At 39.0% G+C, this 143,957-nt stretch overlaps 4 protein-coding genes across 10 annotated transcripts; 1 reads left to right on the forward strand and 3 right to left on the reverse strand.

Annotated features, from left to right (window-relative positions):
• Positions 1-17,279: 17,279 nt before the first annotated feature.
• Positions 17,280-33,244, reverse strand: DDX24 (DEAD-box helicase 24). The gene is made up of 9 exons (XM_069018152.1): positions 33,087-33,244; positions 31,941-32,677; positions 28,578-28,955; positions 26,733-26,886; positions 25,851-26,366; positions 23,761-23,836; positions 22,996-23,184; positions 20,450-20,579; positions 17,280-18,979 (listed from the first exon to the last, which is right to left on the reverse strand). Exons 2-9 carry the CDS (start codon positions 32,668-32,670, stop codon positions 18,756-18,758), a joined length of 2,397 nt encoding a protein of 798 aa, XP_068874253.1. The 5' UTR covers positions 32,671-32,677; positions 33,087-33,244; the 3' UTR covers positions 17,280-18,755.
• Positions 33,245-41,984: 8,740 nt separating this feature from the next.
• PPP4R4 (protein phosphatase 4 regulatory subunit 4) lies at positions 41,985-108,545 on the forward strand. 6 transcript variants are annotated; one of them, XM_069018153.1, is made up of 25 exons: positions 41,995-42,529; positions 43,015-43,088; positions 66,196-66,298; positions 72,989-73,136; positions 73,822-73,895; positions 74,886-74,992; positions 77,477-77,584; positions 80,441-80,562; positions 82,094-82,216; positions 84,362-84,531; positions 85,555-85,674; positions 87,473-87,550; positions 88,942-89,025; positions 90,225-90,407; positions 91,140-91,245; positions 91,965-92,112; positions 94,652-94,796; positions 95,682-95,723; positions 95,815-95,889; positions 97,827-97,902; positions 98,347-98,427; positions 98,765-98,858; positions 99,295-99,365; positions 100,140-100,275; positions 101,055-105,147. In XM_069018153.1, the coding sequence occupies exons 1-25, from the start codon at positions 42,416-42,418 to the stop codon at positions 101,137-101,139; spliced, it is 2,667 nt and encodes an 888-aa protein (XP_068874254.1). In that variant the 5' UTR covers positions 41,995-42,415; the 3' UTR covers positions 101,140-105,147. The 6 variants fall into 6 exon arrangements, with proteins under 6 accessions (XP_068874259.1, XP_068874254.1, XP_068874255.1 ...); XM_069018154.1 differs by having other exon boundaries at positions 101,058-105,147; XM_069018155.1 differs by lacking the exon at positions 101,055-105,147 and adding an exon at positions 105,156-108,545 and having other exon boundaries at positions 41,997-42,529.
• A 100-nt stretch (positions 108,546-108,645) lies between these two features.
• On the reverse strand, positions 108,646-117,862 carry SERPINA10 (serpin family A member 10). Its single transcript, XM_069018159.1, has 6 exons — positions 117,525-117,862; positions 116,636-116,841; positions 113,849-114,613; positions 112,596-112,869; positions 111,747-111,894; positions 108,646-108,930 (listed from the first exon to the last, which is right to left on the reverse strand). Exons 3-6 carry the CDS (start codon positions 114,570-114,572, stop codon positions 108,739-108,741), a joined length of 1,338 nt encoding a protein of 445 aa, XP_068874260.1. The 5' UTR covers positions 114,573-114,613; positions 116,636-116,841; positions 117,525-117,862; the 3' UTR covers positions 108,646-108,738.
• A 16,595-nt stretch (positions 117,863-134,457) lies between these two features.
• Positions 134,458-143,887, reverse strand: LOC138111801 (alpha-1-antiproteinase 2-like). Of its 2 annotated transcripts, none has more exons than XM_069018160.1 (5): positions 143,827-143,887; positions 138,421-139,086; positions 137,187-137,457; positions 135,293-135,440; positions 134,458-134,703 (listed from the first exon to the last, which is right to left on the reverse strand). In XM_069018160.1, the coding sequence occupies exons 2-5, from the start codon at positions 139,067-139,069 to the stop codon at positions 134,509-134,511; spliced, it is 1,263 nt and encodes a 420-aa protein (XP_068874261.1). In that variant the 5' UTR covers positions 139,070-139,086; positions 143,827-143,887; the 3' UTR covers positions 134,458-134,508. The 2 variants fall into 2 exon arrangements, with proteins under 2 accessions (XP_068874261.1, XP_068874263.1); XM_069018162.1 differs by lacking the exon at positions 143,827-143,887 and adding an exon at positions 142,999-143,150.
• Between the last annotated feature and the right edge of the window lie 70 nt (positions 143,888-143,957).

Below are 143,957 nucleotides of genomic sequence, written 5' to 3' on the forward strand. Positions count from 1 at the left end.
TACCCTCCCTCTTGGAATCTCTCATGGATATCAAGTGGGTTCCTGGAAGGTGGCCAAGTGCAATCCAGGCCACGGTGATACACAAACATGGTGACTGAAGCCTATTTTTGACACGTGTTTACAAAATGTTGCTACTGAGGCTGATTTCTATGATTAAACAAATACGATATTTTTGGTTCAATCAATCATCCTTATTTATTATTTTAATTGGGATAAACTGAGGAACTATGCCCTCGCTGGGAGAGAAAGCAGCCCCAAAAAGCCTGTCTCCTCATATTACTGCCCTGGATCTGATCAGTACTCCAGGCCAGGTCCCAGGGAGGCTCCAGTGGTGCCCATTGGCCATGGGCTGTGTCCGGGTGGCACTAATCTCATCACTGAGTGCTGATGCCAGAGCTGCTCGAGGTTTACCTCAGTATTGACAGTGAGAGAAGGAGCTGGTCCTGCCAGCAAGGACAGAGCTGCACAGAGCAGAGCCTTGGCACTTGTGGAGCAGCCCAGCCTATGTTTGTCTCCGCCCAGCCCCAGAAGCAGGATTGGCAAATTTGCAAAGACTCTTGGAGTCACTAAGAGAGCTATTTGGTAACTGGAAGCCACCAGAGCTGGCAGTTGCTCTGCAAATGAGAGACACAACAGTGGGTCAGCTTTCTGCTCTCTTCATCCAGATGCTGATGAGTGAGTTTCCCACTCCAGAAGAAGGGCAGCATCTTGTGGAAGAAAACAAAGAGCTGGAGTTACACACCACCCAAGAGAAAGGTCATTTCAGACAGCAGGTGAGCAGGTTGCACAAGGCCAGCCAGTCACAGGGAGGAAATGGGAACAGGGATAAAAGCATCAGTGTCATTGGCTAGCTGCCAGAAGAAAGAGAGGATCTCCCAAAGGGATCTGTACTGGGCTGAAGCCCTGCTCTGTCAGCATGGGAAGAATGGCATTTTCTGGGAATTTGGCAATCCTCAACTCACTGTAGGGAGCAGAAATTCATGCAGGGCTTTTGTGCCAGGGCAGAACTAGGTAGCAAGTCAGGCTACTGCCAGACACCCCATCATATGCACCCCTGGTAAAGGAGGTGGGATTTTCATCAGGCCTGAGTATGAGGCAGGTAAGTAACAAACTTTGAGTATGGCATGTCTGTGGCACTCCACCATGAGGACTATACACACTCCCATGTCATCTAAACCCCTGGGGAATTGCCCTGCTCACCAAAGCACTCTGGCAGCTGCAGTCCCCCTCAGATTGGCAGCATTGCTGATGACAGCAGGACTACAAACAGCCAGCAACAGGGAGCCCAAACTGTCTCTCAGCTCCACCAGCAAAGCTACGAAGAGACTAGGAAAATGTGACATCATGCCATGCTTCAAGTTCCTCACAAAGAGCAATATTTCTCCACCTCTCACTTTTTCTCTGAAAATTAATAGATACATTAAACAATGGAAATACTGGGGGAAATGTGCTAGAAAGGGCTACATATCACCAGCAGCACGTCCACCTATGCCTGTGTGGTGTGCACATTGCACAAACCATGTTACCAGTCTCATCTTGCTGCCAGTCTGCAACACTAACAATGCTGGTGGATTCAGCTCCTATTACGTGATCTGACAACAGACAGGTCATAAATCCAGGGCAGGGAGACTTGGAACTTTTTGGCCAAGATATGTCACAACATGATCTTCGAAACTGATTTTTCAGGATTCAGCCCCTGGGAATGTAAACCTAGGGAATGGAGTATTGTTGGAGAAAGCCATGGAGCATGCAATCTGCTTGAATAAATAAATCCACTTGGAGACTGCCTAAGTTTAGCTGTATATGGACATTTCTAGAAAGTGAAAACTGCCGTGGTTTTTCCATTAGTATTTCAAGAGTTTTCTCCAGCCTTTTCCAAAGCCCTATAATAAAGGGGTTTAACAGAATAATCCTGTCTTAGCACAGAGATAACAGAGACATGGAGAAGTGCTTGGTCAGAGGTAAGGGACAAGAATAGCATCCAGACAGTTCCCAAGATGTGACCCCTTTGGGTCTAACCCTGAACCTTGCATCGGGTCTCTCAACCTTCAGTTGAAATCCTGGCCCTACTGAGACAAGACAAATTATTTGACCTTGCAAAAGTAAAGAGGAAGGAGGAAATCAGTTCACCTTTATAGTCTCAAATCTCAGACTGTGGACCTAGACTGTGTCTACATGCATTTCATAGCAAGGGCAAGAAATCCTGAAGGTCGGATATGATAATAACAATAAATAATCCGAGTACTGGCCAGGACTAGTTAATAGTGTACATAAACAGACTCCTCCACTTACTCTGATTCACTCTGCCTGCATTCCTGGCTACAGCACATGCCTGCAAGGCACAGCACAGCCCCGTGACAATGCTATGGTGAGGGCACAGGCTGAGGAGAGTAGAACTGTAACTCAAATCCTGTAGATTAGGAGGGCACTTAAAGCAATTAATGGTTTCCTGCAGAGGAATCCTCTCCTTTTCATCACTAGAATTTACTTCTGAAAAGATTCCTATCATACACTTAGTGACACAGACAGATGAATCCGGAATGTTGTCATTCAGTGTTGGAGACCAGACTCAGTGCAAGATGCTACCAAGAAGGCACAAAACAAGTTACCAGTGGGTAGTGATGGAATAATACAATTGGGTGAGAAAAAGTGGAAAGCATTCACACAGCACTCTTTTAGATTAATGTACTGCTGCTTTTAAAATTGAGAACCTCAACATTAGGCTATCTGGTTTTCTTAACTAATTCTTCTAATGTTCTTTTTAATTTCTTTTCCCTGCATATCCAACTTGGTAGAAGTAGATTAACTGCTGCATAATGGAAACACACTGGTAATAGAAAATATTGACATTACACTGATCATGATGGGAATCAATGGGACTAATGTACGTTTTGGTGCACTCTGATTCAGGGCATCCACTTTGAAATTAGTGCAAGACCCCTCCTTTTCGTTCCTTCTTCTCTGGGAGAAAGAAGGTGTTACTGGAATCACTCACAGTGACAATACCATATTATGGTACTTCAGAATCTTTTCAGGGTGAGGCCAGTGGGGTTCAGAGGTTTTTGGCCTCTGTTTCCCTACACTAGCTCCTCACTAGCTCACTTTGCCCATCAGATTTACACTAGTCCCTTGAAACTTCCCCTGAACCTGGAGCTGAACAAGCCTGTGCTGAAACTGGCCCTCACCCTGTCTCCCCAGTGCCCACAGTGCCCTTCCCAGTCCATTATTCAAAGGCTGAGACAACCCAGTAGCTCCAAGAGCACCAGAAGCCAAAAGAAGAGAGTGGGGTGCAATTCTCTTTTGCTAGTCCTCCTTCCTACACTCCCTCCTTGATGACAATCCAGTCTGGCAGGCTCCTCATTGCAGGGGTGGTAGAGGAGGGCATCAGGAACAGAGGCTCTCCAGGGCCAGAACATGTGAATAGCAATGGAGGAACAAAAAAGGGAAAGATGCAAACCCAGAATCACTGATCTCAATGCAGTACTTTGCTACTGGCCAGTAACACAGGCTATGTTGTATTATCACCACATGCATCACTCCATGAGAAATTATTCACTACCTATGAAACACAGGGGCTCTACTGACTTATGCTTGGTGAATACCTTACCCAGGATTTCCAGTGACATAACAGCATGTTCCATTCAGTTTTCCTGCAAGCTGCCAAATCTGTACAGTAGGGCAAGCCTGCTAGAAAACCCTACCAAACTGGAAAGAAAGCATCTGACACTGCTTTGCACCAGGCTGCAGGGAACCAAACCCTTGAGTTCTCCCTCACACCGTTCTAAACAGAAGAGCTGGTTGGTGAAGTTTTGTTTCCTAAGAGTCATGGAATTAGACACTCCTAAGTGACTCACCAGCAGATGAAGCTGGAGGCACTCATTGCAGGCAGCATAAAGTTCTTTCAGATCTAGCATCAAACCCCTTGTCTTTTGTCTCAGTCCAAAGGTAGCATCAGCCTTAATAGCGCTGGCATCAAACCACTTGTCAAGACCAGCCCTCCTTGACTCACAAAAAATTATCCCCAGCTAGTAAAAGCCCTGTGGGACAGCAGCTGAGAACAGTTCATGCCCCATGCTTATTGCCAAACTCAACAAAGAGTAGTACTGGTGCCAAGGATGTCAACTTTTAGGACAGGTAGGCAAGTGGCAGTAAGAGCTCCCACTGGCGCCTTGGCTGGCAGGTGTGGAGCTGTGTCCAGAGCAGAGAGTTCAGATTCACACATGCTCTCCAAAATGTCCCACCACTGTGCTGCAGATCCTCCTCCCCTCTCACCTCATGAATCCTGAGCTGCTCAATGGGTAGCTGCAGAAGCAGGGCTTGCAACTGCCTCCATCTTGCTCTTGCCCAGGTACTGCCATGAGATGTCATTTTGCCTCTCAGCCTGATGACAGGGCCCTGGGTAGGCACTTGTGGTGAGAGGCTTGTCTCTGGTTCCCCCATGCTCTCCAGTGGGCATGTGGTAAAGATAGCTCTTCATCCAAAGCATGGGATAGTGGGCTGGGTGGAACTGGGCTGCTCACTGGACTGCACTGAAGGATGTATTGAACGAAATTTCTTCTGATCACACAGAGGATGAAAGTGACACCTTTTCTCCTGTTGTACCACAGCCCCATGTCCAGTCAGTCCATTGGTAAATTAATAACAATTGCTTCTTTCAAAGAAGTGTGATGTAGCAGTTAATTCATAGAATGAAATGGAATGAGTTGGAAGGGACATTAAAGATCATCTAGTTTCAACCTCCTGTGCCAGAGGCAGAGATGCCTTCCACTTCACCAGGTTGGTCAAGGCCTCATCCAACCTGGCCTTGAACACTTCCAGGGATGGAGCATCCACAATTTCTCTGGGCAACCTGTGCCAGTGCCTCACCACCCTCACAGGGATGAATTTCTGCTCTATATCTAATCTAGTCCTGGCCTCTTTCAGTTTCAAGCCATTGTCCTATCCCTACATGCCCTTGTAAAAAGCTCCTCTCCAGCTTTTTTGAGCCCATTTAGGTACTGGAAGGTGCTATAAGGTCTCCCCAGAGCCTTCTCTTCTCCAGGCTGAACAACCCCAATTCTTTCAGCCTGACTTCCCAGGAGATGTGCTCCAGTCCTCCTGATCAGCTTTGTGTCCCTCCTCTGGACTCGCTCCAACAGGTCTATGTCCTTCTGATGTTGGGGCCCCCAGAGCTGGTTGCAGTACTGCAGGTAGAGTCTCAAGAGAATGGAGTAGAGAGGGGGAGTCACCTCTCTCAACCCAACTCAGTCACCCCAGATTCTGTTAAGTTCCACATTTCAGATTTTTGAATGATTTTATGATACCACAGTTACTACGTATAGTGCTGCCATATGGATAAAGACCCAGAATGAACCAGTACTCCTGTGGTTTGTACAGGTATAAATAAAACCCATACAAATCACTGAAACCACATCACCTGTGCTCATTTGGAGAAGGACATGGATTTTCCTTTGGTGTTGAAGGCTCAATTCAATAGTATTTGGAAGCTGATATTATTTGATAAGTAGGAGTTACCAAAGCACAGTTCACAGCTTAGAAACCTTTAAAAAACACCCCCTTTATAACAACTGTCTATACAACCAACCAGGACAAAGTCAGGAGATCAGTCTGCCACAAATTAAGTAGTACAGTAAAATAAAAAAGAAAGTAAGAATGTGTTTAAAGACCTGAGGAAGACAAGTGCTCCTGTTGCTGATGGGTTAAGAGACATGATTGAAGAACAGTTTGTGCATGTGAAACATGACCCCGGTAACTCTGTCCAGTTCTGTCAGCTGAGGGACAGTGTGATTTGCTGGGAAGGGACAAGCAGTGCCACAGAGCTCTGCAAGATTTCATTTACCAGGGAGAGCATCACATCTTATGTGATCAGCTTAACTAGGACTGAAAAAGCAGGATTTAAAAGTGACTGCATGCTTCCTGTATGGCTGCCTCTGTCCTTCTCCTGGCCCCCTCTCTTTACTTGGAGTGTCCTCACCCAGAACTGCTTCATGGGTCTCTCCTCTCATGTTTATCAGTGTGCAGAAGAGGGGACAAAGCATCGGGTACATGGAAAAGTCTGTTGTGCACCAGTCCTGGAGTGAATCTTATTAACTCATTAACTGTTAATAGGCACCACTAATGCTGAAACTGCTTCTGAGATGTAAACAAGATTTTCTGAAACTGTGGGGTTTGATAGAAAATGAAACTGACCCTTCAGATACTACAACGGTTATGTAAATACCTGGAAAATGAAAGTCACAGGGTCTGTAGACTAGAGCTGCACTTTGCTCCCTGTATCCTTCAGCTTTCCTTAGAGGCCAGGATCACTCTCTCTCTGGCAAATAGCAAGGCCAGCACCTCCCAGGAAAAGGAAGCTGAGGGGTCCCCTCAGGATCTCAGTGCTAAGACAAGAATGACAGCTGCAAATGTAAAATGTGACTTCTCAGCAGCATGACAGCTCCTGTTTTGACTGCAGTCTTTCATGTTTTCAGAAATTAAATCAGAATTTTCCACTGAATGAAATGTTCTATTTCAGCAATATTTTCCCTGGTTTTTCCTCTTCTACCACAATGCTTGGAAGGATTAAAATTAAAACTCTAAACTGCCACATAAAATTTTTTATTTTCTTATTTTTTTCTTTAGGCCACACTAAGTCCTTCTTCTATAAGAAGACCAAATGTTTGGACCTGCTGTGGTCTTTCTTTCTGTGACAGACCTGCAGAGGCAGAAAGATGCCCATGCCCATTCCACCATGACATAGTTCCTCTGGTGGAAATCAGGAGCTCTGACAGTTAAGTGAACAAAACTCAGAAATGTCTCGCTCTCCTCTTTGCACCTTTCTTTAACCCGTGCAGTGTAAAATGCAATGGAATTGCACTGGCCCCAAGCAGCTCTGGGTGATGTGCAGTGGCAGCCAGGTGCTCCTATTCCTCACCTACTGTTCCCCACCACCTTCCTCCAGCTCCCATCAAGATTCCTGCTTTCCACTGCTCACCATAGCCTGCACCAGGGGCGTGATTTAATCTAGCCCAGGTCATTACCCACTTGAGCCAATTGGGATTCAGCTGTTCCAGCTTCTTGGAGGAAGCCCAACAGAGGGTAAAAATGTCACCTCTGGGTCATGCCTGTGAATTGCCCCACTGCACACCATTGCATGCACCCAGATCCTCATGGCCCTGCTGCTGCCCCACAAAGATCTACACACAGCTAACCAGTTTAAATGGAGAGCTGGTCTCAGACTGTGAGAGCATCACAATTAGGTATCTACAGAGTGTAAGTACCAATGATTGAAGCATCTGAGTGAGATTTCCAGAAGAGAGACCCAGAAGTGTCTGCTGAGACTATTTATGAACAAAAGTGAGGAGAGTTAAACAGTCCTTGTTTCAGGCAGGAGGCAAATGGGGAAGACAATCCAGAACTGCTGTGTCTTGACAGCTTTGAGACAGTAACTGGGTTTGTCCATCTGATTACAAAATGCCAGTCCTCGCTGTCTAGACCCACATCTGCTTGCTTCACACCACTGTTTGGCTCAGAAGTTTTCCAGTTTCCTTCAGCCTGCCTCACTGGGTAGGACATAAAGGACAACTGTGATTACTGTCATTCCCAGGACTAAACATACCCAGAATGACATGAGGGCACACGAACAAATAGCTGAAAGATTCTGTGGACTTACATGAGGTAAACTCTAGTCTTCATCTCTGTTGCTGAGACAAATGAGTTAGCAAAAAAATGCAGGTTTGGGCCAAGTAAAAGGGGTAGTGCAGATATCCAGTGCTCCTCATTTCACTCATGAACCAAAAGGAGGGAGCTTTACAGATGCATAAGCCTGTCCAGGGACACCTCTCCCAGTGGCTGACGGAGCAGAGGGAATTACGTGGGTGCCTCACCATGACCCTGCTCACAATCCCTTACGCCTCTTCGGCTGCAGAGGCCCAGGGTTGGCTCCTGGGGAGGGAGGGAGGGAGGATGCGGGAGGCACAGCCCGGGCTGGCTGCGGCTCTCCCAGCGCACCGGTGCAGCCAGCGCCTGCTCCGCCCCGCTGCCGCAATGTCCCCAGGAGCGGCCCCTGCTGCGCTGGAGACAGTGGGGCTGAGGTGGCTGCTTGCTGATGAGTGTAGCTGGCTCCAGAGACATCTGAGGCGGAAGCAGCACGAGCTCTATTGCATCCATAGGCACGCGATCATTGTGACATTGAACACCAGGGAGAGATGAACGCTGGCCTGTTAGTTCACAGAATCATGGACCAGTTTGGGTCAGAAGAGATCTTAAAGATCATCTTGTTCCAGCCCCCCTGCCATGGGCAAGGACTCATCCCATTAGACCAGGTTGCTTAAAGCCCTGTCCATTCTGGCCTTGAACACTTCCAGTGGTGGGGCATCCACAACTTCTCTGGGTAACCTGTTCCAGTGCCTCACCACCCCCATAGGAACGAATTTCTTCCTAATAGCTAATCTAAAATTTCTTGTAGGGCCCATTAGGTACTGGTCTAGTGGATGGTGTACTTGCCTATGGCAGGAGGGCAGGAACTAGATGATTGCTAAGGTCCCTTCCAACTCAAGCAATTCTGTGATCCTACATTTTCACCTAAATGCCAATCATACTCCACAACACAGGAGAGAAAAAAATCAACCCCACAACCCCCAAAAACAGCCCTGAATAATCCACCCCCCCAATCCACCAATTTTATTCAGCCTGAATTTTACTATTAATGGTTTAAACAAGATGCCAGAGTTTTGAATTCTTTTCCCAATCCAATAGAATAGAGCATTTTACCTGGCATCGCATCTGTAGGGCTTCAGAAGACACAAAAAGGCTTAAGGATTACAGAACAGTCCTTCTCTGATGTTTGCAGAGGATCAGTACACTCTGAAATACGGAGCCTGCTGCCTCCTGCAGGAGACAGGAGCGTGGCTCAGGCAGGCCTGCCACCTGGCCAGAGAAGCTGTCCATGAGCTCTGCCTGACACCAGAGGCAGAACCAGAGAGTCACCTACCAAATAAAACTACAAACAGTGCCGATGTTTTGGTGGGAACCTCAAGAGCATGCCAAAGCTGCTACATGCAGCAGCTTGAGATATCTTTATTGCCACATGATGCTTTCAGTGTGCCAGACAAACAGCACCAGGCAGCCCAGCCAGACTGCTGTATTTATGGGCAGAGCAGCTGACCCCGTCCTTACATGGTGAGTAACATGCTAAGCAGAGCACTGCTGCAGCTGCACCTCCAGATGAGGCTGCAGCTCTGCCTTACAAACAGCCGGGTGCATCAGCTGCTTGACCAGAAACTGTGTCCTGTGGTGAAACAAGCCAAGGAGCAATGAACAGCTGCAGAAAATGAGACAGAATGTGAGCAAAGGTAATACTTCAACAAATCAGCAAGACTCCAGGAAACTGTCCTACTTGTCCTACAGCTGTGGCTGGTGGAGCACAATGTAGATCTGAAGCAAACTCAACTGTCCTGTGAAAACCCCTTCTTTCTCTTTTTCTGTTAGTGCTTTGGTCTCTCCCAAGTCCTGCCCCATTTTGGTTCTCTGTGCTGTGGGAGGTACAGGTGGGTGCTGGCAGAAGCCAGCAGCCACCAGCACAAACTCAGCCATGGCCAGTGGGAGGGCGATGGGAACAGCAGTCAGTGTTTCAAGGTATGCCAGCTGTCCAGGAGATAAAATGTGGAAGGTTTTGGCAATATAAATAGCTATTGCATTAGTGCTGGATTAACAGGAGAAAGGCCAAGCTTAATCCCTCTCTTAGTGTGCTCCTGCATGCTGGGAAAAGAGCTAAGGAAGAGATGCTTTTCAGAGATGAGCAAACAGACAGGCACAGAGCATTTTGCTTGAAAGAGGAAGACACTGAAGAAAATACATCACCCAGAGTAGGAATTCCCTAGCATTAGTGTCTTAAATTCAAGCAGCACTTTCCTATTGTGATTTTTGTTTTACATCATGTTAACAAGAGGTAACAGATGTTTTTGCTATGAGTATTTATCATCTTTCAGGACCTCTCCTTGTATTCTCAATCACTGCAATGCAACAACACCTGGCAAGATTTGGTTTAATGCAATAACTGAACAAATAAATACAAGGAAGGCTGAAAATATAAAAAGAGAAGAGGGATTGTTATAGTGATAATGCACAGGGAAGCAAGGCAGAAACGTGGGTGGTAACTACAGGCAGTGGTGAGGGACTTTGAGGTACGAGATCCTGAAGCAGAACTGAGAGGAGAGCAAGGCTCTTCCTTTCCCTCTTGCAAGGAGAAGGCAGGATTCCATAAGGAGGATAACCACTGTTTGTGCAGCAGCATCACTCTGGTTAAGTTTTGTACATGGGACAAAACTGTATGTCCATAAAAGACCTCTGTGTGACACTAGTACAGGAGTTAATCACTGCACCAGCTTTACCCCTCAATGTATCCACTGCTGCAATGTGCTATGCACTTTATAATACAACACCAAAGGGAATTTGTTTACTTTAAATTTCATGCTGGCTAGGGAAAAATGTACTATCAGATTTGCCAGGATGAATAAAACCAGTGGCTAAAGCAGAGAGAAGACCTGTTTACTACTCACAGCAGCAGCAGCCTTTTGAATTTCATGGCTTCCTTTCAAAACCCAAGAAAAGTTTTTGAAGGGTCATGGAATTTTTCTGCAAAGGGCACACAGACACAATGCCTGATACTCACCAGTCACCAGATATTAACGGAGGAAGATACCTGTCTATCCCCTAGATACCATGCAGCCTGCTGAACAAACAGGGGCTTAAAATGACAAATGATTTGGCACCCAAACAGGTTCTAACTTAGGGGATGTGAACAACATTTGCTCAGTGCTTGTTAAGCATACAGGAACCTGGTCTGCACCTGGTGGTTCTGGCTGTGTTAATAGTACTGGATCAGTAACTAATGAGAGCTGTCAGGAATTAGCATGCACCTCTTATAAAGCTGTCACTCAAATCTAGTTCCCTCCACACACCCTAAGGTATTTAATAAATTTTTCTAAATGAGTGTTTACTTTTCACATTAACTCAGTTGAAAGGTTATGCTAATAGTTTAAAAACAAAGCAGAGAGGAAAAACATGAAGTTCTAGTAATTGCAAGGTCACAGAAATTTTTTTCTTGAACTGCCTTCTCCCTCAGTCCTCTGCTTTGGCTGCTGTGTAGAGCAAGGCACATTTACCAGCCCTGTGTATACCTGTGTCCTGTCCAATTAGGACACAAATTACCTGTTTCTAATTAGTTCTCTGCTGGGGAAACTGCCATAAATACAAGTGCCTGACTTGCTTTTCAGAGCATATAAAATGGTCATAAATATAAGTACACCAAGGAGCAGAAATGTTAATTTATGGCATTGATTGCTTAGCAATGGAATCAGTGCATGGCTGTTTGCTCTTGTACCATAACTCAGCTCTGGGATTCATTGTAAACTCAGTTCTGGTCTCACCACCTGTGTAAGGAACAGTTTAATAAAAATGCAGGAATAACAAAGACAGCTTCCATTGATATACATTAGATAATGTTTCCCAGTCTAGGGTTTTAATTTTTTATTTAGTTTTGTTTTGTTTTCAAATAACAAGGCATTGCAGTAAAATATGAATGTCATGTAATGGAAACGGCAAATATTTTCTTTATTCGAAGCAGGATGTTGTCCCTGGCTATGGGTAACACCAAGACTTTTGTGTACAGAACAGTGCTGGGATAAATGGTGGTACCCTTTTCTAATTAAACAGTTCCTGATAAATGTTTATTTTTGTGCTCACATTGATCATATTTTAAAAAGAAGAAAACAACATGAAATTTCCACTTGATAAACCTGTCCTTGGGTTTTTGTACCCCAAATATCAGGTCTTAATTCCTCTCTTTTTTTTTTTTTTTTTGCCAATAAATCAATGCGATTTTTGTTAACCTTGTGTGAGAAATAGGAAGAAAAAGGTAAGACAGTATGTGGAATCGTGTTTCAAGGCTTAAAGGAAGCTGCATTTTTTTGGCTAAGATGTAGTTGAGATAGAACACTGAAGCTTCCTTGTTTCTTCTGGAATCTGTGATGGCAACACTTTTCCCAGCTCACTTTCACTTATCATTTGGTAAACGTATGCCACATCCTTATTCCAAGCCCTTAGCACTAAGCGCGAGCGGGAGCAAGGCAGCAGCGGGCGCAGTCCTGCCTCCCACGTGTGCGCACACCGCCGCCCCGTGGCTCCGCGCCGGGCGGAGCCGGATCCTGCGCGGGGAGAGCTCCGCGTTTCCGCGGCAGCAGAGAGCAGCGGAACGTCACCCCCGGCCGCCCCCCAACCCTGAATGTCCCGCACTGTTACAGTGGGGATACTGTAACACGCCTGTATCAAACCAGGAGTCCCGTGGAAAAGAAATATAGACGGACAGATTCTTGGTAGATGTTTCAGAGATGTTTATTTCCCCAGCCGCATGGCCGGGCTCTGCTGAGGGACTCTCACAGTCTGGACTGAGGGTCCTTGCCCGCGCAGGGAAACACAAACCAACCAATGGGGAACGAGGCTGACCGGGGGATCCCCGTGTGTCTGTGCCCTCAGGGCCCCTCTCCCAGGGCTACATGGCGGGGGGAGGAGACCCCGACACCGCACGAAGTAAAACTGATTTTGAAGCAACATGCTACGCAAGCATTGTCCCCACAAGCGGCTCAGCACTATGATTGAAAAGAATTTAATGATCTTAAATGAGAACAATGTTATTTTAAAGAGATGTAGTGTTTTGAATCCAGCAACTTTACTGCCTGCTCCCTATGATGAGCCCTGTCATGATTGTGCTAGGGCCGTGTTTCACTCCGAGTACACACAGAAAGATCTGCTGGATCAGCTTCTAGGGAACTCAAATCTAACCCTTATCACCAACAGATCTTATGCTATGCGAATGGAAAATGATGTGTGGGCTATGCAGTAATGAGAAACCTAGAGGTACTTGAAGCAGAACCTCTGCAAGCCTTGCTGAATTAACTGCGTTAGCAAGAGCAGCCTGGTGGGGGCATCAGCAGCATTTATTCTTATTCTAAGTAAGTTTTTGGAGTGTGCCATGCAATGGGTATGCCCTGGAAAGAGTGAAGATTCCTTACCTCAGCAAGAAAATATATTTCTAGTGGAACTGAAATCTGAATGCTGTTGGAAGCCATTCAGCTTCCAAGGGAAATTGCTGTAGTGCACTGTCCAGCTCAAATCAAAGGATCCAGCAAAAGCAGAACAAATAATGAATCGGCAGATAAAGCAACTAAAGCTGCTGTCCAACAACCTATAATGAGTGTGCAACCATAATAACTTCCTCTGCTGACAGCTGATTAGAGATCAATAATGCAGCCCAAATATATGCAGAGATTACTCAGGACAAATGGGTTCGATGGGAAAGTTGGGAGGCTGTGAAAGATGAAACTGGAATTTGGACTATTGGGGGATAACCTATTCTACTACCAAGAAAGTATTTAATTACTTTGGCTAGGTGGTTTCATGATAAAATACATGGAGAGATGATAGCAATTGTTAACCAGATTGAAAAAATGTGGGCAGTCCCCAGAATGTATATGACAGTTAAAAGGATTTTGAGTTCTTGTCCCACATGGTGGAAGTTTTCCAACGCAAAACACAAACGAGAGGTTGAAGGATGATCATAATCGTCTTCCCCATTTTCAAAGACTGCAAAGTGGTTGTGCTGACATGCCTCTTATGAGCACTGGCAATCATGGATCAGCTCTCAGAATGGACAGAAGCTTTTCCCACCAGGAAAACTGTTACTTGGGAGTGGTTAAAGCATCCTTACCAGATATGGAATACCTGAAAAAGAACCTGCCAGAGGTTCTCCCTTTCCTGCAGGAATACTAAACAACATGTATGAAAGTTTAGGAACACAGTGACAACTACACATTCAGTATCATTCACAGTCCTCAGGAGAGGGGGAAAGAATGAATAGGACTCTCAATTGAAATAGCCCTTAGGAATAGACCTATGCGATATTAGAAATACTTTGTGCCACCAGCAGAAGTAGTGTTTGGCAGGCATTTAGCTGTGTCTGCCTCCTCTGTCCCTGCTATGACCAGCCTCTAAGATGGAGAGGAATGGGTTACCAAATTTATACCAGGGACACAAAAACATCTACAAGAAAAAAAGACAAGACAAGACAAGACAGATGGTTTCAACCAGTTTTATTGTTGGATTGTCTTCTACACCTTAAGATACTAGAATGGTTACTGCAGTTCAGGTATTAAACTCTCCCTTGTATAAATGTTTTGGTTCCTTTTGTTTTCTAGAATGTAAGGACAAAGGAGACAATTCCAAGGGAATGAGGTAACTTAAGAAGGCCAGCCCAGCAACAGTGAAAACCAGTAAGAAATCAAGAGATGACTGACCAGAATTAAGTGATGAGGTGTGGATGGGTGATGGGTGGTGTCAGTATCACAGAGGGGAGTGGTCTGGGGAAGGGGTCCCTCTCTTGAGGCACACAGATGTAACCTGAGAACTAACAAAAGAGGAACTGGAAACCTTCACTTGGACTCGACAATCAGTGGGATCCTAGGGTTGGACCCTGTTATGATGGCCAGTGTATGTAAATTCATAACACTTGTCAGCTTATACTGCTATAGATATTGCCACGAGGAAAGGAAAACAAACTTTACTTCTAAAAAACCACCCACACTAGTGATTAGACTGATATAATTGCATCAATAATAAAAAAATCAGACCTCTAATTAGCCCAGTGTTACTAAGCCCATGTGAACTTTGTAGAGCCCGTTCTGCTTTTCCAAGTCAGGTTTTGTGTTTATGTTCTGTAACTGCAGCTCTTACCTACAGAAATTTGGCAATTTGTACCATCTAAAGTTGGTTGCTCTGGAAACTGGGTACAATTTCTTCCAGTTTCACAGCAAGAGCTGCTGAACTCCAAGGCAAAAAGCATAGCAGCTCTATTCACTTGCTTCCCCAGGCCAATAAACTTGCCACAGGAGTGACAGATTATTTTCCTATTTCTTACTCGCTCTGGGAGGCCAATCCCAGGAGAAGTTTATGACTGACTTGAGAAAACACTGAAGCCTTGAAATATCTCTCACAAAAAGAAGCTGAAACAGAAAATCTCTCACAAGCCAGAACAGTATCAAGACAACATCTGCCTAACTGTCAGAAGGGGACCATAGAGGGGATCTACAGAGGGTTACAGAACCAGGACCATTTTCTTAAAGAGAGCTCTTCTGTCTTGTGCCTCCCTTCTACTTCCCAAACCTATGACCACTGACATCATCCTACTTTTCTGCAATGACTGTTGGGTATTACTTACAGATTGTTGCTTGCTGTATTATCAATCTTTTACTAGTCTTTCAATTCATGGTCTTCTGAGCTCCTTCCTTCACCAAGCCATTCATCAAACAGTCTGGAATAGCTCAGACACCCAAAACCACATCCTGCTAGCACAGGACAAAGCAGTGGGAGTTTCAACTCCCAGGAAACCACAGCCTTCTTACCAGATTTTCCTGCTTGTGTCAGGCTGTGTGAGGTGAGGCTGTCAAATTTGTCCGTTTCCCATCTCTTCTCCCCTCAGGGACCTGATACAGACTAATTGCAGTGAGGTGTGGTACGGGCCCTCGCTCAGGAGGTGTGAATTACCTCCCCTGTGCCACATGGCCAGCCGTGTGCCTGGGCTGCTGGCATATGGTGAGGCACCACTCCAGCTTCTGCTCTGCTAACTTGCTGTTTTATTAACATACAGGGGAGGAGAGAAGTAAAAGGCATGGGGAATGTCAGGAAACTCTCTTGTCTAATATGTGAGATCCTGTCCAAACTATCTCCTCAGCAGATGCCTTAAACTGCAGGGACCCTTCCTTCTCTTTATAGAGTATGACAGACCAGGAACTCTGTGGCAGGGATGAGGTCAACTGGCCCCATGCTTTTGGAAAATAAAAATGAAGGTTCAGAAGCTATTGTTTCAGTTTTCTGTTCGGCAGTACTGGTTGCTCTGTATCAGCTTGTACCCTACCCCCCACTCTGCTGAAGTCATGCTTTTATTAATCTACTTGGAAGTTGCTTTGACAGCTTAAATAGATTTAGTAAGTCCCTTAATTAATGGGTATTTCAGCAGACATAAGCTGCCACAAAACACAAGATTACTTGTTTGAGGCCTCAGTGTAACTGCTGTGCCAGCAGAGCATTAGAAAAGGCATTTTATACTACATATTTGATAAATACTAAGATTACACTGGCCATATGGACTTGATGTAAAATTCTTCACGTCTAATTTGCACCAGTAGTACACGTGCAAATCAGAGCTAGAGAAAACATTCTGCCTTACTCTCTTTCTGCAGTAACTTCATTCACATAGGACTGGGGCAGCTAAATGGCAGTATCTTTCAGTTATTGGTTTAACAATTTTTTAAAATTAGCTAAAGCAAATATAAGGTTTTTCTTCTAGCTAGAAGACCCAGGGTATCCTAGTAAGATAATGACAAGGCAAAACAGGCAGCCACAAGAGAGCTTCCAGAGCTCTAGACAAGTATTCTTTTTAAGACACCAAGATATTTTTAGGGTTCAAGCTCTGCTTGAGTTCCTGTGCGGGTGCAGCATCAGTAGATTTAAGCATTGAGAGTTCATGCAGAGCACATCAGAGGCTGCAGAAGAAAACTAGCCCCAGAGCCTGTCCCACAGGCAAATGAACCATTAAGCATTGGAACAGGCTCGCCAGGGAAGTGGTGGAATCACCATCCCTGGAGTGTTCAAAAAACGAGTGGATGTGGGACTTTGCTATATGTTTTAGTGGGCATGGTGGAATCATTTTGTGACTCTATGAAGGCAGCAAGAAGGGCACAAGTGCCATGCTCCATCTTGGGGAGACTTGGCAAGACACTGGGCTGGGAGTGTGAGAGCAGCGTTGTTAAACACAGGGAAACAGAAGCAGCTGAAAAACTTCATAGCAATGATGGAAATGAAATAACAACAGTCCTTCAATTCAGTTCTCCTCATCATCTCATGGAATGAGAAATTGCCGAAATTCCTACCTCATGCAGATTCAGGCAGGAAGATGCTGAGCTCTATTGCCAGGATCCAGCCTTGAGTTTGCTAATGAAATGGAACAGAAATGCATCATAAGATGCAGAAAAGGCCTTCCTGGTCTTCAAACTCTTCAGGATGCAAAACCAATACCAGTTTTCTTTTCATAATGTAAGAGCCTGATTAAAATAGCACAGAAAAGAAATGAGGGCATGCTTACCTTTGTTCAGTTCCTTTTTTCAACCTTCCTTACAAATGAACCATCATAAAATTGTTTTTATTTTTCAGATGTCACATTAACTCCAAAGATGTGTCTCCTCACGACTGGGAAAACCATCTCTTCTCGCCCAAAACTTCCCCCTCTGCTCCCAAGGGCATGAGACAAACAGTGCATTGCAAGGAAAGTCTCATACATAATTGATAAGCTCTGTATGCTTATGATTACAGCATGTCACAGCTCTTCTTCAGTAACGCATGAAAACAAGAGAAAAGCCCTCCAGAGATGAGGGGCTTCAATTATTTACACAGATGAAAGGATAAAGAGTTTGTTATTCTCATATAACTAGCAAGTGGTTAGAGGGGGCACTCAACTCCACAGACAAATTTCCCTGAGTAGCTGAGTAAATTGGTGTTTCCTATCATGGCAGTGACCCTGGTTCATTCATTCCCTAATGTATGAGACACAGAAACTAAGCCTCATCCAGAGCTGGCAAGTGAAGGTTACCTGTCCTCCCACCAAAACAGATTCCACTGTCTTATCTTTTGGGTGCTTTTCCCCTCTCCTTGCCTGCTATGTGCAAACAACATCAACTATGAGGGACTTAGAAATCTCAAGTAACTGAAAACAGACACAGGCTTCGGAGTTTATGGCAGATATAATTTAACAAAAATTCAAAATATATTTCTGACGTATTATTAAAAATAGTTTTAAAAAATATTTGCCCAGACCAGGTTAAAATTATTTAAAAGCATAATTATCATGGAGCAATCTTCAAAAGTGACATTTCAAAACATCATCTCTTCCATTACAGCAAAGATCATGGTTCTAACATGTTTTCAAATACAGGCTTAACTTCAAATATCAATTAAGAAAACACTGAGTAACACCACATATTCCTCAGAAATCTACACATCTCCAAGGTCAGTCCTGGCCCATTGCCACCTTAACTTTTTTTTGCACCTTCAAAATGTATTAACACAGGACTAGGGGAATTAAACCTGGTGGAGAACAGAACAGAGAAATGTTATCAGAGGAGAAAGAAAATTGGGACATTTCCATAACCAGAATTGTAGACTTACTGGTAACATTATCTGTATTTTCTGTCTTTCACACTGAGCTGGAGGCAGCAAAAGCCAAACCTCCCACTACCACCAGCTCAGACTGTACTCGCACTGTATATAGCTGACCTTCCCCTGTCCTTCAAAGACATTAAAATTGAAATCAAGCTTTATCCTTAGAGTTTGCCCACAGTGAATTCTACCCAGTAACTTTTACCCATCTCACAAAATGGAGTAATTATCAGAACTACGAGAAAACTAATTAACTTCTATTAATACAGAGATTTAAGAAAAAAGTAAGAACATAAAAAAAACCCAAGATCCAAGACAAGATTCAACAGTAACTAACCAGATGTTATCTGAGCCCTTCAAATCAACATTTTGTTTTGTGCCTGCACAACAAATACACAGGCAACATCCTTATACAATCTGTCTTCTAGCTGGGTTCTTCCATAAGCACTGACAGCCTTGATGAGGATAGTCCTTGCTTCTGTCACACTGAATGATCTTGCTGTTGTCCAATTTTATTTTATTGATTTCTTCTTCTTGGCTTGCTTTCTGGACACGGCACCTAGAGCTGAAATGCCCACTGATGTCTGAGGCAGGAGTAGTTTTCCAGACTGTGTTGGGTACTTGGTTTTCATAAGGACTTTAAACAGTGGCTGGGACAACATATGTTTCAGTTGTTTTTTCATCCCCTTCAGCATCTTTTGCTTCTGGCTTTCTTCTTGCTCGCTAGCTTTTCTTCCTTGGGGCAGAAATCAAAGATACAGAATGTTACAATAAGATAAAAACTTGCATTGCAGGCCTTTGTAGTGATAGGGGCAGATGCTAACCGCAGCTTTCTCTCTAACAAGGTCACTCAACTCCCAGTCATCTGTGACACTTTCAGATCACCCAGGCTGTTCACAAGGTAACAAGATCTAGAAGAATCCTGACTACTGAGTAACCATAGTTAAAGCCTGAACTGAGGAAAAATGAAATCAAGGTTGCTGTAAGGTAAAATTGAAAGCACATTACTAAATCTTTTATAACTGTGTAAGAGGTGCTTCACTTATGGGAGGAATGGCTGAGAGTTTAATTGCTCTCCAGCAATCTACACAAGAATTAGAGACTGAGTACACTTTAAAGCATAAATCTGGCAAGTTTCTGGGTGGCAATTATCAAGTGTTTCACTTGAGAGTCACAACTTACTTGGACTGGATGTGCTGTTTAGAAAATCATTCCAAAGCACAGCATACTCAGATTATGTCAAAACAAGAGAGCAGAGTGCTAATTATCTGAAAGCACCCCTGAACAATTTAGACAGAGATGGTTAGTGTTTGCTTGCAGAGTGATTGAGAAACAGCTAGTCCAGCCATGAATAAAGAAAGACATTAATCTAAACATGTTTCAAAATTAAGACACTGGCATATTTAGCAACTAACAGGTTAGATGCAGACTAATCTGAAGTGACCCCTGCAGCAACCCTATTCAGCCTGCCTCCAAAGAACTGGTAGGAAATCATAATTTCAGTTCTCAAAATATGAACGCAATGTGGCATTTTACAGTGCATCTAAGCTTTGCAAAACTTCATGGCATTGAACTAATAGCCACTTGCAGTTGTACAGCCCTACACATTCTCTCAGCCACAGCCTGCAAAATATTTTAAAAATGTAAGAAATTATTTGCTTCTAACAAACCACCAAAAACCTCACCAACTTCAATATATGTATTGGTCATTTAGCCCACACAACTCAACCTACTTAAGGCTCACATAATATTTGGTGTTCCCTAGCACTTCCTGGGTGTTCCCACACAGAGCTGTCAGGCTCCTGTCCTGATGCCTGACTACAAGGGAGTGGGAGAGAGAAGCAGAAGTGTGGAAACAGCCTTCTCTATGACAAGAGGGGACAAGACTCAATCAGGACATACTGAGCTGTGTAGATTACTCTGAAATGCTTGCCAGAGCTCAACAGTTCTTGTCCTACAACATGTAGACTTGTCTGCGACTTGCCAGAACTGTCACACTTCACTCCCTCAGCTCCAGCACTCTCTGCTGCTCTCTCTGCATCATCCTGAAAACACCCCTAACACCACGCACCAACAACACTCCTTTCCTTCCCCCCCACTTCTGCCCTGCTGCTTTTGAAGCTTCTCTGCCATGGTGAGGCTTCTTCTGGACACCAGCGCTATGGGACCTACTGAGCATACCCATGGAAAAACATTTTCTACTTGCCCATCAACATGTCATCATCAAGATCAATCTCAAGAGCCTCTGCAGCTTGCTGGAGCCAGGAGTTGTGTTGCTTTGCCCGACTGTTGAAAAATTCTGCCTTCTCAATCTGCCTTGCCAAATTCATCCGTTCCTGCAACAAAAGTACATTTAGACATTATGATCAGGTTTAAATGTGGGGTACTTTAGCAGAATAAGCGTTTGAGAGCATGCACTGTAATGCAACTGGGGTGCAGAGACACTTTTGCTCCCCATCCATGTTCCAGGAGATGCCTCACCTAACAAACACATAATTATTCACTAGTGTTTTCCTTCTTTAGATCCATGATAGACTCTGACTTCTAAAACACCTCAACTACTAAACATACCTGAATGTTAACTCAACGTTCTATGTGAATCATTATAAACACTTGAGAGATATCAAGAGCAAACCATGATTCAGATACCAATCACTTCCAAGTTACATATTTATATAGTACAGCTTGATCTCAGATTTATTAGTTTCAGCAGTTTAAGGGGCAGCCACTACTTTCATCCCACTCTGAAGAAAGTAAACTCCTGCAAGCCATATGGAAGGAATAGATGTTTTCAGGAATGCACCTGGATCTTGTTTAGGCACAGGACAGACTGTCCTGTCCTTCTTCCCAGCTGCACACAGGTGGAACAAAAATGTCCAGCAAACTTCACCTGACCTGCAGGCTTCCAGCTGGGCCAAACACATAACTAATTCACTGTGGAAAGAAAGTCTGCACTAACAGTAAATATGAACCAACCAGAAGCAAGTTCTGCTCTTTGGAATGTGCCTGCAGTTGCATAAAACAAACTCTTGCACTAAGCGGAACAGGCTGGTGCTACACAGTAACAGCAGCAGCCAGGACTGCCAGGATAATTACTACAGAGAGAAAGAGAAGAAATACCACTTGCAGTGGACTACTCAGTCAGTTACTTCTTAGATCATCACAAGAAATTTCAAGTAAGTTTTTCCATCTCTGCAAAATTTAAGTCCTCTGTAAGTCTATCCTGGTTCAACAATTCTTTTCCTCTCAAGTGTGAAACCCCTTCAGACTTCCTGAACTTGAATGAAGGCATGCAAAAAGAGGGAAGGAGTGTGCCAAAGGGACAGACACAAAGAACCAGCAGCACTATTAGTCCCAACTACAATGACTTTGTGATTAAACCCAGGACAAAGCATAAATAAGACCTGACTGTTCCAAGGGCTTATGAGGCTGGAGTCCTGCAACTACAGTTACAAAGATCTCTTCTGGGGAGAAGAGCACTATTACAGGTAGGAGAGATCATTGTGAGATGGCGACAGGAAACAGAAAGCGTAGAAACAATATTTATTTGCCCGTTAATTGACAGAGCATGATAAGAGCCAAGAACTACTCATCAAGAAAAACAGAAGGAACCTCTGAAGCAACATTCTCTGAAACAACAGATTTCTTTCAGTAACTAGAAACATTTAGTAGGTGGAAGGGGGCAGTGGGAGAGATAGGGGTGGAAATCAGATTCTCTTCGTTACTACCAAGAGGAGAAAAGAATGAATCTGTGGAAGTATTTATTTTATTTCCTTTCTTCTTTCAGACAGCTGCATCTCCTGAAAGAAATACCCTATTTGTACCAAGCCAGGGTTTTGAAGCTTGCTGTCATTATTCCCAAGGTGAGGATACTGCTGTTGTCACTGGGGTAGACCCTGGGCTCAGTCCAAGCCAGTTAGGTAAGCCTGAATCAGAATACCATGGGGAAGATGTTGCAGTATCCCCACTGCAACAGGAAGACACCTGCTACATTATCTGACTGCTTGCATTCTTCCCTGTTCTCAGTGACTGTGCAATATTCAGACATTTCAACCCCAGCTGGATTCCTTTAAAATCCAGTATTTAAATACGTCCCATTTGTACATGATTGACACCACCCAAACTCTTAAGAGAATGCTGAGAAATGAAATAGTCTCTTACTCAAGAAGCAGAAAATCTGCAGTGACTAGATGCTTTCTAAAACACATTGCTTTGTAAATCCTAACCATTACCCATAGTTAGTGAATGACTGAATCCTCCTTAAAATGGGCAATAACCTATACAAGGGAAACACAATTTGACAGGGTTCAGTAGCAGCTGTGACCTCACAGTACAGGAACTTCTAGAAAAGCAGACAACTCACTACTTCACATGGGAAGAGGCAGGTGAAGACCACTGAACATCCCTGGACCTGTTACTGTTGTCTAGTCTGTTCTTAACATAAGAGCCTTTAAACAATGTACTTAATAGAGCCACCCCACCTCCACAGCCACAAAACACACTTGCTTCCCTATACTGTTTCTGGAAAAACAAATGATATTTGTTTGAACACCTTTCTTGGGCCAGTTACTGAGGAGAAATCATAGACATTGCTTAAAAAAACAGAAAGTGTTATTAACTTAATTTTCAAATCCAGATCCTCAAGAGTAAATTTCATCTGAAACCTGGAAAGAACACCACAGGCAATATCATATCAATAATACAAGTAAGCAAGCAACCATTCAGGCTGCAAAAAGACTGTTGTTTCTTTACCTTGATAGAAGTCATGCACTTGGTATCAACTGGAAAAAATGGCAGCTCTTCACTCTTCTCCAATGTTTTATAGATTTTCCGAAAATTGATCAAGTCCTCAGGGCCAATCAGCAGCAGGCTGAGGCCTTCACTGGCAGCTCGGGCTGTTCGGCCACTTCTGTGCACGTACAGCTCCGAAGTACGAGGGACCTGCAAGGATTCAGAGAAGCCATGCAGCTGGCCATGGACAGCTACCAGCAGCCTGGCATGCTTTGGACAAGAGGCTGCCAAATACACACAGTACATTGCATGTAACACTGATGAGAGTAATGTAAAAGACGATGTCCTGACACACTTTTTGTTCTCTGATCCAGCATTTTTCCTTGCGTAATCTTTTGTGAGTCTCTCCTAACTTCTGACCCTCAGTCATTTCATTTGCAAAGCAGGAAAATATTTTATGTGTCCTCAGAGAAGAGTTATTCAGCTGAGTCATTTCACACCTTTGGATACCAAAGTTGAGCAAAAAACAAGGAAGATCATATCTATTATGTCATTTCTGATACATAATCACACATTCATAAAGTACTACCTACTGCAGTCAGTCACTGCAGAAATAAGATCTTTAAGTACAAAGCACCAAGGACAGTTAAATGATTTAATTTCTATACTTGGGACTATACTAGACACAGGACCAAGAATTACAGCTTTACAGTGTTCAGGATTTGTATCAGCAAAAACGTATGTCACACCAAGACAGTAAAAGGAAAAACATTAAAAATACTTAACCTGGTAGTGGATGACATGCTGGACATTAGGAATATCAAGACCACGAGCTGCAACATCTGTTGTCAGGAGGACACAGCTGAGAAGGTGACAAAATTTAATGAACATAAAATTGAAGAGTAAATCATGTAACAAGGAACATAAAATACAGCAACCTAGAATTAACCATAGCAGTTTAAAGAACAGGTTTATACTGTATTATCTGTAGGACATATGCATTCTGTTTGCCCTTACAGAAATGATACCCAATTTAACTCAAGGGCAGTCTTGAAACAATAATTCTTAGAAGTAAAATTAAAAAATGCAAATGTTGCCTTCAGCAGGTCTATTGTGTTTCCAATAAATAAATACTACCTTGCTGGATTGTGTTTTCCTAAGGTTTTCTTCTCAGTTCACAAGAATGCTAGAACAAATTGCTATTTAATGAGGAAAGGGGGGTATGTGCCCCTGCATTACACTTTTCAGTGCACTGTCCAGGTTTTAAAGAATTTCTTTAGCTTGCTATGACCACACAATTAAAAACACAGTTGATCCTCTGGCACTACAGACATGTTATTAGAAGTTTTATCAGTTGACAAAAATCACATTTTTCACATTATCTATTTAAATAACAGTTTTTGGTGGTGAAATATCTTCTGCCAACTTGCACTCAAATAAGCTCTCAGTAAATTAAAAGCTAGAAATACAAGGGGTGAGTTCTGTTCTAACAATTACTATTTCTCCTTAGACAAGATGAACTACTCAAAGAAGTTGTTCTTTTATATAAGCAGTCTCTACAGAGACAAAAGTCTCCCCAGGATATGGAACAGTTTGTTTCAAAAACATCTCCCAGCAACTGAAATTAGTTCCATTTAGATAATGGAAATTTGTTGAGATTTTATGGCATTTGACTGCATACTCTATTGCTAGAAGGTGCAAAGCAGAAATAGCAAAAGAAAATTCTACAGCTTGCAACCTGCAGAAGGCTGTGAGAAATGGTCTCATAGATTTCTTTCTTGCCTTGAAAACCTGCAGTCTCTGAAAACACCTCACCTGACCTATGCAAATGCTATCAATACATTTGCCAAGGGATGCTGCAGCTCCATCACAGCAATTGAACCTCTGCTCTCCATGCCTGAATCTCCTAACAAGGTACAAATTCCCAGACAGCACACAGAAGTTCACAGCAGGACTAAATTGTGAGGCTTCTGAATCATGGAAGTACTGAGACCAAACATCTCCTCCCAAAGGCCACCCCAAAGACACCCCGAAACAATATTTCCTAAAATGGCAGGACAGGTCTGCTTGGGTAAGCCCTGGCTGCACACTACTGCTGAAAAGCATCATTTCTTTTGCATTGCTCAAAGATACTTTGACCCTTGGGATACTAATTTATGTAACTAAACCTGCAAATGAGTAATGAGTGGTTAGTTTTCTGATGGTTTACGGAGATTCAATAACTTACAGAGGATCAAATGAGCTGCAGACCAGGACATGGGCAGAGGTGTGTAGGAGAGTTCTAAAAACATGTCTGAAAACAGGGCAAGTAACAGTTCTTTCAGCAGCAACGAGCTGCAAGACTGGACCAGGTTGCTCAGGGGTTTTATCCAACTGAGCCTCAAAAAACTCCAAGACAAGCAGCCTATTCCCATGCTCAACTGTCCTCACAGATGAGAAGCCCTTTCTCATATCCAGCCTGATCTTCTTATTTCAACTTGTACCCATTGCCCCTCATTCTCCCATCAAGCACCACTCTGAAAAGCCTGGCACCATCTTCTTGATAACCCTCTTTTACGGTGTCAGAGGGCTGCCAGTAGGTCCCCACAAAATACTTTTCCCAGGTAATACAAACAACCAGTGCCTTCAGCCTCTCCTCTTGCAGAGTCAGTGCTTCTTGAACATCTGGGTGTCCTTCCACTGAACTTGCTCCAGTTCATCACCTCAACTGTGAAACCTCATCCTTAATTGTTAATATCCTGGGCTCATCAACAGGGGACTCACATGCTCAGCTAACTTCCCCAGCCTGCTCCTACTCTAACAGAGTTGTTTCCCCTGCCCACCACCCTTTATGCAATTTCTTTTTTTCTCTACTAGGAAGTTGAAAATCAACTCACCTCTCTCGCTCAGCAAACCTTTCCAGGTTTTTCAGCCTTTGCTTTTGGTGCATGTTGGCGTGCAAAGGAAGAGGATCACAATTTAAGATTGTGAGGAGAGAACTGAGGCGTTTTACACAGTCTATGCTGTTTGCAAAGACCATGGTTCTTCCTGGATACTGGAGAAGAAAGTAATAGAGATAATAGTCCTTCTCATTTGTGTTACAGTGGATTCTGGTTTCTGTCAGAGTCTCAACAGTAGCCTCTTTCCTTGTTAAATCTATTACTTTGGGTTTGCCCCTTATTCCTACTTTTTCCATTAACAATTCTAGTTTGGTCTTCTTGTCCATCTTTTTAGCATTCTTTTTTTGTAAAACTCTTGTGGGAGTCTGATGGACTAAAGTCAAAGTGGCAGAAAAAACAAAAGTCTGCCGTCGAGGGTTATACTGTGAATCATTTAAGATTTCCAGCAACTGAGACAGCTCTAAGAAGTGACCTTTCTCAACCATTCGGTCTGCTTCATCAATCACAAGGCACCTGTCAAGTAGAAAACACACAGTAAAAATACACTTGTGCAGCTAAATACAAACCTGATACATTTAAGAACAACTTTTCCTGCTAAACACACAAAGGATGTTATGCATACAAAACTGAAAAGAACACCAGGTATGCTGGAGCAGCTACAGCAGCCTTCTGCATTTCCTTTTGAAAAATCAGTTCTTTACTATCGTTTTTAACTGACATCTCCCTCCATCAAAATAACCAATGTGCATTTCAATAAAACACTGACACAGAAACAGGTGATTTTATGTAGTCTAAATTATTTAAACTGTTAGTAAACCTAATCAGTATGCAGGGCTGCCCAGTTCAGTATCGAGCAGTTATCTGAAAAGGCACTTTTACCTGAGCTGGCGAAGATTTGAAAGATGTGGGTGTCTCTCTTTAACTAACTCCCACAGACGGCCTGGGGTTGCAATTACAATTTCTGGCTTTCGATTCAGTACACGTTCTTGCTTCTGTGCAGCCATGCCTCCTACTAGAATTGCAGTCTTAATGCCTAGAACATATAAATAACAGATTTTATTTCACTAATTTACCAGTGAATGTTTACCAGTGAATGTTGTTATATATATCTACTTCATGAAGTGTTTTAAACAGTCTACACCACAACTTTCAACAAGCATTTTGGCCAGGAAACTTCAGGGGTTTTATGTAACACTGAGCATACAACAATGCACTCAATTCTACAAAAAAAATCCTCATTATAGTTAAATGCCATGAATTAGTACACGTCTTTCAACAGCATGAAGAATCACATCTATACCTGTTAGCTTTGTTTACACACATTTCAGAGTCTCATGTTTTCTCAATTGTATTTGCATGAACAAGCACATTCCTGTTAAGAATAACCAGAAGATCCCTTCAAGGATAAGACTGAGAAATGCTTGTCTTACTAAATAACTGCTCGTTTGCTATGGAATAATCAATCCTACCAAGTATGCCTCCACACGATTAATGATTCTTGCACAGCAGCACAGACCTCATTAGCTTTAAGTAGTCTGCTGAAGTACTAAAAGGAGTTTATCTTTGGAAGCAGACTCCACACATGGCTTATTTCACCCTACTTCTTCAAACAATATATTGGCCCATGGTAAATTCCATGTTACTCTGCAAGCCCCTTCCAGTATCCAAGCTCCCACTGATCTCTCTTCTGGACTAGTGGAACACCATGCTTCCAGGTGCAGATTTTTTCCCCAAAGTGAGTTGAAGGCAATAAAGAAAGTCCACATCAAAACATTTCCTCTCCTGCTGCAGCAACTGTATTATCACTTGGACAGCAGATTTTTACACATAAATAGCACTGCTCCTATCAGAACTGTATGACATAAATTGATTATTTCAGCCTAGCAGTTAAAATAAGCCTTGTAATCAGATGCAGACTGATGAACACAGCAGGACATACAAACACCAAAGGAAGATGGGCTTAAAAGTAGTGCATTGCACTATATATCCTCTTTAATAAATAAACAATTACTGGTACTGGAGAAGTAGAGAGGATTGGGAAAAACTTGTAGTCTTTAACAGTTTCATGTCCCCACTCATTCACTTAACAGACGTACTGACTTCTGGTTTGGAAAGGAAAGGAAGAGGGGGGAATTGCTTTTGTCAGGCATGTTAACATTGTCAGGTCAGCAACACTTCTGTGGCTTGACTGCTGCAGGAGGTAAGTCAGACAATACAGCAATGCCCTCTACCACAAATATGGCCGTATTTATGGCTATAACTTCTTTTTCTTTTTTAATAGATGGAACGAAGTTATACATATACAGTATATACAAAGATTGATATACCTGTCAGAAATGAAATTATTATACGTATAATCAAAATTTTATACATAATGAAATTATTAATTATATGTAGCCTACATTACCCAAACCTAGAATAAAGTTACCTGTGGCCAGGTATCTAGTACTGATTCTGTGTTATGAGAGCATGAATCAATACCTATTCGAAGGAAGACACATTTTAAAGTAAAATAGCTCACATTAACTGATTACTTCCACATGCATCTCACTGAAGAATCTTCAAGCATTTCTCCCACATCAGTGACTACAAACTCTAACCCTTCAGAAGCTACACCAATTTTATGATTTTATGGAAGAAAGTGCGGCACACATGCTGGTTCAACACCAATGCCAAGATCCAAACACAGTATAATCTGAGACATGGCCCATGGGATCTACATACCTGTAAACTTTGCAACTGCATCAATGTGGTGCTTTACTTGTACAGCTAATTCTCTTGTAGGAGTAAGGACCAGTCCTAAAAGAGGTCTCTTTTTATGAGAGTCAACAGTATGTGTCTCATCATCGGAATCAAATTCAACATTTTCCAGCACCTTCACACAGCCTGTTGTGAAAGATGCATCATCTTCATCTCCGCTATCTTCAACCTGCTGATGGGTTACTTTTTCTGCTTCATCCTCATTTTCCCATCTTGTTTCATCATGATGCTGATGGGACTCTTTAGAAACTCTGTCATTTCTGGTTGTTGAGTTATTTGATTTTTGCCACTGCAGCACAGAGTGAATCATTGGAATTGCAAATGCAAGCGTTTTGCCACTTCCTAAAAAAACAAACAAGAATAATAACACTGTCTGACAAGTCATTTATTTGAAAAGATGAGAAAAGCAACAGCCAATCACACACTGTTCTCAAAGCATACCATTGTAACAGATGCAAACCTATGATCTTTAGAAGACCAGAAACTTGCAGCAATAGCATCTTTTCTCCTGTTTCCCTTATACATCTCTTTGACGTGACCAATAGCATATTGCCTGGGGAACAGGTATTTTTCCAACCTCTAGCAGGTCAGGCAGATTTATTTCTTCTGAAAGTGTTTTTAAAAAGCTGCAGTTGCAGTCAAGATATTTTTAAGGAACTGCATGCTCATAATGAGAATACCATGCCCTAATTGAAAGTTCTAATCAGTGTTCTCCAAATAAAGGAGTAGCAAATGAGGCCAAGGACAAACTGGAATGCACTTGAAGGATTAGCTTCCATCTTCAATTTATAGTCCTGTATTTACGACCTTCTAAGAAACTGTATTTTGAAATACTCCACTGTCTAATTTCCTGATCTAGCACTGGGTCCTATTTTTATAATCAGAACACATACATTTAATTTAAAAGAAAGAATCCACTTTGGTGAGATGGGGCTTGTCAAAAGAAAGTTTAATTGCAAGACTTCACTGTACCAACTGCAAGTTACATCCCTGCCACATATTCCCTTCTGAACTATCTGTCAGAAATATCTGTCAGAAATAAAGACATTAGGAAAAGCCCGGCAGCACATCCACCCCAGCCAATTAAGCTTCTCAGATGTAGCAGTTCACTAATCATGAAAGCAGCATCTGGAGTACAAGACACTATTACACCATTCCTGTATCAGGCCACTGCTAGAAAGCAGTCCTTTGGAAATCTAATCTCAATTCCTGTCCATATCACAAAGCTGTAAAGGTTTGCCAAATTTGGCAACACAGAATCTTGCCTATTTAGGGAAGAACCTTAATATGAGATAATAAACAGCTAAGCCCAGTGTCATCATCATGACCAGTGCTGCTGCAAAGTCTCATATCCACTTCTCCACCTTTCTGCATGTCTGTGAGGTCTTTTATGACTTCTGTCTGGACTTGAGGCAGAAAATGTTTATAACCTGTACTTGGAGCACTTATACAGTAAGATTCTGTATTACCAAAACATCTGTTTTTAAGGTGAACAACACTGCTGATCTTGAATTAAATGTAATTCAATTTCACTGGTGCAAATGTCAGTACTGGACCCAGACAGATTATGGCTGTGATAATCAGAACTATTCTGCAGGTACTGGATTCACCCACAAATTATCACCTCACAGGACATGTTATCTTTATAACACACAAACCACATACCATAGGCAGGCGTGCAAAACCAGAAGGAAAGTATATCCTGGTACTACAGCTCAAGCCAATTCTTGCTCTTTTAAATTGTTTCAGATTGAATAATTTTACATAGATTTGGCTCCTTAACCAGAAACCTCACTAGTTCTACATAGTAATGAACAGAAAGGGTAAGACCCACTGCAAAAACAAGCCTTGACATTCCCTGCATCTCCACCTGGATCTGCTGCCATATCAAAATCTTGCCACTCTTCCCAATGTTGCTACCAAAAAGGAAGATTAATAGTTCTTTAACTTCATACATTCCTCCCTCAGGCCCAATGCTAAGGGGTGCTATAGGATGCAGAAAAAGGACTAGAGAGTTTCACCCTCTCCCAGGTGCAGCACCTCTTAACAGGCAGTTGTTTACATCTCCCAAGTTTCTACAGAAACACCAACGATCCATTGGACTGTCTAGAGAGAATCTGGATTGGTCTCATGAAAGAATAAATGAGCAAAACACAGTCCTACTACCTCAGGGTTATACAAAATTATAAAGCAACCACACAGCCTGCCACCAACCATGCTTTCCATTCTGCAGCTAGAGAGCAATTTACTTACCAGCACTGCCAAAATGGCACTTTTTTGCAGTACAAAAGCACCATTTAAATTTTCAGTCCCATTTTCAAAAACACTCCCTGTGGGGCTTTCTAATCTTATTAAAGCTAATAGCATCAATGTAGCTTCTAATTAAAATAAAAATGCAAATGACTGCGTATCGTATTAGTTACTATACCTTCCTGCTTGAGAGCAGTAAATGACTTTACAGAGAAGCAGTGAGATAAAGCAACTGGAACAGATGAAAACAGTGTAAAGGAAGCCTTTAAACCAAGGCAGCTTCCAGTTGTGCTTCCTATCTCTAGGTGTTTTATGGAAAAAACATTCCAGTGCTAAAGACTAAACTTCAAAGGCAGGAAACAAAGTTTGAGGGAGCATAATGTTCTGAGACTTCCTTGCATTAAGCAAACAAGGAGCTGTAACAAATTTCATGAAGGCCAGTAATGCTCAAACCATGAGCTGAGCACAAAATGGAAGTGACTCTACCTCTCAATCATCGATATAATACTCAGTTCAAGCACAAGCAGGGAGAAGGGCTGGTGACAATGTACAGGCAAAGCCAGGGGACAGAGCACAGGGTGGGCCCATTTTGCTGTATGACCTGGGTCATATTCACACTTATCACTGTGCCCAGTGTTTATTCACTGCTCCACACTAGTATGAATTATCTCCACAGGAACCTGGTTCTCTGCTTTGCCTCACCAGGAGCACATGTTTGGCTGCTGCAGAAATGAGCCTGTTTGTTTCATCAATTCTGCCTTTTGCAGAGCATCACTTTCCATTCCCAAAACAGGAAGCACTTCGAGAAACAGGAAAAGAGACTTCTGCCAAAAGCATAAAGACTCATTGAGACTTCAAAGCTTTACATGCTTTGTAAAGATGGGACGTTCCCATGTTTGTAAGTTCCAAAGTTCTAATGCTTTACCAATATGTTGGATACCCAAAAGACAAAAGCTCTTCTCGTATAATATATAAAAGCTGCTTCTTCTACACATAAAAACTTGCAACCCTGGGCTACATTTAAAGAAGAGAAACGGGATGCTGCCAGCATACACAATAATTTTAACAGATTTGTACCTGTTTCTGCAGCCCCAAGAACATCCATATTATCCCGAATGGCAGAAGGCAAGGCTAAGGCTTGAATAGGAGTTGGAGCACTAAACCCCAGGTAGCTCAAGGCCTGCAGCACTGGCTCAGGTACAAACAGGTCTTTCCATGCAGACACATCAGCTTTTTGATCGGTTGAGGCAGATAAAACTTCTGTTGTCCAATTTTTGACTTTTTTAGAAGTAGATACTGATGGAAAGGCTTCCTGTGCTTGAGAAGCCTTGTTTTTAGACACCTTCTTTTTCTTCTTCTTTGGAGTGTCTTTTCTGCTTGACATGCTCTCAGTCACATGTCTGTGGTCTTCCCAATTTGCTTCTTCAATTATTTCATTACACTTTGCCTCTTTATCAACCAGCACATCCATTTCTACTGCATTAGGAGTATTGCCTTTATCTGTTTGGCCTCTCAAATCTTTGTTTTTCTTTTTCTTTTTTGGAGGGATGACAGGTTCTTCCACCTCCTCATTGCCTTCTTCTGAAGCACTCTCAGCCCTTCTCTTCTTCTCTTTTACTTTCCCCACTTTGGAAGAACTTACTAGCTTGTACTCTGTAAGCTCCTCCAAGCACACTATATCTCGAAACTCCTCCTCAGCAAATAGATTGGGGTCGATCTGCACGGTTTTCCATTCTCCTACAACTTCAATGCCTTTTTGTTTCAATTTAAAGGAAGACCTAAACCTCCCTCCTTTTCTGACCTTCATTTTTTACCTAAAAAAGAAACCGAAGGAAAAAAGAAAAGAAGGGCTTCAGATCCAAAAAATGAACACTACCTTGATATTCAACCAAACGGGAATCTATGGAATAATTTTACTTACTTCTAAAATATGCCAATAGCATAACTTAAATATAGCTTTAGGCTAATATAATTATAGCTAAAATACAACTTAATAAACTATAATATAACTAAATACATCAGGCAGGCCAGGCCTACTGCGTCCCTCCTGCAACACCTCCGGAGATATAACTAGAACCGCTGGATAAGTTGCCGCAGGCCGCGCAGCGCTCCCACCCCTGCCCACCCCGGGAACCACCCGCCGGAGCCGCGGCAGGGCCCGGCACGGCCTCCGCTACCACACGCGGGAGCTCCGGGCACCTGCTCCCCCGGCCCAGCGCTTACCGCGCTCAGGAGCCCCGGGACAGAGGGGACCGGAGAGGGACAGAGGGGACCGGAGAGGGACAGAGGGGGCTGGAGCGGGACCGCAGGCTCTGCCCAGGCCCGGCCGCTGCCGCTACCGCCCCCCGCGTGCGCTCCCGGGCGCCGCCATTGCCGCGTGACGTCACTCGGCGCCGCAGGACGTCACTACGCGGCGCCGGGCGGGCGCGGGCCGGTTGTGCGTGCCCGTGTCGTGTGAGGGGTGAGCGACAGGCCTCTGGAATCCCAACCCCGAAATTGGCAGCTACGCTTGGGTACCACCGGCATTGCTCATTCAGTGAAAAAGATTTGTTATTCACGCCTGCTTGTGCGTTCGTGTGGTCCTGTTAAAGACTATTGCTGTTATCCTATTTAAGGGCTATTACGGGTAAAGTAACGCATTTAGGAGAGAAGTAGCCAATACCTACTGAAAAGCAGCAAACACCACCGAGGTTACAGCAAGGTTTTTTTTCCTCTTGTGTGATCACATGCTCTTCGCAGCCACATCTTGCTGTAGGAGGAGGACGTCAAAAATTACATGATAATGGAAGATTTTTTTTTCTGCTAAAAGGCTGGCTGACATTCAGAAGTACCTCTTGCTGTTTCTAGGTGGTAGAGACCAGGACAGTAGGTTAAAGCACAATTACAACAGCAACTGCAGTTATTTTTTCTCTTTGGTATTTGCAGACCTTTCCCGATTCTGTGAGAAGATGGGAAAACAGAAGGTTGTTTTCTCTACTTTTTTTTTTTTTTTTTTTTTTTTTTTTTTTTTTTTTTTTTTATGTTTTAAGGCCAAGGGCAATTTTTTAATGTTTTAAGGCCAGTGTTTTTAAGGACAGTTCCAATTCCAGGTAATCATCATTAATGACCTACCAATGCACAACATAGGGAGTTTCTTCCAATTCATACTCCATGAGCAAAGCTAAAGAGCATTCGATGCTTGGTCCTCATGTTCTGTAGGAGACGAGTTTAAATCAGTGACAGTCAGGACGTGAGTTCAGGGAGCAGGGTTTTATATGGTATATTTAACACTGTAGCTATCCAACCTGATTTACATAGTACTGAGCTGGAGGCAGCCAACAGTACTGCCTCACTGATAGGAGCTGGGGCTGCATCTTCATGCCAGCCTTAATGAAGGGTCTCAGGAGAGTTTATGCATTCCTTCATTAAAAGTATCTCTCCTTCCAGGTTGTTTAGATTCAAATTTGTAAGTGACAAAAGAGCTTGTTTGCAATTTTTCCATTTTTTTCTCTTCTTTCAGAGCATATTAGTAAAAGCAAATTTGCAAATGCAAAAGACCCCATTATTCTGAAATTCCGGTGTGGTTGACTTAACACTGATGCTGAATAAAAATACAAAAAAAAAAAGTGGACAGAAGAGTTCTTAGCTGTTACTCTTAGGTACAATCATATGTCCTTATGTAGTTTCAGAATTTCCAGCTTTGTTCTCAAATAAATATTTAACATGGAAATGGCTTGCAAATTATGTTGAATTACGCTTTTTAATGTGGAGATGTTTTTATAGGAGTATTCGGATTTTTTCAGTAAGATTTCATGTGAGGGTGCAGCTGAGTTTTCTTCTTGATCAGTATTGAGCTCTATATACTGTTTATAGACTGAGGGACTGAACTACAGGCTCTAAATCTCAATTTGAAAGGAGGGACATGCCTGTTTGTAATAAGCCATGAGCTTCAGAACAGCCTTAGCTACACAGCCACGGTAACTTTCTCCCTGCTGAGTTGTGAACTGGTTGTTCAAGAGGTGTTTGGTTATTTGAGTTGCTTTGAAATGGGATAAACCAAACATTTGCTTAGTATTAACAGTGACATTAATCTTTCTGAGCCTTTGTAACATTAATCTTTCTGAGCCTTTGTGACCTGAAAGAGGTACAGCTTTGGTGTGTTGTGACAAGGCTTTGTCAATGAGAAGTTCACTTCCGTGTCCTAACAGAGAGTCAGCTGTTAAACTCCTGATAAACACAGTTCCATTATCGACAGTGCCGAGTGAGCTCTTAGTAAGAATACCAATGACAAATGAAACAGGTCTGCTTCACCCTCCTAGGACTTCTTTAGATCAACAGTTATTTAAATACCAGGAAGTTGTGAATTGAAGATAGTACCCTGTATTAATAAATTAATGAATCATGTCATTTACTTGCATAACTCATGTCAGTACATACATATTTTATTATTTTATCAATAGTTTCCAAGTTATTTAAGCCACTATGTTTGAGAGCCCAAGAGAACTTGAAGGGTTTGATGTCCTTGTTATAGAACTTTACCTGGTAACCGATCCTGTTCTTCCCAGCTGTAAATTTACATTCCTGCAGATCAGGAGCCCAGAGATTGTGGTTTGGTCCCTAGAGTGCAGTATTAGATAATAGATATTATATGTTTTTTCAATTAATATTTTGATTTTTTATAAAATATGGAAGACTTCTCCTAAGGTGGGTTAAGCCAAAGATTGTTTCGACCAATACCTTTAATTTTGGGATTCATGCAGCACCGGTAACAGTTGAATCTGCAAGTGAGCAACTGATGTAGGCTTTCACTTTGTAATCAAATTCTTTGGTTTCCCTCTTTTTTTTTTTTTGGTCTCTTGCAGGAATGTCAGTATGTGCTTAATTACTGATTTTGATAGCTATTTCTGCTAACAAAAGAATGTCATCATACTGTCATTTATATTAATACTCATGGTACACTGTGCACCTGAAAAACATGCAGCTGCTGGCCAGTGGGGGACCTGATGCCTCCTGTGCTTTGTAGACTGTAAAATTTGCTCTTCTCTCTTTTCTGGGATGCAGCCAGACAAGACTTGTTGTCCTGGTCCTGAAGTGGCAAGGTAAAGCCTTGGTTCTCAAGCTTAAGGCCTCTGTTGTCATCTTCAGAAGTTCTGGAATACCATTCTAGGACTGACAAGATCTTATGGCATAGCACCATGAAAAATAGTAACTCTGGGAGTTGGGTTGTTAACTGTAAGAGTGTTTTAGGTTGGATTCCTCTTTCTGTTTTCTGCAGTATTCTGGAATACTTTTCTATATTTCTCCACTTTATTAGTTCTCCATTGGTAAACCTCATTTAAAAATATATACCCCTTGGCTTATGCTGCCTTTTTTATACTTTTTCTCTGTTTGTTCTTGTAACTTCACAGATGTGTTTCTTATCTCTGTGAAGCCTTTTGTCAGACATCATGTTGCTCCTACAGCTAATGTGTTCATAAAGCCAGGAGAACAAGATAATCTCCAGGTGTGAGATTTAAGAGTACTGTCACGTTTAACTCTAGTTACAGTAGCAAAGACTTGTTTCAAGTACAGATTTATCAAGGGGAAGATTTTTCTGTGTGATTGAAGAATAGCAAAAACAACTCCATTTAATATGAGAGAAACATTTGGAATGGTTTCAAATGCAGTCAAATGCAATGGATACTTCAGAACGTATTTTCAAGGGAAGAATGGTAAAGAAAGTTATGAAGATAACAGGAAATTAAATATAAATTGATATTAGTTAACCAAGGGGAAATGGGAAATCAGGCCGTGTCCCTTAAGAGGGTAACTGGTTTTCTGGGCAGAAAAATAAAGTGCATCTAATCTATCTGGCCAACATCAAAATATTTTTCATAGGGGAAAAGGGAATAGTACAGAACTTTGAGAGGAATGAAGTTGGCTAAAGAGGAAGGGAAATGCATGTTTCTTTTGGGGGAGCACTTTGGTGAGTATATTGATAGATTAACCTATCAGCTATATGGAGTTTACTTGCATTTCTTAAAGTTTTGTGGACTAATCTTATTTAATGAATAACTGTGATACAATATTAAATTTGCTGATGACACAGTTATTAATACAGAGGGGAATTATGATATCAAGGCCGATTGAAAGGACCTCGAGGACCAGAATAATTGGATGAATTGTCTTATACAAAGTACATTCAGCTAAAGCTAATACTGAGAATTTATACCATTAAGATGGGACTTAATTAATTTTAGGTCACTGTGGATGACAGTAGTAATTGACCCCAAGATCAACTGTGAGCTGCCAATGTAGTATATTTGGTAAGATAACTCCTGTACAGATATTCATTCTTTGCAAGGGGCATTATTACCTGGAAGTTTTTATGTTCAATACTATATTCTGATCACCTTAATTCAAGAGAGGTGAAGTCAAACTGCAGCAGATGCCAAGGGAACTGCTAGGGTAATCAGGAGAATGAGGAGCCTGTTTAAGGGGTGAAAACTAAATTCTGAGCTTAGCTTGTTTAATCCAGGATTAGAGCAGATATGACTGCAGTCTTTAAATACCAGGAAAGGAAGAATAAAGGACACTATGACAAGAAGAAACTTGGTAAACTGGCCAACAGTAATTTTAGGTAGGAAATCTTAAGTTTCTATGGCAACTAATGAGTAAAGAATACTTGAAGACAAAAAGTTGTTAGTTTTAATATAATATTTGACATGAGTATGACAGTGTTCATGGTTGTCATAGCAAGGAACTGGACTCATCAGCTTCCTCTTATGAATATAGCAGAGCCAGTTTTTACAATAGAAAATCATTCACTTAAACTTTGTAAAGTAGCTGGCTAGTAGGTCCTACTGCCAGATAAAAAAATCATACAGATAGCTGGATGATATGAGGAAAAACAACACTTTCTGTTTTCTCTGTTGTTACTCTGTCTTTGTGCATGTGCTTTTAACTACTTTTGGACAGAGGGTAGCAGATTAGACACTGTAGGAGAACATTACTAGTTCTTAGAGAAAGACAGGGAGAGCACAATGACTGCAATCTTTCAGATTTTATATATTACATAAAGATAAATTTAAGGGTCTTTTCTGTGTTCTCATAAAATAATCTATTTGGTTTTTTAGATCTTATTGGAGGGAACTAAGTTACAGGAAAGAATATGGGAGACCAGGCTACAGATGAAAGTACATTGAATACAGTCCATTGAATACATTGAATAAAGTCCAGTGTTTTTCCCTTTTAACCCGTTTATTTATATAGCTGTTACAATGAGATGAAATGGCAAAAGAACAATCAAAAATTTTCTGCAAATGACAATAGTGAAATGAAGCAACAGTTTCTTAGCAACGAAGTGGAAAATACGCTAAATAATATATTTTTCCTGCTGAGGTTTGTGTATGCTACATTCCAAGCATTGTTCTGAAGTAGATTCATATTTTTGTGCATGTTTCTTTTATATTAATCTTGTTACAGGTTTGCCTCAACATGGAGATTTTCTGAAGAACCCCTGTTTATGGCTACATCCTTACTTAGAGTACAAATGGAATAAAAACAACCTTGTTTGTAAGGCTAAGGGATTAGATTGAACATCAAAATTGCATTTTTTAAGAGTCTGATGGACTGTAAAAACCAATTCCAGTCAGAGGTCGCTCATTTGGAAATGGTGAGTGACAGCTGCTGCAGCTTTGGCTGTCTGTCAGTGATGGTGAACAGACAGAATTCTGAATTGAACTTCTGCACAGTTCAGGTGCTGAGCCCTGAGTAGAACTGTAATTACATAGTGCATAACCTACATTGTGTACATTATGAAACAGTATTTATTTTTCTTTAGAGTATTAAATTAGAGAAAATGGGAAATGAAGAATGATTTCATTTTGGTTTTTTTTTTTTTCCCAACATAATTTAAAAATATTTTGCTGAATTTTTCCTTCTTTTGTGGTTTGGCCATTGCATGAGAAATTCTGGCTCTTAATTGGGAGTGCACACATTTTGCCTGAAAGCATCTCTTGGCATGTCTTTTTGTATCCCCCAAACCAGTTCCTTCATATTTCAGCTGATTCAGGCATTGCAGTACATACTGGGACTTCACAAATTTTCAATATCTGTGTGAATAATTTAATTTGCAGGTAGATTCTTTTGGTACGTACAGGTACAGTAAGAACACACAGCTTTTTCAGAGCAGTTTCCAGAAGGCAGACACCTAACTGCAGGGTAGCAAAGAAGAACTGTGCATCTGTCCAACACGACAAATCACTTCTCCCCAGAATCCTTAGGCTGAGCCAGAGCACCTGAAGAATAGTTCAGGTATAAAGTCCTTCCATCTATTTTGTAGTTGTTTTTTTTTATTATTATTATTTTTTTTTATTTTATCTTTGCCTGTATTGCATTTAGACCTCATTGCTTTAAAAGGTATGAATAACACTCTCTCTCTTCTTCTGCTAGGTATGGGTGCCATTCTCCCAGGTGCTCTGCAGTTTTCTCCATCAAAGAAGGATTATTTGAAATCAGCCTGGTACTGGCTTTGCAAGGTTACACAGCTCCTCTGTTAGAACGAAGGTTCCAATTCACTCTGGATTTCACTAGAGCAGCATGAAATAGCTCTTGATTCTAATACAATAGCTATGACAAGGTTAGAATGAAGCTGAGAGTAGAGTTTTATTTGAGAGAAGAGAGGAGTGGAAAAGGGAGGAGCTGAAAGCAGCAGGAGTGGAAGGGAAGTCATACGTGACTTTAATCACAGATGAGAATGAGAGACCACTTGCCTGCAGATTTACTGTCAGAGGGGATTCATTTTTATATATGTGATTTTGGAACAAAGTATGCAAGCTTTATTTTTTCTGTCAAATGCATGGGTCAAAATGAGATATGTTTATAGTTAATCTAATTCCTTCTGTGTTCTTTATTCTAGTCCAGTACTATATGTCTAGAAAAAAAAAATCTTTTTTTAAAAAATTTATTCTGCTTTTCACATTTCCAGGATATTTTTAGATCTCTTTGACATATCTACAGATTTTAAAATCAATGGGAATCATGTCTGCTCAGTGTTTCCCAGACTGAGTTAGAAGGACAGTTTTTTAAAGGCAGTAAGGAAGAGATGCTTTTATAAATGTTTACATATTTTTTTAAAACTCTCTTCCTTAGTGGCTTGCAAAGTTTATGTAAAATATAACATGAGAAATCAGCCTAATTGCATATCTAAACTCCATATTTTTCAGTCTTTAAAACTGAATTCTGGAATTCCTTGTTTGAAAACTGCATTGAGTTCCTAGTTCAAGACATGCAAAAGAAAATATCTTTGATCTCATAAGATCTCTAAGATTCATGAGAACTACTTGCAAGGTGAAATAACCACAGATTGGTTGTGAAAGAACTTGCAAAAGGATTTTCCTAACTAACTGTGTTCAGGGTTTCAATATGTTTTCCTAGTACTTATTATTGGCAGAAGCCTGTATGCTAGGATTCTGAATTTGAGGAGAGAACATTCTTTAAAACTCTTTTATTATTTCCTCTCCTAGAGCTAGTTCCTTAACTACTCCAAGAGGACTTAGGTTCAGTTAGAACTATGTATTATATTTACTATCTAATGATGCTCCCTGGTTAAAAAGATTTTGCAAAGGAGATGTTCAAAATAGTGTTTCTCGTTTTAATTCATCATCATGCCTTGAAAACTCCAAATGGTTTTAGTTTTATATTACATAACATTTTAATTATTTATATATATATATATAGGATTAGATTTTCCTGCTAATAATTCATTGTACATTTGAACTTACAATTTGTTGTGCATTTGAAATTAATGGAGATGCTCTAAGTTTTTACTGTTTTACTGGTTTATCTGAGTACAGGATTTGGCCTAACTGGTAGACAGAGAAGCAACACATAGGGACCATGTTTATTTTTTTCTAAATAAAAGCTGAGGTACTTGCCAGTCATAGAATAAAAATTAATAAAATTCTGGGCAATATACTACATAGTATCATATAATCTTTAGGATTTCTGGAATTACTTTTATCAACAACTTAGTCATGTGGGCATTTCGGAAGGATAAAAAAACATTTCACCCCCTCAAATCAGCCCTTGCGTAATTTTTACAGATTTTTTAACTCCTGGTTGGAGTGTGATTGTTTAGTTGTGTTCATATAACCATTGGAAAGGCCACTGTCTAGATGTCTGGTGAATTACTTATCTCAGTAAATGCTGAGTCTAACTGTGTGATGATTCTTGTCCTGCGTGCATTTTACATCACTAACCAAAAGAAGCTCTCTTACTAAGTTTTTCAAGATTATCCATGCTTATTTGTCTATGAATCAGAGGTGAACAGCATACCTTTATTTTGAAAAAAATACTCTCCCTTCAACCCCCAAGGCAATCCACATTTGCGAACCAAAATGGTAAAGGCATCCAAGGCCTAACTGCATGTATCAGGAAGACTGTTCATATGGAAATCTGTGCTGCTGCTGTGAGTATGAGTGGTGTGTAACCCGGGTCTAGAATATAAAAGGTGAAGAATAAGAATTTATGAAGAGTGTAAGTGGTGTCTTCATCAGAGATTCACAATTTACTGTCAAAGAAGTAATTTATTTTTTTTTAAACATTAATAGAAAAGCGTTCATTGGGGGAGGAACCTGCTTTGGACTTTTCATTAAAAACAGCACTTCTGTCAGTTATTCCGGTGTAATTCTGCGTTGACACAGCTGTGAGACAGCGGCGACACTTGGTGGGGGGCCCCAACACCGCTGGAGAGGAACGTGGCGCCCCACAGGGGAGGGGTCGAGGAGCAATGGACGAGGTGCTGCAGCTGTGGGAGGGGAAGCCCGCGGAGGCCACAGCCGCCGCCGGGGCGCCGCGCGGTGTTCGCCGCAGGTCAGGGGCGCGCGGCCGGGCAGCCCCCGCGCGGGGCCTGGCGCTGAGGGGGCGGCAGCCCCCGCCCGTTCCGGCGCTGCCCTGCCCCGCGGAGGCCGCGGTAGCGCCGCGTTGCCCGGAGACCGGCTCGGCGGGGCTGGAGCTGCCCCGGCCGGGGGCTGTGGCGTTCAGCCCCGCGCCGCCGGGGAGGGAGCCGCGGAGCTGCGCTGCGGGACGGGGGCGGGGAGCGTCACTGCACCACAGCGACCGTCCCTCCTCCCGGGGCGGGCGGATAGGCGGCACCCGGGTACCGCGGCGGGGCTGTTTCGTTCCGCTTCGCGCCGCGCCCTGCCCTGCCTCGCCGGTGAGGGGCGAGCCCGCAGCCGAGGGCTCCGCCGTGCCCTTCTGGCGCTCGGGGACACTCCGCTTCCTGCGCCCTCGCTGCGGACAGGGGTGGCCGGCAACGAGGGGAAACTTGGCTCGAAACTCCAGCCCGCAGCGGCTGCAGCGGGCTCTGGGGCTGCGGGCGCGGCCCCGCCGCCTGCCCGCCCGGGCCGAGCGGAGAAAGTTTGCCGGCAGGAGGCTGGGCGGGGGCGGCGGCCGGCGGGCGCTGCCGCAGTGTGTGCGCCGAGCCGGGACTGCTGCCGGCGGCGGGAGCGCCCCGGGGCTTCGCTCCTGCCGCCCTCGGTGCGATGTGACGCTCGGGGACAGCGTCGGCTGCCGGAGGCTTTAGTTGTTACATGCGCCCAGTAATCTTCTCCAAAATGGATTTTAGTCATAGCAATCTTTTTGGATACATAGAAGACCTGCAGGAACTAACTATTATAGAGAGGCCAGTACGCAGGAGCCTGAAGGTATATACCTTGAAATAGAACGATGCTTTAAAATCCATTTTAAATTGTGTCTGTTTTAATTATGCACAAATAAGTGAATGTACAGTTTGTTTATTTATTTTTTTTACGGCACCAGCATACGAAACATTGTTCTCAGTCATTTTACAATCTCGAATTCTAGATAGCAGGGGTTTAATATTTTCAGTATGAGAATATTAAGATGGGAACAAATCGACTAACCTGGGTCTTTAGATTAATTTATATGCCACTTGTTTAATAGTGATAGTGTCTGACTTGAAACAGTACTTCTCTGACATTCCGTCTTTTCGTGGTGAAAGATTTATTTGATTGAATTTGAAATGTTGGCTAGAGGCTTCATGAATAAATTCAAATTACTCATGAAGCTAGCCCTGTATATGTGGGGAGAAAGGGGTTGTTTTAAGAAGATTAAGACAGTGAAATAGTAAGGCATTGTAAACTCATAATTTCTGTTTCACACTTGACAGACCCCAGAAGAAATAGAAAGATTGACAGTTGATGAAGAACTCAGTGATATTGAAAGGGCTGTTTATCTACTCAGGTATTTCCTAAAACGTTACTGTGAAACATTGCTGACCATCATGTTTACATACACGTTTTTAGTGTTTTACTCTTCACTCCTTTAATTTTCAGTCTATTAGTAGTTTTTTTAATCTTCAACTATGTTAAGCATATAGGCAAGATAAGAATAGGTACTGTAATTTTAAAAAACTATAAATTTTTCATTATATTAAAAAATAATATATTATATATAAATGGGATGTCTATGTATATGTATAAGCATTTCTGAGCTATTAATATGGTCCTCACCAGCACAGAGTTGTACTTAATCATCTTTTCCCATGCAGTTGATTTTGCAAGATTCCCTAAGCATTAATGTTATTAACACCAATCATTCAGGGAGTTCATAGTCAGTCTAAGCAAATATTCACTCATGGACAGTTACCACAGGCTGGTAGCAGAGCTGTTCTAGCATCCTGTGTATGTTTGGACTTTCAGAAGAGAAAAACTTGAGAGGTTAGGTTTACAGCCCTTAGAAATTATTGTAGAAGATACTGTGTTAATACTTCCCTGTGTTCTATTTTTTTTCGGGTTACCTCCTTCTTCTTGTTGAAAGCATTTATTTGCAGCTACTTGAAAAACTTAAATTTGGTAGCTTAAAATACGGATTTTTCAACTACTGTGTAAGTCATCTTTAAGAGTACAAGTGTTCTGGGGGATTTTGAGTTGAATATGCATTTTTAAACAATACCTAGTAATTGGAGAACCAGCTGCAACTCCCTCTCAGTTTGCTTATTCTGCTGTTTTAAGTGCTTTTCTAGTCTATGTCTGTGCTCAGTGTTTAGAATAGATATCTTTGGTGATTTAATTTTCTCTTTTTGGGGTGCATGGCATTATTTTTAAGTTATCATTTTTGTCCACTGATACTGCTTTTGATACTGACTTCTGTTTATGGTTTGGGTTTTTTTTATGCTGAAATTTATGAAATAGAGGATTTTAAAACTTGCTTTGCTCTTAGTTCCTGTACTGAAAGCAGTCTGTTGACTCTAGGGAAATTCAGAGAAAACAGTTTGCACGTGCTGTATATCATGGAAAGGATGCATATCAATTCTGGTTTTTTACCTCACAACAACCAGTGTAGGTGATGTTTTTTTTTTTTTCTTTTCCAGTGTGGTAGCAAATTTCTTTGCTCTTTTTCCAATTAAAGATCACATTTCCAGCATATATGTCTTAACTAGATCATTGCCTTTTTAAATGGCAAAAGGTTCCACTTAATATCTTTCATCTTATCAATTGCTTTTCAACCTGGCCTTGACCTTCTCCTGACACATTTATCTGATTTTTCCTACTCTAGCAGCTGTTCTTGAGACATAACATTCTTTTTCTTTTAATGAAGCTTTCATTTTTTTCTCTGCATAGTTCTCATTGCTGAAAGGTACCTTCAACTCTGCCTGATAGGCTTTTTGTAAGGTAATCTTGCTGTGCAGGTATGTTAATATAATAATCCAGTGGAAGCTTTTGCTGTTGAATAGCATATTGCTGTCCTTGTACTGAGTGGAGTAAAAGCAGAGTTGAAAAGCTGCCTGTTACCCAGTAGTACCTTTTATATAATGTACAAGAGCATGTACTTCTGGCTTGTCAGGAATTTTTAATCTATTTTAATACAATATCCCTGCCTGTTGCTATTTGATAGTAATGTCAGTCCAGTCTTTCTGTGCCTCATTTTCTCACACAGATGCATTATTCACTGTCCTTCAGGTTGTTCCTTATGTGGGACTTTCCTTGATCTTATCCAAAAAGCCACTGCCTTTTCTGAAAATCTGTCCATAGAAATGGCTTTGCTGAGATGCAAACAATTTGTTAATGACACCTCTGTTGTATCCCATTTGGAAAGGATGATGTTATCTCCATATACATTAAAAATGTACAAGAACAATAATAGAAAGCAAATCTCTCACCTTAAGTATCTACAGATAACATCAAAATACTACTTCTGTCCCAATGTCTTTTATATTGTCATTTACTTATTGCACCCTAATGTGCAAGTTGAAGATTTTAAATTTACTGAGGTGAGTATCTTCAGTGTTGCTTGTGCAGTGCAATGGAGCTGATTAATACTGAGTAAAACCTTTGTATGCTACAGCAAAGCTAATGTTTACTAATGATTTTCTGGGAAAGTTCAGGAAGAGTCTTCACATTTTAAAGATTCTGATTCTGAACCAAAAACTTCAACCACTTTCTTCTCTTTTCACATCCTTTCCCTCTAAAACCTGCCCCCAACTTCTCCTCCCCACCCTTGAACTTGGATTTGCTTATATGCAGAGTTGTTCTATGTTTACTAGATATTTGTTTTTAAAAGATTTCTGCTCTTGTAGTCTTTTACTGTAGTAGGCTGAAAATGGGTACATTGACATCCCAAGTTGGAGAGGATAGATTTTTTTTCCCCTAGTGACTGATTCTTGCTTGCTGTATATATGAGAAGGTGTTAATTTCCCAACTCTCAGAGTTTCATCAGTTATTCTTCTCTTTTCATTCTTGTGTTCTCCACTTCTCGTTTGCCAGTGGTATCATGGAGTTTCTGGCATGGTCTTATACTTCTTGGTACTGTAAAGGTATTTGTTTTGCTCATCTAGTATGTATTTGTAACCATTTAGGGATTATTTTGCATTTCCATAGTGTCCTGTCTGTGTCTAGCCATGATGCATGGTCACAGATTTTGTAAATTTCTGTTCATTGTCTTCTCCTAAGTATGACATAATTATATATCTACAAGTGTTTTTAGCACCTGGTAAGTACATTGACACATTGATCCTGTGTGAGATCTCACTTCCATAGGGACATGATTTCATTGTAATTGCTTTTTTTGTTGTTACCTATCATAATTTGGTTTCAGATTCTAAAGTGATAATTGCAATTTTGATAATCCTAAAAAGTTAATCTCTCTCATTATTATTTCTAGTGAATGTCTTTGCTTTCTGTCTCCCCTTTTCTGCTAGTACTATTTTTCAGATAACTATGTAATGAGGTAAATTGATAAGAAGATCTAGCTAAAGCTGATGATTTTTAGTTGCATTAGTTTTCAGATAAATCAACTCTTTGATTTGCTACATCATGTGGATATAGAAACAGTTCTGCAAGCAAAAGGAGAGGATGTAGTAGCTCTCCTGGTGGCTAGAGTTACTTTAATATGACATGAGCATAAGTGAACTTCTGCTTTAAATCACTGATGCCCAGAGTACTCAGTTTTATTTAGGTAACATTCTGCAATTAGACTGAGCAAGTTCTAATTTAATAAGAATGTGGTAAATAGTGGACTGTAATTTGTTTTAATCTTATTTAACCTTGATTCTGGTAGAGGAACCTGGGCTTCCTTAGACCAGACTGTCAGGGATGTTCACGAACTTCTCATTGAAATCAAATGGATTTAGGGACTTCTGGAGGGAGAGGCATCTGAGTGTCTCAGCTCTATCTTTTAGAGCTTCAGCCTGTGTGTTTGGTGGTTTCTGGAGGGTGTAACAGGAATCACTGAAGAGTTGTATTCTGCCTGGGCTTTGCATGCTGCTGGCCCAGCAGAAGAACAAGGAAGCAAAATAGCTCCACATCTCAACCAAGTCAGTGTCAAGATTGATGGCTTATCATAAAACCATCAGCAGCTTAAGAGAAGCTGCCAGACCACACTGAAGCAACTGAATAGTTTGCATTCCACCTCAGGGCATTGTGACCTCTACCAGGACAGTGGCAATAAGCAGCTCGGGGACAATTTTTTTAATTCCTGCTGTGAACTTTTGCCTGTAATCTTAGTTTTCATGTTTTCTGATGCTTGATTCATGTTATTACTTATAATAATTTGTCTTACTGTGGCTCCCTCTTTTGTGGTATACAGCCAGCAGTAGGTATTGTTTGCTTGATGAGAATCTGGTTCTGGATGCTTACTGGCATGTGCACTGCAGAGTGGTTTGTTTTTGATTTTTTTGATAGATTTCCCTAGGGCTTTTACATTTATGTGTTTACTATATGATTTTGTATTCAGCTACATTTTGGTTTTTTTTTCATTTGTGTCTGCTTCGTGTTAAAGCTTCCAGACCTTGACATTTGTATCTTACTCAAAATTACAGGGTAATAATGAGTTATTAAGCTGGAAGACTGAATTATTCACCCTTTTGAGAACATAGTATGCTTTGTTTTTGGAGATGTCCTATCTGTCAGTGTAGAAAACAACACAATCCCTTTCTAAAATATTTAACATAGTTTTTGAAGACACAATAGGTACTCTGTCTAGATTGGAAAGAATTCACTGCCTTTAAACTTAGGATGGCTTAAAAAGATCACAGCAACAACAAGAAAAGTTGTACTTTATTGTAGCTATCCTTGATTTGCTAGAGCATTCTCAAATTCTAAGCATCTTTTAATACATTCTGTGCTGTTAATTGTGAACATCAAAACCACTGCTATTTAAAAGTTTGTGGGTTTTAAATTTTTTGTCTTGTTTTTAGTGGTCGTGTTAGTTTTGGGAAGTTTCATTTTTCTGTAGGTGAAGGCAACTCACCTTTGATTTTAAATGAAAGCTTTCATTTACATGTAAATTTAGGAGCTGATTTTCTGCATTGTATCAATTTTTTGGGTGTGTTACATAATCATGAAAACTGGCTACTCTATTCCAGATATACAGTTTATGGTTCTGATGCATACATGGTATACTGAATGATCCAGCTGTAATGCTCAGCATATTGGAAAATAGTTCTGCCGTCTGTAGTGCCGAGCTGTAAATATTAATGTAAGAAGTATTTCTTCATTTTCCCCATCTTTTAATTTTCAAATTGCACTTAAATTTTATAAAAGTTTCCTTCTGATTCACTTTGCTAGACAGGTAAACTGTTTTCTTGACCTTAAATGTGTTATGCAAATAAATTAATGAGTGTAAAATTGATTCTTTCACTTTAGAGTAAAAGGTGTGTCTGTAGTGTTGCTCAGTCATATACTTTTATTTAAATTTAGATTTGTGCAAATACTTCTGTTAATCATATTTGCTGAGTTGAAACTGCAGCTGAGGAACCAGCTGTGAACATACAGAGCAGTGTTAATGTAGTGCTTTGAGAAGCATAAAAAAAAATAGGAGAGAGAAAAATGTACATTTCAGTATTCTTTCTCAGGCTACAGTCAGTGCAGGAAGATGGCAGTGCCAGCCCTCTCCCTACCCTAGTGTTTGTGCTATGTTTGCCCTTTTGCCTGCACAGCACATTTATCTGAGGCAAACCCTGAAAATGATGGTTAGTTTTATTCTGATCGACTGTGTGATCCAGGACTTTGTACACTTTAAAAAAGACCTGTGCCGGCACAAAGGAACTGAATAGCAACATGGGAACAATGCTTGGGAGGGGGTGAAATGTCTTTGAGACTTAGCACTATGTTTGGCTGGCTTATGGTATTTATGAAGTTCTGGTTTCATGGTGTCTGGTTTCACAGTCAAGTTAAACTGAAGCTTTCCTGGTATCAGAGAGGAGCTCTCCTCTCCTTCCATTATGTGGCTGCATGTTACTGGTAAGTTTTGTGTACCAGTGCTAATGCTGTTGCAGCCATGCAATCTCAGTCAGATTAGGGAATGGATGCTAATACTAACAAGTTTTTCAGATGCTTGCTTCCAGCAAAGTGTGGAACAAAATGCGACTGCTCGTGCTACTATAAATGGGAGCATGAGCAAGAAGTCACAGCTGGTAGATGACTCTCCCATCAATAGCAAACCAGATTTAGTTCTCATTACTCTAATTTTGAATGTATGCTCTGAATCTGTGAAGTAAAGTACTGGTTGAAATGACCAGAGAATAGAAAGTATCAGCTGTTAAAGAATCATTAAAGTTGGAAAAGACCTCCAAGGGCATTGAGTCCAACCTCTGACTAAACACCACCATGTCAAATAAACTATAGCACTAAGTGCCACAGCCAGTCATTTTATGAACACTTCAAGGGATAGAGAATCTACTACTGCTCTGGGATGCCTTAACTACCCCTTCCTGATCTTCAGCTTGACCCTTCCCTGACACAGTTTGAGGCTGTTTCCTCTCATCCTGTCACTTGTTGCCTGAGGGAAGAGGCTGATACCCACCTGGCTACAAACCCCTTTCAGGTGGTTGTGGAGAATAGTAAGGTCACCCCTGAAGCCACCTCTTCTCCAGGCTAAACAACCCCAGCTCCCTCAGCTGCTCCTCACAAGACTTGTGCTCCAGCTCAAGCTCTGTTGCCCTCAATGCTCCAGCACCTCAATGTCTTTTCTGTCGTGAGGGGCCCAGAATGGAATACAGGATTCGAGGTGGCCTCACCAGTGCCAAGTACAGGGGGCCAGTCACTGCCCTGCCCCTGCTGGCCACACTATTGCTGACCCAGGCCAGGATGCCATTGGCCTTCTTGGCCACCTGGGCACAGCTGGCTCATGTTCAGCTGCTGTCAACCAGCACTTCCTTTTCCACCTGGCAGCTTTCCAGCTGTTCTGCCCTCAGCCTGTCACGCTGTGTGGGGTTGTTGTGACCCCAGTGCAGGACCTGATGTTTGGCCTTGTTGAACCTCATACCAGTGGCCTGAGCCCATTGATCCAGCCTGTCCAGATCTCCTTGCAGACCCTTCCTACCCTCCAGCAGAGTGACATTCCCACCCAACTTGGTGTTATCTGCAAATTGACCAAGGGTGCCCTTGATCCTCGTGTCCAGATCTAATACTAAGCCCTGGGGAACACCACTGGTGACCATCTGCCAACTGAACGCAGCACCATTCATCACTGCTCTCTGCATCCAGCTGTCCAGACAGGTTTTAACCCAGCAAAGAATACACCCATCCAAGCCATAAGCAGTCAGCTTCTCCAGGAAAAGGATGTGGGAAACTGTATCAAAGGTTTTGCTGAAGTCCGCATAGCGTATAGCCACACCCTACACCACCACTAGGTGGTTCACCTGGTCATAGAAGGGAGATCAGGTCTGCCTGAGGTTTGGAAGTCTGCCTGAGCTGTGATGTGTGAGACTAGGTAGTTCTTCCTTACATGTTGTCAGGTTCTTCTCTGGAGATGTCAATTATATGTGTGTTTCAGAGTATCTTTGCTCATGACATAATAAGGAGAAACTTGGTGGCTACAAGGTATAGATGTTACTTTTTAATATCAGACACAGTTGAAAAATCTGTGGGTTTTCTTCTTTTCTGTTGTCCTGGGAAAACCTTATCATCCTCTCCTAGAAACATTCGACGTAGGAATATCCACCTAAATATTGCCCATGTTTCTTTCTTTCTACATGATGGATCCCATACATAAATAGCATGTTGCCCAGCAGGAGAGTGAGTTTCTTTTGGTTTTGTTTAGATAGGCACTGGCATTTAATAAATAAGTTTAACACACAGTTCATTTCAGAGGTCACATAATTAATGTGTAAGTATAATAATTCTTCTTTATATCACCTTCCTTAGAAAGTTACAAGTGTTTATAGAAACATTTTGTGCTTACAAGGAGCTTTTATCCTCATGCTTGCTCAATATTACTAATTTATGTTTTTATCCTTTGCCTGATTTGGCAAGAAATGATAGTATTGCACTAGTTTTTGTCAGGACCTGGAAATGCCAGTGGAAACTCTATGAGGATGTAGATGAGAAAATGTGACATTTTATGTTAGAATATATCAAAGGTACAGACTCCTCAATGAGTAGATCAAGCTGTCCATTTATGGCTAGTCTGAATATGCTTTCGCGTGATGGTGCCCAGTAAAAGAATGGCTGTTTTATGCTAGGGACTGAAACACAAATCTCTAGTCAATTTTCATGGAATCGTTGAAGGCTGGGATCAGAAGGGATCAAAGGTTATCTAATTCCAACCCTCTGCCACAGGCAGAGACACCTTCAACTAGGTCAATTTGCTCAAGGCCCCATCCAGCTTGGCTGTGGATGCTTCCAGGGATGGGAACTCTGAGCAACCTCTTCCAGTGCCTCTCCACCCTCTCAGTAAAGAATTTCTTCCTAGTATTCGATTTAAACCTACTCTCAGTTTGAATCCTTTTCCCTTTGTCCTATCACTACATGCCCTTGTAAAAAGTCCTTTTTCAGCTTTCCTGTAGGACCCCTTTAGGTACTGTAAGGCTTCTATAAGAGGCTGCTCTCTTTTCCAGGCTGAACAACCCCAATTCTCTCAGCCTTTCCTCACAGGACAGGTGCTCCATCTCTTTAGTTTTCTTTGTGGCCCTCCTCTGGACTTGTTCAAACGTGTTGATGTCCTTTCTCTGCTGAGGGACCCGGACCTGGATACAGCACTCCAGGTTGGGTCTCATGAGAGCAGAGTAGAGGGGCAGTGTCACATTGCCTTGCTGGCCACGCTGCTTTGGATGCAAAAGCCCAGGATACAGTTGGCTTTCTGGGCTATTGCACAGTGCACATTGCCAGCTCATGTCCAGCCTCTCACTGACCAGCACCCCCAAGTCCTTCCTAGCAGGGCTGCTCTGATCTGTTTGTCTACTGGCCTGCGTGGGTACCAGGGGTTGCCCCAATCCAGGGACAGCACCTTGCATTTGGTCTTGTTAGACCTCATGATGTTCCAGCAACACTCAGTTTGGTGTCATTGGCAAACTTGCTGAGGCTGCACTTGATCCTTTCGAGTCATTAATGACGATACCAAGTGACACTGGTCCCAGTACAGACCTCTGAGGGATACCACTTGTCACTGATGTCAATTGAGACCACTATCCTCTGAATGTGAACATCCAACCAATTCCTTATTCACCGAACACGTTTTTCTTGCAAACTCCTTCAGGTGTTTTGCAGACTACTTTGTTATACACGTAGGAAGCCCTTCATGTGTCATGCTGTGATGCTTCTGTGGCCCTGCATTCTGACTCCATATGTTGCTGACACAAAGAAGAAACAGCACTTAGTACTGATCCAGCTACTCTTTCCATAAAAGCAGTTAAGTAGCATGCACTGCTGCCTGTCCCAAAAAATCGGAGTACTCTGAGACTCTTGAGAAGAATAACTCTTAGTGCTGATACACTGCATATTTTTGCATTCAGGGCTGCTTAAAAGCTTTTCTGAATCTCCGCAAGACAAGGTAGATAAAACTCCATTATATATTGGTACACTGTAAACTTCATATGCAGGGAAGTTGTTTTACTGAGGTGAAATTCTGATTGTAATTTAAGGACTTCAGAACTAGGACTGCAGTCTTGGGGCTGTATCTGTACCTTAGCAGATATTCTATGACAGAAGAATTTGGAATGAGACAAGAAATAGCTTTGTTGAGATTTAAAATTAATCCTGCTCTCTGGGGTAAACTTGTATAACAGTTCATTTAGCTATTTTTAGAGTTAACTTTAGTAATATTAATGTTTTTGTCCTTGTTCCACCAGCTGGTACTCTAAATGCCAACACTGAGTTACCCTGGATTTTGTCAAGCCTTGGAGCCCAAAGCTTTATGTCACAGGAAAAAACCCCAGGATTATTTAATCACTTAGAAATTTTTACACTGGGAAAATACAATGGGAATGTAGACAGTCCTTGAGAATAAGCAACTCAAAGAGATCTGCATAATTCATTGAGAAGTTCTCCAGTGTTGGTAGGAGCATCTTATTTAATCTTCTAGGGGCAGCTTTTTGTATAAGAGGAGCTCTCTTTAGTTCTTGAGGACAAACAGAAAAGGAAATTGAAGTGATTTCTATAGCAAGGGTTTCTATTGACATAGTCTGGCAAAACCTATATTACAGCTAAAGAACCAACTGTTTTAATTATGCACAATTATAGGACTCTGTACCTGAATAAGAAGATTGCTTCAGATTCAAAAACTGAGGCTAGAAGTGGCATCTCTAGCCAAAGACAGTTATATCCTCGGGCAAAGATTTTAAAAAAAACCCCAGTAATACAAAATTGATGGGAATTGTTCATAACTGAGTTTTCTTGAAATTCACCCTTTGAGAATTAATGTGTCACTGGCATTCTTATATTTTTGATTCTCCTCTCCTTCCCCCCAGTCTATCTTCCTAGATGAGGTTGGTATGTGTCTTTCCAGTCTGAACTGTAACAGTGTCCTTTGCAGGCTTTGAAAATCAGGGTTCTCCAAACTCATAGGCCTCAGTCTGTTAAAACTAGTTTTACATGGCCATCACATTCACTGCAGTTTGAGGTTGCTCCTCTCTCCATGAATAACCTTGCTGTCTCATGGAGACACTCTTTTTTGAAAAGAGGAGGTCTTTCCCTTTGAATGCTAATTCCCTACGGCCTATCCACCCCCAAAAAAGGAAGAAAAACGTCTTTCTGGTTTAAGAGTAATAAATAAACAGAATGAAGAAGGAGACAAAGAATCCCTTGAAATCTTGTGCTAGATCTCCTGGATACATCTGTCTGAGGCTTGTTTGGCACTGCCTGATACTTTTACACAAGCGGAAGGTACCAGGTGTTTCACATCCACGTTATTAATTGAATGGACTCTTGATGATGCAGGTATTCTTATTTAAATTAATCTATTTAGCTTCTTTTACATTCAAATAAATGTTTCTGCATGTTTCTCTTTGCAAAACATTACCCTATGAGGGGTTAATGTTAGGAAATAAAAATACCAGGCTCTAGATATGTCTCTGTATCTTGGTAGCGGTTGTTCCAGCAGCAGTTTTGTTTATTCCATGTTACGTGACTGTGGGTTCTGAGAATGTGTACAACTCATGTACAGAGTAGCTGAGTCATTCCTTGTCAGTTGTATCAATTCAGAGCAGGACCAAGGGTAATTGCTGTGCTTTACTGAACTCATTAACTGTTGTTGGAAATGCCTTACCCATCTATCCTTACATAGTACCTTTCCTAACAGACTACAGATCGACAGTACTTAGTCATTGCATAATCCCAAAATTGCTGTTGCTTTGTTTACAGAAACGTATTACACTGTGAATTTAGCCTCAGTGTTTCTATGTAATGCTTACTTTCACGTTCTTCCACTTGTTCTTGAATTTACTATAAGAAAGTCAGATTTAGGCAGTGTGTAAGCAGGGATAGATGAACTGGCATGAATGGAATTGCATACGTTTAAGTGTGTATGAGTCCAAGCTGGGTATAGTAACAAGGTTTGTTGTAGGACTTCAGACTTTTTTTTTTAAACTGACAGTATATAAATAAAGGTGACCCATATTGCTAAGTCAGTATAATGTATAGTGGTAAAGAAAGACTGCAGTCTCAAAGAGCATAGTCTTACATTCTTTCTAATAGGGAAAAAAGTAGTTTATGCATTCTTCTTGTCCTTATCTGTTTTTCAAGAATCATCTAGTTTAAGAGAACACTTCTGGCTTTGCAAATAGATCAGTACATCATTTTTTCATTAGGCATTTTTCTCATAAGTTTTTAGAGTCAAATGTCCTATTTGATTTGGAAAAAAAAGAAAGAAATTATTTTTCTTTCACCAATCTATCTTAAATCAGAATAATTTCTTTTTATTTTTTAAATGGCAAAGCACTGTAACTTTAAATAAAATTACGAAAATTTCCACAGGGTATTATGTGACAGTCTAAGAGAAAAGGTATAAACAGAATATCTTGGAGGACTTGGGTTGTTTTTTTTTGTTTGTTTATGGGAGTAGCTTTGTGTCCAAATTGTCAATTATGCCTCTAGTGAAAATTCCACATTTCTTGAAGTAAAACCAGTAAATTAATTTAGGTAGGTATCAGTTGGCTTCTCCCTCTCCCCACCCCTGCTGCCTCCCCATGACTATTGTGGAAAAACAAAGAACAACATTAAGCACTGGAGCCACCAGTTTATGCTATGATTAAATAAAAGTTTTTCAGACCTGCTTGTTTAATTCCAAAACATTTCTCTTTACCAGTTGAAGTACGACAGGAGAGTTGGATTCAAGGTGGATCAAAGCATTTGATAACACAATTGATATTAAAAGAGCTGCACAGCAGAAGTGATGTTGCACTCAATAATGCCATTTCATTTTGGTTGCAGTAGTTTATGTCTACAAAATGGGATGATTTACTGTTTTTCTGTGCTGCATGAGAAGTGCAGCTGACCAGCTTGTGGTCAGATTTTCCAAAGTAACTGGCTGTTTTTTTTCCTCCTCTGTAGTGAAATTGCTTGGTAACTTCTGTTACCAAGAGTATGTTGAGAAGGCTCAACTAGGGACAGAAACAAAATGCTTTAAACATGCTATTTGTATTTTTGTTGTAAGTAGGGGTTGATTGTATTGTCGCTTGCAGAATAAACATATGTAAAAGAGAAATGTGAAAGGCATCTGCTTTAATACACTTTTTTACATGGTAATATTACTTACATTTTTGGGCAGGCTTGGAGATAAAAATCCTGTCTTTAAAGTGAGAAACAGAAAAGATGCCATTTTCACTGCTGAAATTGTAACTGAACTTTTTGAGGGGGAGGATTTATGTCCATATTAAATAGCAAAACATGAGTCATTGCTTGATTGCTGCTCGCACCAAAATTCTTCTGTTATAAACAGTTAATCTCTTTTATGTAATTTCATTTCAAAGCTCACTATTAGGACACCTATTTCTCTGCCATTTTGGGAAGTAGAAGTCAGTTAGATTCAGGGCAAGATGTAATTTTATTTTTGTTTTTTCCAACTGCAGCAATTGGTACTCACTAAATCAACAGAGGAAAAAATGATGGCTACTTAAAATTAACCTGCTTCTTTACTACAGGTTTTGATCCAAGAGTATGTCTATTTCTTCTTATTTTTATCACCATATAAGCAAATTTAGGTGTATTTTAAGGATTACTTGTAAATTCTTTTGACCCTTTCATGCTTGTGGTATTGCAAGAAAATACTTACTACAAATGAGTTTGTAATAAATCAGTAGATGCATACTGGTATGCAAAAATCAACTCTAATTGCAGATAAATGCACTTGTGCTTTGATGACTTAAACTGTCCCACCTATTTGAAAATGATGTGTTAGAGGGTAGATAGATCAATTAAATTAATATACAAATCTTTGTATCTTACGTATTTATTGCAGATTATGAGGGTATTAAGTAAAAACTTCTTCAGTGTCTCATCTTACTTTCTTATTAAGTGAAGAAGCTGGTTTTGGTCTTTTTAAATGAACAGTTGGAACGTGGCAGTTTCTGGATCTGTTGGGTATAATGCCCCACACCTGTAAAACCCATGAGCTGAAAAAGATTCTAACTAGACTTTAGTACTTGATAGGTTGTTTGAGATGTTCATGCCTCACTTTACCTGGTTTTTGGCAAAGGATGTGAGTATTTTCCCCCAAATGTTATTTCTTCCCTTTTATTTTCCTTTTCTTTGCCCTCATTGCTGTGACTGAGAGTTTGCCTTAAGCTCATTATTTTCAGGGGACTACATGCTGGATACCAACTGAGATGGTTTGTGAGACATCTGTAAAGACTATGTTGGTCCTATGGAAGTTGTATAGAACTTTGGAGTTCTTTATGCACTAGAATAACATTGGTAGCTTAAGTACTGTGGGCTGTGTTTAAGGTAAATTCTATCAGTAGATATCCATTTGCATGGATGCCTCTTCAGATACCTAATAAAAGTATTGTTCATGAAAATAATATGTTCTGTTAATATTACACCATGAGTTTAGACTAAAAATTTATTGTTCCTAACCTTTTAGTGATCACTTAATTCAGTTCTTTTTCAGTAACAAACAAACCACAGGAAGGAGGACGGGGGAATGGCATGCAAATAGTATTGTATCAATGGATGCTTTTTACCATAATTTTTCTTTTTCCGTGTTACTTTTTCTTCCATAGAATAATGTTGATACCAGTGTAGTAAATAGATAAGCCAGAAATTCTGGTGGTTAACACTGAATATATGCTGTGAAGGATCTATGCAGCTGAGCATATTTGACATGCATTCAAAGGAAAGAGATATTATTTTCTTCAGAGATGATTCTGGACTAATTTTAGTAAATGTGGGAGGAATTACTGGTAAATGCTTTTATTTATTCTTCCCATTGCAGAATGTCAAACTCTTTCTGGGATAACTGTACCACTAGAAATAAGTTAATATGACTATGTGAGGAAAAAATAGTGTAACAAAAGGCTATTTAAGATTATTGTAGTGATTTTGAAGATAGGGAATGAGGACTATAATTACCTAAACATAATTGAGTAGTGTTGTGGATTAACCCCAGCCAGCTGCCAAGTCCCCCATAGCCACTCGCTCATTGGGACAGAATCAGAAGGGTAAAAGCTGGAAAACTTGTGGGCTGAGATAAAAACAATTTAATAGGGAAAGTAAAGCCACGCACACAAGCAAAGCAAAGCAAAGCACTGCTTCCCACAGGCAGGCAGGTGTTCAGCCATCTCCAGGAGAGCAGAGGTCCATCACGTGTAATGGTGACTTGGAAAGAGAAACATCATCATTACAAATGTTTCCCCCTTCCTCCTTCTTCTCCCCACTTTATATACTGAGTATGATGCCACATGGTCTGGAATATCCCTTTGGTCAGTTTGGGTCACCTGTCCTGGCTGTGTATCCCACCAGTCTCCCATGCACCCCCATCTCCTCCCTAGCATGGCAGTACGAAAAGCAGAAAAGGCCTTGGCTCTGTGTAAGCCCTGCTCAGCAATAACAAGAACATCTCTTTAGTATCAACACTGTCTCCAGCACAAATCCAAAACACAGCCCTATACCAGCCACTGGGGAGAAAATTAACTCTACCTCAGCCAAAGCCAGCACAGGTAGGCAGGAGGATTCCAATGGTGTGCTAATAATGGTTTTAACAAGAATGCAGATATGGGTTAATTGTCTGTATATGTAATGCTTTTTTTTTTTCTACTGTTTGAAATTATTCTGTCAGAGAGCTGGAAATTTGAAAAACTTGTGTCACCATTTCAATTTGTTAATTATGTTAATTGTATTACCCAGCTTGGTTGTCCCCTCCAACATGGAACAAATCCTGTGTGTGTTTGAGAGACATGTCTGACTCTTCAATTTAATTAAGTAGCTGAATTTTATCCTACTTTCCAAAGTGAACATAAATCAAGTAAAGCACTTTTTTGTTTGACAGAACATGAACCAGGAACAGCTTGGAATTGAAGCAGTTTTTAGTTATTTGTGTATTTACTTCAGAAAGCTGCCTTCAATCTATGGTTGCTTTTGATACATGTGAAAGCAGCACTAGAGTCAGCTGTTTGACGTTGTATTGCTGATGCATGTAACTGCATCAGTCTAAAGTAGCTGTCCAATATACTTGAAAATATGAATATTACTGCTATGAATACTCCTTGAATAATGAATAGTGTGTGAACCAGCAAAGCTTTCCTCTTCTGACTTGTCTAAAAGCTAGCTCTTACGAGGAGTAAGTTCACAGTTTCGTGTACATTTTCTAATTAGTTTTTCTTTTGAGTTGTCAGGCCCTTGGAGTATAACAGCAGTAATTTGATAGAAATTTAATATGAACTGTTGAAAGTCATTCTGAGCCCACAGTTAGATTTCCTTGGCTGAGAATAAAACTGCTTCTACAGCTAAAACTTCAAATTGTTTCTAAGATTTCGGATATATTTTTTTGATGCTCACAATTTTACTCCTCTATTTTTCAAATTAGAACATAAGCTTAGCTTGTATTATTAGATATGATACCTGTCTACTTACAATATCTAGATACCTATATATATTATATAAAATATATCTAAGATATCTAGATGTGTTTCTCTTGCATATGAGGGAAAATGCTGTGATCAAAAGCTTCAAACCCTCTCTGTACCCTTTTTTATTTTTATTTTCCTTGTGGCTTTTCATTCAGTCACTGTACTCATACCCTGTACTTTCATTCTGTACTCAGTGTGATTTATAGTGTCTCTATGGGTCTTCTACATTTGCATTTTCCTTTGATCCAGTCTCTGTGATTTTGAAAAAGGCTGATCAACTCTTGTACAAAATATGTTTCATTAACTATTTGTCTGTGTATTACTGTTAGTAAGATTTTGTTGTTACGGGGCTTATAAGCCTGTTCTAAAAAGTTTGAATTTTTTGAAAGACAGGTAAGAAGTTCTACTTCTACTTTAATTCTTAAAAGGCTAGGGTTACTTCAGGCTTTTACCGTGGTCTTCAACTCTTGCACATACAGAAAGGTCTTTTTTATGAAGCCAAGCAGATATAGGCAAAATGACCAGTTAATAATTTCTTTGCTAACCTTTAATGTGCTTTTCTTAATAGCATGCTGAGGAATTGCAAGTGGATTTAGCATAGCATAATTTGTTTTTAAATGATTGAAGAGACTCATAGCAAGGGTTGAGGTGAAGTGGCAGCTTCTGTTAGAGCTGTCAATAAATCTTGAAAAAATAAACAATTTTGTTAGACCTGTGAGTCAGTTTAAGAAAGGAGAGGTTGCAATGTACAGCTACAGCTTTCTATTTTTCAGAAATTCTCATCAGCTTCCATGACTATTAGATTAGAGTTGCTATGAAAAAAAAAGTATGGAATTGATACACAATGGAATATACTGTAGTCAGAAAGGTTGAGAAGGCATGATAGAAATACACAGAATAATAAAGTTGGAGCTTTGGGATCTGTTGTTTATAATTCCCCACACACGTAAGATAGACAAACTGAAGAAGACTCTAAGTATATTTTAGTACTTACTAGGTCATTTAAAGTTTTCCTCTCTGTGTGCATGAAATATACTGATAGGAAAAATAAGACTGGAGAATGAAAAGAGATCCTGTGTCTAAATTAGACTATAAGAGAAATTTAGGTCAACAGAAGTAAATTATCCTTCTAGATTTCAGTTAGCATCTGTGGGTTTTTATTTTTTTCACTTTCAGCATAGAAAAATTACAGGCCTTATACTTTTTCAGAGGGCTTCTTATAGCACATAATGCATGCTGTGAACATGACAAATCTTGTTGAATGTGAAAATTATAAATTCTGGGTCAGTGAATGAGGACTGGCAGAATGAAAGATAATACCAGCTCCTAGCTCATTTTTGCTATATCATCTAGAAATGGGAAATGGCTATCTTGATCTTGAAGTAAAAAGACTGTCTTTACGTTTCACATTCAGACTCAAAATAAAAAATCCCAAAAAGAATTCTACCCAGAAACCATACAAAATGCAATATGTGTTGTAAGGCCTCTAAGGAAGAAGAAACATTTATCTTCTAGGAGGTTGTAATGTTGATACTGGGGTAATATTTGAAGGGAAAAATGTGTTCCTTTGAGGCACTTCTTACATTCTTGAAACTTTTCTTGAAATTCAAGGGAGAAAAGCTCAATGTTAACTCATAATAATTAATATATAAACTCATAGAAACTGATTATATTAGGAAGAAAGACCTTATTGTGTCATTATAATGTGTCTGTTTTGGTTCAGGAACAGAAAGGGATATCTGTGAGTTAGACATTCTCCTTTCTCTCTTTGACAGATGTTCAGCAAGGAAACAGAAATAAGAGACTTCAGTTGACCAAACCTATCCTGGTGAACAAGGTTACTATGAATAGTAAACAAGGTTACTATGAATACAAAACTACTGTGCAGCTAAATCTGGGGTTTTGGCTCTTACTTTAATTACATTATGTGTAATGGTACAAGTTCAAATATATACTAAAATGAGATTAGTTTCTTCTTTTTTTAATCTATAGACCATGTAGATTTTATTCAGATGTGCTCTAAAATGACCATGGGCACATATATCTTAAGTAGAGGATGAAAATGAGAAAGTGGTTTTGAAAATTAGATTTTACTAGGAAAGGACTATAATGTCAATTGCAAGGAGATATTCAGCCTACGATATTATTAGGGCTTCCAACTTCTTGAAAATTGTCATTATTATGGAGTTAAATTTTCACATTAATTTTATTCTCTTATTTTCAGCAAAGTTATAGAAGCCTAAAAATAAAGTTTCTTCTCTTAAAGAAGTCTCCTAAAGTCTCTTCTCTTAATTTACTTTGTATTTTCTGCAGATTTACTCCCTTATAATATATAGATTCAAGACTGTACTAATAATTATACTGCTCACAATTCTCCATATTTGTTCAACTGAGGCTCTTAAAGGAAGTTACTTTAACAAAATGACAGATCTTTCCATGGGACTGAGTCTGTTTATAATATACTTGCTACAATAAATGTCAAATAGATGTTCAGACACTCCTATTACATAATTTATGTTTAAAGAAGTATAATTGAAATGTAAGCATACCTCACATGACATGAAAAGAAAGTTACTGCTTTACACCAGTGTAAAGAAAGGGTTGTACTTTTACAGAAGATAGTAGATTGTATTTTATCAAAGGAGTATTCACTTTAAAATAAAATGAAAACTAGTCATAAAATGACACATCAATATTCATGATTTCAAGACATTTTTCTAATTTCTAGATTTTTCCCCTTTTTTTACTAAAAGCCTAAAATTATTCAATAAAAGAAAAAACTAAAAAAAAAACCCCAAAAACCCTTATAAAAGTGTTAGTATTGATTAGCAAGAGCAGTACCTAGAAAGCAGTGTAATCGATTTTTATGGTGTCTACCCATCTGCATAGGAAAGATTGCCATGTAAAAATCTCCACAATATACTAAAGGTGTTTCTCGAAGGAAGTTTTATGGGCCACACACCTTAATGTTACTGACAAATATTTATCTGGATTTCTAGTTTGCCTTGGCACCAGTAGATTGTACAGGAGAACAGAAATCTTGGAGAGGGAATTGAATCATTCTGAATCAGGCTAAATCCTGTCAGATACTGAGCTTTTATACAAGTAGGAAATTTAGTCTAGGATTTATGAATCCCAATCACAGAATAGTTTAGGTGGTTGGGGACCCCGGAAGTCATTTGGTCCAATGCCCTGCTTAAAGCAGAACCAACTTCCAAGTCTGATGTCATTTGATGTTAGTGTTGTTGCTCAGGACATTGTCCAGATGAGTTATGAATGTCTCCAAAGATTCCCACAACCTCTGGACACCTTTTTTCAAGTTTGAGTGTTTGTGAATTTCGTTTTCCTAATACCCATTTAGTTACTGAATACTTAATTCATTTTTTTTTTAATCTTGCTATTCTAGTCCCTCACTCATTGAAGTTGCTAAATTTTTACTTCTGTCTTCAACAAATTCAGATTTAGACTAACATAGAACATAGAATCTTGCACTGAAAACAGTATTGCTTAAGGAGTGTTGAGTTAACAATGTTATTCCCTGCAGCCATTCATCAGAACTTCTGTTTACACTGAGCACAGACTTCAGTGGTGGATTCAACAATGGCTATTTAACAAATCATTTCTGCTGAAGTAGTACACTTAGCCACAGTGTGAAAGAAAAGCCTCTTCACAAACAGAGCCTCAGTTAGAGTTTGGGTAAACGTTGTACCTCAGTCTTCTTTCCAGTACTGTATTCTGCTCCTGTAGTCATGTTTTGTAGGCTAGTGTGAATGAAGGAGAGCAAGATGCAGATCTATCTTTTCTTTTTCAAAATCCTTTGTGGTAATGCTGTCTTGCAGTACATTCAGTGACTAATCTTCGTTCTTCATGCTGTAGAAGGAGCTGTAGTCCTTCCATCCATTTCCAGATACAAATGTTTCTAATTGAGTACCCAGGGACTTTTAAAATTTTCTTTGTTCTTATCCTGTAGAACGTGTCTTTAAAAATGCTTTAAAAATTAATGTAAGAAATCTTGTCTTCCTTGAGCTTCATGAAATTTTGCAAAATTGGCAACACCTACCCTGAACATAATCATAGTATAGTTGTGGGAAGGGACCTCTGGAGATCAACTAGTCCACCTCCCTGCTCAAAGTAGTGTCAATTAGAGCAATATATTCAATCTTGTCCTGAACTCAGGATTTTGAATCCTACAGATGGAGGCTGCACCGCTTGTGTGGGCAACTCATTCCAATATTTGAACATTCTGATAGAGAAAAATTTGTGGGTTTTTTTTAAGATTTATGTTGCATTTCCTGTGTATTGAATTTGTTCCCATTGCTTTGCATCCTGTCACTGGGCACTGCTGGGAAGAATCTGCCTCTGTCTTCTTTACTGTCTCACATCAGAGTTTATACATGTCAGATAAGGCCCCCAAGCTTTCTCTTCTCAAGATTAAAAATCCCTGTTGTCTAAGCATCTGCTCAGATATTGCAATGAACTTGCTGCCGCCTGTCTGTGAGATTCTTGTGTTGAATAGAGAAGAATAATCACCTCCCTTGAGCTGCTGGAGATGCTCTTGAGTGCAGCCCAGGATGCCGTCAGCTGCCTTTCCTGCAAGAATGCATTGTTGGCTCCTGGTCAGCTTTGTGTCCACTGGGACCTCCAGGTTCTTTCCTGTCAAGCTATTTCTCAGTTGTCTGGCCCCCAGCCTCTGCTTTGTGCATGGGGCTGTTCTGCCACAGCTACGGAACTTGCATTTTTCCTGCTGCTGAACTTTGTAAGATCCCTGTTGGTTTGTTTCTCCAACTTGTTGAGTCACCAGAGACTCCTGGTCTGTCAATCCCTCCTCCTGGTTTTGTGTCATCTGCATACTGAGAGTCTGCCTTGTCCCCTCACCCAGACCATTAATGAAAACTTTAAACTGTTGCCCCCAGTAAGGTAAACCATGAGGTAAGCCACCTGTGGCTGGCTTCTTTGCCACTAATCACAACCCTTTAGGCTCAATAGTTTGCTCAGTTTTCAGTCCACATCACTTTCCCTTTGTCCAGCTTGCACTTCATCAGTTTGTCTATGGGGATATGATGGGAGACAATGTCAACAACCTTGCTAAAATAAGTTAAACAACTTCTACCATCTCAGCCAGTCATCGTGTTGTCAAGTTGGCTGGTCAGAATTGATTTCCCCTTGTGCTGGTTTGGTCAAATTTAGAAATATATCCTCTGAGAGAAGGCACAACCACCCCTCCCCCACCAGGTTTGGGAAAAAAAAAATTTCCTCAAAGGAAAGTGAAAGAGATAAAAACTTTGTTTACCAAACACACAGGAAAAGGATAATAATGCTAAATAATAAAATCCCTTGCCTTGCTGAGGGAAACCTGGGAAAATTTCAGAGTCCTTCCGTAGATCTCTCTCCCCCTCCTTGGAGCTGGGACGGGGTGGTGGGCCCACCTCCAGGGCCAAGGCCTTGGTGGAAAGTCCTCGCAATGTATTCTGCTGTTGAAACCATCCAGCAGAGAGAAAAGGAAAGAAAAACAAAGTCCCAGGAAAACAAAAGTTCAACTCTCCGAAGGAAAAAAAAGCTGAGGGAAAAATAACCTGCCAAAAAGCTGGCTGGAAAGAAAAGCAAGCCGGGTGCTTCCCTTCCCTCCCCTCCCCTCCCACTCTCTTCCTGCAACTGAAAAAAAAGTCTCTATCTCTATGTGACCTTGAACAAGCTGCAAACTGCTTTGAAAAAGTTCTGCTCAGTTTTTCCTTCCCTCTCTCAGGCTCAGTTTAAAGGCATATAAAGGTACAAAAATTAATTTCTGGGCATAGGGCAGCAATATGGGTTACACATCATAAAGTCACCCCAAGACACCCCTGCACAAATCCAGGCTGACTATTCCCAAGCACTTTTCTGTATGTTTGTATATGTTTTCTAGGAGGATTTGCTTCAGTCTCAAGGCATCCCAAATATTATGTGGACTTCATTTTATGATGGTAGAAGAAACAAGTAAAACCAAATGCAGGGGCTAGAGGGAGAGGCTTAGTGCTGTCCTTGTGCTTGAGAAGTGTTTGAAAAGTGCTTTGCAATGGGTGTTGCAGTTAGTAGTTAGTAGTACCAGGTCTGGTACTACTGGCCGGCAGCAAGCAGCTGCTGTTGCAGAGGAAGGAAATATTAGGACAGGAGTGTTGGGGCATGAGAGCTTCCCTCCCTGCATGAGGATTCCCAGCCTTGTAAAGTCACTGGGATCTCCTGTAGGATGAACTCCGAGGATGAGTCCTGAAGTCTTGTATTGAAATGGTATGTGGATTTAGCTAGCACAAAAGAGGTTGAGTTAAATTGCTTCTAAGTATAGGGCTCTGTTGTGTTCTTCTATACTTAGCACTGTTAATAGAGGAATAGCGCCTTCATAATACTGAGCTTACTGTGAGTCTGAAGAAAAGATTTAGCATTTATTTTAATTTGTTTATTGGTACAAAAATGTGTACATCTGAGCACTTAGCAATAATTCGCAGTAATTTTGAAGTCTCCAGTATTTAAAGAAAATCTATGGTGCAGCTCTTTTGGTAGAAATAAAAGAAAAATCTTCTGCAGTTGGAAAATTACAGACTGTGTAGGTGTTGAAATGCCTCTTGCTTCACATTCTTAATTGGCAGTAAGCCAGTTACTAAGAATTTCTGGTTTAAAGGGAAATGCTTCCCTTTTCTTTACATTTTGATGGATAAAGGTAGCATTTTGTTTGCATTTTTTATCAGTTGGGGTTTCTTCCATCTGATACAAAATGACTAAAATTTCAATTAAATAGCTTCTCCAAGGTACCTTGGCTTTTTGCATTACTACTGGATAACACAAAGATATGCATGCCTTGCCAAAGGAAAAGGATGTGTTGATGTTTAGTTTTAATTTTGGCATCCAGACCCTCTTGCTTTTTGATTCTATTCTAGGAGTTTATCCATTTGAGTAATTTTTGTTTTCACCTCATACTTTTTTTCATTGCTGCCTACCATTTCCTTCCCATACTGCTTTTTTTTTTTCATTTCCTTTTTCAATTGTGGGATACCTTTGAGAGAGACAGAATGAGGAGAAAGGTAAGAGATCTGTAATTTAACCAAGTTTTTGCATCCTTTCTTGATCATGTTTGTGTGCCTATGACTGTACATCTGACTGCTTTCCCTACAAAAAGGAAATAATGGTAGATTTCTGTTAAAATGTTGTACATTGCATGTAGTTTTCATGTATGTCTTCTATTTGCCCCCTTCCTATGGTTTATCCCTTGTATTGCTTTAATACAAAAGATTCCATGAAACCACTGCCTTGATCATCTGGTTTGAAAAGATCTTTCGCAAGTTTCATACTTTTATGCAAAGCTACACTAAAAATTAAAGCATCCCATGTAGGAAATTATATATAATAGCTTGAGAGGTTGATCTTTTTAAATGTTGTCTTCTGCCACATATTATAGAAAAACTTAATGCCTCTCTTTACTTACATGAAAAACCTGAGTAGTGTAGGTTTATTCTTGTTGGTTTTGTTTTGTTCTTTTAATGCAATCCGTGAGGTTGTAATCATCATAGTGAATAATGTATTGTATGTTTATGTTTTTGTAAGTTCTGGTCAGGATATCCAAGGAACAAGTGTGGTGGCAAATCTTCCAGTCCTGATGCGACAGAATCCTGCAGAAACACTTCGTCGGGTTTTACCAAAAATCAGAGTAAGTTTTGTGTATTGATGTTGGAATGTATCTTTTTCTGCCAGTTTAAGTATTTTAACAAAGGAAAAAAAAATCCCACTTTTATTGCAAACTCAGTCTCCAGGAGGTGTATGTCCAGTAGGCTTCCACATTAATTCACTCAATTTACAAAATATTAAAGATATTATGTATTTTTTTAAATTGTTACAACAGGGAAAAATAAAAAAGCAGAATTAATACTACTTATATGTTGTAAAGATTTGCCAGTGTTTTGACAGCTTTTTGAGACCTCTCTTTGAGGACCATCCAGTCATAATGGTTCATTCTGATGTTCTCAATCTCCTTCCATCCAAACATTAAGATTTTCATAGTGCTGTCCAGAAGAGTATAGTTTGCTTTTAGCTGTGTCAGTCACTTCTAGTTGTGATAGATGCATACTGACCATGGAATGTTACACAGTAATTTTATATAGAGATATGTTTGTATAAAGCAGATTTGTGTTGTTTAACCTGGAGAAGAGAAGGTTCTGGGTATACCTTATTGTGACTTTTCAATACTTAGAAGGGGGCTTATAAGAAAGATGAGGACAAGCTTTTTGGCAGTGCCTTTTGAGATATGACAAGGGGCACTGGGGTTAAACTAAAGAAGGATAGATTCAGACTAGATATAAGGAAGAAATTTTTTAACATGAGGATAGTAAAACACTGGAACAGATTACCCAGAGAAGTTGTGGATGCCCCACCCCTGGAAATGTTCAAGGTCAGACTGGATGTGGTTCTGAGCAACCTGGTCTAGTGGAAGGTGTCCCTGCTCATTGCTGTGGGGGTGGAATAGCTGACATTTAAAGGTCCCTGCCAACCCAAACTATTCTATGATTCTGTGATGGTGGATTGAAGATACATGTCTGTATTTCCACTCTGTCCCAGATATGAACTCTTGCCCACAAGAAATGTACAAGTTCACTTAAGGTGTGGTTTAAGGAGCAGCCTTGGCCAAATAAGAACAAACAAAATCGCAAATGCAAAGCTTAGTAACGCTAAAGATCCACTGGACCCCTGCAGAAGAAGAGGGTTGGAGAGGGCCTTATCAACATATACAAATACCTGACAAAGCAGTGACAGAGACAGGCTCTTTGCAGTGGTACCCAGTGACAGGACTGCAGCTGTTTTTGCAGTGTGCACAAACAGAAACATGGGAGATTTCTTCTGTACATCAGGAATCACTTTTTCACTGTGAGGGTCACTGAGCTGTGCCACAAGTTGCCCAGAGATATTATTGTCTCCCTCTTTGGAGGTGTTCAAAAGTGGTCTGGGCATGTCCTAGCTGTAACTGGTCCTGCTTGAGCAGGGGGATTGGACAAAATGACCTCAAGAAGACCCTTTCAGCCTCAAGCATTCTGTGAATATCAGACATCACCTCTCAACTTCATATTATCTCCTGAAACATCTGTGACTTAAGGAGACTTCTGTTTCTTAAGAGGAGCTGTTCCGATTTTTGTCTGAGTTTTTGGATTCAGCAAATGGTCAAGAAATAGCTCTCCTCAGGACTAAGGACTGCTATAGGCTGACAGATTATTTAGAAAATGTTAAAGTGCTTCTAGTTACATTCTGTGCTCTAAGATGCAGGTCAATAGGCATTTTGCTTAAATATGTATGAGTGTAAAAGTGCTTTGAGAAGAATGACTTGAAGTTGCAAAGTAATTGAAAACTTCAACTTACACCAAGTTGCTACCACGTTATTCTGACATATGTAATGCAGTCTTTCTAAACCTACCTACTGGCTTCAAGAAAAGTTGGTTTTGTTTTTTTAGGCTTACCATACTGAATCCATTTTTGCTTCTGGTTTTCTGCTTTGAGAGCAGAATTCTTCCTGAAATGAAGGAGGAATAAGAAACACTGGGAATTTTCAACCCTTATTTTTCAGGCTGTAGAGAAGTGCTGGTCTTGGCCTGTATTCAATAAAAGGTCTAGTATAGGAATACAGTTTTTGATTCTAGTTCTAAGTTTTTTTATATAGGGATGAAGAAAATATTTGAAAGTGTGATCATTTGCATGAATAGGGCCTAGAGCCTGGAAAGTATTTGTACAGTGGGAGTTGGATCTCAGTGTGGCTTTACTTGGTTATTTTGTAAAAGTATCTTCCTGTATAATATTGAAGACATACAACTGAAAACAGTATATGAAGGAAGAAGCATTAGGAATTGCAGCTAGAAATATTTGAAATGAAGAAGACTACTTTAATAAAAATGCAGTCAATCTTTGAGCAAATTACTGAGAAAAGTAGTGTGGTTTGCATCTTACAGTGTTGTTTAAACCCAAACTGGATGCCTTGCTAAATGGTAAATTAAATGAAACCTAAGTCAGTGGGCTCCAGAGAGAGGTAAAAAAGTAAAATATAACAAGGTCAGTCTAAATCCAAGTATTTCTTTCATGTTTAAGCTTTACAAACTGAAACTTTGTAGAATGTGTATGAATTAAGTTCCTTTCTGTGGCAGTGCTCCTATAAAGCCAATTCTTCAATAGTGTTCTGTTATCTAATATTATTTATCCGTAATAGAAGTAAAGTTCTGTTGCAGCCATATGCACTGCACTTTTGACTGCAAAACAGTATTTGGCATCATTAACTTGACCTATTTTTTTTCTTAACCTTGTTTTTCTTGGAGGAATCATCCTGACCATCCATTAAATGGAAACTTTTATAGTCTGTAAAGGCATAATTGAACTCAACTGCAATTAGAGTCTTGCAAGTGTAATCTGCCACTGCAGGGAAATAAGCTGATTTAAATTACTGCACTTGGTTCTACTTCTTTAGGTTGGGAGTAATCATTTGTGAAATCAAATTGGCACATGAAAGATGAATTGTGTAGTAGTTTCAGAGGGCTGTTTATTTGAAAGTATTGTCACCATATGATTGCATAAGGAAACCAGTGAACTGATTCAGCATACTTGCAGACACCCAAAGCAAAAATAATGTTTTTGTTAGAGCTGAGGGTAAACCAGATGAAGAAAGAAATAAATGCAAGGAATGTTCAGTCTGAATATATTGAAAATTTGTTATTTTATTTGTGAAAAATTTATAAGCCTGGTTACTTCTAGAAGTGTAGAAATGGGTGTATGCAAATTGCTTATCGTTCTGTGGAATCTAATGAAATTAAAATTATATCAAAGACACTATATATTTAGCATAAGTGTTTTAGGTCTGAGATCAGCAAAATCAGTACATCAATACATGTGACATACATAAGTAATTATTGAATTGCCAGTATTTTGGTTATGCTTTTTAAACAAACACAGTATATAATTTAGATGTTAATGTGGGAATGAGATTAGGAATTTAAGTTCTGCAGTTAAAATGAAATTGTGTCCTTGTATGTGTTCTTTTGCATAGAGAACGCCACTCTGGATTTCTGCATGCACCTCCTCATGAACCTTGGAAGTCATTGAAATGCAGATTTAGGGAAAGCTTAGACATTCTTGCCAGCATTTCTCTTTGTGCACAAAATGTCTCTTTTCAAATGACGTTAATAGTATTTTTCCTGCTTTCCATCTGCGGGCTCTGCAACCAAAAGTGATAGAGGGAGATTGCAGGCGTCTATCTGATTGGCTAATAAGACATTTTTCCAAATGCTGTGATTGCAGCAAACTATGCTTATTCTTGTTGTTGTATATACATCAAGCTTTATTCAGTGTTGTCTGATTAGTTCCAAACTCATTTTCATATTTACTTGTTTTTCTAATATATCAGCCTCCTCTTGAAAGCTTTTCTTTTCCACAGCTGATTTTATAGTTTAGGAAAAGGTGGGGTGATTTTCATCCTTCCTTATACCTAACATTAATTTTAAGGTCCGTTCTCATTGTATTCTTGAGCTTCTGTAATCTCCATTATTTCTGTGTCTTTTAGTCTTAAATGAAAATTTCAGTCATATCAATGCAATTACTAAAATGATTTGACTATGTCTGTGCTTGCAGCATTCTTTTAAGAGAATTCTGTTGTTGCAAGACGAAATGTGCATTTAAACTAGAGGCGAATTTTCTTTTTTCCAATTAATGGAATAAACCAGGCTTTCTAAATTTTAAGTTTTGATGCCTGAGTTTAACTTGTAGACATTAGAACAGTTAAGAACATGCTAACGCCCTTAAATTCCATTAAATATGCTTGTCTGAGTAAGGTAGATAGGGAGAGTTTTTTTAGTCTGGAGTGAAAATTTGTGGAGTATCCATGTATAGAAAAATACATTACTTCCTAAATAAATAAATCTATATTAATTAAATTTAAGTTAATCAACTTGGGTTGTATGAAAATGGGAAGAGGAGACCCATAGATTTCCAAATGCAGAGCTGTGTAGTTCTGAGTGTTTACACTCAGTGCAGGCAGGTGCGTAAGCAGTCTAGAAATTTATATTTCAATGTCTCCCGAGGTCCATGAGGAGGCACATCCAGAGAATGTGTTCTCACACATGACTATCCAGAGTTATGTGGATCAGTGGAGGAGACTATTTGGAAACTTTGTTTGTTGGTAAGTAACCCTGTTTGTATTGCGTACAAAGTGAATATGTACAAAAAACTGAATTCATAGAATCATCGAATTATTTAGGTTGGAAAAGACCTTTAAATTCATCAAGTCCAAGTGTTAACCTGGCACTGCTCCATAATTTATTGGTCTGCACTGCTGTGTTAGCATCTACAGTGTGAAGATAGTGCTTTTGATTCTCTTGGGGATGTTTTCTTGAACAAGTATAAGCTAGAATCCCAGAACAGTATGGACAGGTATTCTGATCCCAAAAATATTCAAAATACAAAATTGGTAGGTGTCCTTATTCTTTCTTGGCTGTGGCTGTAATAGCAGTGGAGGAACAGCAACGGAGATAGTCTGTGGAAATAAGAAGAAGGCAATTTCCATGGCTATTGAATGTAAATATTTTGCTGGAAAGCAGCACAGTTCTGTTCCTTTTTTTCATTTGGGGGAGCAAGGACACAGAGAATCCTTTTAGAAAGGAATGTAGCTGTAAACGGAGGTCTTGAGAGAAAAGTTATGGTTCTCCTTGAACTAAGATAAACTAATAATTGTACATTTGCACGTACAAATTGTTTGACATTTGTAGAATGAAAACTTCTTGGTTTTTACCAAGTCAAATAGTAATATCTCAGATATTCTCTACAAACTATTTTCTCAGCAAAATTCTTCTGATATGCAATACTTAGAGTCATAGAATCATTAAAGTTGGAAAAGTCCTAAGATTATCAAGTCCAGTTGTTTACCCAGCACCACCATTTTTGCCATGTCCCTAAGTTCCATATCCACATGCCTTTTGAACGCTTCCAGAAATTCCACCACGTCCCTGGCAGCCTGTTCCAATGCCTGACCACCCGCCCAGTGAAGAAAGCCACTTTCCAGCCACTGCCACCAGCCTGTAGCACTGCATGGGGTTTGTGTGACCCAAGTGTAGGGCCTGGCGCTTGCCTTCGTTGAACCTCGGACCATTGGCCTTGGCCTTGATATTAATTAAGAAATTAAACAGGACTGGCCCCAGCACGGAGCCCTGGGGACACCCGCTTGTGACTGGCTACCAACTGGATGTGATTCCATTCACCAGCACTCTGGACCTGGCCATCCAGCCAGTCTGTAACCCAGTGGAGAGTGCACCTGTCCAATCCATAACCAACCATGCACTTAGCTGCAAAATGAATTTTTTTTCAATCTGATCCAGGCTTATTTTTGTTTTTTGGTAAGTGATCTGAGAAAACACTGTTCCTCTCAAGCACTTTAAAAAATAAACAAAACCACATGTATAAAGTGCTAAATAGAAAATATGGGCTTTAAACTCTTACTGAATTTGGAATCACTTGTAATTTAGTGTAATGCTTTAGTAGTAGAATAATGAACTTTTTATTTTCTCATGAACTGGAGAGACATGTTTAGAAAAGTGAACAAATGGAATGTTCACTTAGTTGATAGATACTTACAGTTACTAATACTTATAATGGATGCTACATCATAGATTGCATCCTGCAAGGTCTGTGCATAAATCTGAAATTTAAAACTTAAATTGCCTTTTTTTAAATGAAAAAAAAAGTAATATTTCATTTCATTTCATTTCATTTCATTTCATTTCATTTCAGTTTATTTCAGCATGTTAACTTTAACTTTTGAATTTATGATTTTAAAGACAACCTAATTAATGACTTTCTTGTGTGTCAGAGCTCAGAACTACTAAATGTTTAGTTATGTAGATAAATATTCTTGTGTATCTTGCTTTATTCTTAAGATTATATTTATGTACTTTTCATTTGCATTCCATGTTAGTCAAAGGATGAAATTTAAATTGCCTTCTGCTATTTTAGTATCTCTCACTGAATGAATGAATGAAATAGTTCTTTTTAATTCATGTGCGTAAACAGCAGAAGTGCAAGTGTTGGCTGCTCTGGTTTTACCTCTCATTTTGTAAAGTGGAAAAATCCACACATATGCATTGATGGAACTTAAAGTCTCAGAAATATTACAGCTAACTTTTTTTTTCTTAGAAGATTCATGCTGTACCATAAGAAAACTTAATGTCTGCAATAAATTGCTGTTAAGAGAAAATAATTTTACAGCAAATTTTACAGTTTACCCAGGTTGTTGCATATTCTAAAAGTGAATGTAAAAATTTGGATCTTTTTTCAGTACATTTCTGCCTCACTTTCTAAATTGTTATAATTTGTAATTATACAGGAGGTTCTGCATGTTGCAGGAGTGGAAATGCAGTTAACAGCTGCTGTTTCTTTTTTGACTGTTCTGCAAGAGGAGTCGGTGTCCATTCATACGTACTCCCACTCCTTCCTACACATCATTCTCCAGAACGTGGAACACAGAGATGCAGGTCAGGGCTGTACAGCTACTCTGATGACTGATGACTCTACATGTTTTGTTTCTTTAGTGACCCTACAATACTGTGTCAACAGTGAGTACAATCACTGTGACTTTGTATCTAGACTGGCATGAATGGAAAGATTTTTGCGTGATGACCACTTTCATACTGACTTTTAAGTGTAATTCTCATTGAAGCAAAAAAACCCTCTGACTTTGTCTGAAGGATTAAATCCCAAAGTTGTTTCTGAGTCTGAGCTTCTCCTGAAGTACCAACTTTTTGTGGCTGAGAGAATGGAGGGAGGTTGACAATTCTTCTGTGTTGACTATTTTTTCTTAATTTCTTTGACACTAATTTTAGAATACAAAGGAAAAAAAAGGCCTGTTGTGAAACTAGAAAGTTTCAGTGAGCATAAGAAAAGAATATCCTTCTAAAAGAGGGAAATTAGCTTTATAAAGCAATCAGAGTAATAATTAATTTTATATAGGAATTGGAAAGGGAAAAGAAATGGGGGTAGACTTTGCTTCTTACCTATCCTATTTCTTACTTTGAAGTCTTGAATATTTAGTGGTTTTCAGATACATAGCTCCTTGAAGACGTGTAAAAAGAGCAAATTTTATAAAACTGATGTATGTTTTGGTTTAGTCATGGTATGTACAATATAACATATCATGTATAACTCATTTCTCTTAAACAGGTGTCAGCAATGCATGGTTAGAAACTCTTCTTGCTGTAATAGAAGCTTTACCAAAAGAAACTGTCAGACATGAGGTAATAATAATCTCTCATGCTAACAAAAAATAATATTAAGATTGTAACATTGTATTTCCCAGCAAGTTTTATTCACCTCAGTCAGATTTGTGGCAGTTCTGTACCTGTGAGAATGGTAATGGTTGTCGAACACCCTGTAAGAGACGAATGTGCAAAAAGGCAAGACAGGAAGTCACCTTAAAAAAAGTAGTGCTCTTCAGCAAATAAAGTCAACACACACACTCCACTGTACCACTTCCACTGCACCCTGTATTCTCAGTAACATGTTTTCCTGCAGTCTGTTTTGGTTTACAGAATAGTATCTCACTTTGTGTCTTCATGAAGAAACTACCTTTTGTTTGTTCCTGGACTAAAATTCCAGTCTGCTATGTCTGCTAAATGGAATTGAATGCTGGAGATCCATTCCTTAGTGTATTTCAGTTATTCTTGATGTACCAAAACCCTAATGCACTGCAAACACTCTTAATTTTTCACTGTGTAGCTCAAGAAGGAAGAAAATCTGTCACTAAGTTATAATGCCAGTCCCTTTTAGTCAGCTAATTTATTCACTTTTAAGTATTCTTATTTTTTTTAAGTTTAAAAGCTTTTCAACAGGCATATTTACCGTGTTTATAATTTAAAACAATATGGAGATTTAAATATGTGATTGTTTGTGTGGTATAAAATTTCTCATCAAAATAAGAGTAAAATCCAGAACTGTTTAAAAAATAAACTTCTAAAGGGTAAAAACTTAGGTTGGATGAAGCACATAGAAATTATTCTAGTCACCTCCAAAATCTAATTGCAATGTAATTTTAAAGATGTCATTTAAAAAAAAGGGACTATTAATGCGCATAGGCGCCATTATTGTTAGTGCTGATTAATTCAGTGAAAAGGTTAATGACATTTGGGACATGTTTTTCTAGATTTTTTTTGAGAAGAGGAATACGTGATTTAATGCTCACAATTTTTCTGCTCATATTTCTTCTTTTTTTTTTTTTTTCCATGTAGATCCTGAATCCACTTGTTTCCAAAGCACAGCTTTCTCAAACACTTCAGTCCCGCTTAGTTAGTTGTAAAATCATGGGAAAAGTAGCTAACAAGTTTGAAGCTCATATGTAAGTAGACTGTAAATATATTTTCATTCCGCAGTGTAAACCAGTATTTCTTTGTTAGTGGACAAAAATTACTACAAGAAAAGTAGACTTTATTGCAAAAATGAAATGCTTTTTTTTACAGATCCCTTTCATTATTTAACTGGCATGTTCAGACTTGCTAATGATCGTCATTTTACAACTTGAGTTTGTTTGTTTGTTCTTTCACAGATTTGAATAGATACCATTTTCATGTCATTCTTCCATATTTATTTATTACTAGAAAATAAGCCACAAAGTGGATTTCTCTGCAACTTACAGACACAAAACACAGCTTCATCTCCTTGGAGTTTCTTGTCACAAACAGAAGAATTCTATTCCCAACTTTTTATTATGTAACCAAATCTAGCATGTAGCATGTTTTTTTCTATCCCTAATTAAAATGTAGATACATCAGGAACTACTGCTGTTCCCTGATATTATCCAGCCCTTAGATTCAGTGTCTGTGAGTCTGGACAGAAGAGAGTGCAATAATGAAAGTACATCTGAGTAACTCATCTGCCCAAAGCAATTGGTGTGGTGCATTCCTTGGTCAGTTTACCCAGGCTTACGATAGTAGGACCACTTCACCAAATGTGTTTCCTATCTGGGCAATTGGCACAACGTGACTTTGAATTACAATAGAAATCCACTGTGGGCTACTAAATGCACAGAAACTGTCTAGCTGAGGAAGTCCACTCTAATAATGATTTTGATTTGCCCCAAAATGCAAGAATTCAGCAGAACACAAAAGAAGAAAACCAGGACAATATGACAAGATATTTAGTAATAAATTTCTTTAGATTTATGGTTTTTTCTTTAATAAAGAAGAACTAGAAGCAGTCAAAAGGAAACTATCCAAGTCTTCATTTGCCATTTAGACTATACTTGTTGGACATTCAAAAGTTAATGAACATGGTAGAGTAGTACTTTTGGAGAATGTTACCAAAGCCTTCTAAATCTTTATATTCCAAGTCTTTAGGACTCTGGCAGAATAGCAGTTGCATTTATTTATTTGATGTTACATTCTCATGAAAATAAGTGACTTTACGGGTTACTTGGAATCTTATATGAACATATAGCAGTGTTAATTAGTAGCCATAATTTTTTATGTTGTGTTTTTTGTTGTGTTTCTTCAAGGTGATTCCTTGCTGTTCAGAAGTAGGAATCCCCTCTTTTCAGTAAACAGATAATAGCACCTTTTCTGCAAAACCACTACATTTTAAGAAGCTAACTGAGAATTTTCTGGGACATCTTGTTCATTTGGTAGAGAGCTCTGAGTGCAGTTCAGAGGCCTGAAAAGAGAGCTGAGTCCCCAGGTTTAGAATGTGGCAGACTGACTAAAATTCAGGACACACTCTCATTCCCCTTTCCTTAGGGCTCTTGTACAGGCCCAGAAGATGTATCTGTCCCCAGGAGTAGGCACTACATAAGCATATCTTCACTTTCTTCTTCAGAATGGCACAGTTTTTCCTCATAAAGTTTATACTATAATTAAAAAATTTGTATTTGATGTTACTCCTGGGTTATTTTATATCCTGTCCTTGTCATAGACCATTAGTTTTTCTACCCTCTGTTCCAGCGTTCCAAGTTACAAAGTCTTTTTTCTCTGTAGCCCCTACTTTAGAGTATTCTAAAATGCTAGACTTCCAAGACTGCAATTTTTGAAACTTGAGGCTAAATTCTTCTGTAAGAAAAATTAATTAAAAAAATAATTTTCACGGGAATGAATGGAGGCTGTGCAAGCTGGCTTGAAAATTTGCTTGTCTGTGTCTACATATTATTTATCTTGAGTTTTGCAATAACATAAGAATTTTTATAGAGATGTTTTATGAATACTTATGACAGAATCTTGGGCAGTGAAAGGAAACAAAATGGCTGATTCTGCCAAGTTGTAGTGTGTGTTTTTACTTTAACAGGAATCAAAATTTTTGTTTTGTATCTGCCATTGATTTACATGAATACTTGGTCTACTTGCCTGAAGGCAGCATTCAATCTTTTAATCTTAAATTCTTCTTCTCCTTTCTTCCTAATTATGTCTTGGGTGATACCTGCATGTCAAAGATGAGGTATTACAGACATTTAATTGGGATTTGCATTTCCATTTATGTAATTCTTCTTATTCTTTCAATGGCTGTTCAGAAATTGTGCTGAAGATGGTTATTAAATGAGGACAGCATTCTACTACTACAGTAGCCTACCTACTATTTTTGTAGTTTATAAGAAATAATAGGTGAAGTATAAGCAAATTATAATGACAGTAAATATTCCTTTTCCTGTTTCTTTGTAGCACATATTTGCATCCAATATACTTTTCTAATTGCTAATTGTCAGAAGAATAATATACTATGTGTTATAAATTAGTAATATATGGGATAAACAAGTAATATATGAGTAAAGTTCAGTACTACTCAATGGATTTTCTATACTCTTGTTCTATCTGTTAATAAAAAATGTTCACATTTTTAGTGTTAAAAGAGAGGTTCTTCCATTGGTAAAATCACTGTGCCAGGATGTGGAATATGAAGTTAGAACTTGCATGTGTCGGCAACTGGAACATGTAGCTCGAGGAATAGGGTGAGTACAATTTGCCTAACTGATCTTAAATGCAAAATGTTTCTCTAAAATGGTAACTTAAGAACTCCCTTTAAAATTGCTGAATTCATGCATACTTAGTAATGAATTTGGAGTGTACAGATGTGATCTTAGGAAATGGCTGTTAGCAGTTGTCCATTTTCCGGTTTTAGATTTTTCTTTCCCTTTATAGTAAAATTGCTGAACCATAAACCCAGCAGTTTTTTGTAAATAATTACTTCATCTGTAGCTTCTTGAAATCATCTCAATTACCCATCGGTGGTATTTGGCTTTTTAAAAAATTCTGACAAGTATTAGCAGTTTTAATAATTACTGTGCAGTGTCTGAGAAAGGATCCCAAATGGGTTTGTAAGCAAATTTCAGCTCAGTATCAACTTTAACTCGAAGCTTGAAGGTTTTCAGTATTCACGCATAGGATTGAAAAAGTCTGAAACTTTAATACAAGAAAATGTTAATTACACACAGGATTGGTCTCTGAGTGAGCAAATATTTTAAAATTCGAGGTCTCTCTACCTGGTATTTTGTCAAGGCAGAAAAAAAGCAGTAACTTCTTTTACACACTGGAAAATATATCAAGTAATGTTCCCTAGACAGCAGAGATAGATTAGTTCTTGAGTGTCCACCTGGCTTTTAAAATTGTAAATCTATGAGCAAATTCAAGGATGAGGCTGAAACTGAAGTGCAGTTGGAAAGATCCATTGTGTACTTGAGTGTGATATGTTAGTACAGGTGTTTGTGGAAAGGATGCTTTCCTGTAGCTGTGGAATGATTTCTGGTTCTTTGGGGCTTTTTTTTTGGTTGTTGTTGGGGTTTTTTTGTGGGGTGTTTTTTTGTTTGTTTGTGGTTTTTTTTGAGAATTATATTGTGGTTTAGATTCTGAGTTATTAAAAAAAACAAATAAAAAACCATCAAAACCCCCCAAAACTAAACCACCAGAAATTCCTGAAGCAATGTGCTTAGGGAATATAGAGATATAAGGAATTCACAGCAAGAGCTAAGCATTGCTGTTATATACTTAATTTCTCTTTTTTTTTGTAATTTCATATAGGTTAGTAATTTCTAGATTTCTAGAAAAAAATTCTCTTTATTGCATAGAAAATAATCTTATCTATGTGCTTTAGGCACTTCTTCTGCAAGGTCTTTGTCTTGCAGAAGCTCAGAGGATGTGAATAATGTTGAAACCATATTATACTCATCACAGTAAATTTGCTCCTTTTTTTTTGTACTTTTTTTTAGAACAAAATGTAGGCTAGCATGATAAATCATTCTAACATTTTCCATATTGAATGTCTTTCAATATAAAAGAACTTGTGATTAAAGAAAAGAAAGGTACTATTGTCAGTACTGTTGATATTTGTAAAACTGGTAATTTAACAGGCATTTTACTAAACTGAATTACTGAATAATTTGAACTTGCATTTATTTTTACTGTGTGCATGGGTCTCATGTATCTTCGTGTATCACAAAGTTGAATTCTGTTTAATGGGAGATAAAAGGTGTGAGAAAGAGAGGGTTCTCTTTACCTCCAGGGAGTAGCCTGCTGTTTTTATTCCATAACTGCTGTGTTTTGAAGGGAGAGATGGTTCTGTCCATCATATTAGTTTGAAGATTTTTGATGCCACTAAATTGGAAATACAAAGAAACATTTGCAATTTAAAAAAAAAAATTCTTTCCCCTTTCCTCCTATTTCTATGTTTTGATTTAGGATTTAGTCCTACCCTTTTCTTTCCTGGTCATTCTCAGGCTGTCTGTTCTCATCTATCTCATTTGTTCTTGCTCAATTCCATGGGAATTCTATTGTGTCTTAAGTTTGAGATACTGTCTCCATTTCCATGGATTCCTTTAACATTCTCAGTCAACCTGTGCTGTAATCAAGAGCTGAGAAGTAAGCGTATGGATTTGGCTTTGAAAATGATTTGTTATGCATAATACAGAAATTTTTTTAAACAGTACAAATGTTATTCTGAGTAAAGTATCCCTTACCTAGGATATGCATATAGTTAGAGAATATTTCTTACTGCTACAAAAATTATTTTGGTGGTAGCCTGTAGGAAGCACTCACAGTTAATATGAATCTGTGTGACTTTGCTTTCAGCAGTTTTCTTTTACATTTAAAATAGGTTTATGAACAGCCAGGTGTTAAAATAATAATTGAAAGTGTGCATTTGTGTAATTTTCTTCACTCCTCCAAATGCAGTTTAAGTTCAACATATACTAAGCAGTGTGAAAGAAGAACAAAAAATGTTGTTTTCAGTGATTACAAGGTGGCTATCTTATACTAATAAGTAACCATACTGGAAAGGAAATTTTCTTAATTCTGTTTAGTGTCTTTAAAATTAACTAAATTAAATTTATTCTACCTGGGAGTTGAAAGTTTTAAAAAATTTTAGGTATTATGCAACGGCAAATGACAGCATTACTGGTAACTTACCCAGCCTTAGAACAGTGGGTTTGATAGGGCTAAATACTTTGTTATCAGTTAGTGGTCTGTCCTGTGTATTTTTCTTTGATTCTTTCCTCACCAACTTTTATTTTTAGCATTAATGTATTTGTATGAACTGTTCTCTCTCTGAAGATTTTACTTAATCCCTTCTCAATGCTTCAGATGATTTAATCTCATAAGAAATGGTGAACATTCAGTGTTTTCAGTATGGAAGCTCTTCCAGTGTGTCATGTTGAGGATAAATAGTTAGTAGGTAAATGAAGAAATTACTAAACAGACATGAACAAATCTTCCCAAAAAATACCTAAATGACTATTTCAAGGAAGAATTCTGTTTTGCAGTGGCGGTATTGTTTCATTGTAAGTTTTCTTTTGACTGCTTGCTTCACGTTGCAGGACAGAACTAACAAAAACTGTGGTGCTTCCTGAGTTAGTGGAACTGGCAAGAGATGAGGGCAGCAGTGTACGCCTGGCAGCTTTTGAGACCTTAGTGAATCTGCTTGATATGTTTGATGCAGGTAAGAATTTAATTTAGGCTTACTAGCCCAGTCCTTAGTGCTCTAGTGCATCTTATAATTGTATTTAAATGCTTTTTGTTCTGTCTGCATTATTCAGACATTTCTGATTTTATTTTGTTTATTGCTTTGTCCTTTATATTTCCTTCTATTTCATGTCTTGTAGTGCTTGATATGCAGAAAGTTTTAAGGGAGGTGAACTAGTTGTCCATGAAATCAGTTATCATATTTCAAGTTTCTAATGTAGTGTGCCAAAATTGAATAGTAAAATTACTGTATAAATTATGGAAATATTGTGTTGCTAAGATTTAATTAATTAATGTAGTGCTGTCAATACACAGAATACAAAGTGTTAGCTCAACAAAAATGTACTGTACAGGAACCTGATGATGAATTGCTAATATATGGTAGTATTTAAGCCATATAGAGGAGTGGATAAGGAAAAGAAAAAATAATATAGTTTTAGGGAGAATACCATAAATGGACTTTTTAGCAGTTAGTGTTTATATCATTAAGTATGATAGTAGGTTAATTTTGTAATTCTTGAGCCTTTGGATTGATGCCATCAAGTTTGTGCCTCTCTTTGCACCTTTCAGTCTTCACTCCTCCTCCCCCACCCGCTGCTGTAACTACTGCTTTGAGTTGCTGTAAGAAGCTTAGAGAAAGCAATCAGGGGTTATTTACAGGTTTGTAAGGAATGTGTTTCTAGAAATTGGGTGTGCTTTCATGGCTGAACTAGAAAATGAGCACTTTTGAAGGTAGATTACCCAAAATTACATCCTAGAGTTTCTCTCCCACAATATTAAAATATTTCTTCAGGCCAACCTAACTTTGTTCAGCCAAAATTATTTGCTGAATTTCGCTGTTGGTCTACCATTAAAAAAAATCATAATCTATTTAAAACTCAAACATTTTTTTTACAGTGATTTTATTTAAAATAAGTCAAAATATAAAAATTTCTTTAAACGTTTGCTTCTTTATTTTATAAGGAAGGCAGAGTGCTTTAGTTTCTAAATGATTTAATTTCTTTTCTGTGTCCTTAATTATTTTGTTTCTCTGAATTTATTGTATACCAAAAGATTTTGACACTTCTCAGTAGGTTTAAAAAATCAACTTGCAGCATATCCAGATTTTTCTGTTTACTGTCACAGTCATGTTCAGTCTTGATCTCCCTGTGTGCCTACTGTTGTAGGAAATCTTATTGTAGGTGTACTTCAGTATTCCTTCTCTCTCTATAGTCTTTTGCATGGAGAAGGTAGTGACTGTTTATTTATTCTATGCCTCATCCTTTAATGGGGGATGCCTTTTCACTGACAACAAACTAACGAATGTAACAGGTAGGGTATTAAATTTAAGACCTATACTATATTAACATGCTCATCATTCTTTTTACCTCTTTTCAGTGACTGCCTGCCAGAAGTAATCCTGAGACTGTTAAATGAAATTTTTCTAATGTATTACAGAAGTTCAGTCTCTGTGCTCTTTTTAAAATGTTGACCAATGGTTAACTCTAAAAATTTCTTTTGTTTTTCAGATGATCGGAGTCAAACTGTTCTCCCATTAGTGAAATCGTTCTGTGAAAAATCCTTCAAAGCAGATGAATCTATCCTAGTTTCTTTATCTTTCCATTTAGGGAAACTGTGTAATGGATTATATGGTATGATTTAATTTCTTTTTTAAAATCTTAAAAATGAGGGAGGATTGGAGAATTTGAACCCCTTGGAAAATACCCAGATTTGAGTGTATCAAATTAAATGGTAGTTAGATTTTGGAAATTTCCTCTCAGGGTGACCATCTGCTTATTTTTTGGTTTTGTTTTGTTTTGTTTAGACAGGGTCAAAGATGGAAACATGGTGTTTTATCTTTATTGGTTTGACTGATTTATTTGGGTGTTCTGGAGCTTGCGATTTGGATGACTGAATTTTTAAAACTAGAAACCTTTGAAAATATTATGATGTTTAACTTTGTCTATTTGTTTCTGTGCTTGATCTCCTTTTAAGGCACAGTGCAGAGTGTGGCCCATAAGGAACTTCAGGGGAGAAAGGAGACCTAGTGGCATGTGGATTCCCCAGCTGCAGCTGAGGCTGAATCTGAACGCATAATTTTTATACCCATAATTTGTGCTTGAGTTTTCACTTGAGCACAGCACATCTTTCCTTGATAATTCTGCCCACCATATATCACCTGTGGAGGAGCAGCAGAGAATCATGGCTTTACATAATAATTTCCCCCTAGGCTCTTAATACCTTTGATCTTTCCTCTCTAAAATGAACCTCCATGATTATGTTAGAGACTATCAAAGTGACCATTGCTTCACTACAAATTACTTGAAATGGCTGTTCCACAGTGTCAAACTATTATTTTCAAAAACAGAGGGCTAGAACAGTCCATCCTGTATTTAACATGTTTTTCCAGTCTTCTTTTCTCTAGGTTGAATCACTAATTCCTGATCTTTCTTCACCTCTAAACTCCATCTGATGAGGTGTTAATGCCTTAGGACAGTTGAACAAAGTGAAAGGGTTACTTCATGTGTCTTGCCAGATACATTGCTGTTCACATTTTTCAGTAGGAAAAATTGCTTTTTTATAAAAATAAATCTAGCAGCTAGTTAGTCTTTTTCTTTCCTGGCTTTGTGCAGGTGATGCAGATCAGGCTAAGCATGGTACCTTACTGCTGATCAAATGGAATAATAGTCTAAAGTGTTAAGGCCATATGTCTGGTTACTTAAGATCCTTTTAAACTCTGTCTCTGAAGAATAAGCAGTCTGTCCTTGGTTGATGCTTTCAGAATACTGAATAAGCCAAGTCTCTTGTCCAGCATCCAGAAAATCAATGAAAATACTGAATAGTACCACAACTAGGATAGAACTTTCTTTATGCAGTTGCCTGTCTTGTCGGTAGTCCATGGGTAGTTTTCTCTTAGTTGTTTTTCCAAGCAGTTTTAGAGCACCTCTATAGTTTTTAATCTCTCATTCCTGTTCCCTTGTTGTGAAAGTCATGACCTTTACTGCCTCTTTTGTTTCACAGGTCCTGTTACCCTATACTAGGAAATTGAATCAGTTTGACAAGTTTTCCTTTTGCCATGTTGTCTACTGCTATTTTTTGGCAGGAGGGAGGGTGGTGTTGGTATTTAGTAGTAGATTTTTTTATTTCTTTTTTGTTTCAATTTTTTCAAACATGTGAAAGGAACCTGACTTACCTAATTATATGGCTTGTCTTTCCCTCTCCAACTATTAAATATCAGTACCACTTCAGCCCTTTTCTGTTCCATTATTTGACTTATTTATGAATTCAGCAACTAGTACTTAAGTATTTTGAATCCTGAAATGAAGCACATCTGACTCTGCACATTTTGAAAACCTCTTAAGATCCACTGACCTGTTGCTTCTCTACTTAAAGCTTGAATCTTTGTCACAGTTATTAATTGTACTCAGCCTGATAACACTAGTGGAATTTGAAAAAGAAAATACATTATTAAGCATTTCAACCTTCTTGGTACCAGTCACTGATAGCTTTCCTCTCTCTCTGGAGTAGAAAATTGAGCCTTTCCTTGATTATTCTCTTATTACTAGTGCACTTGTAGTTTTGAATTCTTTTGCTAGTTGCATTCCAGTTTGTTCTGAGTACTTGTGTGTATTGATTATACTCTGCTAGATTCAAGGGGATGGGAGGGAAAGGAGGGATAAAATCAAGATCTTTGATAGATTTTAAAATAAGATTTGTTTGGGTACATTATTAATAGCATTTGTAATGAGGAAAGTTTGTTGTTTTGTTTGGTTTTGTTTTTTTTTTCTTTTTTTGAGGCATTTTTACTCCTGAACAGCACTTGCGGTTTTTGGAATTTTATAAGAAGCTTTCCACACTGGGTTTACAGCAGGAAAATGGACACAATGATAATCAACTACATCTGCAAACTCTGGAACAGGAAAAGAAGTATATTTCAGTGAGGAAGAACTGTGCTTACAATTTTCCAGTAAGTAATATTAATTTAAGGTTTAATATTAATTCGTGTAATGCATATAGTTCACTAAACAGGAATACATGAGTGATAGAAGAGTTATTCCCAAATTGTTCATTATTAGCTAGATTTTAACTCTTTCCTGCAAAGTTTCTGTTAGTGAGGTTGTCTAAAAGAGTTAGCAAGAAATATTACTCAGAGCCTCAGAAAATTATTGGCAACTTTTGACAGAGGAAATGGTGTTCTAAGAGTTTACTGGTCTTACTCTTTCGTACGCATTTTCTTCAGACTCTTAGCACAAAGGATTTGGGAAAATGTCTGCAAAACAGAGTCCCCAGTTTCAAATCACTTGAATCTACACTTTTACATTCACTGTGTGTCACATCATTCTAGGGAGTTGAAGATGGAAATGGAATGCTTAGGTTGATGTTTTAGTGATGTTCCTGCCTGAGAAAGTCTTTTCAATTTTATGTGAGGTCTTTAAATACACCAGTCATGTTTCTGTAAATCCACTTTGTATTTTGACATTCTGCATTTGTATTCAATGAAAACATGTTTGCACCAAGAGCCAGTAGACAACTATTTTTCCTTCTGCCTTTTAAAGGCAAGCACACTGTATGTAGGTAGACATCTGTTGGTTTATTTGAGCAAAACCAAGGTATGTACAAACATGATCATGTTGAAAGTCAGATTCTTGCTTTGCTGCTTGCTAAAATGTTCTTTGTTTTTGAGGTATGCAGTTACAGGTTTTGCTAGAGTACAGAAACATTAACAATATTTATAAAACTGACGTTTTATATCTCATGGTTTTAGTCCTTATCTTCTGAAAAAAAGCCTACAGCATGTTTGGAAAATACGTAAATTCAGTTTAGTTCTCAGCTCCGGATTTTGTCTGGTGCCTGTGTTTTAACAAGGCCAACAAAACCTCCACACTTCCTCCTTAAAATAACAACCTGTTATCTCTCGAGTTCATCTGATACTCTCTGATAGTGTGATCCTTTAGCTGTGTAGTTGAAAAAGGACTTTATCCTTCCACAGGCCATGATTGTTTTTGTGGATCCAAAGAACTTCAATTTAGAACTTTATTCTATATTCTTCTGCCTTTGTCATGACCCCGAAGTTCCTGTCAGATACACCATGGCCATAAGCTTCTTTGAAGTAAGTCTACAATGGTTCTTTGTTACTACTCACATGGCTTTATTTTCTTTTGTTTTCTTCTTTAAGCTTACATTTGTGACTGTTCAACCAAAATAAAAAGACTGGAGAAAATATATTGAACTTAGTTTGTCAAGGGTGTTCAGTTCCTTCCAACCTCTGTATATAGCCCATATACACACATTGTTTTATTTAAGTTGTGTAACGTTTGGCTACAAGAGACTACTGTTAGGTCAGATTGTAAGGAGCAAAAGCTTAAAGAAACTTAATGATCTAGTACCACAAACATAACCAAATGCAGTAACTATAATATTTGGAATTTTTCAGTGGTATTAGAAAACAGACAAATGGGAGAAAGGACTTGCCCTTTTTGTGCCTCAAAACCTTCAGAACTGTAGTTTGCTGGTGTGGAATGTGAGGAATATTTATGTGGAACAAATCCAAATGAAATGCTGAATTTAATATGAAAGTACTTGGAAATTTATGCAGATGTATCAGCATATATATTCTTATATTTCTTTTCAGCTTATATATGTTCTACTTTATTATTTTCATTAAATTAAAAGTATAAATGCATAGGTAGTATTAGCTATATGGGGTGAATTCCAGAAATTAAAATACACTCTCCTAAATACAGAAACCAATATAGAGAAATCTTTGATGTTTTCCTATTCTCTTACTGAGAATCCTTGTTTCAGTCCTTGAGCTCAGCTTTGATCCCATTTTGTTGCTGGGGAGACCGGTAAATTAGAGCAGTTTGCTGAAAATATTTAAATGACTAGTAGAGGAAAAAATGGCATTATTTCTACCATTGTAAGAAAGATGTATGGATTTCCAGTTCTCATTACCTGTTGATGCCTTGTTTTAATGAATGATAATCCAGCATAATTGTTGAAATTGTAAAATCAGCATTTAATTCTACATAATATTTTGTTTTAGCTATATAACACTATTAAGGTACTGCCTGAATATAAGGAAAGTATTTTAGCTCATTTTAAAAAACTTGTAAAATTATGCCTTGGGGTCTAAATGTACATTTAGTTCTTGTTGGTTTAATTTTAATAGCATAACTAGGCAAGCATGTGACAGACAGAAATGAGTAATTTATGGCATTCCCTGTTAGGGGGATTACTTTTCAAAAAAGAAAAGTCCTTGTAGCCATTTCCTTAAAGCTTCATCTTAATTGGTAGTAAGCTCTTATTTTGACTTGGCTTAAAAAAAACATTAAAAAACATCATCTAAATATTCCTTGTGGCAAAAAAATCTCATTCCTCAGGTTTGTGTTATGCTTGCTATAAAATCCTTCTAATAACATGGAGATGGACTGCTAGTATTTCTTAAAAATTTACATGAGACTTATGAATCACATAAGTCACAGTCAAAAACCTAAAGAAGTGAGGAGTGAAGACTTCAGATGGAAGGCTGGGGAAGCTTAAAATCCAGCACTGGCTAAGAAAATTTTTTATGTTTATCTTCTGTAAATTATATGGCAGGCTGACTCTCAACTCTCCTAATTGACAACATTTGAATATTCCCCTAGAAATTTCTAGCCTGGCAGTGCAGCCTTAAACATTTTTGGTAAATGTGAAATAGACTTAATTCTAAAAGCATGTGTCATAGATAATAGACCTGTTTCTTGAGCATATTTTTAATGTGATCAGTGGGAAAGTACACAACTTTAGGAAGCTGATATTAAACAATTTTTTCTGTGTCTCTTCATGCTTGCTGTAAAGTAAGTAAGTGGTGGTATGCCATAGAACTAAAGAATGTTTCACCTTGCCATCTTACTGTCCTTTTTTAGGTTGCTAAGCTTTTAAATTCTGATGTGTATACAATACATAAAGAACTGGTTACGCTATTACAGGATGAGTCACTGGAGGTAATACACTTTTATTGGAACTTTTTTTTGCTTATTACATTAAGGCAGATTATCTTCATATTTAATAAGTCTTCAGTAACACAGTAGAGTAGCAATTTGAAATTATTAATAGCTTTTACTTCTATTACACAGACACCACGTAAAGATGCCAGCCCTCTGTGAATAAAAAAAGAGGAAAATAGGAAGGTGTTTGAATTTAGTAAACCCACACTAAATTTATTATCTTTTAAAAATACTAATTCTGAATAGTTTTAATTGCTGTGTTATTTATTACCCTACAAACTCTAAAAAGCTTTGGGTTTGGTACTATATTAAAATAATAGTTGGGAATAGATGGGATTCAAGGTCTTTTGCTTTGTTTTATTTTTATTGTCCAATTGAAGAGGAGATGAAGAAGTTGTGTATGGTTCAGAGATCAAGATTTACAGAAAGAGTTTTGATCCAAGGATACCTGTATAGAACATGAATCAGTTATATTGCAGTTAACATAGTGAAACTTTTTTGGCTGGAAAAAAGAGACATATTTATGCTTGAGACAAAATCACCATTTCCTCTGATACCAGTTACTCCAGTAGTTGATGTTTCTTGTTTTCTATGAGGATCTTTGGATATGGCATGGAAAAATTAGTTTTGTATTCAGGTGCTCTTTTTTCATTCAGTACCTTTTGTTAGGTGTTTTCAGGAAAATTAATAGTATTCGTAGAACATCTACTTATAGTTTATGAAATTCTGACCCATATGAGAAGATTTCTCAAGTTGAACACCTGAAGGTTGAGACTTAGAAACATCTGGTGACCTTGAAAAATTCCTTGTTTTGATCTCTGTATATTTATATGAATAGTAACAAATATATTGAGCTTTATCTTATATACCACCTCAGTCTGAATTGGTACAAAAATATACAGTTATGTACCTTTCTAGTCAAGTTAAAGTCTCACAATGTTTGAAAGTAGGGTTCATCTATTACTATAGGCTATATATTGTATATTGTCTATCAACTGCATCTTTTCTTAACACAGGAAAAATTGCTTTTAAGATACAGCTGACAAATATAAAAAAGCATCTTTTTATTTGTTCAGGCTCTTAACTCCTGATGAAACACAGATCTTTCTTAAGGATGAATGTTCATTTTAAAATATTATATTTTCTGGATATTTTAGAAAACTTGTCTGGTCACATGAATAAAAACTGAGACCTGTAATGCTTATATTACTTACTACATTAAATATCAGTTTTAAATCCCAGCCCTCATCAGTGCAACTAATCTCCTTTTTTTTTTCGACATGAGAGAGCAGTAACTTAAAAGGTATCAGCAGGGATATGTTGGTGAGAGTTAAAAATGGAGTTGAGTTCATTTACAGACCTCTTTCATGCAGCCTTTCTTTACATAGGTGTTAGATGCCCTAGTAGGTCACCTTCCTGAAATCCTTGAACTAATGACTAATGGAGGAGAAAACAGTGGATCAGAAAGCAAAGTGAGTATTCTCATGTGGTTTTTGAAATTTTCTTTCTAAGTGAAGATAGTAGCAAATTTCAGACAAATTTTGAAGGAAAATGCTTTTATGATTAGTTTCTGCTTTGGAGAGGTATGAAGTTTCTGTTTGTTTTTGGCTTTGTTTTTTTGGGGTTTTTTTTGGGTTTTTTTGGGTTTTTTTTGTGTTTTTGTTGGTTTTTTGTTGGTTTTTTGGGGGGGGTTGTTGTTTGTTGTTGTTTTGCTGTTTGTTTGGGGTTTTTTGATTGTTGACTTCATAAACTTTAACATTAAAAAAAAGTTTTGGAAAGATTAGAGTTAATAAAAAAATGAACAGTTATACATCTTCTTTTTCTAATTAACCACAGTTAAGTGAAAACAAAATTTGGTTTCCTGTTAAGGGAATGATAGCTAATACCTATTTTAAATCTTTTTCATATTAAAGTGTCAATTGCTCATGGGTGCCATTTTCAGGCTTCTGCTAGAAGGAAATTTATTTCCCGAAGTAAAGACACTGAATTAAGAGATCTGTATGCAGCTCCCAACTTTTCTAATTTAATTCTGTGTGGCTCTGGAGGACTCCTCACCTCTAAGATGGAACAGAAAAGATGCTGGTTTTGAGCAGACTTCCTAAATGTGTGGATAAATTGAGATATTGCAGCAGTATATTGTATGGACAGAAGTTGACAGTGTAATTTAAAAATTCAAATTTGTCAGATGTTTACAGCTGTAAATATATATAACATAAAGCAAATGCAATGTCAGGTGTGGCAGCCTGTTTCACTTTTCTTAGTGCTAAAGGGAATTTAGCTTGGCTACTATAAATTCCTTGCCTCCTACTGAGAAAAGGTGTATAATTCCTACTAAAATTAATTCCTACTAAAACTAATTAGGGGATTGAGAACAATAACTGCAAAGACTAAGAGGATAAAAGAGAAATGGGATTCATTTGGTTTAAGAAAGAGAATACTGAGGAGAGTTGGCATAATGGTCTTAATATCTGTAAAAGGGTGTTACAAAGAGAACGGTGTTTAATTTTCCTTTGTCAGGAGAAGGGGTTGGAGATGAAAGTGTATTTAGTAGGTACTGGAATAGCTTTTGGATTAGTCTTCCATCTTGTATTGTTGTGATATTCTTTTTAAGTATAGTGACAAGACAGGCAGCTCGAGAATGTAAAGTTAATGTTTATCTTTCTGTTTCTAGTTACTCTCTATTCCTGACTTGATTCCTGCATTAACAACAGCAGAACAGAGAGCAGCGACTTCTTTAAAATGGAGAACGCATGAGAAGTTACTACAAAAATATGCATGTCTCCCTCACATCATATCCAGTGATCAGATCTATTACCGTTTTCTTCACAGAATGTTGACAATCATTTTGACAAATGTGAGCCCACCTGTTGCTTTCTCATTTGCTTTTATTTGTTTATGCGAGTTAGAGGAATGACCACTGGATATTTCCTATGTGTAGTACTTCCTGTGTTATATTAAAGTACTGTCCTTTACATACGGTATATCAAGCTGTGGGATTTTTTCTATGAGAATTTTCACCGAAAACTTGCCTCCATTTGAGGAGCAAAATTTGGATTGACAGTTTTCCTCCTATCCAAGACTTCTTTCCTTTCCTTGTGTTCATCATCAGTTAGTTTCTAGTTAAATCAAAACCTTTTCCTCTGACATGTGCCTTCTTTTTCCTGATTTCATACATTACATTGCATTTGTTCTTTATGAAAGAACACTGTATTCCTAAAAGAAATTATCATTTAGAGCTATTAGTCTGAAATTTTACTGAGTTAATTCAAGAATAAAACTGTTATAAGAAAAGATGTTGTAAGTTTTATTTCTAACACCTGAAATACAGAAGGTGCCTTGCAAACATGGAATATTTTAAGGTGCTTATAAAATAGTTGAATCGGCAAGTTGGGTAGAAGGAATAAAGAAGTAGGTGTCTCATGAATTGGCCAAACTTCATAAATCTCCTTTACGTTATGACAATTATTTCAAAATTTATAAAGTTAGGCTACTTTTTAGCTATTTTTTTCTAATTCTAGAATTGTTATGTGTTTTTAGTCATATTCTTTCAGATATGTTTAATTGTGTTCCCTTTATTTCTTTCAAGAATGTCCTGCCAGTCCAAAAAGCAGCTGCTCGGACTCTCTGCGTTTATTTGCGCTACAATCGCAAACAAGAACAGAGACATGAGGTTATTCAGAAACTGATTGAACGTAAGATGATTTTTCCTCGATTACCTAGAAATGAAAGCTAGTTTTGACTGAAGTTACATTTATTCAGTGTAATTTCCTTCCAGCATTGGAGGGATTACTCTTGGAAGACATTCAGTTGCTCATATTATCACCAGCAAAACATACTGTGCATATATATAAGGGGATTGGGGAAGAGGCAATGCAGGAAACTGATAATATGCCGAGACCCCTCCAACCCTACTTCTTGTACCCAAAATTACTAAGCAGCAGTATACAAAGCAGAGTTCCTCGGTAGAAGTAAAATTCTCTAGAGCCTTCAGCATAAGAAATGCTGAATAAACCTCAGAAATTAATTTATTAATCAGTCACCTAAAGTTGATGTTTGGTGTATGCTATGTGTTTTAAAGATAGTTGAGAAGTTTTAACAGTTCCCATTAACATTACTTAATGTTTACAAAGTAATTTTGGTACTCCTGTGACGTGGTTTGAAAGGCATAGAGGTCTTTGTTTACATAGTAGTTAGTTCACTTGCTATTTTTGCTTTTTCAAGTGCTCACTGACAGAATTAATTGAATTCAGAATGTTAGTTTTTCACTAAAAGAAAGAACTGAGATAGGCTGAGAAGTTGTGCCTTTTGATGCCCGTGATTATCATCTTCAGGTCAAAGGTCAACCTGTGAAATGTTTTTTATCTGACATTGAAAGCTTGACAGATAGTATCTGCAAATTTTTATTTTTCAGAACTGGGCCAAGGAAAAAGTTACTGGAACAGACTTCGATTTTTAGATACTTGTGAATTCATTATGGAACTGTTTTCAAAATCATTCTTCTGTAAATACTTCTTTTTACCTGTGCTTGAACTTACCCATGACCCAGTGGCAAATGTCAGGTATGGAGAATATGTAGCAGTGTACAGGAAAAAAAGCTTTAAATAATATATTAAAAAATAATGTTAGAAGTTTTATGTTTTGCTTAAATAATGGGATTTGAGTAAAAAGATAAAGACCCCTCAGAACAACCAGTATTAAAGATGTAGGGGAGTGTGGGAATGATGCTAGAAAATCCCAGAAGCAGGTCAGTTCTGAGTTTTTGAGAGACTAATCAAAAGCGTCGTGGTTTGGGAGTGAAGGGAGCAATGAGGCAGAGGAGCGAGCAATAGATGGAAAGGAATGCACCACATCTACATGTCTGTTAAATACCTCCAGGGATGGTGACTCTGTGCAGCATTAATATTAGATGTTCAGATATGTTAACGATGACAACATGAATGATTCACATGAGAAACGAGATTAAAAGTGTGAACTACAGGTGTGCACTCAGGAAGCTTCACCACATACTGTTTATTACAAGTGAAACTTAAAGTAGACACTGTGTTTAGTATAACTACCACATCTCAGCTAAGCAGGATCCTAAAAATTAAGCTATTTTGTACATACAGACTAACATTCATGTCTCATGTCATTCAATTAAGAGGATTCTATTAAAACAATAAACTAAATTTGTATATAATCTGAAATAGCTTATTGCTTATAACAAATATTTTAATTAAAAGCTCTATTGATACAATATTAAAATTTAATGGAAGCTTGAACTAACTTGCAATCCTTTAGCTGACGTTAAAATTAATTTTGTCATAATTCTTTTCTGGATTGTTCTTGTACAAAAGAAATGCACAGTCTCCAGTGGAGTGAAGTTTACAGGTTAGACTTTGTTTTTAGCTGATGGTTTTAAAATATCTTTCGAGAGATACTGTTCTGGATTTCTACAGTGTGGTGTAACTCTTGGTAATGGGAAATAATGATAGTTAAAGTCTTTTGAAGGTATAAAAATGGTAAGATGAATTCATATGAGAAATTTTTTTGGAATGTTTATAATCACAGTTACTATGTCTGGCAAAGGATTGTCTTTGATCCAAAGCCAGTTGACTCTGAGTTCAACAGAGAATATACCCATGTATTGTTTTGGTGTTTCTTTTAATCTATTTCTGTAGATTAAAACTAGTCATTATTACATGCTATTACAGTCTGATCAAATCAATTTGCTCAATTTTTGCTCAATTGCGTGAAACATTTTTAATTTAATTTGCAGAGTATTTCGGTGTTAATGAAATAAAAAGCAATGAGCACATTTTTTATATAAACAGTTTAGAAACAATATCTTGGAATCAAGGGAATGAACCACAAAATTGTTTAGGTTGGAAAAGACCTTTAAGATCATCAAGTCCAACCATTAGCCTAAGACTGCTAAGTCAACCACTAAACCATGTCCCTAAGCACCACATCTACATGTCTGTTAAATACCTCCAGGGATGGTGACTCCACCACTGCCCTGGCAGCCTGTTCCAGTGCTTGACAAACCTTCTGGTGAAGAACTTGTTCCTGATATCCAATCTGAGTCCCCCTGGAGCAACTTAAGACCATTTCCTCTTGTCCTATTGCTTATTATTTGGGGGAAGAGACCAACCCCAACAATACAACCTTTCAGGTGGTTGTAGAGAGTGATAAGGTCTCCCCTGAGCTTCCTTTTCTCCAGGCTAATCACCACTCCTCATCAGCTCCCTCAGCCACTTCTCATCAGACTTATGCTCCAGACCCTTCCCCAACTCTGTTGCCCTTCTCTGGACACACTCCAGCCCCTCAATGTCTTTCTTATTGTGAGGGTCCCAGAACTGGACATGAGATTCAACGTGTGGGGGTAGAGGGGGACAATCCCTGCCCTGGTCCTGCTGGCCTCACTATTGCTGACACAGAATGCCAGGATGGCATTGGCCTTCTGGGCCACCTGGGCACAGCTGGCTCATGTTCAGCCACTGTTGACCAGCACCCCAGGTCCTTTTCCATCGGGCAGCTTTCCAGCCACTCTGCCCCCAGCCTGTAGTGGTGTGGGGTTGTTGTGACCCAAGTGCAGGACCTGGTGCTTGGCCTTGTTGAACAGCACAAGCAGGGGCAGCCTCCAGACATAAACAGGAAGATAAGGAAGGGGAAAGAAGGGCTTTCTTTTCTTCTTTTTAGTCTATCTGATACATTTTCATCCTTGCAGTTGTATGGAATTGCAGTAACATGATTTGTGGTGAGACTTGGGCTCCTTTGTACTGATGGACAAGACTTCCAGGATATTTAGGTAACTGATAAAGTTAAGTGTGCAGATCACTTGGAAAATCCAGAGGTCTCCTTATTTTTCTAGATTAAAAAAAACCCAAAGCAAACCAAAGACATGTTTATGGACTGTAGTCATGATCTGTAGAGATGTTTTCGAAAACAGTATGTCTGGAAACAACACATAAGCAACCATCACTTCTGAAAAATAAGACCACCTAATTTATTTATTTTGTGTCAAATGCTAGCATGAATACATTGAGAATTAATAATAAATATTAAACATCTGCATCAAAAGGTGAATATTTAGGTGGTTTGGGGATTTTTTTGTAGAATGAAGCTATGCTGTTTGTTGCCAAAAGTTAAATCTACTCTGAAGATTCCCACTGATAAACATTTACTTCAGCAGTTGGAATTATGTATAAGGAAACTTCTGTGTCAAGAGAAAGACAAGGATGTCCTGACTATTGTAAAAAGAGTAAGCATCTTTCTTTTTCAGCAGCATTTTATCTTGGGGTTATCATTGAAAGTTAAGATTATTAAAGTTATGCTTTCTGTTGATTTTCTCCATGTAAGAAGAGGAGTTTAAAAAATTCTATTGTCTGTTATGTAATTTTGAACAATTAAAAGATTATGTAGTATAGTATATTCTGTGAAATTTAGTAGTGTTGATGTTTCCTTGGTTATTTCCTTGGTTACTTATAGTGCAGTTATTTTCTATTGATTGAAATTCAGGATTTTAGCTCAATGACCATTTATGAAAAAAGTAGTGAATGACTAGAGAATGGATTAAATGTTGATTCTGGTAAAACTGATTAGGTCTGTGAGATAGAGATATCTTGTTAATCTATATATTTTACAATATACAGACAAAGCATTTGCAGGATTGTAAGATGTTACAAATGTGTTTGTAAGGTGAATATTCAAAAAAGTACATCTTTAAGGAATGTCTGTGCTTAGTCTCAAACTTAGAAACCATGACATGAAATAGCTCAAGTAGGTGGCTTCCTTACAGGCCAGTCTGCAGGAGAGACTGGGTGAACACCTGTGTGGAACCTTCTGAGTTATACACAGATTCCTGAGTTGCTTTTTTCAGTCCTGGTTCCTAAGCCTGTGCTGTAGCTATTCTTGCTTTGGTGCTTCTTTGAGTGTATTTTGAGTTCCGTGTAGATAGTCCGTGAGTCTGTTCATTCTGTGAGTCTCAGCAGGGCTCTGAGAATACTCTCTGACACTTTTTAACTACATTTGTAGCACAAAAATAAAGGCATAGGCTTCAAATATTTAGGAAGAAAAGACAATTTTTTACTTCAAAGTGTGACGTGCCGTTGCGTAATAATAAATAATGTTTTAATTTTCTTTATAGACAGTGTTAGAATTGGACAGAATGGAGATCTCTGTAGATGCTGTAAGTATTTAGTAACTTTAATACTTAGGAACTACTTTTAGTTTCTATTTTCATGTAGTGATTTTTTATTTTTATTGATTTTATTTTGAAGTTTCAGAAAAGATTTTATGACAATGATTTATTGGATCAAGAAAAAGAGACACAAGAACAACTCCTTTTGGAAATGGTATAGTTTATCAGTACACTGTCATTATTTTAAAATAGTTTGTAGCTAAATATTGATGAGGCAATAATTTTAAGGTAGGGGAAATGCATATTTTGGAGAGACCTGATAGGTTCATAATCTGCGTGTGGTTTCATTTTACACTTTATAATAGGGTTAAGTCCTTCAAAGTAACATGTAACATTTTTTTCTTTACTACCTAAATTTTGCTGTATCAATTAGAAAAGCAAACTTGAGTTTCTTGAGAAATACCATGTGTAACGTAATAAACTGATCAATGAAACACCTCAGAATTCACATACAGCTTCTCTAGGCAGAGAAATTAATGTCATAACTTCTTTTGTCCCAAGAAAGCCAAAGAATGCTCTGTGTTACAGCCTTTTCTGTTAGCCAGGAAAAAGAGAAAAGCAAAAGCTGCAGGAGGCACTTCAGCACACAGCTTACATCTTCACCACATACTGCATCTCCACAAAGCCTAGATTAGACCACTGCAGTCCTCCGTCCTGCTGCCTCCCCTCCAGCCTGAGGTGGGAGAAGCTGAGCAGCTGATAGGATTCAGAAGATCCTGATATTGTTAACATGCTTCCTCTGACTTGTAGTAAATGAACTTCTTTGTAGTGAACTCGAACAGATTCGAGAGTGTCCCAAAAATGTCATTGTTTCCTATGTTTGTGGTCTGCTTTGATGTCAGTAGCTATTGCAGGTCAGTATGAGCAAATATACCTGACCCACAGACTTCCTGCCACTTCCCAGTGTCTCAAGCCAATGGTTCACCTTTGTTCTCAGGACCTGCATATTCACATTCAAAGTCTTAAACTTAGCTCTAGTAGTCTCCAGGTGGATACAATTAATGCTTTTGTATGAAAGCATTTGAATGGTGAAAAATAGCCCCCAGTGTGCTCTGTGTTACTGTGTATTGTATGACATCAATTTTTACCCTGTTTCTACAGCTATACTTTAGAAGAGCACCTGAATTTTTATGATATAGGCCACTGATATGGGCAACCCTTCTCTATCACAAAGGCCTCAATAAGCATTGTTTGTGAGAGGCATGTGTTTGGGGAACCTGAGATGGACACTGTAAATTGTGCCATGTTGCAGTCCCAGAGAGATGAAGAGCCATTCAACCCACTTAAATGTGTCTGACTGCTAAAGATTTTAATACTGGATGTGTTAATAAACTTCCTTAATTTTAGTAGCTGACTTTGTAGAAACTATTTTCCAGCAACCCTGACCTGAATTAATTACCTCTTTCTTTTCTTAATTGGGTAGTAATTAGAACTACATGAAAAAAATAGATTAGAACAATTATGGTTCACTTAACACTTTTTCTTATGAAAATGGTACAGAAAATAAGATAATATTATATAGTTTTTTGAAGCTGGAGTGATATCTATTCACCACATGGAAGATACTTTTGGGCTAGGTAGTATTACAGAAGAGCAAATAAATTCCATGAACCTGAACAATTTTACATAGTTGATTTTGTTTTTCATAAAGATTTGTCAACTGTAGATGTTAATTTTAGATCTTTATAAAGTTTGAATATATCTGACACACCTTAACATTTAAGAAAAACATTTTCATTGAATTGTATGAAATAAAAATATTGCCCACTGTTCTCAGAGTATCTGTGTAACCAAAAATTTTTACATTGCCAGCTACCAATTTCTGTACCTTTTTAAATATAAAAAACCCCAAAAGCCAGGCATAGTTTTAATAATAAGTTGTAGATGTGAACTTCAACTCTGAGCTTTCTTCAGACTGTAGCTTTTAAATGAGATATGTACCCTGATTTCATTCTGTACTATTTAATTGGTTCTCTGGATTTTCACCAGAGGTTGTACTACTAGCAGGAGACAGTAGAAATTAACTATTTGGAAACACAATTTATTTACTTTTACCTGAGTAATATCTAAGAAAATTATTCATTCTTTTAGGAACAATTAGAAAAGGAGAAGCATAAAAATGAAGGAAGATCTACAAATATTAATGATAAAATGCTTGAAAAGAAGCGTAAGTTTGTTTATTTGTGTAGATGTTGTTTATGCATGCTTTACTCTTCTACAAAGGTAGTAGAGAAAGGTGCAGGAAAGAGACACTTTATACAATAGAGTTTTAGAAATTGGAAAGAAAATTTGTTTCTATATATATTTCTGAAGTTACTTATGAAAACTGGCCTCACATATTATATATAATATATAATATATAATATATATATTTTTTTATTTTGACTTTATTAAAATACAGTTTCAGTTCTCCGTTTTTTTTCATTTTGGGATATAGTATAAGTACTTGTCTGTGGTGTTTCTGAAGTGCCAGTAGCACTGGATTAGATATTATTACTCTTTGCTCCAGGACTATGATATGTTGTGTCCTCTCTTTTATATAAATTTAAGTTTTAAGAGGGAAGGGATTATACTGGTTTTTTTTTTTTTTTTGTTTTTTGTTTTTTTTTAGGTAGAGACAGTAAAACATCATCAGTGTTGGCAAAAAGTATCAATCTCTCTGTTTCTGGAAGTTCTTCTGGTACATCAACAGGTAAGAGCTGTTCAAAAACTCACTTGGAACAGTCACATCATCAGCTTAAACCCCAACAAAGCTGCTGTTGACATTTGTGGACCCAAGTTTCTCCTGCTGCACAGAGGAAAAGATTCCTCTCCTAGAACTGAATGTATTTTCTATGGTTTTTAGTTTTGTTTTATTCTGTAGTATATAAATAATGACTTAAGGTTTATTTTTTAATTCAAATCAGTTTTTTATTCAAATCAGTTCCTTCATCTTCAACCATAGGTTGACAGAAAAATATATTTTAAAGTGTTCTTAATTATTGAGGAAATGCAATATTCATGTTAAAAAATGTTCTTTATAATTTTAGGCAAAGAAGAAAAAAAATCCAAGCTGGTTCGAAGCCAATCTTTCAGTACTCAAGTACTGCATCCAAAATACAGCAACATAGACAAGTGTCCTAAGTATCTTTATAATCTTCATTCCTTACCTCATAGGCAGATGTTTACTCTTAGACAGCTGTTATGAAATTATATGCTCATGGATCTCTGAGAGTAGTGATGTACTTACTGAATTGTGACATATTTTCAGCTTTGTGTTTAATTGATTAACTGAGGGAAGAAATACCATCTAAGGCATGCTGAAGCCTACAAATGGTTATGAATTCCTTTTAAGTTAATATATGTCACCTTTTATCATATATTAAAAATAATTTTCAATATGAATTGCTAAATCTAATTTTGTACATTTCTTAAAGAAATTTCAGCATAACTTTCTCATTCAATTTTTTCATATAAACTCAGAAATAACCTCTAATACTGTTAAACAGCAGGATGATACAACTGAGAGGAGCGCTTTTGGAAATAACCAACTTGGTTTTGTTTTGTTTGGTTTTTTTAGTAAAAGTTCTGCTACAGCATATTCATCTTCAGTATCAGGAATGGGAAAGAGTTGTATGTTATCCTTTAGTGGTAAGTAGGTTATTGTATGGTATTTTACTTCAGTTTTTTTGTGTGGGTGTTGAATGTATGGGCCCAGTTAGACAGGCATACTCTAAGGTGTCGTTCCCCTAAAGACAGCAGAATAATAGATTCCCAACACGTTTGTGCATTTAAATGCTAGTCTACTAAGTGTATTTTTCAGATTCTTTTTTGTTCTTACACATTTGTTTTAATTCATGTTTAAAAATAGTAAAAACAAACTGAGTGTGTCATGTCCTGGTTGCAATTTCAGATATCATAAAAAGGTTGGGTTTGCAGTTTTTCCCCACCTGTTTTACATGAGGAGAATGAATAGCATGTATAACTTCTACTGAATTAAGAGAAACTACTGTTTACAGTTCTGTCCACTAAATTTTAAAGAGTTTGGATGATTAAAGATAAGATTGAGATGAATGGCTTTCTAGAGAATCGTGTCTTTCCATCACTACCAATAGGCACTAGACAATTAAGTTACATTAAATAGGTAAATTTTAAGCAGCCAAAGATTGGCCCAAGACATCACGCTCTTTACATACATTAAATGTATTAATATTTTCTTTGAAAAAGTGCATTCCAGTTATTTATCAGGGCTTTTTCATAAAAATACTTGAAGAAATGTTAAGTTGAAACCATTCCATTACAATTTTGGATTAGTGCCATAGGAAATATGCCGCTATTGCCACAGGAAAAACAGCTCATTCTGTTTACTCTCTGTGTACTTTTTTCAACCAAAATTCTTTGTCTAAGCTGAAGCTCTTATTTCAGATGATTCATTCCGGACTCATTCTTCTGGTAATAGTGGGAATGCTGCCTTCACTTCTAGTTCTTCTCGCAACTTATTTAACTCAGCTGACCAAAAGAACAGTGGAAATAAGGAGAGTCAGTCCCGAAAGATGAGCATGTAAGTTGTTGACAAGAGGTTAAACCAAGCCTGGGGGTAACGCTTTCCAAGGAAAGAGCTGTGTAAAACTAGGCCTGTATTTATTATACTCCTGCACACAGATTTTGAAATACTAAAATAGCAGGGTAGAAATGTGATGTATGCAATTATAAGTGTTTCTAAGATGGCATTACCTTCTAATTAGTCTTTCACATTTTTCTCCTGCACACATTAGCATTCAGCTGGTACCTAAATGGGAGGGTGGAATGGGACAAAGTGAAGGTTAGTTCCTTTGATACATACTAACTACAGTCGCAGTGATTTAGCTGCCTGTAGTTGGAGAAATAGAACATAAGTATTTTTAGACTACTTAGGTTTTCATTTTCCTTGTTTTTATGTGCTTACATATATGTGTATGTATCATTATGTAACAATTTTGTGATGAATCTTGAGACTGATGATGAACTGCTACGGCTACTTGTTATTAATGCTGCCTTCTTTGCCTTACCTTAGCCATTTGAAAAACCCAAAAATTCAATGCTAGGCATCTCCCTCAGGCTGCTTTCCTTTAAACATCAGCCTGTGCTGTTCAGAATTTTGCAAGAACAAAATCAAAGATGTATTTTTTGCTCCTGTAATAAAACTGTAAGTCATAGAAAATCACTGTTACATATACTCACCCAAATCTCTGTAGGCTCTAGCAGCAAATTCCCTGCAGATTCCTTTTACACTATAACTAAATTACTGTCATGGGATTAGCTGTAATACTGTGGGCTCAAACTGAGGCTTTTCTTTGCTAGCAGAGATTTGCAGTCTTACCCAAGGCAGAATGGAGGAGAAAGGAAAGGAGCCAGCTATAGCAAGAAAGGGAGTCTGGGAAAGTAGACTTCAGTTAATAGAAACTACAACTGGAAGCTAAGATACGAAAGAGGAAACATCTTATATTGGTTTGCCAGGTATAAAGAGGAAACAATAGTGATGGTCTGTGTTGGTAAATTAAATATCTGTATGAACGTATTTTTCCACTTCTGTATTTTCAGTTTCCTTTAAAAAACAAAATAAAACATCTCCCCAACTTTACTCAGGATTTTAAGGTAATAAAAATTACTGAATTTTAAAATAAAGCACTCAAAAACTTAACAAACAAGAAAAGAAATTCTCTGGACAGTATTCATTTAATTCCTTGTGTACTTGATTTTTTTTTCTGCTGAAATTTTACCATCCTCACTGTAAAAGATAAATTGTTTTGTAGAATGAACTCAAGCTTGCATAGTGACTTATTGTTTTTAAAACTGCTTTTTTTTGTAGAAAAGGTTGGAAGGTCAGCTGTGAATGCAGATGGACTGTTTGTGTTAAATGATTTCACAGGAATAGTACTTTAAGGTGCCAAATGACTTTGCCCTCTGTCCTTGTCTTTGCCAGTGCTAATGCCTTCTCTTAAAAATACCCACAGTACTTCAGACTTTTTATAGGTGATCATTAGGGGGTCACTTATTTCAAAGTGCACCATTTCAAAGTCAGCAGTTAGATCAGTAGACATGCTGACATTTTCAGCTATCTATAAAGTAAATGGGGCATGTATCCTGAGAACATAAAATGTCATGGAGTGCTACATAGTTTCAAAATTTAGATGTGCTCGAAACCTCATTTTCTTTCACCCTAATCACTGTATGCGTCTTTTCCTCGCTTTAAAACCAGAAAATTAGTTCAAATGTTGTAAATAGTTTTAGCAATCAGTAGGAATTCCAGTTATTTGCTGTTCCACAAGGATTTGGGGGAAATGAATGGATTAATATTCACGAAGCAGTGAGGTGCAAAGGTTAGTTAGACAAATTTTTTATGTCACATAAAACTTTTCCAAATTTCAAAGGTTTTTCTATCTGCCATTTAAAGTAAAACTGATATATTTTGTTTAAATACAAAGGGACAGAAAAAGGCTCACACAGAACAGTTTGCACCTTTGTCTTCAGGCAGGAGACCAGAATGTAAGAAACACAGCTTCAAGTCTCTATGTGCTATTCCCAAATGAATACCTTTAGAGCAGAGTGTTTGAAAGTAGTATCTGATCAAACACAATGATCTGGATGCTTTTTCTGGTTCAGAAAGTCCCTGAACTGCATAGGGTCAGAAGCCAAGAGGATATACCAGGGAAAGAAAAACATTTTGGGGGGAAAAAGAGGAAGCTTAGGATGTCCTACATTCAGTTCTGAATAAGAGTTTTAATGTTCTGTGTTCTTATGGGAAAATGCATCTCTCAAGTTGGTCTAATGTCTGCTGTACTGCAGATTCAACTTCTCTTTTGTAAACAGACCCAATACTTTTTCATAAGAAAATGAACTGTTTTCATAAGAAAATGAAGCAACTCTATAAGGAGATATTAAGAGATACAGATACAGGAATGTTTGGTGGTAAATGCATTCGATCACAGATATTTTTAGCTGTACTTTTTATCTTTCTTTTGCTCAGGAAGTCAGATGTTAAATATATGCACACTAAATGAAAAAAACCAACTCAAAACAACAAAAAATTTCAGTTTCAAGGAAGCATTATTTTCTGAGTTGAATGATGGAAAAATTGATATCGAAATATATAAACAGCTGACAGAAATCACTCTGAGAGAAGAATTTGAAAATTGTACAGTGAGAGGTGCAAACGAATAGGTGCTCATCCATGAGCATCACCTTTGGTGGACTCACTAAGGCAGAAAACTTGTGAGAAAATACTAATTGGATATTTTTGTAGACTGTCTCGTCATGCAGATTTGCATATGTGCTGGTTAAAATTTGCACTGACTATCTCAGTTCTGGCAAGACCTGACTTTTAGTTTGTTGGCTCTGCAACTTGAGTAAGGTAACTTCTAGTATGTTTCTTTCTCTAAGTAAATATGTGGGCAGTAACACATTTAATAATTAAAGTATTAGCAGATAAAATTAATGATTCTTAGTTCAAAGTGATATATGCTTGGACAAAATATTGATTAATTGCTTAAGCCTACTATTTTCCATAAAATTGCTCTACAGAATATTGGCAAATGTTTGCTTTTGACAATATAGTGCAATTTGCAGGGATGAAAAATTTCTGATTTCATATATGATAGTGCTCCAGAATTTTTCAAAACTCAGAGTTACTTTGGTGGAGAACAGAAGTCTTTTCTTAGCACACTCACACATTCAAACATTCAGTTCAAACTAAGTCATAAGTGTGTGCCAATTAAAATTTCATCTCTTTTTAAAAATAACATAAATGCAGGAAAAAAAAAATTAGTAAATCATGCTCCAGTGCTCATAAGCAGGTGACAAGAAGGTATTGTTTTAGTGTAGGTGTCAGTTGCTAGGTCTTAGGTAATACTCAGGCAATAGAAAATGCAAGAATTATGCTAAAGAAGCACCCCTGTAAGTTAATGGGGGAATCAGAAAAGAGATGACTACCTGCTTTAAGTACCTGATGGAATAGGAAAGAATCAGAAAGAGCACTGGTTGAGTACTTTGTCCCACAAGAGATCTTACTTAATTTGCAGAGCAGACAAGTTTTTCTGAGTTCTATTGAAGAGTTGCCAGTTGGATCATGAATCATCCTAGTGCAGACATTAACATAATTCATGAACACTGTGTTCTATCCAGCAGTCCGAGCTTGTACCATTATGCTGTGTAGCTTTATTATTTCTTTTGAATGTTTTCAGCTTAATGAGATTAATTTAGATATAAGCTGTTTTGCCTGAGTTTATATTGCTGTAATGTGACTGATTTCAACATGCAATTGTTTAAAACTGTTTAGAAACTTCATAGATTTGTCAATGAATATATCCACTTTATAGACAACATTTAAGTATTTTGCATCTTGCCTATAGACATGCAGATATTACCTAATGTTATTTCACCTTGAATTAAAGCTTTCTTCAAGGATGTGTGGTACAGGTTTTCCATCTTGTAAAAAGAGGGAGTAGATTTATTTTTATGCAACAATAAACCTAAATAAATAGCAGCATTTTATAAGATGTCCACAGCTGACCTTTAAGACATCCAGTTTGGTGTGTGACCATGATGTACCAGTTATATGTTTAAGATCAGTATCTTCAAGTAATGTCTTTCATCCAGTCATATCATTGCTTAGAAAGGTAAGCACAAGATGAAATAATTCTGCTGCTCTACTACACTTTGAGTTACTTACAGATTTTAATCATATTTTCATCATGACATTTAAGATGCTGGGAGTTCTGAGTTCCAGTGGGACTGGCATATGTTTTTGTGTCCCATTTCTCTGATGAAGCTAGTAGGTATCCTGACACTGATATATTATCATATAATATATGCAGTTTTTAAATATTCAGCGGTTTTACAACAGTGAAACAGAACAATATATTGTGTTATTTGTAAATGATAGTGTAAAATATTGATACAAGTTAATATTTCCACTGAGTTCTAAAAGTTATGCCCTATTCTTTGAAGTATTTCTGACTGATACAAATAGTTGTTAATTGACACAGCTACAACTCTTTGAAGCTGAATAACAGTATATTTAAAGATTAAAAAATTAAGGAATGAAAAATCCAGAGATTACCCAAATGACCTTGTGGTCAACGTGAGACCTAGAAATCACCCTGTCATGTGCCAGACTTCTGGCACTTTTTGTAGCCATGAGTAGACTGCTTGTACCACCTTAACCATCTCACTCAAATGGATCTCTTCAGTACCTTCTGTAGACAATGGAGAACTTCACTCCTCCTGAGAAGAATGCCCTCAGAATGTGTCCATGTGGCTTTTCCAGTGGGTGCAGTACAACAGCTAGTAATTTTCTAAGAGGAGCAGCTAAGAATTATGTTAAAATGTTGTGCAAAATATTATGTTATGTTATTTAATAATATAGTAACAATGTATTATGTGTGTTTCTTCTTTTGTATGAAGAAAAAACAGAAAATCAAACTCCTAGATCATCTGACAGAAAAATGAGGGAACCAGAGACTGGAGGAAGCAATGTTCTGGTGAGATAAGGTGGAAGCAGCAGATGGGACTCCCTAATGCCTGGACTGAATAAGATGCATTCTGCAATGTTAAAACTTAAAAATAGATCTTTCAAATAAAATTCCAAGCTGTAAAATACGTTCTGATAAGCAATGTAATGGTTGCAGAATTCTAACATTGTAGTGAAATGATATGAAATGTAACTTCAGCTATGTGCTCTTAACTGCTGCAGCTAAAGAGAAGATTTTGTTTTCTTCAGTCATGCCTTTGTAGTTTGATTTCTTGGACTTGGAATGCACATACCCATTATTTAATTGGCTTATTTACAATCTTAGCAACTCTTAGCTCCCATATTTTAAGCAAGAAATAGAAGGAATTGTTATGAATATGAAAAAGCAATCCCACATTTTAAAGAATCTGCAAACCTAATTTAATACCAAAGTCCAGAAGCATTGATCAGTCTATAAAGAAAACATAGACTTTTGAAGCATTGTGCTGTGAATTTGGAATTAATGTTTTTACAAGTACAAAGTTCTTAAAAATTCTGTGTAAGTTTCAAAGCAATCTAAAAGAAAATGTCTCCAGATTATGTAAAAAAAAAGTTTTATTTCATAAGTTTTGTTGTATTAATACTTGTTTTAATTTTTAGTATTTCAAATTGTATTTTCACTTTAGTAATTTATAATAACAAATCTAGTTTTTAATCAACTGCTATTGCAAGCTGTCATGGTTCAGTGATATCATCTGAATTTGTTTGTATTAATGCTAATGTTTCTATCAAAATTTATGTGGAAAAACATGCAATCATATTTTAAGAAGTTCTATTTATGCTAATACTTGAGAGAGATTATGAAGCTATTGTCAGCTTCTCTATTTCAAAATTGAGGCAGCATAAATATATTGATATCAGAAGTATATGGTTTTTAAAATTTATTGGTGTATGATCAAGATGATCTAGTCTGTGTATGCATATGCGTGTGTGGTTACTTTTTATAATGTAAAAACATGAATGATGATTTACTCAAAATAAAACCTAGGACAATGCTGTACATGCATGTTCTTGAAAAAAAAAATTCTCAGGGCATCTTTTATAATTAAAATAAATAAAATCACTTACCTATGGAGGGTATTTATTTAAAATAGTGATAATGCTGGATGTATGCTGTCTTGTGTGAAGTACAAAATGTTTCTTTGGATTTAGCACTGTCTGAATTCTTAAGCTTCCTACACTGCAGTTGGATTTAGCTGTATTCACTGTCTTAAGTCACAGGCATTGTTTGAGGTCTGTGGAAATACTTAATTTTTCAGTTTATTTTGCATCCTGGCATATTATCTTGTAAATCACAAATTTCTTTAAAAGCTTCTTCAAGTTTTATGATGTTTAACATTCAGTACTGATAAAGGCGTACAGATGACCGGGGCTGGCTCCTCCTGGGCTCTGCTTTTGGTTCATGAATGCAAGCAGATACTCCCAGTTCCCCAGGGACAGCTGACTCGAGTGCCAGCTACAGCTGCTCACCCGTGGGCCACAGGAGACTGCTCAGTCTGTTCTTAGTCTGACCTTTGCCAGGGACCAAACTCGGATCATCAGCAGCCAGCTGTAGAACAGGACTCAAAACTGTATTTGCCCTTTCGATGCCTTTACTAGAGCAATGCAGAACAACCTGTAAGTTCAGAAATTTGAAGCTCTTCCTCCCCTTCATAAACATGTAATGAGTTCTGTAAACTGTCTTTTGTTTCTTCTTGGTTGTCATTGTCTGTCGTTTTAAACTGATTAATTTATTTAATGCTGATAACACATGCTCTACCCAATAACCCTATTGTGTATTAAATTCCTTCAATGTAATCTTTAAATGCTCTGTTTAGACATTTTTTGGAGTGGACATTTTCCTTGTGCAGTACCTCTGGTGTCTTGTGCATACTTTCATCAGTCCTTTACACTACAGACCTCCATCCAAACAATCTTTTTAGGGGCCACTTCCTTCTGGATTAGTTCTGTTAAACAGCACCAATGCTTTTGAACCCTTCAGAGCATTGTTTTTACCTGCTGGTCAGCTGTAGCTCAGGAATAACAGCTGAAGGTCAACTGTGCAGTGGAATTCATTGGTTTTCATATAGACCAGTGGCAGGAAGGAGTGATTCTCTTTCTGGGTGCATTTGTAAAGCAATCTGGAGTTAGGTTTGATGCACCTTCATAGTCTAGTCAGAGAGCAGAGCCTGCCTCCTGAGTCCTTTTGTGAGTGGCTTACACCAGTGTCTGGGCTGTTGTGGGCAGACATCAAATGGTAACTGAGATGATTTTTAGAGATTTACCAGCTTTATCGTATAATGTATGTTTTTATCTTCTCTAGCAGATGTATCTGTTTATGTGTGTTTACTGATAGACACCTGTGAAATTCCTTGCCAAATGATTTTGAAAAGTCTTCTCCCTTTTGGGCAATTATTTAGTGAAGGTTGTATGAGCAAGCAGAATAACGCTGAGATCTGTTAGTTGCATAAAACTAGAAGTAGTTTTTTGCGTTGTTTTGTACTTTATACATAGGAGTCTGCTAATTAAAATCTATTAAATGTTAAGATCTTGTCATTCTGTTGGAAGCACTGCTCTACTTGAATAAAGGAAATTGTGTTTAGATCATGGATATTTTTCTGAAACAGCTTGGCAACACCTTTTGGATTTTAGGATCCACTCTGTGAATAGATTTGTTCTGGACATACTTTTTTTTCTACCAATGTTTGCCTTAGTTCAGTTATAGAGTCCTGTTACATAGTTCACCCTGGTGTCTAGATGATATTACAGGTAGAAATTCTGGGTTTAGGAGAGGGCTAGCTTTGTGCTATGAAATAGTACAGGCCAGATTTTCCAAAATCGAATACCTAAGTTATTTTTCAGAACTATTTTGTTTTTAATTCAAAGAATATTTTAAAGCACATCATGTACTCTGAGAAAATTAGGTGATTTGACAGTCTGCATAAACACTTTGAAAGAGGTCACACTCACAAAGTAGACTTCATGATAGTGCAATTTCTACACTAATAAAGATCTCTAGACAGGGGCTATAAATTCTCTTTAAGGGCTTGATACTGCTTCTGTTTTTATAACTGGCAAAATTCTGCAAACATTGAGGTCACTGGGATATTAAGACTCCTTGCAACAGAAGATAACACGGAGGAATCTGCAGTATTGGGGAATGAGCTTCCTGAATATTTTGGCATGTGAATATCTGAGGCTTTTTATTCAGATTTTTCACTAAAATAATGATTTTCGAAGGTTCTGTTCTGTGGTTGTTGAGTTTTCTTTTAATTTCAAAGGTAGATTTTACAAGTCACATTTTTGTCACTTTGAGCCTGAATGAAATTAGCTTGTTACATGGCATTAATAAAATACTGCTAGGATGACCTAGTGCGAGCTGGAGAGACAAAACAGGTTTTCACATTTCATATTTCACTGTCTTTTTATTCTAAAATAAATTAATAAAATAAAAGTAAAGCCGCTTACATACCAAAGAATAGAAACTATTACCTTTATTCACATTTCTGTTGGATCAATCACTCTGCCAATGAACAGTAATGTTCTAAAAGTTTCTTCAAAAATCATGAAAAGGAATGGTCGGTCCACTTTGATGACAGGAGGCACCGTGAATGCAGTTATTTCTGACCCACTTGCTGCTGCAGCCTCAGTTCCTTCTTCATCCACTTCAATAACTGCCTTTTGGACAACCTGAAGTGCAAGGTAGGAATAAAATATGTGACAGAAATAAGTACTAGCATGAAAAGTATTTTTCCAGGTGAAGGCATTCAGTCTTCTGTTAAGGATTAAAATGAGGAGGTCAGTTCAATCTGTTAGACTGGTAGAGCCATGTGCTGTCTACTTCAGCAGCAGAGGAGTCAGCACAGCCACTATGCCCACAGTGCTCTCAGTGTGGATGCTAGTTCAGGAGTCATTGCACTTTTCCACATCTCTGAGCACAGACCTCACTTAGAGATTGGGGCTTTTGCATGAAGCAACCATTGCATTTATATAGAGTGCTCCTCTATGACACCTAAGCGTGCAGAGGAGTTTCTAAAAAGTAGGAAGTATGTTTTCACCAGTCACACACACTGCCTGGCTGGGTATGCCATTCACAGTTGATTTTGTGAGAGCTTAGGGAAATGCACTATTCTTGGCTTTTCCCCCTGTATATTTCTAATTTGTGCATTTGGTAGCACAGACCAAATATGTACAGCAATGAGGTACAGTCCTGTTTGAGTTTGAGGACCTTCCCTTCCCACTGGAATTGCAGCCTGGTGGAATCTGATTTTTTATTTTTTCATCTTTTCTATTTTGTTCTTTCAGCCTGTGCATACCTCTGAGTGCTTCTGCTGTGTTTGTGTCTGTATTGGTGAACTGCCTGGTCAGCTACTGGATTTCCAGCTCCTGAACTGCTAATTCTAGGAATAACTTATGTGAAAACAGTTGAAGGACTTCACCAGTGTTGAGCTTTCTGCTACATATTCTTAAATAATAAATTTGTCTTTCACAATTCTCGGGGACAGGATGCTCCTCTGGCACTTTGTAGCTGATGCACATATTGCTTCTAATATCAGTTAGCATCTCCTGTTAAAAGTGTGATTTTTTCATAACACAATAGACTTAACTGCTGAGAATCAGCATGAAAGTTACATGATCAAGAGGGAGAAAAGTGCTGCAGATTGCCAGTATATTTCCCAACTGTTATTTTCCCAACTATATTTCCAAACTATTTCCCAAGCAAAATAATTTATACCAAACTGAAAAATCACTGCAATTTTATCCATTAAATATTTATTATTAGGATGTTACATCTTCTCAGAAAGGTTGTTTAGTTAAGCCGCCACAGTTTTGAAAACCTGTAGGTCAAGCATTAGAGTTTTTGAAACTTGTATAAAAGTGTTTATTATACCACCCTATTAACTGGCTAATCACAAAGGCTTCTATAAGGTTTTGGTGTAGGGAGACTCGTAAGAGCAGCACCAGAAAGATTCTTTCTTGTAGGGTAAAAATATCCAAAGGGAGGGTGCAAAGTAGGTGGAGCCAGGCTTCTTGTTGGAGCCCAGCGGCAGGACCAGAGGCAGTGGGTACCAACTGAAACACAGAAGGTTCCCTCTGAACATCAGCAAATGGGTCTTCATATGAGGGTGACTGAGCTCTGGCACAGGTTGCCCAGAGATATTGTAGATTCTTTCTCTTTGGAGATATTCAAAAGCTGTCTGGACATGGTCCTCAGCAACCTGCTCTAGGTGATCCTGTTTGAGCAGAGGATTTGGACCAGGTGACCTCCAGAGGTCCTTTCCAGCCTTCACCATTCTGTGAATCTGGGAAGCCTCTTCTGGAGTTACAGTCCTGGATTGTCAGTGCCATACAACCCTCCACAACCACAAGCAGTTGCATGCTACAATTTCCTTACATAAGTTTGTAAAGCTATGTTTTTAAATCCTGTGCCAGATTAATTTCATTTGGGTCTTGTTTATAACTTCAATTTGTTTCATAAATTTTTTTACTTTTACTGTAATGTATGAATTTCTATTTAAAATTAATTGCTTTTCATCTAGTTCCACACACTCCATTCTTGTGGGCACAATTATCTCTGTGTTTTATGTCTTTCACCTCCTTTCTTTGACCATACCTTTTAATTTTCTATCATCAGCAAATTGTCTTTTCTATAGACTAGCAGTTTCTTTTTTGTAAGACATCTCTGGTCACATAGACCTGTTCATTCTTGATATTGATGTGATTGACAAATCCTTTGTTTTTCATTCTTTTCTGCTTCTCATTCTGCCTCTGTTTTTTTATCAGTTTTCTGAAATTCATCTATGCTCTCCCTTAAACAGTGGTACAAAATATCTCTTCGTCCTCGGGGCTGTGTTCCTGTCTGCTTGGCTGTTCACTGCCCTTGCCTTTACCTGTTTAAAAGTTCTTTAGTTTTAGCATATGAAGTGGAACATTTGTTTGGGTCGGAGTACAGCTCTGTTGTGCCAATCCTTTACTGTGAGATTCTGTTTTTTCTCTTCCATGGTATGCAGAAGGAAAAGCAGGAGTGCTTTGACTTTTCTTTCTCACTGTTATCTTTTTGAGATTTTACTATTTAAACTTTTGAAAGTTCTTTATTTTTTGAGAAGTTTACCTTTCTCTGGACTGTGTATGAGGAGTTCCCTCCTTGAATTTCCTTCTTTGCCCTGGCTTTTCTCATTTGACTGTTATTTACAATGTCTTTCTTGTTCACAGTTTTTGTGAAATTGTGCTCATTCCCTGCCAACCATATTCCTCTTGAGGCAGAGCTTTTCTCCTGTGCTGGGTTAGCTTTGGGAGTCGTTGAGCACCTATGAGATGTCACTGCCCTTACCTCTACACACCTCATACCTGAAGTGGGATCTGTCCTGATTAGGATGGGTAGATTGCAAATACCTGGCAGGTGAGGTACTCGGCTAATGGTGTCTCTATAAATTTATATGACCATCTTGGCTGGGCCATTTATATACTATTATAATCCAAACAGCAAATCATTTTAGAAGGCTTACCTGTGAAACTGCTGCATATTCGTGATCTGTCAGGTGACTAAGATCTGCTGAATGTGTAAAGAGCTTTTTAATTCCAAGACCTTGAAGCAGTTTCTTCATTTTGTATTTTTGCTCTAGTTTAAACTTTGGAAATGAAATATCCACTTTTCTGTTAAAAAAAATAAAATTCAATGCAAACAGTAGGTCACTTGACTGCTGAAATGCACACTACTCAGGAATTAAGCTTTACACTGAAAAAGAAGGGAAGAAAACTGAAGAGTCTCTGCTGGCATTTAGGTTGGCAGAAAATAATTTCTAATCTGTTGATTGCCAGTGATGTTAGAAATAATGTCCTCTGTATAAATACTTCCACCAACAGTTACAGTGTCCTGATACCAGGGTGACACACTAATTTATTGACTGGTGGAAAGAATTGTCACTTCAGGAACTATATTTCACAGGGATCATTTGTGCTGGCATTTTTGTATTCAAATTTATCAATTCCTCTCGGTTTTCCATGGTAAGAAATGTTTAATAAATGTCTAGATTTACTGTGGATTTTGCTTGGCAGTGCTAAATTTAAGGAGAGAGAAGACCTAAGGAAGAAGAATATGGAAAGACTCATGCCCTCAGAGAGAGACATTTTTAACTGAGATGAGTTAAAGATTTGTCCCTCAGAATTGAAACTTTCACATGCCACTTTGGCTGTGGATAGGCCATTAAAGGACCTCTACTCTGTAGATACCTCTTGCCACAGAGATGCTAACATGGTAAAAGGCTTAGGAAGACCAGCTTATCTTTGCTGGGCTTTGTTGCTTTGCTGCAGTAGACATCAAAGACATTAGGGCCCCATGGGTGTCAAAGCAATACCTGGTTTTCATGTTTCCAAGCCAGGATTCCACAAGCTCTGTAGTCAAATGGTCTTCAATTGAAATGTAGTCTCCTCCTTTTTCTGGGATAACAATCAGCATGTGGGCATTCCCTTTGTAAGGTATCTTTATCACAGTGCATCTTAAGTTCTCATCAAAAGTTGAATTAATTTCATCTGACCTGAACATCATGGGTACCTGTACACTTCTGTATTTGTTTATGTGGAAAGTCTCCATTTCTGTGAATTTGGAATTAAATGGATAGACCCACTTGCCTGAGGAAAGAAAGAAAGAAAGAAAGAAATGAAGTAATTCCATGTGTTTAGGTTTATTTACAAAAAAAAGTTCTGAAATGTTTAAAAACCCGTAGGATATTTTATGTATCCAATTGAAGTGGCTGTCAATTGTGTCTGGGATAAGTGAATGACAATTTCATGTTTATGCTTATTTTATGTTATTTTATGTTTATTGTATATACATTTTTTTACAGAAGAAAACCAAAGTAATCCACAAAATAAACTTCTTCATTTGCACAGAAAGACGGGAAATATTTTTCTAAGGTTGGGTAGTTGCCACCCAAGTTCAGAATTTATGTTCTCTTTGTTTATTAAATACCTGGTGAGCATCTGACCTTCCCTAACATGTAACCTTCTCTTAAATTCTCTACCAGCTGTTCAATATCCTGTATTTCATTTAATGATCCAATATTTCGGATGGGGATTTAGCAGTGCACTGACCTCTCCACGGAATGGTTGCCGCCTATCACTGGTATTTCTTTCCCTCCCCCTGTAAGGTACTTGGGTTCCTCTGGGGCAGATGATTCTTGATGGAAATTGAGAAATTATTTTTGTTTCAATGATTTTGTGTACTATGTTAAATCAGTCCATGATTTTATGCCCAGTATCCAGCATTCAAGACTACTCTGATTAAGACTTTTTCATTTTAATGGGTGAATGAAAATAAAACATGGTTTCTAGTTATAAAGAGGGATAATTTTTAGATGGACTGAGATAGTTTGATACAGGGCTTTTTGTTCTCTTTGAGACTATTGTATGGAAGAAAGCATAGAAGAATGGTGGTTCCCTATCATGAAAAGTATTTTCCTATTAAATAAGCTTAATAGAAGAAAGTAAACCTAGAGACGTAGGGAAAACAGAACATCTAAATTCATTTAAACTCCTCCTAATGTAGCTTAAGCTAGAGTTTTAATTCTTCCAATAAATAATTATTTTGCAAAATGAAAACAGCAATTACCTTTGAAGACAATGTAGTTGACAAGCACCAGTTTATTATGGCGGTCCAGCTCTTCAAAAAGCCCTGTGATTTTTCCTTTGCTCCTTTTGTTAATGTTTTGATTTATGAAAAGTTTTGCCTGTGTGAAGTTTGAAAAGTCCACTTTCAGGAATTCCATGTCAAAGTACTGCTTAGATAAATTCAGGAAAGACTCCTTGAGTTTGAAGTCCTTTTGAATGAAAGAAAGAGTACCTTGCAGAAGGAGAAATTCTTCATTGGTTGTGATGTTACCTATCAGTTGTTTAAACAAAGCTGGTAAGTGTTGCTGATCCACTCCGTCTTTCACAGCATGGAGGTTTAGACCTTTTACAATTTGTCTGTATGTTTCTCCTTTAGCTGCCAGCATACAGACACCCAGGAGAGCTGATACAGAAAGGGGAGAGATAATTATATTCTTATCATGTGTCATTGCAATTCTTCTGTAGAGATTAAATCCAAAATTTGCATTCTTTTCAGTGAAGTTGTGAAGAGTGAAGTCTTTGAGACTTTGGTCTTCAAAACCTTGGTCTTCAAAAGGCTTAGAGATATTTTTGTGATGATACCACTCTCTGGAAATACTGACATTGTTATTTCTTTCCAATAAATTACTCTCTTCTTCCTCCTTTGGAAATTTAGGTTTGATATCAGCCTTGATGAATTCAAAACATAGTTCACTTAAGAGAAGTATGTAGATTCCTGTTTTCATGTCGACATCCAATAATGAGCTCTTTGGTTTGTTTTATTTTCCTAGAAAAAAAGGCAACAAAATGACTTTTTAGTTTGTTCTTCCATTCACAGTGCCAAAGGTCATAGGTAGTGAAGTGGTCTTTCTGCATCTTCTACTCTAAACTTAAGATCTGGTTCCTATCTGAAAATTCAGATTTAGATCAGTGAAAGAGAAGTTTCCAACATCATTAAATTAATCCAGAAAAGATATTGCAATCTTCTGTTATTGGTGGTTCGCATCAGGAGTAGTTCACTGATTTTCCCTTGCTCACTTTTATTCCCTTTACAAAATGAAACCCAGATTTCAAGCACAATATGCAGCTCAAAGATGAAAAATGGACTTGCTAGACACTGTGTTGCAGCTTCTGCTCCTGTGAGACTGATGTCATCTCTAAGCACAAGAATTCTAGGCAGCATGTGGTAGAAACAACATGATTGCCTTTCATAGTTCCATCTCACTTTTCATCCTTCTGCTATAGACTGTTTATTACTACATTCAGATTGTTCTCCTGATCACATGCCATAGCATTCCCTGCTCTTTTCCACCTTGCTCTCCAGAAAATGCTGAAGTAGGTTTATCAGTGCTGTCTCCTGCCTAGCAATAGATGCTTCACTGTCAAATGGCACAAGGATGAAGCAGTTGTTCTATGCTTAAAATAAAGTATTTTACATAAGTTTTGATTTCTGAGCGAAGTTAATACAGGGTCTCTCATCTGGTCAACAAAATGTTTGGAGAAAACTAGGCACATCTTACAGGACACTTCAGCAAACCTTAGCATCGGACATTGTGTAAATTTGCAAATGAAATGCACTTTTCAAGCATAAAATGCAAATATAATTATCATCCATCTTTCCATTAAAGCAATATAATAATTCTCTCCCATACAGCAGTGTTGAATTGCACCTTATGGAAAAATTTTGAATGGCCACAACCTTTGGGGATGCATTTTCCCATTGTAAATTAAACAGGATATTCAAGACCACCAAACCCGCACAGATTCCTTTCTTATAGCAGTGGGCAAAGGGATAAATGAGATGAAAAGATGGATTATATGGCCTGTCATTAAAGTAGTAAGTGATTCAACAGTCTAGAATCACATGGCAACTGCTAACTACTCCTTTTAAGTAGTAAAAAGAGGATCTGTGACAGCAAATTATGGTCATTGTATAATTTGTGATTTGGCATATGGGAAAGCTGGTTTTATCCAATTTATTCAGAGTTCAGCTGAATTTCACAGTTGGCTGATTCAGGCTGTGGGAGTTAGTCCTGAAAAGGTATGTTGATGTGAGTATTGAGGCATTTGGGTGCCAAGTCACGAGGTGCTTTTGGCAGTCAGGTGTTGTGCTATTTTCTTTGGAGATAATAGGTCACGTTCTGTACTTGGTGCAACACAGATGGGCTGTCATGACTTAATCGGGAGGAGTGAAATTGCTGAATGTTATGCTTGCTCTAGAGAGCATGGCAGACAGAGAACAGAGTAAAATATGTGGCAAATATGTTGTGAATATTCTTTTCTTTATTTTTCTTTCCCATTAACCCTTGATTTATTTTTAATGAGATTCCCAGTGTCTGGATTGTGCGGGACTGGAGTAGGGAAGGGGATGACTTGACTTCAGCTCCTGCCTTGCTGGTCAAGTGGTGCATGCGACTTCTGGAATGCTGGGATACTCATTGTCCCCTGGCAGGCTGAAGCTGTGCAGTTCAAAGCTATGGCAGTAACTGCTGGGCATTCCTTCTGCTTATGCAGTGACCCACTTTGGTGGGAAGTAACACAGGCACAGAGGTCCTGTTCCTGCTGCAATGCTGCACCTGCCCTGGCAGCAAAGAAGGAGGTTCTTTCCTCTGGGAATCATCCCTACTTTGAAGAAGCATCTCTGAACACTGCAGAGTCAGCTCTGGCAAAGAGGCAGGGAGTGCAGAATTTTGCTTTTGATCATATTCAATCACAGGGAAGGGATTTTCTGCAGCAGCAGTCCCTCCCTCTGAAAGAGCATCAGGCCTAACTGCTCACTAGGCATTGCAGAGTGCAAGCTCTTGCTCACCTTTTCTAGGCACGGTGCAATTCCTGCACAACGTCCGGCAGTGCTGCGTTTGGCAGACGTCGCTGTTGCGTCTCTCTGGGAGGCCTGGGGCAGTGCTTGGCTCAAGTGGCCACCAGCTTCCCCAGGAGATGGGAAGGGACTGACTGGGCCAAGTGCTGAGCTGTCTTCCAGAGGGCTCTGCCTTCCCAACACAGATAGAGTTTGGACTGAAAGGGCAGGACAAACACAGAAGCTCTTGTTTACAGGTACATCCCAAACCTTTCAACACTCAAGAAAATATTCCTGCATCCTCAGGCAAACACATACACAAATGCTACTGATTTTGGTGTAATGAACATCATGGGAATAAGAACCTTGCAGATGCACTAAGTAATCACTGCAAATCCGAGATTGCAAACATTTAAATTTAACATTACAGCAGCCATATCATTCACCTTTACTAATAGAAATAGAGCTAGTAAAGATAGAACTGGTAAAAACAATAGAACTGGGAACAATAAAGTGGGATTTATGTACACTATAGACTTGTATTTTTAGACCTGATTGAAGCTTATTGCTAATTTTAGACAACTCAAATTTTGTGTAGAGCAGACAGTTCATTAATAAATGTGTTTTAGAGCAAAGTGAACATTATTTCCATTTTAAGAAATAGTTATTTCTAGTAACATCAATATCAAAGAAAGAAATTTCTTGTGCAAATGCCTTTTTCTTCTGAAGACATTAGAGCAAGAGAAAAATACATTAGAAGCTGATTAAGATCTGCAGCCATTTAAAATATCACATCTAGAGAATCATTGATAAAAACATACAATTGTGTATATATATATATTTATATATAAAAATATAATAATCTTTCCTTTATAATCTAAATGCTTCATATAAATCTTACCTTGCCTATTAGGTAGCTCTTCTGTTACTTTTCTCAATCAGCTATGTTTAAAATTGAAGTGAAGATGTCTGTCCCATTTAGAAGTTTTTGATCAAATATTTGCTCTTCCAAAGACTGATAATCTGGTTTTGTCTGTTATAAATTAACTGCTTTATAAACACTGCATATGTGTTTCCTATAAATGGCATAATAAGGTAGGGCTATATTCCAGTAAATATGTTCTGTCTTTCATGAGAAACAAGAAAACAATAAATTCTTTGCATTTAGCCCTTCAGCACCCTATCAGGATGTGGCCCCACACATCCACTAGCCCATGAGGATTATTTTTCAGGCAGGCTCTGAGCTACTCAGTGGTGGAAGCAGTATCCAATCCTGCTTAAATTACCCCCTTACAATATTCACCAAGGCAGGGGGAGCACAAGGGAGGGAGGGGGGAGGGAGGGGGGAGGGAGAAGGTACAGAACATTTGTAGGGGTGTTACCAGCTCCCTCGCCCTGCAATTTGGCCATGCTTTGAGAGGAGAGGCCAAGACTCCACTCCCACTTTGAAAAGCGTGCCAGGAATTTGGTGACGTATCAGTCTGCCAACATCAACTGCCTGATAACCATTGAAGGATGTTTCTCCCATAAAATACAAAGTGGGCCAAGCTGATATTCCCAAAAAAGTTATACAGAGCTATGGGAGGCATTAATAAACTTTTTGAATCTCTGTGGGTCTTGCTTGAACAGATTTGAAGGCTGGTTTTGGGTCTTGGGCCTTATTAGTTGGGCAAGGCACATTCTTTAAGACAGATAGTTTATTCAACAATTTCTGCAACATGGGATGGTCTAAACTTCACTATTTTGATTGTTGGCCTAATTCCAGATAAAACATAAACATGGAATTCCCTATCTTCTCCTCACACTCCTAAATTATTTTCAAAAATACTCCCAAATGAAATAAGAACACTTAATTTTTATTTGGATTGTAAAAGAAAAATAATTTGGCTTTAAAATGTGAGATAAGGGTACTAGTCTCTAATTTTCCACTGAATGGAAAAAAATAAATATTATATGCAGTCTAAGTGGATGTATTGGATGTTTTAGAAAGCCCATAAAGGATTAGGGCATCCAGGACTCAATTTAAAAAAGGCTTTTGTTTGTTGCTGATGAGTATTTCTTCAATAAGTGTTTGCTTACAAAATGCAAGATTTTATTAGGATTAGGCTTGATTGATTTGATTGATTAGGCTTAAAAACTGAAAGTTCAGATTTATGTCCTTGTTGCAAGGACACCTTATTGGACAGCAGTTGTGGGGTTTATGCTCTTAAGAAGTTCAGCAGAGGGGTCACAGGCTCTAACTTCTTAAATTCTTGTTGGTTTAAATTAATTAAAAATCGTCTTCCTTTTTGAAGCAATCCCAGTCATAATAAGCCCCCAGTGTAGGCATTGTATTAAAGAACATGGGAAAATAAGATGGGGTTATGAAGTGAAGGCCCTGCTCTAACATCAGGCAGTCTATTGCCTAAACATGAAAAGCTCCGCTGTGAATGCCCCAGTGACTTCGGAACTTCTGTTCTCTGTCCAGGTGATTGGACTTTTTTTTCTCCTACTTCCTAATCTTCCTAGTCTATATCTACCTCTGGTTAATTCAGTTGGATTTGAAATTCAAATGTCTTCTCATGGCATGGAAGAAATTTGCATCTGATATGGTTGAACAAAGCTGCATTACTGCGGTGTGCCTCTGTGTCTTCTGGAGACTGTGGTACTGCGGTTGTGGCCCAGAGGAAAACACAGGGAAAACCTGATGCACACAGAACCTGGCTTTTGTGCTCAGCAAAATCAGCAGCTATTTGCAATGCCAGTAGCAACCAAGCCTCTTCCTCCTCACACCAGGACGCTGACACGTGTGGTCACTGCTGACAGCTGAGTTAAGACACTCAATAATGATGTTTAATATTCAACAGATTAAGATTTTTTATAGATGGTACTGAAAATAAGGGTTTGATGAAATCTTAAAGTCTTTGAATCTCTAGGCTCAATCTTTGCTGGACCACAAAGCCCATATGGATCCTGTTTTACCCAGAGGAAAAAGGAGGCTGGTATGAGATGTATTGGCCGCGTACAGAGATCTGAGAGAATTGTCTTCCTCTCTAGTTACTCACAAAGCCCTTGCTAGATTTTTCTGCCAGGTAACACCTTGCTGAGAGTATCCACCATACACTACCAGGGGTAATGTATTCCTCCCACCAACTCCTATTTATATTGTCAGTTGCTCTTTGGATTCAACAGAGCTTTCTGAACAATAAAACTCCACATAGCATATGGGTAACACTCTGCCAAACTATGCATGTTCACAGAGTGATTTACTGGGAGAGGATTGCCAGTGTGTGACGCTCGCAGAATTGCACTTTTCCACAGTTTAGGACAAAAACCACCTCTGAGACCAGAACAAGCAAGGCAAATACAAGTGCACTGCTACCCAGTTACGTCTCTGCTGGGAGCTTGTGCCAGCACAGTGCTGAGGCTGGGCAACAGGCAACTGATAGGCCAGCTGTTGGGCCAAAGACCGTCTGTTCTCTAATAGACAACTGGTTTTGGATGCATATGCAACTCTGAAAAACTTGGCAGTGATTATGTCATCTCGGTTCTCTCCAATCTGTTTGAAAAAGCACTGTGACTCTTGAGTACCTGGGGGTAGATACTGCAGAGGCACATTCAGCTGCTTGTTCCAAATAGAGAGTTTCTGTTATAAGACCCTTTCTTCCTTTTGCCGTTCTTGTGGGGCTGGCAACAACTCTATTTCAGTGGCTGCTTTTCCTCTTATTTAATTTCCTCAGTCTGTTTCAGGAAACCTTCTGTGACCATGAAACAACCAGTCAACCTAATATTCAGGGGTTTTGGAGCTTAGGTTCCCTGTGCTGACTAGTTATGATCTCCTTGGAACAGCAATAGTGCTTGCGTTAAGTAATGCCTCTGTTCCACATGCCGTGACCCATTTTAGCAGTTTGTAACTCGACCACAGCTGAGATTCAAAGTGGGCTATAAGATATGATGGGCATGATTGCACTGCTCAGAGCAGGCTCCAGGAAGGAGACGGGTGGTTTAATTAATTGTATCTGTACCAGCTTCCCAGTAAGAGATTTTTTGGAACTGAGTTTCTTGCCTTGCTCAAACAAGGTAATAACTAAACAGATACATTTCACTCAAAGCCCTGAAAATTTCTGTCCCCAGCTAGTGGCTACACATTTGATTTCTCAAGGTCAGACACAGGGTATTTACACTTGTCTTGAGGGATCTAGTTGAAATCAGTCAGAAATACTGTCCAGGCTGGAGTCTGATGAGAAGGATAAAGGTAGAAAGTGTCAATTTAGGAAAATATTTAGGCTGAATGTGATCTAACCTCTTCCATGTTTCTTAGACTAAACAAAATACCAGGAATAGTGCAGGGGATGATTTTCAGGGATCTGTAGTTCTTCTGAAGTCTCAGTGTGAAATTACTCATAACACATAAACTAACATGCTCCAACTGTTATAAAACAGCTCTTTATAGTCTCCTGAACATACTTAGTTTGTCAACGAGCTGATTCATCAAGGTGACTGCTGCTTCTCCCACTCCAAGAATGCACCATGTAATTGAAATCATCAGGATGCAACTGAGGCTCCAGACCACTGTTATTAAGCTTGACCCCTTTTGTACAACTATGGCACTGTTCATGTGACAGGATTCCTGTAGTGAAAGCCTCTTTGGATGGTACCTATTCCTGCATCTCACCTGGGGTGAGATGGGTGTGTTACTGTACAAGGTGGACAACGCAGTAAAGCTGTACTATCTCATAAACAGGGCTGAAGTATCTCCACTGTGCTTTCAACTTCACTGTCAAGTGCTAACTGTCCTTGAACACACAAATAAAAGTATAACTTTCTGTTAATAAGACATCTTAATGTGGAATCTTTTATAGGAAATGCAAAAATGATGAAACATTGTAACAGTGTGTCCGGAGAAGTACTATCAATTTTCAGTAAGAGGTAAAACAACCATCCATGATGTAGATGGAAGTAGCACAAACCCTGTTTTTTTCCAGGGGATGAAATATGTGACCTTTTAAACTTCCTAGCCTTGTTTCCTGTGGTTTTCTGACTTGCAGCAATGAAAAATTTTAATTAAAAATAATTTATTTATCCTCCATTTTTGCCTGCAAGTATTGAAGAGCTCTAGCAGAGGCTGGCTGGTGTTTGCTGAGTCCCCATGGAGCCAGCAGGTGTCATCAGAACCTTTAGTTCCCAGATAGAAAGAAGGATAATTTTGTGTGTTTGGACAGCTGCCCTTCTCTGTGCCTTACTAAGTTTGTGTCATGAGACACAGGACTTAAGCAGGCATGAGACACAAACTTAAAAAAATGGCACTGGAAGATATTTCTGTTCTCCAGGAAGGGCATCTCAAAGTTTCTCCAGTAGATGTGAAATATAAGTGCATTTCTATTTTAAATTTCTGGAAAAAATTCAACTTGAAAGGCAGGAATTACAAAGTGCCTAGGAGACTGGTATATCTACGGGGAAAATCCCTGTTATTGCACCTTCATAATCACAGAAAATTTTACAATCAATGGCTTCTGATGACCTGAACTTGAAATATGATCTATTTTCCCACTATTTCTTACCCAAATTCCATGTTTACATACACTGCACATGCATCTCCTTACTGCTGTGATAATCAATCTGAGTTCCTGGGACATGCAGTGTTTGATTGTCTGGCCTGAAGCAATTACGTGATGTAATGAAGAAATCTCTGCACTTTGGCCTCTGCAGCAGACATGTAACAGGTGCCCTCTGGCACTTGCTGAGGGCTACTAAGTACCAAATGAGTGCAAGTTAGTGCTACCTGCATTGTCCAGAGTGGCTGGCAAAGAGTTCTGCACTGTGGGGTTGGGTACTTGAGTTTCTTTTGGGGTTATTCCATTTGAACAGAAATATCAGTGCAGTAACCTGCTGCAGGCCTGGCACTGAGCATGCTCCTCCTGTTGGAGGCTGCATAGGGTGGATATTCAAAAGCAACCCTTCTTCCTCAAGAAAGTGTGTACCTACCTGGCTGTGCTCTCATGGAGTATTTAAGCAGGAAATAGTTTTCATACAGGACTTGGTGTCTTTGTTTAAGCTGCTTCAGCACTTTACACTAGCTGTTCTTCCATGAGATGTGTCTGTGCCTCTCTGGTTCTACTCATTTCTATGTGCTGGTCTGTGGCCAGGCCCATTCCTGAGGTTTTTGAAGACAGTATCAGTGTTGTGATCTATGTATCTATATTTTGAAGACAGTATCTACCTGAAAAAGTAAAACTAAAGTGGAGAGGCAAGGGCAGTGTCGTAACCTGCCTTCTATCAGAGAATATTTTTCCTCCAAATTTGTCCAAACTGGCACAGGCAGATAAACAAATCTTTAAAATGTTAATATTTTCTTCAAATAACATTATGAAGCTGTTATATGGCAACAAAACGGTTCTTGTGAATTTTGAGTTAAAAGGATAATAAATTACATGCTGCTACAAACAAGGGGCATCTATAATGACCAGTCTCAAGTGTAAGGCCAGAGACATTGCACATTTGTGGCTATTGCTCAACTGTATATATAATATTCATTTTCCAGAAAAAGACGTATTAACCTAAATATCTACTATAATTTGAACATTTGTAACTAATATCTCCGTTGTTTCTTTCCCATAAGGAAAATTATTTAGACAGTGAAATAATTAAGTGGACAGCAACCTCTGTCTATGAGCTGTACAGGGACTCAAATATGGCTTTCTTTATGTTTCATAAGAATATTGCAGTTACTATGTGGGCAGTGCCAGATGTGAGGTGTTAATTTTTCACTTCCTTGGTTTAGGCTTAATGTCACTTAGCAACCTTACTCATCTTTGAAACGGAACTTCTTAAGGATCCACATAAATTGCTAGTGAGAATGTATTTTATATTGGAAAAAAATTTGGGAAATGGAGCAAATGCATGAACTTGTGTCAGTCCTGATGGAAACCAGGAACTAAGTGTAAAGCTCTTTTGAGAGGTTTCTTTTAGGCCACTACAGAACTGGTCTTCCCAGTTCCTGATATTTTCTGATTAAAATGCCATCCAACTCTGAACTTTGAATCAGTAAATTTTCGGCTTGGAGTTTTTGAGATTTAGGTCATATTTTCTCTATCTCATTCTCTCTCTCTCTCTTGCCTTCTCTCAATTGCATTTTATATATTTTGAAAGTATTCTTTTTTTTTTGCATCCACTGTGACAAAATGATAAAGGTCTGAAACATACCAAATTCATGAAGCTGAATGAGCTAATCCAGGGCAGGCACTTTCACAGCCTGTACTGTGGGAGGAAGTGATGAGCTCATCTTTGCCAGACATCAGATAATCTGCACCAGAGAAGTTATGGAAACCAGGTTTCACTGAATCTGCAGGCCAGACAACTCTTTGTATGTACCAAAAAAGTGCAAATATGTTTGCTTTCAGATACTTGTTTTTATGCTGGTAAGTTGATCTCATCAATGTCTCAGAGGTAGATGAAACCTTAATATTCATTTCTGAGATAACAAAGAGTAGTGAGATATGTTCGTGATGAGCAGTTTTTATGTAGGAATCCATTTCTATAAGGTGATAGGACAGCTGGAAGGAGGAGAGAAGAAAAGGAGAATCAAGGTTGTAGAAAGCTGAGACTTTACTGAACAGAGCTCAGAAAAAGTAACCTCAAAACCTGGCCCAAGATTCCATCAACCCATGAAACATAACTGGCCATTGGAGGTCTGCATGGACAATGCAGTCTCTCAGTGAACTCTCTGGGTCACTTGGAGTAGAAAGTTGTGTTCCCACAGGATGTGGACCATGGGTCAGCTCAAAGCACCTTCACTGTCAGGACCTGTTGGAGATTCAACTGTAGGTTAGTCTTGCTTTTCTGTGCTACAGCCATAACTACAATATCGGCACTGTTCTCTATGCCTTTTCTTGGAAAGATTCCCAGCCTCCTACAGTGAGGATTTTGTGCCAAACTGAAGCATTTAAAAGCCTATAATACACTGTATTATATATTCCTTTAAAGAGAGTGGTGTCTCCAGTGTGGGAGCAGTCTTACATCAGACACTTCCTGGGGCTGTGGCCAGATCAGAGTAAGTGACTGAACACATCCAAGACATGCTTCTTACCTCCCAGAAGGCCTCATCTAGCATCATCACATGTTCCTTCTTAGTCATTTTTGATTGAAAGCACCTATTTTGCTCCCTATATAATGAAACAATTTTTGGATCCCACTGAAGTCACTCTATAGTAAATGATAGCAACCTTGGTCCGCATGTGATTATAGAATGAATGCAAGATTTCTGCATCATATAATTTGCTTTTGATGGAGGTATTCATTTTTCTTTTTGGCATTGTAATGAGCATGGAAGCATTTGCATTGACAGGAGGTTTAAATTACAAGCCACCATCCATTCTTCTTCAGTGAGCAGTGGTGTCTTCAAGTTCCAGTCACTGTCCTTCTAAAGGACAGTCAGTCCTGTGGTCAGACTTCTTGTCAGCCAACATTTCTGTTCAGTAGAAGATAAGCGTAGGGTGAATAAGATATTTCAGCTACATTTTATTGGGCAACTGGCTATATTTAACAAGACTTTGCTCTCTCTGACCAACAAGCAAACAAGTGCTCTTGTGAACACACAGTGCAGTAATAACACAGAATTGAGGACTCTCAATCAAGAGACTGTAAGAGAACAGACTTTACTTTTTAACATCATGGTTCACACACTTGCCACCCAAATCTGTACCTTCAGCTTGACCATAGTTATCTTACAGCTTAGGCACAACATAGCCATAGTAGGCATTGGAAGATCTAAGCTTGGACACAAAGATGCTCCCATTCTAAAGGAAGGACATAATCATTGCACCTACTTTGATGCTTGTGGGGGGTCAGATCAAATGATGATCCACCCTGCCTGTACTCCATACAGGTTGGTCTGGCAAACATCTTTGCTTTTAACATGCTCCAGATATCCTGTCTCAACTCCTTCTTAGACTTGTGTACGAGTGACGTGGATCATGTGTGACAATGTGCTCAGATGCTCCGCCTCCTGCTATTGTGTACCAGATCAAATTGCTCCTCCCAGGTAATGTGTAACACGATGGGCTGCAGAAGATCAGGAGAACTAAACAGAACATTGAAAATAGAGAACTGATGTTCTTCATATGAGAAAAGAAACATATAAGCTGCAATAATAAGGGGAGGAAAAGTACCAGTCCTTTTAGCGTGGATATGTTTTATTGTTATATCAGTAGATTTTAACTGACATCGGGCTGTTTACCTGAGGAAATAATGCAGTGGAACTGTGATGGGAAAGCGTTACTATCCTAAATCCTTGTGTGGACTTTCATTCCAGCATGAGTGACTTCTCGGGTGAGCTTAAACTCTTAAACTCTTCAGCAGATGACAAATAAAAAAAGATTTCTTATGTCAGAACAAAAGTTTCTGTACAGGAAATTTTCAGTCTAGACCTACTTCATTTTAAACCAATCCTTTAGATCATATAAGAACCTTGGTTTTGTGTGCATCTAGTGTAATGGAAAATGGAATGATTCAGCACATCACCAAATATGATTTTTGGAAATCGATTTAACTCTTTCTGCCCTTTTGACCAAAATTCAACATGTGAAGCCTTGCAAAACTCATGGCTTCCACTGCTAGCTAGCACCACAGGAGTAGGTCTGCTACTGTGGCTGTGTGACTCCCACACTTGACTTACAGAGCAGCTCTTACTCTTGGCATGCCCAGACCTGCCATGGTGTGATGGGTTTTGAGTTCTCACTGAGAGCTGAGTGAGTGAGAGCCTCCCTGTAGGAGCAAATACACCGATACAGCTGTGCCTGTAGCAGTACAGCTCATGCTGCTCAGAAGTCACACAAAGAGTCTCCGCATGAGACAGTGGTATAATGACATAACTCCATTACTCCACCAAGCAGGCTGTGGGTTTAACTGCCCTTGCTCAGACAAGGACCACTTTAGCATGTCTTTTCAAGTAGATGTGATAGATACAGGTGTTGAGGCCAGTCCATAGCATGATGCAGAAAGCCTGCAAGAAACAAGCTCTAACAGATGAGGTTGCAAAAGCAAAAGTTGAAGCCTGGCTAGAAATTTTGTCCTAAGTATGCATGAAATGCAAATGCCTCATCTTTTTTCAGTTCTGCTGAAAAGAAAAATGAGCTGTGCAAGGGAGTCTTTACCCAGAGTTTTATCTCCTAGTTTAAAATCAAGCAATAGGGAGTTGGGGTGGAAGAACAGTGCAGAGTCAGCATGCTCACTGCAATGCAAACATGAGCGTTATCTTAAACTTGCCCTGAGAGAGCAGAAAACAAAGGTATAAGCTAGCAAAGCATTTTCTTATAGAACCTCCTCTGTGCACTGAGAGTGCCTTAGCCACTGTCTCCTTTAGAGTAATTTGGTTTAATTATACTAACAGTGGTTAACACTTCGATGTCCCCAAACCATACAGTAAAGATCAGTGTGTATGTGTATCTGTGTGTGGATGCATCTGTAGGAAAGAAATAGGACACTGAGACTGAGTGCCAGGACTTAAGCAAACAGATGCAGAGCTGGAAGGACCGGGACTGTGTAGCTTTGCCCATTAGCCAGGGTTTGTGTAGGAATGGTGGCAAATTGCAGTCACCCCGAGAGCAGATCTTGGGAAGGAATCTGAGAAGACAGCATGCCTTGGTGGAGCACAGCCCACCTAGGGAGCCCTGCTGGCATATCAAGCAGCACCAGCACTGCTCAGTGGTGTGGGGATACAGCCAGGAGGGAGCAGAGTCCTAAACCCCACTGTTCCTTTTGTCATCTTGACAGTGATGCATTTGAGCTGGGGAAAAATCTGTATATTATAAAGTGCTGTCATCACAGTCTCCCAATAATCTCAAAAATGTCCAGATTTTGTGCTATCTTGATGTGTGGTTCTGTTCACTTCCCCAGCTGCATGAGGTGTGAGACTCATCTCTTCCTGATGCACTCCTGGAGCTGTGGAGATATGCCCTATGTTGGTAAATGTGACCTGCATTGGTTACAATATGATACACATGGCAGGCAGAGCTAAGCTGAAACAAAATACTGTCCTCAAGTGTCTATTCTTGACTATGCAGCGATAAGGTGATCTCAGACATCTTAAAAATTGTGGGTTTTGCTTGGGCCATGTTAAAGGGGGAATTTGGAAATTGGTATTTTATCTGCAGGGGAGATCATGCCTACAAATACGGCAGCAAAAACACTTACACTCCTGACCTCAGACTTCCAGCTTCATGGAAATCTCTCCTTTCCCCTCCTGTCCCTGTTTGTGCTACCCAAAAAAGGACAGCACACTCAAGGACACCCAATGGATGACACTGGGACTTTTGCATCGTGGTCAGCGACTCTGCCTGGCAGTGAGGCTGACACCTGCAACCCCAAGGCTCCTTCCACCTGAACTCCTGTTTATCATCAGCCCTCCCTGTAGGGATACCCCCCTTTTCTCTGCCCAAGTGGCCTCATGTGTCCAGCCCCAGCACTGCCACTTCTGGTGGCCATGGGCAGAAGCAGAGTGAGATGACCTCCTGTGCTAACCAAAGAGGCTGAGCTTTTCTGCAGCCACCAGCTTAAACACACCCTGTTTCTTGAACTTTGCATTTATATTTTACTGAAGTCTGGAATATTTTGGAAGTTTTTCTTCTGTGACCAAAGGACTCCAACTTGACAAAGAAAAATGTATACACAATCTGCCTGCTTGGGAAGACTGCTGACTTAGACAGGTTTTTCTGGCTGATGCTGCTGGGCTCCATGGGATGGCATCACCCTCACTGCCCAGCATGACAGGCTGAGATCATTTCCACTGCAGAGCCACTCCAGAAGCGTGTCTTTTCCCAACGACTGTATGAGGAACTCAGGATATATTTTGAGAATATTGAAAAATAAATCCCTCAAGAAATAAAATAAATTCTCCAAGCTTTTGTTAAAGTTTTAAATATTATACAATTATTAAGTCATGTTAGACTTTTACCTGTGGCCAAACATGTTAAATTAGTTAAACAGTTATTTCCTGTGCTTTGAAGCCAGCTATTTCAACACCACAGGTAGTCTGATAATCTCTCAGCTGCACCATTTACCAGGCAAATAGCTTCTCTGTGTAAATACCATAGCCAACCCAGGGATATAAAATAATGGATAGAACTAGATCAAGCTGTAATATGAGTGCTTCTAATTATACCCAGATTGCCTAGGGAGCGATGACAAACAAAACCAGATTCTCATGCTTGTCTCCTACAACCAATAACCTGCACAACCACATTCACGTGTGGCCTGAAACAAGATGTCCTTAAAAATGCTGGTGGTTTTCAGTGCCCCAACACCAACAGCACTGGATGTTTCAGCATCAGTTCTGGTCAGAGGTTGGGCACTCTGACACATGTGAATGAGCACACAGGGGTTTTGCCACAACAACTTCTGTGTTGCTGTCCCAGGACTGACAGCCATTTACAGCTGTGAAGATTTGTTTTAAAATAGTTTTTCCATGTAACCATGAAGAAAGCAATCTACTAGAGATTTTAGCCGTGATTTCATCTCATTTCAGTGAGCTGATGTCCTTTGTCAGTGAGTAGAGGCATGCTGATGCCTTCCACTAGTCTGTAGGTGACTGGCTCAGCTACTGAAGATAAGACAGAATAAATAATGATGAAATCTTATTTCTTTTAGCTATCCAGGGGAAAAAAAAAGTGCTTTTGGTCAAGTTGCTAAACATCTAGTGACTGAGTAACAGAGTATCAGTATATCAGATAAGATAAGGAGGCACAGGAAAAGGAGTTCCACTGATGCCTGCTGTACTGCTTTCTTTGGTTTCTGGACTAATAAAGCAGTTTGAAATTCTGTCTGTAGGACAGATCTCCTCAACAGAGCTCTGGGCCTGTTATCCCCAGAGCGGTCACCCAGAAGGTCCCTGGGCTGGATCAGCCTCCTGCCTGGGGGTGTCCCCTTGTCCCTCTGTGACGTAGCCCTTTGCCAGCCTTCTTCATGGTCTTGCCGCTCAGCTGTGGGGAAGAGCTGAATGTCCTGTGGCCCAGCATGCAGCAGCAGGCTTGATGGGAGGGCAGGCTAGGGGAGGGTCTTTGGGGGAGAATCGGGACTGCCACCCAGGGCTGTCTCCTTGCCTCTAATTCCTCCTCCCCCTGCTGCACCAACTTTTGCCTTTTGTCCATCATTGGTCCACAAGGTTTGAAGTACTTGGCAGAGCTCACTGACTGACTACAAAGGGGTGTTTTGGGGGGATGTTTTCTTTCCAAAACATCAGTTCTTTATCTACCATCAAACAGGCACTGAGAGAAGGGACCTCTGGTATCACTCTGTGAAGCTGATCTTGTGGTTAAACACTACTTTTTGAGCAAACCCATGATGTATTCCTACTTCAGAAGCTGGCATCCAGGGAAGATTTACCATTTCCTTTCTGGATGCAGCATATGAGTCTCTTGCATATTTCATGAACTTCTTCCCTTCTCAGTAACCTCCAGGAACATCTCCCATGGCTGGCATGCTGTGTTCCCTTGCACTGGATAGGGTGTTTTCATATTTCATTTAGGAAGCAAGAAAACCACAGGGCGGTTTGGTCCCTTAGCTCTACCCAGCTGTGCAGGGGACTCACTGATATTACCAATTTGTTTTGCATCCAAGTAACAAAGTAGGTGACTTGAATTCCTACCATTTTCTTACACTGAAAATCTCCTTGCAATGAAAAAACATGCCTTATATGCAAAGATGATAATTTATTGGTAGTATTTTTAAAATCTTAACAGTTTTATCCAAGAATTAATGGCCTGGTTACAGTACTAAAACTTACTCTTCAGATTATGTATGTTTAAAATTTATACATGCAAACTTTTTAGTACCTTCCCTATTCTCTTGTCTTAGCTCACCCTTTCTCTGGTCCACTCATTCCTCAGGTTGATGGCTTCACTCCTAAGGAAAGGGGTGGCCACTTCCTTGCCAGGAGGAGCACAAGAGGCAGATGTAACCTCTGTGCTCTGGGGCCTGCTTGGGATTGCTGTTACACATTTGCTCACGTTCTTCCCCTTGCTTTCCTTCATTGTTTCACAGGTCCACAGTACACCTGGGCACAGTACCTGTGCTGTGTTTTACATACACTGTGTACTCAATCTCTGTTCTCCTAGTTGCTAGTTATGCCCCAAACTGGTTTCACCCAGCTCCCAGCTCTGCAAAGCTTTGATGACCAGTGACTGAGCACTGGTAAGATGTTCATGGCTCTGAGATGTCCAGTATCATCCTGTGCTTGTACTCTCCAGTGCCCTGTTATCATCCCACCATGTCTGTATGCCTTCATCCTTCCTTCTAGGGCCACAGACACTTCATTCTGCGCAGAACTCCTTGTTCTTAGTACCTCCTGGTTACAGAAATATCTGTATGCAATTATAAAAAGCAAAGGAAAAAATTAAACTATTACTATTAGGTAATAGCACCCAATTGCTGGCTAGTTACTGTTACAAGCAAAGAAGCTGAAACAAAACCCCGGGCAGGCCCAGACAGGTCCTAGCAAAGCCTGACAAGTGCAGAGACCCGAGGCCTGTGCTGTTAGTTTAACACAAAGCAGGTTGCTGCATTACAAACAACAACAACACTGCTGTATTTGCGAAGTTAGAGGTTGTACTGACCTGTGTCTTTCCTCCTGCTGGGCAAGAGCTATCAGATCATGCCTGCCTGAACAGTACATAGGGAGTTTTTCCCGTGACTCCTGTTTGTAGGGAGGCTGAAGGGTGTGGGGTGGGAAGTGAGGAGACTTTTTTTCCCTACCTCCAGTTACAGCCTTAGTGATGGTGCAAAACGAGCAAAACCCTAAATGCCTGCTTCAACAAAGAGGGTGCGAGCCCAGGAGGCTGTTGCAGTCTTGGGATGTGGCACTCGGCGCACTTGGAGGCTGTTGGGCTACAGCCGATGGCGTTGCCGTGGTGCAGTCAGTGAAACAGGACCAGCATCTGGCCAAGAGACAAGCAGCTTACCCAAACCTAGGATCACCACAAGCACAGCCATGAGTTCCGTCCTCACACTTTATAGCTGTGTCAGCTGTGGCAATGCCTAATGAACCTGGTCATTAATTACCCCTGAGATGCGTCTCTGGCTCATTTATATCCCCACACTGCCCACCACACCAAATGGCAATAGCCCAGTGACCTGAAGCTCTGCCTTTCTGCCCAGCCTTCCTCACTGTGTGCTGTGAGTGCCCTCAAGATGGTCTGTGGAAGGCAGAGAACCCTGTTTATTCCCGCCCTGCATTTTTTGGGAAGGAGAGAGGAGGACCTGCTGGCGCCACAGCTGAGCCGGCAGCGTTCCCCTCCTGCACGAACAAACGGTGCCGGCGAGTGGGAGGGATAAAATGTTAATCTGCAGGAGGGAGAGTGGGAGGCTGTGAAAAAGAGATGGTCCGGAGAGGAAATGAGGAGAGTGAGTGTAATCAGGAAAACCTGTTTTGTTGCTTGCAGCAACGAGAGCAGGATTAAGAGAGTAGGACTTGGTGGATGGGGGGGAGAGATGAGAACGGGCCACATAGCAGCACAGCACAGCATGGATGTAGGCAGGGAGCAAGCTGTCTGCTGCTCTTTTGTGCTGAGTGTGGTGCCTGCCTCTTCATAACACTGTCTCTGGCAAATCCTGCAGTGGAAAATCACAGCATGATGTCAATACAGCAGGAGCTATTGCCTGATGAAGCAAGTCTAGCAAACGGCTCCTGGACTGGTCTTGATTGACAGGAAGTCCCCTGTGGGAACGGCAGACGCCCCTGATCACCACCACTCAGTCCTCCCGTGGCTGGCACCACTCACTGTCCCTGTAACCTCCCAACACGTTTTACAAACACGGAGAGATCGTATAAAAGATGCAGTGAGAGGAGAAGCACAAACTGTGAGGTGCGAGTTCTTTGCAGCAGCATATCTGCTCCTGTGCCTCCCTCCTACTGCCCCTGTGGGCTCTTTTCTCTGGAATTTGTGAGGAAACCAGAATTCCAGCATCCTGCTTGTGAAGGGGGCACATCTGTGAGGGCACCAAGATACTAAGGGTAGGAAAGGAAGGAATCTCCTTCCAAAAATAAGGATTAACAGCCTGCAAAAGCTGATTTAGCTTATGTGAGAAAATTCTCTTCATCTTCAAACCTCTCCCAAAACCACTTTCCTCCTACTATGCTGTATTTCTATGTTTATGTCTTTATCTACTGCAAAGTGGTTTACAAGGGAGCGAGCACTATTTAGTGCATCTGTGGCCTCTGTTTCTTCAACACTTCTTGATGTAAACTCAGAATCACCCTACTAAAATCAATTATGTCCATTTTTCAACTGCAGCTCTAGGGAATTCAATACATAACGAAGGATCTCACCTCTTTGAGCTCTCTACCCCCTAAAGGTTTTACTGTTACTTTGCTGGATGTCCACGGCTTAACAGCAGTTAACAGCAGGAGTGATAACAGCTGAGACTGACCCCACTGAGACTGCACCCTGCAACTGTATTTCAGGGAGATGAGAAACCTGCAGTCAGGCAGAAGGCCTTGTTAATTACTCCTGTGTGGGCGTTGGGCCACAAAGCCACCCAAACTGATGGAGGAGTGTGCGGGAAGGTGCCAGAAAAGCACATGCATTTCTGTCACTCTGAGTCCTGCCTTTGATGCCATGGGTTGTTGATATATTCATCTATACTGAGACTGTATTTAGTCAAAAAACACCATTAAGCATTGTGTTAACAGAGGGTATTTACTAGAAACACAGAGCAGAAAGGGGGCTTTCCTTTAGGCTGCAATAGGGGAGACAATGCTTTGCACCAGACTAATAAAATCACATTTGCTCTTAATTTTGCAGAGGGCACACAAGACCTTGCTGAGGCTGTGTTCATTTCCCAAGCCATTTGACTGCTTCCAGTGTCATTGCCAATGACATGACACCATTTCATCTCCTTCCAAACCCCCCAACTTTAGGGAAAACAGGGCCAATTGTACCCTTTCTGATACCAGTTGCCAAGGCAGGTCCACTCAATTCTGGTTTCCAGCCAGCCATCAAGCTGCCCTATGTTCTACCTAGGTGCCTGTCACCCCTGACCCGGGTCAGCTGATTTGGTTATTGTGTGCTCCTTACTTATGTTTTTGGCTGTAAAAGGACAGCATTTGAAAGATTTTTAATTTTCCAGAGCCTCCTTATAGGTTTTCCACAAATTTCAGCTGACAGTATGCTTGTGTAATTGCCATCCAAATACCTCACCTTCCCATTCAGCTACATCCTCCTTCTCACTACTGATGGATACATGTGTGAGAAGTCAGTAACTCCATCTAAATCTGTCAAATTGGCAACATGTGGTGAAAATCTTCAGATTCAAGGCGGATTTGATCCTCCTGCTCTCCTCTAAGCTGCAAGAAACTCAGGAAGATTTGCTGCTAGATTGATACTAAGAATGATAAAAGGTTTCTGGTGCAGAAAGCAGGTGTTTTTTTTTTTTTTGTTGAAGGCAGATTTTCATATTCGTAGTGCTGTCTCCATTAGAAGCTTCAGGTTCCTGTGACCCTGCAATTTTGATCCAACTCTTCCCATCTCATATTTACGTAGGGTAAATTACAACCACTTCTGCTTTGTTTGCAAGAATGTTCATAATTTTACCTGCTATTCTGGCTGACTACTTCGTATTAAGCAGGAGTCTTCCATTGTAATATAAAAATTTCTCTCCAAATGCTGGCAAAGTTTAGGTCTTTCCTTGTCTTACAGTCAAGTAAAAAAGGCATTCTTTTCTAGCTGAATTTAAAACAATTTCTTCCTTCCTCTTCAGCAAGTGTTGTGGTCAATACCAGTAGTTTTTGATGATGACATAAAATAAAAACTGTTATTGAAAAAGAACCATATATGAGCTGTTACAAATGGAAATAAATCATGTCATGCATTTTCACATCTTTAATTAGTAGTAGCAAACAAAATTCATATGTCACTTCAGCTAGGGATGGTCGGGTTAACTATTTTTCCTATGAAGAGTGTGCTGTTTGTATCTCTATCAAAAATCAGCATGAGGAAGGGATGGCTGAATTCAATGGTTGGAGGAAGAGCCACTGCCATTATTTCAGCAGCAGTTGCTGCTGCTGCTTCAGTACCTCTCTCATCAACATCCAGAGAAGCCTTATGAACAACCTGGGAAAAAAGAAAATAGAGTCACTCTGGGCAGTCAACAGCCACTTGAGAAATGAATTAGACTCCTTCTAAAGAAGCCCTGCTTTGAGGGACCCACTGAGAAGTGAGTAGAGGCAGAAGAGCTGTCACGGCTGCTTAAATGAGGGCTTGGATGGAGCTATGGAAATCTCATTAAAAAGTTCGAAATATTGGATGAAGGATAGAGGCTCCACCTGTAACTGTTTGTCTGCACCTCCAAAACTGAGTCTCCAGGGTGAGAAGGACAGGTTGTCATGTACCTGGGAGCATTAGTGCTTTTCCTTGAGGAGCCAGGGGTTGATGCTCCTCTCATGTTTCAGATACTGCCCAAAAAATCTTGGCCAATACCATTCTTGGAAAAACATACATGCAGCAATCTAATCTGATCTCCAGTGTCACTGAGGGCCAAACTCCTTTTGTAAGCTTGCAGGCTGAGGCCTGGGTGACCCAGCTGCAGGCAAGCCAGGAAGCTGGGAGCTGCATTTACCTGGTGCTTCTGGATGCTACCACTGATGGGTTTTCCCTGTATGTTTGTGAAAAAACAGGAAAGGTCCAACAGCCACAGACTTACTTTGGAAACCTTCAGCTCTGAGGTGCCAGTGATGCCAGAGAGATCTGCCTGGTTTGTGAACACATCCACAATTCCCATCTTGCTAAGGGTGTTATGTATTTCATAGCTCCCAGATATAGAAAATTTAGGGAAGTAGAGGTCCATAAAGCTGTTAGATAGAAGAGAAACATAGAGAGTGGTGAGAGGATTTTTCACCAACATAAAGGATGGTGAGATATTTGTGTAATTCCCATGAGTGTCAAATCCCAGGAGTTTGGACCCTGAATGTACAATAAGCAGTAATTCAATTGCTGGTTCTTTTCATGGTGATACAAGTACTATTTTTCTTAATAATAATAATAGTAACAATCATAATGGTATTTATCTGGTGTTTTGCTTCAGGAAATTTGAGAGCACTCTGCTAAGAAGGACAGTAACAAGAGCCCCTCTTTACAGGCAGAGACGAGGGACAGCCCATGTTACTCAAAAAGGTGGAGAACTCAAGAGAAGTCCTGACAAAATCTGCTTGGGGAGAAGTGTGGCAAATCCCAACATTTCAAATCAAATAAGTATTTTTGACATAACTGGGGCATTTGGCATGGCCCCAGGTAAGGTCTGTTTCCTGCTGCCTGCACATTTGGATTCCATGTCCTCTAATTTTCTTCCTCCTCTGGGCTGGCCATGATCAAGTTTGCCATTGACTATGAGCTGTTTGTAGGCAGTTCATGCTTAGTATGCTTTCTGTTGGATTTCTTTTCATGCCCTGTCCAGGGATCCTCAGAGCATCCAAGTCACTCACAACAGTGATTACCCTTGAGGTAGCTCAAGTCTTTTGCTGCTTTGCCCAGAGACAGCTTGGGTTGTATAGCAAAACAGATGGGACCTGACTGCAGTGCTGTAGCCCACATGTGGTACCTCCCAGTGCACTACAAGCGGATGGGATCAAGTCTATCAGCACTGGCATCAACAAAACAGTAGAACAGAAATTGCCATTTGGTTCTCACAGTTTCTCCCATGAAGAACTTATTCCTATATTGATCCTGACTGACCTTGCACCACAAATTCATTTAGATACAGGTTTTCCTGATATTGCAGCTGAGAATGATACATTTTTTATTTTAGATATTTGAGGTTTCACATTATTAGCTCATATTCAGTTTGCTACCCATTATGTTTTTACTAACTGTGCTGGTATTTCTGTGGTGATGCACTGAGATATATGGGTGTGAACTGCACAGCCTTATTAGTTGTGAATTAGGGCAGAGCTTGGTAAATTAAGCATGTATTAACTTGATATTACTCATCCACTGTTGCTAAGATCTCCTCTCCCAGACAAACAAGGTTGTAAAATGCATTAGCTGATGTTGGTGTCAATGGTTGAAGCTAACAGAAACTCATTAGATTTTTATAGTTTCAAAACAAAATGCCAGAAAATCAGGACATCCACAATTAATCACTTGCCTGTTCTAACATCAACTGTATGCTGCAAGATAATTGTGTAGGACATATCATGTCTATAAGCACTACAAACTGTGTAAATTATGCTTTATTTAAGGTTTATACCTTATTATGCCTGAGTGTCTCAGTAACATATGAGAAGTAAAACACACTAGCTGAAATCTCAGTACAGAATATTTGACTTAAAATTGTGACCATTCCGCTCAGTCCATGGAGTATTTTAGAAACACCAATCTAGGCTTGCTATTCAAGATGGTTGGGAGAGCAGCAAGTCACTCAGCCATCAACAAAAGAATAGTTAAATACCAACCAGCTGCAAGATTTTTACAGCTAGGGCACACAAGCCAAAAATAACCCACTCAGTTCCCAGAATCACCAAGTTCATAGTGTTTGCATTCCCAAAAAAGAAGAAATACTATAAATTAGGTGTCATTGCAGCTGACTGGCAGAAGATTACCTCTGGAAGAGATGGTCTGACCATTTCTGGATGGTTTCCTTGTCCAGAGTTTGCTCTAACTGCTTCATTTTCCCTTTTGCTGGCAGAACCAGAAATGCAGTAGCACTCCCATTATAATGCAGTCGTACCACAGTGCATGAGAGCTCTTCATCAAAATAGAAGTCAAATCTGCCCATCTGGTGCATCATAGGGACTTTCACAGTAGTTTCAGCATCCACAAAGAACTCCCTTTCTTCCGTATGCTCTGGTTTAAAAGGCTTTTCCCAGCTGCCTGATACAGAGAAGGAGAATTTGACTGAATATCCCATGTTCTATCTGATCACAGACTAAATTTTTTATAGCTAGTAAATAATATTCAGCTATTTCTCCATGTGTTAAATACAGAATTTTCAAACGTAACACTTTAAAATGTGTATCACAGTAATGCAAGGATCTTTTACCTGTTCAAAAGAGTGCATTGGATTCCAGTTTCAATTTATATTTCAGATGTCAGTAATGAAATAATTAGGCAGGTTTTTTTGTACCTACCACTGCTTTTCTGTTCAGGGGATCTAAGTGGCCTTTCTGTAAACATCATCTGTGTACTCATATACTGCATGCACTTAATTTCTATTGTCTTTAATCATAAGCCTCAATTTGTAGATAAAATAATGTAGGATCTCGTATCTGAGTGGTGTTATGTCGGGCTTAAGGGCACATCTAACCCACATCAGAAATGCACAGTTTCTGCTTTGTTCCTTAAAATATTCTCCCCTATTCATTACTATCTTCTCCCATATATAAATGTTAGTGTGTATGGATAAAGGACTCAGATAGGGGGAAAAAAAGAGTATGTAGTAAATTAGGCTATTGAATCATGCATAATTTTAAAAAGAGGCATTAGGTCACGTATAAGTCTCAGTGCCTTCACTGAAAATTAGAAGAGCATGGGACAATTGGAGTTATGGTTAAACCCAGGAGCACCAGATCAGGCTGCATGGAAGGCTGTGGCTTGGAGCAGAGCTCCTGGAGCTGTCACAAACAGAAATAAGCCTGTGTGGCCTCCAGCTGCCTCCCCATACTGAGAGGGGTCCTGTAACCTCTCCACCACCTCCACTATGCCATTAGGGGACCTTCTGGCCTAGAAAAGAGCACTTAAAAGTTTCCCTAGACCAGTTCTCAGTCAAGGTAGCCAACACTAGATCTGTTGATAAGAATGAATAGTGAGAATGTGAACCCTAGAAGACTTACTTACCTTTAAAGAAAACAAAGCTAGCCAGAAGCATTACAGTTTGTGGGTCTATGTCCTTGACCAAATTAGTAATTTTCCCATGTGTTTTCCTCTCTATATAATCATTGATGTGCTTTTCAGCTTCTGTGGGTTTGTTAAAGTCAGTGGTTAAAGCCTCCAGCTGATACAGAACTTTGGCATCATCTAAAAATTTTTTTAGGAGTTTCAGCTTCTCTGTTACAAAGATGGCATTCCCCATGTTGAGCTGGACTCCGCCCTCAGGATGGTTCAGCATGTGGATTAGGTTGTGGAAGCCTTCATGTATTTCTTTCTCCTGAATCTCTGTAAGGTTGAAGGTGAGTCCTTCCAGGATCTGAGACTGTGTGGCTGATCTAGCCCCAAGGGCCAACATCGCAAATGCAGCGGAGATGCTCACAGGAGAGAAGAAAATGTTCTTATTAGGTGTCTCCTGTGTAACCTCCCTAAAAAACTGGAATGCAAAGTCAGCATTGTTTGGTACAAGTTTGAGGCAAGCGATCGCTTCACCTCCATGATGTATGTGGTGTTTAGGGTCATTTGGATCATGTCCATTGTGGTCACTGGGTGGGAGCTGACTGTGGGCAACGGCATGGAACCCAGCCAGTAGCAAACTGAGGTAGAATGTGGTCTTCATGTTCTTGTGTTAAAATCCTAGAGAAAAAAAAAGGAGATGATATTACTATGGTAAGTAAATAAATGAAGTACAAATAGTTATTCTGTCATTACCACTGAATAAAATGTCTTATCTCTTTCTTTTGTCCTCAGCTTCCATGTTCTCCAATTCTTGCCAGAATATTTTTTTTTATTTTCCCAGGCCTCCTGGCAAGTCTCCAACAACTCTTTCTGCCACCCCCACCCTAAATACCTGCAAAGACAAAATTCAGCATGGGTTAGTTGAATACACAGCACCCTCAGCAGGCTGGAGAATGGAGCATATCCCGTTAGAAAACACCTCGTGGTTAATCGCTGAAAGGCTGTGGTACCACTGTGCTTTTGACTCTAATGGTCTGAATAATTCCTTGAAAGTTCATCATAGAAGAAGTCTGGCTGTTTTGTGAGTTAGGGGAGAAAGAAGAAATTCATGCAAGTGAGCAGCAATCAGTAGCTACATAGAATGTGAGCAAATAGGCAGGCAGGAGATCTTTAAATAAACTTTTGGTCAGATTGATAAGGGGCCCTATTTAAAAAAAGGACAAATAGTGGTGGCTGTTCTTCAGCAGCAAACCAGATAAAAACCCCTACCTCTCTAAGGAAGGGGTGGGTTTTTTTCCTGAATGGAAGTTATGCAATGTTTTAAATAAGAATCTGAAACAACATGTTGTCTCTTCAACCAAACTGTTGGAGTGGGTTCATTTTCAGCATGGCAGAAAAAAATCAATGTCATTAACAAAGAACAAGGCCATATTTTTATCAGCTGCTCCACTGGTCAAAGGGTGAAGCGTTTATCAGTGTGTTACACTTGGCTGTGGTAGCCTCATTTCATTGCAGAGCTGACACTCTGCACTGTATAAGCTCTTAAAAAGAGACCTTGGAAATGGGGTTATGAATGTCCCAATAGGCCTCATTTCTGAGGAGGAATCTAGGGCAAAGAAATGGTGCAAGAGTTGCACAGGGTTTGAGGAGATAATGAGGCAGATTTGCTAAAACTGTGCACAGAGAAACATATTACACCAATTGCACCCTTCATCTCTGGCATGACTCAACTTGAGAGACTCGTCAGAAAGTGCTACGCTTATGGTCTTGCTTTCTCTATAAGATCAGAGGGAGCAATTTGTGTTAGCAGTTGAGTATCCACTTACAGTTAGACTCATGAGAACAACAAAACATTTTCAAGCTATAATCAAACATTCAAACATTTACATGTTTAAGTAATTTTAGAAAGAAAGCCTATTTAAGAGCATTACTGACAAGTGTAAGAACTGTAAGGGTTGGGTTCTTGGTAACTACATTTTCAATTACTGTATACAGTAGTCTTAAATTATAGTTTGGTCTCCTCTGATTTTGACATTGAAATACTTCTCCATGTATCTAGATACTTGTAACTCAACATAAGAGCTTCAGTTCTGAATTTTTAAAACTGCTATCAGTGAGCCAACCTATTAGTCAGACTTTGAAAAGAAATCAACTCCCAAACAAAAGCATCAGAGCTAAGCCTAATTTATTTCCACATATCCAGCAGGCTGATTCAGAAGCTGCCTATGAATAAATTATTTACTATGAACTATTTACTCAGCTGCAGTCATAATTTATTAAGAATAACATGAATACCAAAAAAGAGAAATATTTCATTGTTCATTGGCATGTTGCCACCTGTTCTCTATCTCATCATATTTAATATTTATTACAAAATATAGCACCTGATAGATAGGCTTTTCTATGTATACCTCAAACCACCAATTCTATTTATTTGGAATGCAAAGCAGAAAGGGAGTTTAACTGACTTGACCTCAAAATTATGGTGAAAGGATGTAGAATGATTTTGCTGTAAGGGTTCTGTAAAATACTGGTTACAGTTTTCTGAAGGATATTTTCCCTATCCTGATATTTTTTCTCTATGTAGTTACAACATGTTCGCATTTTGTGGTTAATTTATGTACTTTCATGGAATTAATTTCATTTTATTACAGCTCTGAATTCACAGATAATTAAATACAATCTGAATCTGAATCATCCATCTGTTACTCAGTACTGGCCAATCACAAACTGCCAAGACTCATGAGTCAGACCTCAAAAAATCTTGATAAGTTAGTTTTAAAGGCATGAGATTATAAAAGACTTAGCAGTTGTGATTTGTAGAGGTCTTTTTTTGTTGTTTAAGCCTTGAAGATAGCCTTTCCATTAGTCCCTTTTTTGAAACCTAAAGGTACTTTTATAATAAGATTTGCACCCTCTGAACCTTCAGAATATGATTGCGGATTGTTACTTCATATTTGACACTATTTCATTTGATGTTATTTTGGCTTCTGGGTAAGGAAGTGGTCAACCACTGATAAATTGACAAAAGACACCCTTTCAGCATGAAACAGAAGATGCACATTCTCATATGGTCTTAAAAGATTGATAGATTTTCCTATGGAGCATAGTTGCTAATGATTTATTAAAAAGCAAAGAGCTGAGAACCTGTGCTATAAAGCCTCTAGGAAATTCCCAATCTGAAGGAGTTCAGTTTGCAGAAAGCTCTTTAAGACCTTTACTTACATAATTTCCAGAAAAAAACCCCAGTTTATCCGTCAACATGGCAGTAGAAGTGAAAAGCACTTCAATTCTAGTTCCAAACCTAGTCTGACTTGTTGAATAGCCTGGAAGGAAACACTTCTATCTCTGCCTCTTTTCTTTGTGTGTGTTACACAATAACAGTATATTTGTGGTGTTCAAGAATAGGTTCCTCTAAAGAAGAGCTTTTAATCAAACAGACAATGATAAAAGAGCACGCCAGCACTTGGTGGACAGTGTTTTTGGCAATTTATCTCTAGTGATAACGCTTGCTGAATGTATTACCTCTTCCCTAGCACACAGTCTTCCCTACCATGCAACTCAGAAACAAAATGGAGAACACTGGAATTAGGTGAAGTTACCGTAGAATACTTCCACCAGAAAACCTGCAAGTGAGCTGGACTGAGTTTTCTGACTGACAGAACTTGCTTCTTTGTGGATATAGCTATTTTGTCCATTTTAGGGCTGATTTCTGTCTCTGTGATTTGAAGAGACAATTCTGAAAGCAACTTTCTGCCTTTAGAAAGAACTTTCTGCCATGTATTATTCCAGGAGATTAATATCCATCCCATACCACTCCCGTAAGGTGTCCCCATTGATAATCTCATTTCAGACAACATGAAAACTTGTACTACTCAGAAATATATGAAAGCATGAAATAGAAAAGCTGTTTGCTCACCAGATGGTGCTGCTTCCCTCCTGATTGTTTCTGAAGGAGGAAATCTGAGAAATTTGTTTCCTGAAAGCAGCACTGTGGGGGCACCAGGCACATCAAGATACAGCACCACCACCAGTGGTGTCTGCTGAACTAAATATCAGCTACCCAGAGACTTGTAAAAAAACCCCACTCAAGCACACGAAAAATCACAAAAGAAAGACTTGACTAGTCATATCTGTTTGTGAGAACATGACCTCAGAAACCTACTGTCCAGGACCACCTATTCAAAGGAGCATCACAAACTTACATGTGCTTTCCTGGCTGGCCAGAAAGCTCTGCATATTTAATCGTATGCACCTGAACAGGTTCAGGGCCTGTTCCTGACTGATCATCTAGACATTCACTTCTCTTGTCATTCAGAGTTTTGATACCTCTATGCCTGAGCCCCTGAGGAGACTGCAAACACAAGCTGAGGACATTGGACTCTTCGGAGAGTCCAACCACTGTGACTATTTCATTACAAGTAATTCCTTTTGCAGGAGAAATGTGGAAGCCTACTTTACACTATCCTTTAGAAATGTATGTGACTGTTCACAGGGCTGTTTTGTGTTTTTTCTATCTTCTGTGAGCCAGCTTAGTATTGGAGAACTCAGCCAGAAAGTGGCATCATCCACCTCTAAGCCTCCTTTTACCTGGAAACAGGTGAACATGAGCTCTCACTCATGCGTATTTGCTGTTGAACCTGAGTTACTGCACACACTCAGGGATGAAGCATCACTGAGGCCAAGAGAATAAAAAAGTAGACAAAAGAATGAGTGCAGTGGTTACGGCCGTCAGGTGGGGATTTTCTTCTCTCTGCAAGAACAGATCAGACCATGTTCTCAGTTCCTACATTCCAATGTACACCCGGCCACAGCCCTGTTTCTGACTCATTGAAAATGTTGACCTCACTGTGATCTTCTGAACATGTGAAAATCACCAGTTTCTCGCCTTCCTTCTCAACAGGCCTGTAATCTGATGATTACGCCAATAATGTCTCATCTAAAAGGGAAGCAGACATTAGATATACCATTCCCTAAGCAATGGTATTTCTTGTAGATCTTCAGTATAAAAATCATCAGAATTACTTAAAAAGAATCAACAATACATTAAAAAAGGTTTTAAGCACTTGTCCTCAGGCTTTTAATGAATCAGGGCCTATATCTAGCAGTAGGTACACCAGGGAAAGCCCCCCTTTTAGGATTTACTGGCTACAGAGACCACCTTGCTTCCTGGCAAGACACTCTGCTCTGCTTTTAGATTCTTACTCCTTCTTCCAGTGATCTGACAATGTGTAGGCAACTCATTGCCTCAGTTGTGATGCCTATGTCCTTTATCTCCAGCTGACACAATAAAAACCTCTTTATCTAGGACAGATTTCAATATAAGATGCAACCCTAGAAAAGATTTAAAATTGATTGCCTGCAACAAGAGGAGACACTTTTGAAGTCTCTATAGGAAGCGAAAAAATCACTACTTACAGCAGCTTCCAAGGATCCTGCTATCTTCACCAGGACTACCCTGCAGCTCCCTCTCTTATTTATACAGTTAAATAGCATTATGAAAGCAAAATGTCCTCTAGAAAACATTAACCAGGACAGACAAGTGTTAC

This window comes from Aphelocoma coerulescens, chromosome 5 (assembly GCF_041296385.1).
Source record: "Aphelocoma coerulescens isolate FSJ_1873_10779 chromosome 5, UR_Acoe_1.0, whole genome shotgun sequence".
NCBI lineage: Eukaryota > Metazoa > Chordata > Aves > Passeriformes > Corvidae > Aphelocoma > Aphelocoma coerulescens.

Coding starts and splice junctions, on each gene's coding strand:
- PPP4R4 (XM_069018153.1), top strand. CDS start 42,416: ATGCGCCCAGTAATCTTCTCCAAAATGGATTTTAGTCATAGCAATCTT. Junction 85,675..87,472: donor TGGCCATAAGCTTCTTTGAA/GTAAGTCTACAA, acceptor GTCCTTTTTTAG/GTTGCTAAGCTTTTAAATTC. Junction 100,276..101,054: donor CAGTCCCGAAAGATGAGCAT/GTAAGTTGTTGA, acceptor TTTCTTTGCTAG/CAGAGATTTGCAGTCTTACC.
- DDX24 (XM_069018152.1), bottom strand. CDS start 32,670: ATGAAGGTCAGAAAAGGAGGGAGGTTTAGGTCTTCCTTTAAATTGAAA. Junction 23,185..23,760: donor AGCATGTCATCCACTACCAG/GTTAAGTATTTT, acceptor GAATCCTTGCAG/GTCCCTCGTACTTCGGAGCT. Junction 20,580..22,995: donor AGTGCATGACTTCTATCAAG/GTAAAGAAACAA, acceptor CTTTTGTTGCAG/GAACGGATGAATTTGGCAAG.
- SERPINA10 (XM_069018159.1), bottom strand. CDS start 114,572: ATGAAAACAGGAATCTACATACTTCTCTTAAGTGAACTATGTTTTGAA. Junction 111,895..112,595: donor CTTGGAAACATGAAAACCAG/GTATTGCTTTGA, acceptor TTTTTTTAACAG/AAAAGTGGATATTTCATTTC. Junction 108,931..111,746: donor AATATGCAGCAGTTTCACAG/GTAAGCCTTCTA, acceptor CTTGCACTTCAG/GTTGTCCAAAAGGCAGTTAT.
- LOC138111801 (XM_069018160.1), bottom strand. CDS start 139,069: ATGAAGACCACATTCTACCTCAGTTTGCTACTGGCTGGGTTCCATGCC. Junction 137,458..138,420: donor TAGCTTTGTTTTCTTTAAAG/GTAAGTAAGTCT, acceptor TCTCTGTATCAG/GCAGCTGGGAAAAGCCTTTT. Junction 135,441..137,186: donor TCAGACCATCTCTTCCAGAG/GTAATCTTCTGC, acceptor TCTATCTAACAG/CTTTATGGACCTCTACTTCC.